General features: G+C 43.1%; 3 protein-coding genes and 2 non-coding genes across 6 annotated transcripts; 2 read left to right on the forward strand and 3 right to left on the reverse strand.

Annotated features, from left to right (window-relative positions):
• The first annotated feature begins 29,814 nt into the window (after nucleotides 1–29,814).
• Nucleotides 29,815–34,362, forward strand: LOC121531283 (cytochrome c oxidase subunit 8B, mitochondrial). The gene is made up of 2 exons (XM_041836522.2): nucleotides 29,815–30,072; nucleotides 34,129–34,362. Exons 1-2 carry the CDS (start codon nucleotides 29,962–29,964, stop codon nucleotides 34,222–34,224), a joined length of 207 nt encoding a protein of 68 aa, XP_041692456.1. The 5' UTR covers nucleotides 29,815–29,961; the 3' UTR covers nucleotides 34,225–34,362.
• Nucleotides 34,363–38,754: 4,392 nt separating this feature from the next.
• Nucleotides 38,755–66,484, reverse strand: LOC121531643 (synembryn-A). Of its 2 annotated transcripts, XM_041836988.2 has the most exons (12): nucleotides 66,245–66,484; nucleotides 58,699–58,746; nucleotides 58,280–58,297; nucleotides 52,545–52,832; nucleotides 51,279–51,668; nucleotides 50,972–51,066; nucleotides 50,491–50,641; nucleotides 49,464–49,559; nucleotides 49,104–49,248; nucleotides 48,695–48,839; nucleotides 48,364–48,483; nucleotides 38,755–39,897 (listed from the first exon to the last, which is right to left on the reverse strand). In XM_041836988.2, the coding sequence occupies exons 1-12, from the start codon at nucleotides 66,326–66,328 to the stop codon at nucleotides 39,663–39,665; spliced, it is 1,815 nt and encodes a 604-aa protein (XP_041692922.2). In that variant the 5' UTR covers nucleotides 66,329–66,484; the 3' UTR covers nucleotides 38,755–39,662. The 2 variants fall into 2 exon arrangements, with proteins under 2 accessions (XP_041692922.2, XP_041692923.2); XM_041836989.2 differs by lacking the exon at nucleotides 58,280–58,297.
• Nucleotides 66,485–67,470: 986 nt separating this feature from the next.
• On the forward strand, nucleotides 67,471–81,793 carry LOC121531484 (two pore calcium channel protein 2-like). Its single transcript, XM_041836722.1, has 25 exons — nucleotides 67,471–67,570; nucleotides 67,799–67,851; nucleotides 67,962–68,038; nucleotides 68,339–68,516; nucleotides 69,568–69,684; nucleotides 69,857–69,963; nucleotides 70,059–70,131; nucleotides 70,503–70,602; nucleotides 70,722–70,787; nucleotides 70,928–70,992; nucleotides 71,114–71,220; nucleotides 71,326–71,407; nucleotides 71,561–71,647; nucleotides 71,854–71,973; nucleotides 72,971–73,030; nucleotides 73,376–73,504; nucleotides 73,690–73,739; nucleotides 78,211–78,310; nucleotides 78,457–78,528; nucleotides 78,642–78,718; nucleotides 78,832–78,937; nucleotides 80,337–80,419; nucleotides 80,554–80,635; nucleotides 80,799–80,890; nucleotides 81,373–81,793. Exons 1-25 carry the CDS (start codon nucleotides 67,471–67,473, stop codon nucleotides 81,473–81,475), a joined length of 2,286 nt encoding a protein of 761 aa, XP_041692656.1. The 3' UTR covers nucleotides 81,476–81,793.
• On the reverse strand, nucleotides 72,257–72,328 carry trnap-agg. The gene has a single exon. It is a non-coding gene; the product is annotated as a tRNA-Pro (tRNA).
• trnap-ugg lies at nucleotides 77,692–77,763 on the reverse strand. The gene has a single exon. It is a non-coding gene; the product is annotated as a tRNA-Pro (tRNA).
• Nucleotides 81,794–144,179: the final 62,386 nt, after the last annotated feature.

Below are 144,179 nucleotides of genomic sequence, written 5' to 3' on the forward strand. Positions count from 1 at the left end.
CAGACAAAATGATATACAGATGAGTAAATATGGTATGTCTGAAGTACTGGAAGTAGTGTTGCATACATACCTCTACAAAGTCATGTCGCAGATTCTTGACTCTGTCAGAGTTTCTCTCAAATGGCACCTTGTAAAGTTGTTTCATCGTCACTTGGTGCCATTGGAGGATGCGTTAGTATGGTCGACAGGCTTACAGCATTGATGTTGTTAAATATGGTGTCATTATTCAAGATATGTTCTCTTATCTCTCAAATCCTAATTGCATTGTTGGCCAAAACCATATTTATAATTGCAGTCTCTTGTACATCTGTAAACAAGCGTCCTCGTCCTCCATGATGTCTTTGCCTTTCCACTCTGTACAAAATTCAAACACAGTATGTGTTCAGCATAGGAACTGTAAACAATGTACACAAAAATGTAGTACAGCATGATAACCAACCTCATTCATTCAATGCAGTGCAGTAAATGGATGGCTTAGAGTTATAAATGTTTATGCAATACTATGCAGTCATACGTATTTTACAGTACATTACTGTAATGCTAAAATAGTCATTAGATAGTTGCATACCTGTTCTCATTTCTGAAGGTTCGAATTATGGACGCCACTGTAAATCGACTCAAGTTGGGCTGGACTCTCAGTCCAGCCTCTCTCATGGTCAAACCGTGGTTGATCACATGATCAACAAGTGTTGCCCTAATCTCATCAGAGATGGCTCTCCTTCCTTCTCTTCTTTGCCCTCGTCCTCGTCCTCTTCTTCCTCTTCCTCTTCCTCTTCCTCTTCCTCTTCCTCCTACTCCTCCTCCTCCTCTTCCAACTATTCGTCTTTGAATTTGTCCTCGTTGTTGTCCCCTGCCTCTCCCTCCTACTCCTCTTGCTCTCTGTCCATTGTTGGCATCCATTGATCAAAACAGTCCTATACTACAGTAAAGCAGTGATTGGTTAGTGATCAGTTAAGCAATTAGTGTTTGCACATGTGAGGAGTGTGTGTGTGTCCTGGTGAATAAGTGTAGCATTTTGATTGGTTGTGTTTGGAAAAGGAAAGCAAGTCACTTCCTGTTAGATTTTTGTGTTTTAGGTAGAGAATTGTGTGTAGTGTTTTGAAAAAAGTGTTTTATGCAATTGACAACTGAGTCAAAGGCTGAGAAATAGCTTATGGTTTTGGAGATTTGGTGTGTAGTTTTGCACTTTGAGTGAGAGGTTTCAAAAATCGTGTGACATGAAAAGATTTTGCGTGTAAGCAGTTGGAAAAAACTGTAATGTCACCCCAAATAAATCATGCTCGGGATGTACAAAATATGTAAATTGTTATCAAATACAGCACATTCTATCTAAATGCATGATATTAACAATGAAATATACTGAACCACTCAAGTTGTCAAACATGAAGAAATCATATTGAAAATCATTATCTGATATATCAACGTACGGAAAATACAATTAAGCTGCCTATCTTTGTCAAACAGAACAAAACCTTTGTCCCCGAACTTCTTAGATGACAGCATTCTTGCTCTTATTAAAATATGCCTTGCTTGCAAGAAGTTATTAAAGGGGTTGAAAAAAATCAATAGGGGGAATGGATTAGTGAAGGCAAATATCTATTATCTGGCGATGGGTGAACGTTAATCCACACATGAAAGTGTTTGGTGTCTCGCCTAACACTGTGTGACGGCCTCATAATAGAATCCCCCTGAGCGTCATCGCCTAAAACTTACAAGCCAATGTCATCCATTGTGGAGCCGTGCTCCACTCCCACTCTCTTTACATGGCTGAAATGTCATTCTGGGCCGGCAGGGATTTGGAAGCTAAAGCTGGTATCTGCTCCTGGCACAACGTCCCAACTTTTCTCTTCTAAGACTGAGACTCATCTGGCTACGCACCACGTCACTTCCACCAGCACCGTCTGTTACCCACCTGTCTCCTCACACACTCTTCTAATGTAGTCTACACACACACACACACACACACACACACACACACACGCACACACACACACACACGCACACGCACACGCACACGCACACAGAGACAGACAGAGAAACACACACACACGCACACACACACACACACACACACAGACAGACACAGACACAGAAACAGACACACCACACACACACCCACACACACACACGCATGCACGCACAGACACACACACACACAGACAGACAGAGAAACACACACACACATAGACAGACAGACAGACAGACAGACAGACAGACAGACAGACAGACAGACAGACAGACAGACAGACAGAACAGACAGACAGAGAAACAGACAGACAGACAGAGAAACACCCACACACACAGACAGACAGACAGACAGAGTGGGTGGGTGTTTGTGTGTGTGTGTGTGTGTGTGTGTGTGTGTGTGTGTGTGTGTGTGTGTGTGTGTGTGTGCGTGCGTGCGTGTGTGTGTGTGTGCATTCAAGAAAGAGGTCAATTACGCATGGAAACTATTTATACTGGAGCAGAACAAAATCCCATTCTAGTGATCGTCACCAGTGATCGCCACCAGTGACTGCCAAGGCTCAGATAAGAAGGCCATGTAGCAAATCAGAGAATCAGAAAGCTAAGCCAGCAGTAAGCAAAGTGGCCTTTTCCATCTGATTGGTTGAACTTCTGAAACCTCTGAACTATTAGCATGCCACTTATGAACTCTGACTCCTTGATCTGTTATTTAATACTCTTTTCATTATCCATTGTCATTTTTACCCACTTTAAGATTTAAATAATTGTCCAATTCGTTGAGAAACCATTGGGGCTATTTATTTCAGATCCTGCAATTCATTCAGCAATTGACCAACCTTGATCATGACATTGTAATAATAAGTGTGGTCACTATTACAGCTCATTGGCCGACATTATAGGAATTATGTAGCTTAATAGTAATATCATCAAACAACCTGAACCTCTTGTAAGACTGATTGTAGTAAGTAAGCAATCAAGTGAACTGTTAGTGGTGCTTGTGGTTACAGAGTACATACCCTTGTTATTGGAATACTTAGATATATATATTTTTTAAACGGTTGATGTATGGTAGAAGTCAAGAACAGCCAGCTGCTGTATAAAGAACATGCAGTGGAAATTACCACCAGGGCCACCTGAAGTCAATATTAAATGAATCATTCTTTATTGTCAGTTAACTGGAGAGGTTCCAGCAAACTTAATGCAACATAGTACACATCGGTCGGGAGCTCTGCCGGGGCAGTCCCGTTAGTCCTCTTATACTGCTTACACAGACAAGTTATATTTGCATGATTTACATTATTCATTATTCATCATGAATTCTTTATTAACGTTTGGTTCATGCACGAGGCTTCTTCTCTAAAAGCTGAGATTGAAACTGAGATACCCCTTTCTGTTCTAAAAGCAATGTTCTGGGCATACTGCCAAATTGCTTATACTGATAGTGAGGATTCCTCCCAGGCACGATCAATCAGTCACTTGCATGAACCCAGTCGAATTGGTTATTAGAAAAGCACAAACATAACATTTTGCTTCACAAACACAACATTAATTATGTTTCAATAATGTGTCTTTAATTTCTCTCCCTACACCAAATGCTTCATTGTTCACACGTTACATTACATGTGTAAGGCTAATTGTAGACCAGCTCTGCAGTGTCTGCGTTGTCTGAGACAACTCGACAAATCAATTTCACCAATTTGCTGTGGAATCAGACTGCACAGATTTTTTTTATGGAGGAAAAATACTTACCAGACCTCAAGTATTAGTACCTCGCTGATATCATTTTACATTTTAGTAATTTAGCTGACGCTCTTATCCAGAGCTACTTACAGGAGCATTTAGGGTTAAGTGCCTTGCTCAAGTGCACATCAACAGATTTTTCACCTAGTCAGCTCGGGAATTAGAACCAGCGACCTTTCGGTTACTGGCACAACGCTCTTAACCACTAAGCTACCTGCCGCCCTGATATAACAAGGCTGAGGGCAAAGCCATATGTACGGTGTACATTTTAGGACATCCCAACTCCCTATGGAACAAGTCCCTTTACTCCCTCTCTGTCCTGTATGAGGAAATGTCAGACAGTAGGCCCTAGTCTTTACTCACTATGGCAAATGTCCCTACTGTCTTACAATGTACACCATACATGTTCTCAGTGGTGGGCTGTATGAAGCTTTATCCCACTGGGCACAGACATCAATTCAATGTCTATTCCACGTTGGTTCAACATCATTTCATTGACCAGTGTGTGCCCACTGGGATGCTTCTATAATCTACTGGGTAAAGTATCTTGAAAACAGTCTATCTATTCCGCCTTTCCTGTGCTATTACATGGAGCAAAGAAGAGTGATTTTTGCACAGTAAGCTGATGCAGAAAAGCCCCTAAAACAGGCTACTGTTACAAGAAGGTTAGAGGAAAGATCCATGCAAAAAGCTTCCATAATGCAATTCCCAGGTAATGCAGGACTGTGTGTGAATGTGTGTGTCTCTGTCATGGTTACTTGAGGTTGGATTGTTAAATCCCTGTTTCTAATAAGATTGTGTCTCCCCTGTTCCCCTGTTCTCGACTCTGCAGCAATCGTCTCCGTCTATTCCTCCCCCTGGAGTAGTATGGAGACCTGCCAAGCCTCGGTCTCTCTGTCTGGTTTGTCACACACACACACACACACACACACACACACACACACACACACACACACACACACACACACACACACACACACAGACACACACACACACACACACACGCCAAGCTATCTGTCTCTGTCTGGTTTGACACAGTAGAGGAGACCCTTGCTGTGTCTGAGACTCCATGAAAATCCATGACCAACATGCTTCTTCCTCCTCTCTGATCTGGAGGCTAACAGTTTTAGTTTTTGTCATGGATGACTTGAAGCAGAAAGGCGGCGACGCATAATTCCTTCCGAGACAACATGAGAGAAAAAAAAAAAAAAAAAAAAAAACATTCTACTGTACTTAAACCTTAGACAGGTTTTCAATCCCCCAAATCTCTCTGCATGGTTGCTGCCTCTGGAACTTCATGGTTTATTTCAACGTTTTTGTATTTTTGTTATGTTCCCCAGTGATTTCCTGAGATGCATATGTATCATACAGGGTTTCTGTCAGTTTTTTTTCCTTTTGTCTACTTATTGCAAAGTGTTGAAATAAAATAGGAAATGCATGAATATTGATCACAGTACTCCTCTAAGGTCACTGAGGTGTGATATCAAAGACACGTTTCATACAACTCTTGATTTTGGCACCAGGAACCATTCTTTCACTTGCTACAAATCACATTGTATCCAATGGTGGATTAAGTCCCAAATTTGGCAATTGCAGTGGTGAAGAATGCATGGATAAAGCACTTTGTTACCGTATCATGTGTCCAGGAAATGAGAATCAGATATTTTACAGGAAAGACGGACAGAATCAATGCTCAGACCATATCGACACAGAACACAGAACATACTGTATACTCTCATAATTTAATTCTAATGCCACAGCAGTAGCTGATCCGAGCCAGGTTTGGCCTGGGAAAAGAGAAAAAGCAACAGTTATTTTGTCAAAGACATCCAGACAGAAGGCCAGACAAACATCCAGACAGACAGACAGACAGACTGACGTACGGGTGCTGCGATTTGTAACAAGTGAAAGAATCTGACAGCACCAAGGTCTGGAGATAGAACACAGACACAGACCAATACTCCTCTCTAGAAAGACATTGTATCACATTCTGTCAACTACAGGACATCCCATTTTACAACACAGGCTGCAAATCATAGCATGTAATGTGGGGCGGATGGTACCCTAGCTGTTAGAGCGTTTAGCGCATTGGGCGGTTAGAGAGTTGGGTCAGTAACTGAAAGGTTGTTAGTTTGAATCCCTGAACCGACAAGGTAGAAAATCTGTCAATGTGCCCTTGAGCAAGGCACGTAACCTTAATTGCTCAAGGGTTGATAATTGCTGACCCTGGCCGTGACCCCACTCTCTGAGGGTGTCTCGGGAGAGTTGGGATATGCAAAAAACAAATGTCCATTTAACACACACTTGTACATGTGTGAAATAGGACAAATATAGGCACCTACCAAATTATTATTAGAAATGTGGAAATGTCTTTGAATTAAAGTCAAATAAAGGTGACTTTTGAAGGAGAACGAAGAAGAAGAACAAGAACAAGAAGAAGAAGAAGAAAAACAAAAATCTGAACACTGTACTTTTTATACTGTAGAAGCTTTGGATGTCCCATAGCCTTTTCCCTCGGGATAACTGAACCTCATCCCACCGATGGATGATTTCACTGGATGATCCACCTGGATGATTGTCTATACCTCCCCCCTCCCCCCTCCCTCATCCCACCCTCCCTCATCCTCAATCCCCCTGTTCTGTTCTGTTCTGTTCATGCTGACATGAACTATCATCAATAACTGAATTCTTGTTTTTTGTTTAGGTTTTACAGCGTCTTTGAGATTCTTCATGTAATGAGAGGCTCTATATCAAATAAATGATCAGCTTGGTGATCCTCACCTGATGACTAGGCTAATGCATGTCAATGATCAGCTTGGTGATCCTCACCTGATGACTAGGCTAATGCATGTCAATGATCAGCTTGGTGATCCTCACCTGATGACTAGGCTAATGCATGTCAATGATCAGCTTGGTGATTGCTGCGTTATGAAAGGTAAGCTTGGCTTCTTATATGGTGTTGAGTTAAGCTTAAACCATGTATTTAGATTGTAGGTAGGTATTGTAGTTTGGTATTATAGGTAGCTTACTCAGGTAGTTATTGAAGGTTATTGTAGGTAATTATTGTAGGTAAGGACTGTATTCGGCGGACTCCGGCGAAGCACGAGGCTAGCCTACCCACTACTTGGACCAACAAAGCTAGCTAGCTAGCGGGTAGCTACTGGTAACTTTTTGCAACTATGGTTAATTGTTTCCAATGTTATTTCATGCTTAAGAGTACCTGTGATTGAGCCAGCTAGCTGCTACCATTCAGCGGTTTTTCTAACCTCATCAGAGGCATTAACGTTAGGTGGTTGGTAGCTGCTGTACTTAATTACAGATACTGATAACAGTCTGCTGTAGTTTACAACAATTCTAATTTCTAAAGTGGAAGTTGGGAGAGTTTTACTCGGGTGGTTCAGTGAAACAATTATAGTTTCTGAGGTGGAAGTATTTTTTTTGGTGAGGGAGGCCTGCTCTCTCCTTTCCCTGATGTTTAGTTCATTTCATCCCGATCTCCTCTGCATTATTGTAGCCATCTGCTGCAGCCTGTCAACTATGCCTCTGCCTATCCCTGTTCTCTCCTCTCCGCACAGGCTACACAAACGCCTCACACCGCGTGGCTGCTGCCTCTCTAACCTGGTGGTCCCTGCACGCACCACACACCTGGAGTTCCAGGTCTCAGGCAGCCTCTGGAACTGCCGTTCTGCCGCCAACAAGGCTGACTTCATCCCAGCCTATGCCACCCTCCAGTCCCTCGACTTCCTGGCACTGACGGAAACATGGATTACCACTGAAAACACTGCTACTCCTACTGCTCTCTCCTCGTCTGACCATGTGTTCTCGCATACCCCGAGAGCATCTGGTCAGAGGGGTGGTGGCACAGGAATCCTCATCTCTCCCAAGTGGTCATTCTCAATTTTTCCCCCTAACCCATCTGTCTATCTCCTCATTTGAATTCCACGCTGTCACAGTCACTAGCCCATTTAAGCTTAATATCCTTGTCATCTATCGCCCTCCAGGTTCCCTTGGAGAGTTCATCAATGAGCTTGACGCCTTGATAAGTTCCTTTCCTGAGGATGGCTCACCCTTCACAGTCTTGGGGGATTTCAACCTCCCCACGTCTACATTTGACTCATTTCTCTCTGCCTCCTTCTTTCCACTCCTCTCCTCTTTTGACCTCACCCTCTCACCATCCCCCCACTCACAAGGCAGGCAATACGCTTGACTTCATCTTTACTAGATGTTGCTCTTCTACTAATCTCACTGCAACTCCCCTCCATGTCTCCGACCACTACTTTGTATCCTTTTCTCTCTCGCTCTCCTCCAACACTACTCACTCTGCCCCTACACAGATGGTAACGCGCCGCCGCAACCTTCGCTCTCTCTCTCCCACTACTCTCTCATCTTCCATCCTATCATCTCTTCCCTCTGCTCAATCCTTCTCCTCCAATCTCCTGATTCTGCCTCCTCAACCCTCCTCTCCTCCCTTTCTGCATCCTTTGACTCCCTGTGTCCCCCTATCCTCCCGGCCGGCTCGGTCCTCCCCTCCAGCTCTGTGGCTTGATGACTCATTGCGAGCTCACAGAACAGAGCTCCGGGCAGCTGAGCGGAAATGGAAGAAAACTAAACTCCCTGCCGACCTGGCATCTTTTCACTCCCTCCTCTCTACATTTTCTTCATCTGTTTCTGCTGCTAAGGCCACTTTCTACCACTCTAAATTCCAAGCATCTGCCTCTAACCCTAGGAAGCTCTTTGCCACATTCTCCTCACTGCTGAATCCTCCCCCCCTCCTCCCTCTCTGTGGATGACTTTGTCAACCACTTTGAAAAGAAGGTTGACGACATCCGATCCTCGTTTGTTAAGTCTAATGACACTGCTGGTCCTGCTCACACTGCCCTACCCTATGCTTTGACTTCTTTCTCCCCTCTCTCTCCAGATAAAATCTTGCGACTAGTGACTGCAGGCCGCCCAACAACCTGCCCGCTTGACCCCATCCCCTCCTCTCTTCTCCAGACCATCTCCGGTGACCTTCTCCCCTACCTCACCTCGCTGATCAACTCATCCTTGACCGCTGGCCATGTCCCTTCCGTCTTCAAGAGAGCGAGAGTTGCACCCCTTCTCAAAAAAACCAACACTCGATCCCACTGATGTCAACAACTACAGACCAGTATCCCTTCTTTCTTTTCTTTCCAAAACTATTGAGCGTGCCGTCTTTAGCCAACTCTCTTGCTATCTCTCTCAGAATGACCTTCTTGATCCAAACCAGTCAGGTTTCAGGACTGGTCATTCAACTGAGACTGCTCTTCTCTGTGTCACGGAGGCTCTCCGCACTGCTAAAGCTAACTCTCTCTCCTCTGCTCTTGTCCTTCTAGACCTGTCTGCTGCCTTTGATACAGTGAACCATCAGATCCTCCTCTCCACCCTCTCCGAGCTGGGCATCTCCGGCGCGGCTCACTCTTGGATTGCGTCCTACCTGACCGGTCGCTCCTACCAAGTGGTGTGGCGAGAAGCTGTCTCCGCACCACGTGCTCTCACCACTGGTGTCCCCCAGGGCTCAGTTCTAGGCCCTCTCCTTTTCTCCCTATACACCAAGTCACTTGGCTCTGTCATATCCTCACATGGCCTCTCCTATCATTGCTACGCTGACGATACACAACTAATCTTCTCCTTTCCCCCTTCTGATAACCAGGTGGCGAATCGCATCTCTGCATGTCTGGCCGACATATCAGTATGGATGACGGATCACCACCTCAAGCTGAACCCTGGCAAGACGGAGCTGCTCTTCCTCCCGGGGAAGGACTGCCCGTTCCATGATCTCGCCATCACGGTTGACAACTCTGTTGTGTCCTCCTCCCAGAGTGCGAAGAGCCTTGGCGTGACCCTGGACAACACCCTGTCGTTCTCCGCCAACATCAAGGCGGTGACCCGATCCTGCAGGTTCATGCTCTACAACATTCGGAGAGTACGACCCTGCCTTACACAGGAAGCGGCACAGGTCCTAATCCAGGCACTTGTCATCTCCCGTCTGGATTACTGCAACTCGCTGTTGGCTGGGCTCCCTGCCTGTGCCATTAAACCCCTACAACTCATCCAGAATGCCGCAGCCCGTCTGGTGTTCAACCTTCCCAAGTTCTCTCACGTCACCCCCTCCTCCGCACACTCCACTGGCTTCCAGTTGAAGCTCGCATCCGTTACAAGACCATGGTGCTTGCCTATGGAGCAGTGAGGGGAACGGCACCTCCGTACCTTCAGGCTCTGATCAGTCCCTACACCCAGGCGAGGGCATTGCGTTCATCCACCTCTGGCCTGCTGGTCCCCTTCCTCTGTGGAAGCATAGTTCCCGGCTCAGCCCAGTCAAAGCTGTTCGCTGCTCTGGCACCCCAATGGTGGAACAAGCTCCCTCACGACGCCAGGACAGCGGAGTCACTCACCACCTTCCGGAGACATTTGAAACCCCACCTCTTTAAGGAACACCTGGGATAGGATAAAGTAATCCTTCTACCCCCCAAACAAAAAAAAAAAGTAGAATTGTAAAGTGGTTATCCCACTGGCTATAGGGTGAAATTCCAGGTGAAACTCATATCATGGGGATCACCTGCCTAAACAAACATTCCATATAATATTCTCCAGAGACAAAGAGAGAGTAAACTCCAGTAAATAAAGAAGCAGGACTATCATTTGGGCTAACAGCAGAGCTCTCTCTGTAATAATAAAACGCCTCCATCATCAAAAACGACCTGTCTATCCATGGATCTCTATGCCACCTGATGTAAATCAGACGGTGGAAAATTCCACCTTAATAAGTATCTTCTCCCTATAATAACTCCATATTAGGCAAAGATCCAACATTTAATCCCACATTCTTTGTACCATGCACCACATGCCGTGCCTACTTCAAATTATACACAGGCCAAAAATATATACCTTATGTTATGTCACCTTGGCCCAAATGATGGGATTATTTTTCATGCAATGGAGACTTTGCGTTTGACATTCGGGGCAAAGACAGTTTAAGATGATTCCCCAGATAGCTATAATTCGAGGAACACTCAGTTAGCATTTAGAGATAATTTGGATAGTTTTGAAGCCTTTGTCATGTTACTATGGGCCCTTCTCCTCTGAGAGAAAAAGGATCCCAACCGTCATTGTCCTTGTGGATTCATGCAGGAAGAACAGTATGTCAAAGATCCAAAGACGCTGCCTGTAACAATGGTGGAAGATGAGAGATGTGTAAAGGTGTGACAGTGGAGGAGTAATAGAACATGTTGCTATGGCTACGGCTACGCTTATCTGGCAAAGCAGCAACAGTGGTGGTTCTCATTCAGCTCTTCATAATGTGCTATTATTGGAAAATATAATAACCCTGGAGGGAACAATATGTCAGTGACATTATGTCAGAAAGACAACAACAGATAAGGACTTTTTAAGTGTATGTTTTGTGCTGTTTTTGCTGTCATGACAACGGTAGGGTTCAACTTATGTTCAAATGCTATTGTATGAAATAAATAGTTAAGAATTAACCCACAATTAAACAACCACAAACAAAGACTCTTTCCAGATTCTTTAGTTATTCGATCTGTATTGTATACAAACTAAAAACCAGTATCCCAGCTTTTGAAAAGTGCACTAAGAATGTATCTGAATCAGTGGCGATTTTAGTATGTAAATCTTGGTTGGGCAAACTCCCCCCAATTTTTTTTTATGCATGCCAGCAAAGCCACTACACAACACAACACAACACTAAACAATACATTAATTGCACTATAATGGTGACAAGCGGTGCCCACAAACTGTTAGGGCCTACATAAAGCTGTCCCAACATCAGAGTTTTCTTTTCAGCACCATGGAGTGAATCCTTACCACCGCTACACCTGACTATCAGCTGAGCCTTGTCTGGCAGCGAAACAGTTCATTCAACCACATTTACTGCCTTTTTAAAAAACATAGCTGATATGGCTGACTTGCTTAAACAAATGTGGTTTCTACTGACAATTGAGATGTACATACTATGGCATAAGGGGACAACGAGCGGATAAGATAACATTTTTGAGCTCTCCCCTGTAGTTTTGCGGTGACGTAGTGTCCCCATGAGTGACAGAAGACTGAGTCAATCACGGCACAACTACAAAACATTACCAACCCATACGCTCTGTATTTTCCGCTGACTGCCCCACCACCACAGATAGCACTGAGCTAGGCTGAAACACCTGCATTTTGGAGCTGCCTTGCTCAAGAAAGCAAAAAAGAGATAATGTTTGTATGCAGCTTTATTAACTCAATGATTTCTTTCCCTACATTGTTTGTAAACTGATATGTGACACATATTAATGCCAAAATAACATGCAAAACAGGCGAGACTCAAACAGGTGGGGCTCACCTGCCCTGAATGACGGGTCGCCACTGATCTGAATAGGTCCTAAAACATCTGCTGTCTTGAAAAGTGCATTAGCAATGTCTCTGAATAGGTCCTAAAACATCTACTGTCTTGAAAAGTGCACTAACAATGTCTCTGAATAGGTCTTAAAACATCTACTGTCTTGTATCAGGCGTATTGCAGTGTCTTGTATCAGGCGTATTGCAGTGTCTTGTATCAGGCGTATTGCAGTGTCTTGTATCAGGCGTGTTGCAGTGTCTTGTATCAGGCGTGTTGCAGTGTCTTGTATCAGGCGTGTTGCAGTGTCTTGTATCAGGCGTGTTGCAGTGTCTTGTATCAGGCGTGTTGCAGTGTCTTGTATCAGGCGTGTTGCAGTGTCTTGTATCAGGCGTGTTGCGGTGTCTTGTATCAGGCGTGTTGCGGTGTCTTGTATCAGGCGTGTTGCGGTGTCTTGTATCAGGCGTGTTGCGGTGTCTTGTATCAGGCGTGTTGCGGTGTCTTGTATCAGGCGTGTTGCAGTGTCTTGTATCAGGCGTGTTGCAGTGTCTTGTATCAGGCGTGTTGCAGTGTCTTGTATCAGGCGTGTTGCAGTGTCTTGTATCAGGCGTGTTGCGGTGTCTTGTATCAGGCATGTTGCGGTGTCTTGTATCAGGCGTGTTGCGGTGTCTTGTATCAGGCGTTTTGCAGTGTCTTGTATCAGGCGTGTTGCAGTGTCTTGTATCAGGCGTGTTGCAGTGTCTTGTATCAGGCGTGTTGCGGTGTCTTGTATCAGGCGTGTTGCAGTACGTCTGACATCTTTGTTTTTTCTTTCATCTTTCTATTCATTCCCTTTTGATCAGAGAGAGATGGGATGCAGATAGAAATACATGAAGAAACAAACCTAATGAAGCAGATTTCTCCTGCTATCTAGAACCTAAAAGGGTTCTTCGGCTGTCCTCATAGTAGTCTTCCTCACACAGTAGTCTTCCTGGGGTATATTTTTAGTCCCTGTCTGTGTCTATTAAACATCTCAGCAGCAGTCAGAGAGGACAAAAACACCGCCGTGATGAGGCAAAACTGTGATAGAAACAGCAGAAATGCCTGTGTCAGCCATAAACAGTAGAATAACATGCAGCTGCAGATTGAGGACTATGGCAGGTAACACTTGTCAGGGGTAGTGGGGGGGGGGGGTGACGCCAGTGCAAGAGAAACACTCTGCAGACAGAGTGTGTTGATGAAGAGGCTGTAGTGTGTTGATGAAGAGGCTGTAGTGTGTTGAAAGGTTGCCATTATCATGGCGTTGTATTGTCCTCACTGAAGTGGCTTCAGTCTGCAGTGTAGTGGTATATGACGACGGATGAGAGCCCCATTTAAGGCCATGCAGGTACTCTACCTCAGACAGGAAGACCCTGGATGCGTCCCATATGACACCCTTTTTCCTATATAGTGCACTATTTTTTGGCCGGCGCTCATAGGGCTCTGGTCAAACGCAGTACACTGTAAAGGAAACAGAGTGCCGTTTTGGACGCAGCCTGTGTCAGTCATCGTTCGGCCCCTCAAACAGCGCCAGCATGGGAGAGACAGCGCTGACAGACAGGAGGGGGATGTTACGGGGGGATGGGTGGTTGGTAGGATTTGACAGAGTACCTTTTTGGACGAAGAAATGTCAAGCTTGTAGTGGAAAAATAAATTGGGATTTGGTGAGTGTGTGGAGGTTGTGCTAAGAGGGGGCTATTTGTACAGGAAGTCATTAAAATGGGGCGTGTTGTGCTGTTTTGGGGGCAGGTACGTAGGTCTACTTTAACACAGATATTTCACTTCATTTTGAATAAGTGCTATTTTTGGACCCAGACATATTCCATTATGTTCCACAGACCTCTATATCTGTGTATCTGCATTGTGGTATTAAAACTTTATCTGATTGATTGGTTACATGACAGCCAGCAAAGACATATGTCTTTACAAACAGCCTGGACTAAACAGGACCACACCAATATGACCTGGATGATGTTGAACTTTATTGACCTGTTTTCTCAGTTGGAACAAAGCTGGTCTAACATTTCTTCTTCTTCTTCTTCTTCTTCTTCTTCTTCTTCTTCTTCTTCTTCTTCTTCTTCTTCTTCTTCTTCTTCTTCTTCTTCTTCTTCTTCTTCTTCTTCTTCTTCTCTTGGAATTTCAAAAAATGTTGTATGTTGTCCAGACACTTGACAGGGAAGAGCAGCTCAGTGTCTCACAGTCCACAAAAAAACAAAAAACGATTATTTGTTCAAAGCATGGAGGAGAAAGAGTTGAGTCTTTAGACTAGAAAAGAGGGCCCTTTCAGTCTAGTGATTGATCTGAGGTAACCTTGTCAGAGTCAGGGTTATGGATCAGCGCTAAAGGGACGTTAATCATTTCCAAATGCTCTTCAAGTATCCATCTTAGATGAAACTGCTATAAGTAATAGATGTTTTTCCAGTTATCGTTTCTGTTATTTCTGTGCAAAATATATTTTCATCAAGTCTACACTCAAATATAGCCTTTGAAAAACTGTTTATGAGAAAGTAGCGCATGCAGCAAATCTGGTTATATGCTTACTGAGAACAACAGCGCCCCCATTTTGCCTGAATGACGCAAGGGCAACAGAACTTTTACATGGTCATAAAGATCTACATTGTCTGGCAAACTGAACAGAAAAGAGGAGAGATATTGTTGGTTGGTCTAGGACAGAACTGGTTTAGCACAGATTCTTTCATTGGTGACAATAATCCCCTGTGTGTCAGCTAGCTTGACCTTTTGAAACTTTTTGCAAAGAACAAATGTTTACGGCAAATACTGCAGACAGAGTACTTTAGCTTTGCCTTCCATTCTGACATTTTACCAAAGAAAAAAATCACATTGTGAATAACGGAGTGACAACAGAGAGAAAGGTGGCATTGTTTGTTGCCATGACTCGTGTTCAGTTGCCAGTTTGTTCTGTTGTCCGTGTCATCACTGAGCTGTGGGTGTGTGATTGACTGGCTCGGAGAGTCCACAGACTCCACACCACAGGCCTCGTGTTAGTTTCACAGCAGAGGAAAGAAAGACATCATTCTGTTTAGGGGCTTTAATATGCCCCAATGACGTGGGAGACAATAGCGTTGTGTGTTAAAGTGTTCAGATAGCTAGACCACTCCGTTGGAGTGTTAACCCATTAAAAATAATGAGCTTTTTTCCTCTCTTCCAAGTGGAACCACTTTCATTATGCTGTATCTAGGTATGTATCTCACGTGTGTGCGTGTGTGTGTGTGTGTGTGTGTGTGTGTGTGTGTGTGTGTGTGTGTGTGTGTGTGTGTGTGTGTGTGTGTGTGTGTGTGCACGCGTGCACGTACGTGCAGTGGCGTGTGCGTGCGTGCGTGTGTGTGTGTGTGTGTGTGTGTGTGTGTGTGTGTGTGTGTGTGTGTGTCTGACTGCAGAAACAACGGTCTGGTCACAGGTTTGTCCTTTACTTTACTTGCTGACCAGTTTAACTACATGGACCCAGTCACTATTTTCCACACTCCTTAACTGCCTCTAGTTTTACTATGGGAAAACATTTTCCACAAATAAAGTATAATCCCCATGCCATGAGTTTGTAGTTATTCTAAATGGTTTGTTTTCAACCAGTATGTTCTTCAAAGCAACAAAAATTCCAATAGGCTTAAGTTCATTGGTCATCCTGTACAAATCTATTACTTAATCCAATGTGGAAACATTTGCATTGTTCATCGTTACATTGAAACATCTAATGACTTGTTTGGTCAAAATGCATAGTTACAGTGCATTGGGAAAGTATTCAGACCCCTTGACTTTTTCCACATTTGTTACGTTACAGCCTTATTCTAAAATGGATTCAATTGTTTTTTCCCCTCATCAATCTACACACAATACTCCATAATGACGAAGCAAAAACACGTTTTTAGATAGTTTTGCAAATGTATTATAAATAAAAACTTAAATATTACATTTACATAAGAATTCAGACCCTTTACTCAGTACTTTGTTGAAGCACCTTTGGCAGCGATTACAGCCTTGAGCCTCCTTGGGTATGACGCTACAAGCTTGGCACACCACTGGCTCCAGGTCATCTATAAATCACTGCTAGGCAAATCCCTGTCTTACCTTAGCTCACTGGTCACCATAGCAACACCCACCCGTAGTCTGCGCTCCAGCAGGTATATCTCACTGGTCATCCCCAAAGCCAACACCTCCTTTGGCCGCCATTCCTTCCAGTTCTCTGCTGCCAATGACTGGAACGAACTGCAAAAATCTCTGAAGCTGGAGACTCTTATCTCCCTCACTAACTGTAAGCATCAGTTGTCAGAGCAGCTTACCGATCACTGCACCTGTACACAGCCATTCTGAAATTAGCCCACCCAACTACCTCCTCCCCATATTGTTATTTATTTTGCTAATTTGCACCCCAGTATCTCTATTTGCACATCATCTTTTGCACATCTATCATTCCAGTGTTAATACGAAATTGTAACTATTTTGCACTATGGCCTATTTATTGCCTTACCTCCATAACTTACTACATTCGCACACACTGTATATATATTTTCTGTTTGTATTTTTGACTTGTATGTTTTGTATACCCCATATGTAACTCTGTGTTTGTTGTTTTTATCGCACTGCTTTGCTTTATCTTGGCCAGGTCACAGTTGTAAATGAGAACTTGTTCTCAACTGGCTTACCTGGTTAAATAAAGGTGAAATAAAAAAATAAAAAAAACTGTATTTGGGGAGTTTCTCCCATTCTTCTCTGCAGATCCTCTCAAGCTCTGTCTGGTTGGATGGGGAGCGTCGCTGCACAGCTATTTTCAGGTCTCTCCAGAGATGTTCAATCGGGTTCAAGTCTGGGCTCTGGCTGGGCCACTCAAGGACATTCAGAGACTTGTCCCGAAGCCACTCCTGCTTTGTCTTGGCTGTGTGCTTAGAGTCGTTGTCCTGTTGGAAGGTGAACCTTCACCCCAGTTTGAGGTCCTGAGCTCTCTGGAGCAGGTTTTCATCAAGGATCTCTCTGTACTTTGCTCCATTCATCTTTCCCTCGATCCTGACTAGTCTCCCAGTCCCTGCTGCTGAAATACATCCCCACAGCATGAGGCTGCCACCACCATGCTTCACCGTAGGTATGGTGCCAGGTTTCCTCCAGATGTGACGCTTGGCATTCAGGCCAAATAATTGAATCTTGGTTTCAACCTACCAGAGAATCTTGTTTCTCATGGTCTGAGAGTCTTTAAGTGCCTTTTGGCAAACTCCAAGCGGGCTGTCATGTGCCTTTTACTGAGGAGTGGCGTCCGTCTGGCCACTCTACCATAAAGGCCTGATTGGTGGAGTGCTGCAGAGATGGTTGTCCTTCTGGAAGTTTCTCCCATCTCCACAGAGGAACTCTGGAGCTCTGTCAGAGTGACCATCTGGTTCTTGGTCACCTCCCTGACTAAGGCCCTTCTCCCCCGATTGCTCAGTTTGGCCGGGCGGCCAGCTCTAGGAAGAGTCTTGGTGGTTCCAAACTTCTTCCATTTAAGAATGATGGAGGCCACTGTGTTCTTGGGGACCTTCAATGCTGCAGAAATGTTTTGGTACCCTTCCCCAGATCTGTGCCTCGACACAATCCTGTCTCGGAGCTCTACGGACAATTACTTCAACTTCATGGCTTTGTTTTTCTAAAAACCTGTTTTCGCTTTGTCATTATGGGGTGTTGTGTGTAGATTTCTGAGGATGTTTTATTATTTACATTTTAGAATAAGGCTGTAACGTAACAACATGTGGAAAAGGTCAAGGGGTCTGAATACTTTCCCAATGCACTGTATCTCTAGAGTCTCTGATCAAAGTTTCATCATAAGCATTACAGAGTGTCACCTAAGATAAAATCACTGAACAAATTTTGTTAAATCCCATCATGTTCTAAATAGTTGGTTTCTACTGTTGGAGTAAAATGTCTAAGATAAAATCACTGAATGAATTTGGTTAAATCCCCTCATGTTCTAAATAGTTGGTTTCTACTGTTGGATTAAAATGGCTGATTTACATGATGTGTGTGATAATGTATGATTCACACCATAGTCATGGATAAAATAATATCAGTCTATTTTCCATGGAACACATTCACACTCAAGCTGTTGGCACATTCCACTGAACCCCTGGGGTCCACCCTTCTCAAACCTCCCACGTTTCTCCTGGTTGGACCATTGTGACACCACGACACACAGTCTTGTGGAGCGTTACACACACACACACACATGTGCACACACACAACAGCATACACAGACACATGTATGCACACACATACTCTAAAAGTATAGGGAAGCTATTCTGAAAGTATCGTTTACCAAGCTACCAATTACTTCACACTGGAAGAAGTTAATCTACACTAAAGCTACCCTTAAGAAAAATATAGTTTACTAAACTAAAGTTACTTTGAGAAAGTAGTTCACTACATTCAAACTACTTCATGATAAATTATCATATCTAAATCTGAAATGTCATAGACTGCAAATTGCAAGAACAGATCACTCTGGAGTCATACAGATGTAGGATCTGAATTTGAGGCAGTTTACTGCAGCAGGAAAATAATCCTGCAGCAACAGGAAATGTGAATTATTATGTGGATTATAATTAATGGAGATTTATGTAGGGGTTGATACATTTTCCGTAAAGGGAATATCAACTCTGAAATTTCAAAGTGGAAATTACAATCTTCAGAAGCCTATTTAAATCACAAATACACTACAACAGGGTGGTCAAATTAAGATCCTATACGTTAACAGAATGTGTAAATTTTGCCTATTAAACACAAAAACAAAGTGAGAATTAGGCAGGTCTGTTGAGAAAAAAGAAAGGGCACACACAGTCGAACTGCTACCACACTCTGCATTGGACCAGTACTGGAATCCCCCCCACATAACATGCAGCTGTTACAAATGGACACTTTAGACATGACCTAATTCAGTCCGTCTCGTTTATAGTCAAAGTTGATACTCCTCTGTCTCCGAAAGCACTGCATGGGCACATCTCTGACATACAGACAATACTACACGTGGGCTTGGTTGCCAATTGCTTCAAGTAAACCAGTTGCCAGAGAATATTTTGTAATAATGTGTTGGGATTCTGAAGCCTTCATGATCTGTCACATTTTAACATTGGTACAGAAGTACTGCTGCATGACATTTTCTGCCGTTGCTCCCTTGAGCAAGGCACTTAACCCCTTAATCTACTCTAGGGTTGCTGCACCCCATTTGACCTTCCAACCCCTCAGGTGTCTGTTTATATTTTTTTATACCTTTATTTAACTAGGCAAGTCAGTTATGAACAAATTCTTATTTACAATGATGGCCTACACCGGCCAAACCCAGAAGACGCTGGGCCAATTGTGCGCCGCCCTATGGTACTCCCAATTACGGCCGGTTGTGATACAGCCTGGAATCGAACCAGGGAGTCTGTAGTGACGCCTCAAGCACTGAGATGCAGTGCCTTAGACTGCTGCGCCACTCGGGTGTGTTTGTCAAGTGTTGGGTTTAAAGCAAATGGACAATACCAGGTACACTTTAAATAGCATTACTGAAGCAAGGATATCTGATATGCAGATTCAACCTACTTTTTTCATATCTCCCACAGTCCTTTTCCACAGGGTGGCTAGTAGGTCAGTCTACCATGGATAAACCCAGTGAAAAAAATGTCATCCATTTTATATGATGCTCCATTGCCATCTAGTGGCCATCAATGGTACAGTTCTGCAAAAATAAAAAAGTGTTTTTCTTACTGTATTAAAAGGCGGTTTTACTTTTCAAGTTTTAATGTCACATGCACAAGTACAGTGAAATGTATTTCTTCCAAGCTGTTACGAACCCCGTGGCTCTAAACATCTAGGGTGGATGGACATGAGACCCGTAACATAAATTCATGTAAATTATAAGTGTGGCATGGAATAGTGAGAACAAATAAGACACAACTACCATGAACTACCGTCAAACACAAAGTGTTTATTTATGAACACACGGTAAGGGTTTGGGAAAAAGGGCTGAGCAGGACCCAAGAAATGAAACAATAGTGTAAAACCCCCTAAACTGATCTAGCCTGCCTGAAGAACCGCTAGGCTACTGCTACCATACAAAAATACAGTGGGTGGTCCGCTCAGGTCTAACTGGTGTTTATAGACAGATTTCTTCCTACGGGTAATGTACGCCCAAGGGCAACTAGCTTAAACCCCCCTTTTCCCAAAAAAACACACAAAGCTACTAAACAGGGTAATCAGCAACTTAGCGAGTACACAACACACAGGACACCACCGTGTCCATACTCACATATGGAAAAAGTCTCTCTCTCTCAACAAACACAAGTCTGGTTTTTATAAAATGGGATGTGTGATTGAACAAACGAATAACAGGTGGTGCAATTAACAGGAATGTTCACTGATTGGTCCAATCAGCAGACACCTCAACGACCACCAATCAGGAACATACAGGACACCTGTGATTAGGGCAGAAAGAGTAGGAACACACAAAAACACAGGATACCTGTATCCGTAACACTCCCACCCTTAAAAGAGCAAACCAAAATGGTTTGCGACACACGTACTATCACAACACCCAAATTCACAAATCATTCTATCGGGATAACCAAAAAAAAACCTAGATCATCAAACACGAGACAAAGCATCTGCCAACACATTATCCAACCCCTCTTCGCAGAGGAATGGCCTCTGGGTACCTGGCGGCCACACACATAATTGTCAACATAAACTGGCTACCAGATTTTGTTTTTGGTAATGGTCCAACACAATCAACCATCACATGTTCGAATGGTTCACCTATGGCCGGTATGGGACAAAGAGGCGCGGGGGAAATAACCTGATTCGGTTTCCCAACTACTTGACAGGTGTGGCAAGTCCGACAGAACTGAGCCACATCTTGTTTTAAACCAGGCCAAAAGAAATGTCGCAAAAACACGATCATAAGTCTTGGTGACTCCCAGATGTCCGGACCACTGGTGATCATGAGCGAGGGATAAAACATTTTGTCGAAAGGCTGTAGGAATCACTATTTGGTAAACAGCATTCCAATCTCCGCAAGCGTCAACATGGGATGTCCATTTACGCATGAGGAGATTACCATCAATGAAGTATGCCATGTTTTTCTTCTTTAGCTGCGTCTTTTGAGACAACACTAGAAAAACATTTAGCCAGGCTAATGTCAACCTGTTGGTTAGCGATCAGCTGCTCACGAGTAACTGGTAACTGTATTGCTTCAGCAACAAGTTCCACATCCTTCTTCCTTTCTCTGGGCTGTTGGTCAGACTGCACCAGCTTACCAGAGGTAGCACCCGAACTATCCTCTGGGTCACACTCTCTGAATAGAATCGTGTCTGACAAATCTACCACTTCACCCACTTGTCGTGCTTGAGCACGTGTGACAGCACAAGCGGGGAACACATCTGGATAACCCTGTGCCAGCTCCTCGGAGAGAGACTGGTCACTTTTATCCAATACCTCCAATATGGGTATTACCTTTCCTCCGGCAATATCGTTGCCCATTATAAATGTCACACCTTTACTGGCAACATAGGACGTACGCCCACTCTGAACAATCCACTGACTAACTCAGAGTGTATCGTTCACAAAGTGCAATGGCACTGGGACGAAACCCATTTCAATTCCTTGTACTAACACACTGGAACCACAATATGTATTACTGGACAAGGGCAACACATCAGCTAGTATGAACGACTGCGCCGCACCAGTATCTCTGAGGATTCTAACTGGACGCTGAGACGCTTCATCATCTGATATAGAAACAAACCCCTCAAAAATGAACGGTTCATAACTTTGTGATCTGGGACAGGGACTTTCAAACCACATTCACTATGAGGCTTCTGTCTTGATTTCGCCCTACAACCGGACTGAATCAGCCCAACACCCGTTGGCGGCCTGGCGTGCTGAGGCATCCCGGTTTGCGTTTTAGCAGAAAGCAATCATTAACTATATGTCCCACCTTATGACAATAGAAACAGTGACGCACATCTTTTGGGCGTGCTGGATGTACTGCTGGTCGACTAGGACTAGAAGTTAGCAACTCCGCAGCCCTGCTCTCCGTACGAGCCGAAAACACGCTCTTATGCGTCAACACAAACTCGTCTGCCAATACAGACGCTTCCGACAGTGAGGATACTTTCTGTTCGTTCAGATAAACTACAATGCGTTCCGGTAAACAATTTTAAACTCCTCTAACAAGATTAACTCCCGTAGAGAGTTAAAATCAGTTACCTTACTTGCACTGTGCCATTTGTCAAACAGATTTCCTTTGTCTCTAGCAAACTCCACATAAGTCTGAGTAGGAGACTTTTTATGAGACCTAAATCTCTGTCGATATGCCTCAGGAACAAGCTCATAGGCACGAAGAACAGTAGCTTTGACCACTTCATAATTCAAACTGTCTTCAAGAGGTAGCGCTGCCAGAACCTCTTGGGCTTTACCTGTCAGTTTACACTGAAGTAATAGGCACCATACCTCTTCGGGCCATTTCAATGCTACCGCTATACGTTCAAACACACTGAAATAGGAATCAACCTCTGACTCCCTAAACACAGGTACCAAGGTGATCTGTCTACTAATATCAAATGTAGCAGACGACACCGCTGGTGAGGCTGGCTCACTAGCAGGCATAGTATGAGCAGAGACTAACCTCGCTGTTTCTGCCTCTAGTTCCATTTTACGCATCTCCAGTTCCATCTTACGCGTCTCCAGTTCTTGATCAAGCCTACGCGTCTCCAGTTCCATCTTACGCGTCTCCTGTTCTGCCTCTAGCTTACGCGTCTCCTGTTCTATCTCTAGCTTACGCGTCTCCTGTTCTATCTTACGCGTCTCCTGTTCTGCCTCTAGTTCCATTTTACGCATCTCCAGCTTGTCTTGCCTGATTTGTGCCCGCTCTTCCGCCTCTATTTGGAGCCGTGTCGAGCGGACATCCATCCTGGCATCACTGTCAGTCAGTGGGGAGAGTGGGTCATAACGGGGCAATGTGGCTGGAGCCTTAGCCTCGTCCTCAGACACTGATGGGCTTACAGGAACAGCAACCACATCCCCTACAGGAGCAGCAGACTCAGGCGGCGGTAACTCAAGCACTCGCTCGTTTAACAATATCGCTAACACTACTTCCCTAACTTCTGCTTTCACTAAACCCCTCGGTATGGGTACAGAAAAGTGGTCAGCCAAAGCCTGTAGATCCACTCTCACGGCAATTATCAAAAACCTCCCACGTAGGGTTTTCCAAAAATGCCTCCAACTCAAAAGTAGCCATCCTACTAGCAACACGAGCCGTCGACTACTGAACACACACAAAAAAAAACAGGTAGTTACAGCTGCCAAGCTCAACACTGAACCAGACACTAACTAATTTACATGAGCAGCATGGGATAGATAGGATCCCAGACGAGCCCCCCACTTTATGTTACGAACCCCGTGGCTCTAAACATCTAGGGTGGATGGACATGAGACCCGTAACATAAATTCATGTAAATTATAAGTGTGGCATGGAATAGTGAGAACAAATAAGACACAACTACCATGAACTACCGTCAAACACAAAGTGTTTATTTATGAACACACGGTAAGGGTTTGGGAAAAAGGGCTGAGCAGGACCCAAGAAATGAAACAATAGTGTAAAACCCCTAAACTGATCTAGCCTGCCTGAAGAACCGCTAGGCTACTGCTACCATACAAAAATACAGTGGGTGGTCCGCTCAGGTCTAACTGGTGTTTATAGACAGATTTCTTCCTACGGGTAATGTACGCCCAAGGGCAACTAGCTTAAACCCCCTTTCCCAAAAAAACACACAAAGCTACTAAACAGGGTAATCAGCAACTTAGCGAGTACACAACACACAGGACACCACCGTGTCCATACTCACATATGGGAAAAGTCTCTCTCTCTCAACAAACACAAGTCTGGTTTTTATAAAATGGGATGTGTGATTGAACAAACGAATAACAGGTGGTGCAATTAACAGGAATGTTCACTGATTGGTCCAATCAGCAGACACCTCAACGACCACCAATCAGGAACATACAGGACACCTGTGATTAGGGCAGAAAGAGTAGGAACACACAAAAACACAGGATACCTGTATCCGTAACACAAGCTCTAAACCCAACAATGCAGTAATCAATAACAATGTAATACTAAAAACAACACAACGTAGAACAAGAACGCACAACAAATAAAAATAAGAAATAAGAAGAACATGATAAAGTAATAAATAAGCTGTATACAGGGTCAGTTCAATACCATATTTACAATGTGCAGGGATACTGGAGTGATAGAGGTAGATATGTAGAGGGGTAAGGTGACTAGGCATCAGGATATACAGTTGAAGTCGGAAGTTTACATACACTTAGGTTGGAGTCATTAAAACTTGTTTTTCAACCACTCCACAAATTTCTTGTTAACAAACTATAGTTTTGGCAAGTTGGTTAGGACATCTACTTTGTGCATGACACAAGTAATTTTTCCAACAATTGTTTACAGACAGATTATTTCAATGTAGTTTGCGTTCACTAAATTGACTGCCTTTAAACAGCTTGGAAAATTCCAGAAAATTATGTCTTTAGAAGCTTCTGATAGGCTAATTGACATCATTTGAGTCAATTGTAGGTGTACCTGTGGATGTACTTCAAGGCCTACCTTCAAACTCAGTGCCTCTTTGCTTGACATCATGGGAAAATCAAAATAAATCAGCCAAGACCTCAGAAAAAAATCCTTGGGAGCAATTTCCAAACGCCTGAAGGTACGACGTTCATCTGTACAAACAATAGTACGCAAGTATAAACACCATGGGACCACGCAGCCGTCATACCGCTCAGGAAGGAGACGCGTTCTGTCTCCTAGAGATGAACGTACTTTGGTGCGAAAAGTGCAAATCAATCCCAGAACAACAGCAAAGGACCTTGTGAAGATGCTGGAGGAAACTGGTACAAAAGTATCTATATCCACAGTAAAATGAGTCCTATATCGACATAACTTGAAAGGCCGCTCAGCAAGGAAGAAGCCACTGCTCCAAAACCGCCATAAAAAAGCCAGACTACAGTTGCAACTGCACATGGGGACAAAGATTGTACTTTTTGGAGAAATGTCCTCTGGTCTGATGAAACAAAAATAAAACTGTTTGGCCATAATGACCATCGTTATCTTTGGAGGAAAAAGGGGGTGCTTGCAAGCCAAAGAACACCATCACAACCGTGAAGCACGGGGGTGGAAGCATCATGCTGTGGGGGTGCTTTGCTGCAGGAGGGACTGGTGCACTTCACAAAATAGATGGCATCATGAGGAAGGAAAATAATGTGGATATATTGAAGCAACATCTCAAGACATCAGTCAGGAAGTTAAAGCTTGGTCGCAAATGGTCTTCCAAATGGACAATGACCCCAAGCATATGTATGTAAACTTCTGACCCACTGGGAATGTGATGAAATAAATAAAAGCTGAAATAAATCATTCTCTCTACTATTATTCTGACATTTCACATTCTTAAAATAAAGTGGTGATCCTAACTGACCTAAAACAGGGAATTATTACTAGGATTAAATGTCATGAATTGTGAAAAACTGAGTTTAAATGTATTTGGCTAAGGTGTATGTAAACTTCCGACTTCAACTGTATAATAAACAGAGTAGCAGCAGTGTAAATGATGATTGTATGTGAGTGGGTTTGTACGACTGTGCGCGTGTGAGTGGACCTTAGTAATTTGGACACCGAGGAACATGAAGCTCTCGACCCGCTCCACTGCAGACCGGTCGATATGGATGGGGGCATGCTCACCCCCCCCCCAGAGGTTGTTGCTCTGGCACTGACCTCCTCCCTATAGGCTGTCTCATCGTTGCCGGTGATCAGGCCTACCACCGTCATGTCATCAGCAAACTTGATGATAGTGTTGGAGTCGTGCTTGGCCTCGCAGTCATGGGTGAACAGGGAGTACAGGAGGGGACTAAGCACACACCCCTGTGGGGCCCCATGTTGAGGGTCAGCGTGGCGGAGGTGATGTTGCCTACCCTCACCACCTGGGGTCGGCCCGTCAGGAAGTCCAGGATTCAGTTGAAGAGGGAGGTGTTTAGTCCCAGGGTCCTAAGCTTGGTGACGAGCTTGGAGGGTACAATGGTGTTGGACGCTGAGCTGTAGTCAATCAACAGCATTCTCACATAGATATTCCTCTTATCTAGGTGGGTGAGGGCAGTATAGAGTGCAATTGAGATTGCGTCTTCTATGGATCTGTTGGGGCGGAATGGAATGGCATCAAACACCTGGAAACCATATGCTTGATGTATTTGATACCATTCCACTAATTCCGCTCCAGCCGTTACCATGAGCCCGTCCTCCCCAATTAAGGTGCCACCAACCTCCTGTGGACTGAAGCCCCTGCAACATGCTGCAGGCATCAGAGCCTGTAAAATATGTAAACAGTATTGATGTTGTTGTCTGATGTGCACAAACCAGGACAGAACATGGCCTGAACTGCATTACTAACTGTTCAACAACCACCAATCAAAAGCTGTGTGCCCTCCTGCACTAGCCTCATAGGCTATGGCTGCGTTTAGACATGCAGCCCAATTCTGATATGTTTTCCACTAGTTGGTCTTTTGACCAATCACAACAGATCTTTCACGTCAGATTTTTTTCAGAGCTGATCTGATTGGTCAAAAGACCAACGAGTGAAATAAAGATCAGAATTGGGCTGCCTGTGTGTGCCACAGTCATAGACACACACAACAGCTGCTAAATCGCAAACCTGTGTGTGTGTGTGTGTGTGTGTGTGTGTGTGTGTGTGTGTGTGTGTGTGTGTGTGTGTGTGTGTGTTTTGTCAGAGTGAAAAGAGCATCCCACCGTGTGAGATAAACATGGAGGTTCCAATAGAAAGCTTTTCAGAGGGATGTTCCTATTTCTTTATATCTCCACTTACTATTTGGCTTCTCTTCTCCTCCAGTTTTCTGCTCCTAGATTCATGTTTGTATACATGTACTCAGCACAGCAGTTGAACTCCTGAAGGCCCCATTCTATTTGTTTATCAACACACAGCCAAGTGATTTGTGGGCACTGACAGATGTTTTTTTTAAAACATTTTTATGTTAACAAGCCAGTTTTAGATAAGGTCATGGTGATTTCTTACCTTTTGTGGAGCTTCCTTCCAAAGCAAATGTGACAACAAGCACAACAGCATCAATTGTTGGATAGGATGGTGAAAGAGAATAATCTTTAATGCACGCAGGAAGTATTTGTCATTTTAAATCATCACTGTGCATGTTTATTTAGTTAAAATGTTAATTGATTTTAATCATTTTTTTTCCCTGAGCCTCTTTTGGCCATTGACATGCTCAGTCTGATGTGAGGACCTTAGGAACCAAATGAGAAGATATTGGCCATGTTCGAGAGGATCAAAACCGTAATGTACCATGGGTAAATTGTGACTGACTGACTGACTGATCTACAAATAATAATGAGTAGTTATTTATGATGCAAGGTTCTTTGTAGATCAGTAAGTCGGCAGTCGCTTGCGCTATTGGCTGCAATGTCGAACAACTCATTTACATACGGAGCCCTGATTGGCTGATAGGATTGTCTAGAGCCCACCCCCTTATCCAGATGAACGGTCATTGGTCTATTTATTATAATCAGATCCGATTGTGACGTCATGATCTGGGCCAAAAACTCCCTCCCATCTGAACAGGCTGAAATTCCAGGCATTTCTTTCAAACAGCTCTTACACTAAAAGGGTATAATCGTCATTTTCACAATTTCACAGTGTTATTTCGACCTCATAGTGTGGAAATATATATATTTTTTAAACAGGAAATCACGTCTTTAACTGCACTGCCCCTTTAACTAAGGACAGCAGAATATGGGATATATGGTTCACGATGGCCAGGATATCACCAGACCTTACATGCAGTGTAGAATAACTATGTGGCCTTATGTGATCTGTTTTTGAATCAGGACATTGCAAAATGCACATAGACATTTATTCATTTAGTGTATATTTGATTTATACAGGTAGCCTAGATACCATTGAGATAAAAGTTATATTGTAGTGACCTAGCGACTTCATCAAGCGGTTTGGACCCCCTGGCGTAATGGTTAAGGAATTGGCTTGCTAGTCACTGGATCTGGATTCAAGTCCCGGTTGGGGCTACCCCCAGAATTCACAACAATTTATTTAAGCAATAAGGCCTGAGGGGTGTGGTATATTTGCCAATACCACGGCTAAGGGCTGTTCGACACGAAGCGGAATTCCTGGATATAGCTGAGGTATATTGACCATATTATAAATTGGGTGTTTCAAGCCCTGAATGCTGATTGACTGATAGCTGTGGTATACCAGACTGTATAACACAGGTATGACAAAGCACTTATTTTTACTGCTCTAATTACGTTGGTAAACAGTTTATAATAGCAATAAGGCACCTTGGGGGGTTGTGATATATGGCCAATATAGCACGGCTAAGGGCTGTATCCAGGCACTCCGCATTGCGTCATCCATAACAACAGCCGTGGTATATTGACCATATACCACACCCCTTCGGGCCTTACTGCTTAATTATACCACAAACCTTTCGAGGTGCCTTATTGCTATTATAAACTGGTTATCAACATTGACGACATCAATGTTCGGCAATTATGCATTTTCATCTACTCATACCTCCCAGTCAGTTTACCTAAACGCTTCAATGAATTCTTCCAGGTTAATTCTGAAATCCATCTATATAACACAAGACACTGTGATAACCTTCACCCTCCCCACGAAAGCACCTCACATAGTCAATTGCCAAAACCTCATCATCCCTCAATAACTTCAAGCGAAGACTGGGGGTCAGCCTGATGAACCAAACTACTCTGTAATCTCCTCCATATAGCCCAACTCTCACACACTCATATCCACACATGCACACACACATTTAAACAAAACATATACTGTTTATTTATTTTTGTGATTGCTGATCGGTTAATTTGTACATTTATGAATAATGGGTTTTGTTATCTGTTTACATTTTTTTTTTTTTTTTTTTGGTGTGGTTTTTATATAAGCCTTGGGCTTCCAAGCTGCACACCGTTTATTATTGATTTGTTTTTATCTGTTTGTTGTTTATCGCTTATTTTCTTTGGTGCAAATAAGTTAAACCTTAAACCTTAATAGAACAGTAAACAAGTATATCTGCGTCATACCCGTGGTATATTGTCTGATATACACACAGCTGAAATGCTGTTTCAGCCAATCAGCATCCAGGATCAAAACGACCCTGTGTATAATGTGCTACAACATCTGGAAAATACAGTAGAAGTACAGTAAGCTACTGTACTACAGCTGCAACCTCTCTCCACTAGACTTCTGTGTGCAACAGTCTGGGAACGACTTTACCACAGCCACACAGCTGTGACAGCTCTACAGACGAATACACCCCCCCAATAAACTTTACACCACACACTCATACACATAAACAAACTTACTTTCAAACAATTTACTTAAATACCGTTTGTTAGAAAACTATGCACAAATTCGTAGTTTTTTTGTAAAGGCACGTTTAGGCTACAGTTTTTTTTGTGTTTTTTTTACTCACTCCGCAGACTGCAGCAGAGCAGCGTTACATGAGGTCAGACAGACAGCCGACCAACTGGAACAGCTCTTGATATCAGCCTCCCTGTCTGTAGAGCAGTGCCTCCAACGCAGTTGATCTGACCAATTAAATACCAGAAGACTATTTCAGCGGGAGGGGTCTTCGATACGTAGACTCTTTTTATTTGCTATGCCCTTTATTACACTTGGCAGGTAGACAACAAAAGTCAACTGCTACCTCTGAAGGACATTGTTGACTTTCTCCTGGGCACAATAGAGTTAAAAACTCACCACGATTAGGCCGATTGGATTGAAATCAGCCACTAAAGAGGCAACATGTCTGGGATCAAGAGTTCAGTGAATTTGCTGAGGGTTGCAGTCAGGTCGCAGATCGTCTCCAAAGCCGCCCTGTCACACAAGCCTGCGAAGCACCACATATCCGCTGGCGTAAGTACATGCAGCAGGTTGCTGCGCACTTTCCCTTTCCTCAATGCTCCCAGCAGCGCGCGTAAAAGCCTGTCCATCCCAAATCCATTAGATTTCTGTCGATATGAAGCATGATTTTGCAGCATTATAAGATTATATCAAAGTAATATGGGTTAATGTAAAGAGGGTGATATTAATAACTGACAATGACAGCTCTCACACTGGTAGGCTATAGGGTCATGGCTAGAAAAGCTACAGCTTTTGTCAAATTAAGGTCAAACGTTTATTTTTGTTGCATTTTAGCTAACCCTACCCCGAACCTTTTTATTTACCCTTAACCAAATTATCCTAACCTGCTACGTTAATTCTCCTAACCTGCTATGAAAAGGCAAATCTAACAAAAGCTATATCCCATCTAGTGAAAACCAGCCTGGTCTATAGGGGAAGTGCGGATAACGTCATTAGCACTTTAAATTCCTTCACGTAGACTAGTAAGTAGTCTGTTGCATGCATGGATAATTCAAGTCCTTTATTTTTATGTGTGTTTGACATTTGTTTTATGTATTTGGTATCGGATAATTAAGCTACTCACATTTTCTGCCTTATAGGCTAGCTCATGTGCATGGAGCCTACTTGAGATTGTGCCAATAATGTGACCTTGTAGGACTTTGCCAAATATAGTCAAACTGTGCCCAATTTGATTTAAATCTACAGGGAAGGATACTGATAGAAATGGCTCACCCCTGTTTAAAGAAAAATTTGAGTTATCTCATCAAGGGTGAATTCAGAACAACTGGGACACTTTTTGCATTTCCGTCTTCTGTAACCTCTTCAAACATCTATCCAACATATTGGCCCAACACATTATATGTTTCTGAAATCCTCAAGATGTTTCCTAATCACACACACACACACAAAATGTTGATATCATATTCACAGGAGGCATGACACACCCATTTGTGTACACTGAGTCAAAACCATATTTTCAACTTGCATTTGGTGGACTGGGACAGCAGGTTAGATAAACTGGGACACCCTTATAGTACTAATGGTACCCCAATGGCAATTCAATACAACTGTATGTGATTAGGAAACATCTTGAGGATTTCAGAAACATATCATGTGTTGGGCCAATATGTTGGATAGATGTCTGAAGAGGCTACAGAAGATGGAAAAATCTAAAAGTGTCCCACTTTTTCTGAATTCACTCAAATAAGAGTACTAATAAGAGTACTAATAACAGTACTACAAGGAAAAATGAACAGGATATAGTACTACAAGAAGTAGAGCACAGTACAGGTGGTCCCTAATGTAAACTGGATATATTTCCTCCTTTGGAAATGCCTATAAGACTTTAACTACTCCATGCTGTGCTACTTTAACTACTCCATGCTGTGCTACTTTAGCTACTCCATGCTGTGCTACTTTAGCTACTCCATGCTGTGCTACTTTAGCTACTCCATGCTGTGCTACTTTAGCTACTCCATGCTGTGCTACTTTAGCTACTCCATGCTGTGCTACTTTAGCTACTCCATGCTGTGCTACTTTAGCTACTCCATGCTGTGCTACTTTAGCTACTCCATGCTGTGTTACTTTAGCTACTCCATGCTGTGCTACTTTAGCTAGCTATGATTGGTAAAGCGGGACAACCAAAATGACTGAATTACAATTTAAACATAATATTGAAACATAATATTGAAACATCCCATATGGAAAAGTAATATATGGCAATATATGTATATTACTTATATGTTTTATATGGGCAGATATGGTGGAAACATATGCTTATATGTTTATTACATACAGTGGGGGAAAAAAGTATTTAGTCAGCCACCAATTGTGCAAGTTCTCCCACTTAAAAAGATGAGAGAGGCCTGTAATTTTCATCATAGGTACAAGTCAACTATGACAGACAAATTGAGAAAAAAAATCAAGAAAATCACATTGTAGGATTTTTTATGAATTTATTTGCAAATTATGGTGGAAAATAAGTATTTGGTCACCTACAAACAAGCAAGATTTCTGGCTCTCACAGACCTGTAACTTCTTCTTTAAGAGGCTGCTCTGTCCTCCACTCGTTACCTGTATTAATGGCACCTGTTTGAACTTGTTATCAGTATAAAAGACACCTGTCCACAACCTCAAACAGTCACACTCCAAACTCCACTATGGCCAAGACCAAAGAGCTGTCAAAGGACACCAGAAACAAAATTGTAGACCTGCACCTAGCTGGGAAGACTGAATCTGCAATAGGTAAGCAGCTTGGTTTGAAGAAATCAACTGTGGGAGCAATTATTAGGAAATGGAAGACATACAAGACCACTGATAATCTCCCTCGATCTGGGGCTCCACGCAAGATCTCACCCCGTGGGGTCAAATTGATCACAAGAACGGTGGGCAAAAATCCCAGAACCACACGGGGGGACCTAGTGAATGACCTGCAGAGAGCTGGGACCAAAGTAACAAAGCCTACCATCAGTAACACACTACGCCGCCAGGGACACAAATCCTGCAGTGCCAGACGTGTCCCCCTGCTTAAGCCAGTACATGTCCAGGCCTGTCTGAAGTTTGCTAGAGTGCATTTGGATGATCTAGAAGAGGATTGGGAGAATGTCATATGGTCAGATGAAACCAAAATAGAACTTTTTGGTAAAAACTCAACTCGTCGTGTTTGGAGGACAAAGAATGCTGAGTTGCATCCAAAGAACACCATACCTACTGTGAAGCATGGGGGTGGAAACATCCTGCTTTGGGGATGTTTTTCTGCAAAGGGACCAGGACAACTGATCCGTGTAAAGGAAAGAATGAATGGTGCCATATATCGTGAGATTTTTAGTGAAAACCTCCTTCCATCAGCAAGGGCATTGAAGATGAAATGTGGCTGGGTCTTTCAGCATGACAATGATCCCAAACACACCGCCCGGGCAACGAAGGAGTGGCTTCGTAAGAAGCATTTCAAGGTCCTGGAGTGGCCTAGCCAGTCTCCAGATCTCAACCCCATAGAAAATCGTTGGAGGGAGTTGAATGTCTGTGTTGCCCAGCGACAGCCCCAAAACATCACTGCTCTAGAGGAGATCTGCATGGAGGAATGGGCCAAAATACCAGCAACAGTGTGTGAAAACCTTGTGAAGACTTACAAGAAACGTTTGACCTGTGTCATTGCCAACAAAGGGTATATAACAAAGTATTGAGAAACTTTTGTTATTGACCAAATACTTATTTTCCACCATAATTTTCAAATAAATTCATTAAAAATCCTACAATGTGATTTTCTGGATTTTTTTTCCTCATTTTGTCTGTCATAGTTGACGTGTACCTATGATGAAAATTACAGGCCTCTCTCATCTTTTTAAGTGGGGGAACTTGCACAATTGGTGGCTGACTAAATACTTTTTTCCCCCACTGTATATGTCAAAATATATGTGACCTTATATGCTTATATATGTGTGACACACAGTATTCAAATGTTTATTACATGTATGCCTCTTACATGCCACAATACATGTTAACAATATGTGTTAACATATTTTTTACGGGAGCATTATTTCAGTGATACTTGTAGTCATGGTAATAAAACAGAATAAACAACAAAACACAAAAAACTTCACCATTAATGCCCTATTTGCAATGATTAATTTGTAAATTCATTTAAGGCATAGTTCACTTTTTTACACCTTATAGTCAGTCAGATGGTTCCTTACCCTGAAAGTAGTCCATGGGCCAGGAGAAACTGTCATCCATGATTTAGAGTTGTTTAAATAGCCACTAATAACATTGAGGTGTATTTGGCCATAAACATTTAACTTTGACTAATTGCCCCCATCAACCCCATAGTTTTTTTGTTAGCCATCAATTTATTGATTAAAAAATAAATAAAAAGAAACCTGTTATGGGGTATTCATTTTTAATGGGATACTGAGAGCTTTCAAGATTTAGGTCATTTTTCTACTTACTCAGAGTCAGATGAATTGATGAATACATTTTTATGTCTATTGAAACATAATATTGAAACATCATATTTTCAAGATCAAATAATTGTAGGCCTAAACATAATGTCATGGTGTTGTTTTCATCCAGGAACAAGCCATTGCATTGACAGCCTTTTTTGTCACCATCCTGGGACCGTCTGGTTATGTCCTCGCTCACATGGAGGACTACAAGCACCACTCCTAAGTGGACCTGTCCTGACTGTCCTCCGATCCACTTGACCGGTGCATTACTCCAGATGGCATCTCCTGAAGTCTCCTAAACCCTTTATATGAAGGATGATTATATTAATGAATGTACCAATAAATGAATGTCCCAATACTATGACTGTCTCATCTTCTGATCTAAACCATCACACACATGCACATTTAAAGCACATACTGTACACTATATATACGGAAGTATGTGGACACCCCTTCAAATGAGTGGATTTGACTATTTCACCCACACCCGTTGCTGACAGGTGTATAAAATCGAGCAGACAGCCATGCAATTTCCATAGACAAACATTGGCAGTAGAATGGCCTTACTGAAGAGCTCAGTTACTTTCAACGTGGCACCGTCTAGGAGCAACAACGGCTCAGCTGCGAAGTGGTAGGCCACACAAGCTCACAGAACGGGACCACCGGGTGCTGAAGCGCGTAGCGCATAAAAATTGTCTGTCCTTGGTTGCATCACTCACTACCGAGTTCCAAACTGCCTCTGGAAGCAATGTCAGCACAAGAACTGTTCGTCGAGAGCTTAATGAAATGGGTTTCCATGATCGAGCAGCCGCACACAAGCATAAGATCACCATGCGCAATGCCAAGCGTCGGTTGGAGTGGTGTAAAGCTCGCCGCCATTGGACTCTGGAGCAGTGGAAACGCGTTCTCTGGAGTGATGAATCACGCTTCACCATCTGGCAGTCCGACGGACAAATCTGGGTTTGGCAGATGCCAGGAGAATGCTACCTGCCCCAATGCATAGTGCCAACTGTGAAGTTTGGTGGAGGAGGAATAATGGTCTGGGGCTGTTTTGTATGGTTTGGGCTAGGCCCCTTAGTTCCAGTGAAGGGAAATCGTAACGCTACAGTAAACAGTGACATTCTAGACGATTCTGTGCTTCCATCTTTGTGGCAACAGTTTGGGGAAGGCCCTTTCCTGTTCAGCATGCCCCGTGAACAAAACGTGGTCCATACAGAAAGGGTTTGTTGAGATCGGTGTGGAAGAACTGATTGTCCTGCACAGAGCCCTGACCTCAACCACATCAAACACCTTTGGGATTACCGTATTTTCCGCACTATAAGGCGCACTTAAAAGCCTTTAATTTTCTCCAAAAACGACAGTGCGCCTTATAATCCGGAGCGCCTTATATATGGATCAATTGGTTAATTGGTTGATCCATGCTGGTTGTACACGCCGCTCAAGGCGCTCTGTCAAAATGTTTCAGTATGAAAAACCAATAAAAACAATTTAATAATAATGAAATGTTTCAGTACGACTGCTAAACTACAAAGCCGCACCGCTTGCAGCATTACGGCTACCGTTGTCAGTAAACACTGGTACTGTGCTTACTCACAGTCCCACACCACTTGTCTGTGTATAAAGACCCCAAAATGGCAGCTTTCAAGAGACACGCTTACGACGCAGAGTTCAAGCTCAAGGCTGTCGGTCACGCAGTAGAATATGGGAATAGAGCAGCAGCGAGAGAATTCAACATTAATGAATCAATGGGCTGATATATCAGTCTCAACTGTGGTCCAAGCTTTCACGAAGGCAGGAATAATCTCTAAACTGCCAGGCAACAGCAGCGACACTGACTCGGATAATGACGAGAGGGAGCCGGGCAGGTTGGATGCCGTAGTCGCCCAACTGTTCAATTCGGACACTGAAGAAGAATTCGAGGGATTCGTGGACGGGGAATGAACTGAAAAAGTGAGCTTTACGTGTTATACGTAACTGAACAATGTTGAGTTATGCACTAACGTTTGATTTAGTGGTATCAGACTGTTTCTTTTACTACGTGTTTACTGAATCAGGGAAAAGTTCCCCTCCACGTTTGGGAGAAGAGTGAGCAAGGCTGGGAGATATTGTTAATATGCACATTAACGTTTGAACAACGTTACCATGGGAGTGAACGGAGTTGTCAGAACGCTTAATCCAGGCTCTGTCGTAGCTGGCCGCGACCGGGAGACCCATGGGGCGGCGCACAATTGGCCCAGCGTCGTCCAGGGTAGGGGAGGGAATTGCCGGCAGGGATGTAGCTCAGTTGGTAGAGCATGGTGTTTGCAACACCAGGGCTGTGGGTTCAATTCCCATGGGGGTATAAAAATAATGTATGCACTAACTGTAAATCGCTCTGGATAAGAGCGTCTGCTAAATGACTAAAATGTAAAATGTAAATGTTAATAAAGTTTGACTTTATCTGACTGTTTTGTTGACATTCCCTTTAGCACAGCTCCATCTAGTGGATGCATAACGCAACCCCAGACAATCGTTTGACTATTTTCTATTCTATGCGCCTTATAATCCGGTGCGCCCTATATATGAAAACAGTTCTAAAATAAACCAGTCATTGAAGGTGCGCCTTATAATCCGGTGCGCCTTATAGTGCGGAAAATACGGTAATTGGAACACTGACTGCGAGCCAGGCCTAATCGCCCAACATCAGTGCCCGACCTCACTAATGCTCTTGTGGCTGAATGGAAGCAAGTCCCCGCAGCAATGTTCCAACATCTAGTGGAAAGCCTTCCCAGAAGAGTGGAGGCTGTTATAGCAGCAAAGGGGGGACCAACTCCATATTAATGCCCATGATTTTGGAATGAGATGTTCAACGAGCAGGTGTCCAAATACTTTTGGTCATGCAGTGTATATTTTCAAGTAGATAGGTAGGCAGAAGATACATTTCTGTTCTCACAAAAATGGACAAAGTATATATTCTATTATATATACTATTCTATTCTGATAGCTAAAGCTCTTGTGGTGCATTTACAATAATAACAGCAAACTATATACCGGTACAGCATTCTTCAGTAATGCGAGACCCGTTATTCTATTCTGACTGGAAAGAGGGATGCTTTCTGCAGTATATGTGATCAGTAGACTACTGTGGCTTTGCCAATACATAAGTGGATTAGAAAGTAACAAATATTGAGGTACTGCCAACAAACAAGTGAATTTGTAACGAGTAATCAGAACCTGCAACGGAATTCAGCATTGATGATAAGGGCATTCATTATATTAGACTATAGAATTGATGTACACTGAACTAAAATATAAACGTAACATGTAAAGTGTTGGTCCCATGTTTCAGGAGCTGAAAAACAAATCCCAGAAATGTTCCATACGCACAAAAAGCTTATTTCTCTCAAAATGTTTGGCACAAATTTGTTAACATCTCTGTTAGTGAGCATTTCTCCTTTGCCAAGATAATCCATCCAACTGACAGGTGTGGCATATCAAGAAGCTGATTAAACAGCATGATCATTACACAGGTGCACCTTGTGCTGGGGACAATAAAAGGCCACTTTATAATGTGTAGTTTTGTCACACAACACAATGCCACAGATGTCTCATGTTTTGAGTGAGCGTGCAATTGGCGTGCTGCCTTCAGGAATGTCCACCAAAGCTGTTGCCAGAGAATTTAATGTTAATTTCTCTGCCATAAGCTGCCTCCAACATTGTTTTAGAGAATATGCCCTCCATGGCTGCACCCATGGCTGCACCCCTGCCCAGTCATGTAAAATCCATTGATTAGGGCCTAATTAATTTATTTCAATTGACTTATTTCCTTATATGAACTGTAACTCAGTTAAAACTTTGAAATTATTGCATGTTTCGTTTATATTTTTGTTCAGTATAGATTCGATTTTATTATAAAAATGGTATTTTTGAAAATATGTAAACAACATAGCCTAACTTTTTTATGAAAAGGTTTGATATTCCCGAAGCTACTGAAAAAAACATTGAATCCACCCAGAAAACACTTTCCATTACATTGCATCAGCCACCAGAGGGCAGCTTTTACTGTCAATATTACAGGCTGTGTATCTAAATGACATGGCTCCCCCCACCACTCTTCCTGGAGATCTACCGTCCTGTAGGTTTTCAATCCAACCCTAACCTAATGTACATGATTCAGCTAGTTAAGGTCTTGGTGAGCAGCTAATAAGAAGAATCAGGTGTATTAAATTAGTGTTGGACTGAAAACCTACAGGACGTAGATCTCCAGGAAGAGGGTTGGGCAGTCCTGACATATGATAGTCTGATTCTCCTCTTCCTCTATATACATAATGTCAGGAGACAGACAAAGCTCATCTCATCTCTGCAGTATAGCTGTGTTCACCTAAAATGACACCTCTTATTCTGAGCCAGGAGGCTGGTGTTTGTTATGCGTTAGTGGCCAGTAAAGCGAACACTTGATAAGACCTGTGTTGTGTTCATAAGGCACCAAATGGAAGAAAATGGACTGAAACAGGGAGGGACTACCTGGAGTTGTCCATTAAGAATCCTTCAGTTGTGAGTTCCATTGCAAAACGTTTTACAGTGTTTCCCGTTGCGTGCCCTAATGAACATGACCCAGGCCTTGAACCAAGTGCATGACCCACTCTCTTCCTGTTGCCATGGATATCCCCATTTCCCTCTATTGTATTAGTGGTCAATTAATAATTATATGCTGAGTTTAAATCTAATATAGCACAATGTTTACTGCAATAAATCTTGTTTGTAAGATAAGATATGAATTACTAATGAATCTTTATTACTGTTTAATTACCATTCTGCCATGGACTTTCTCAGTAGATACTTGATAATTACTGTAAAAGTAAAATAAAATGCCAACAATATTTATTTATAAAACAGGCCAATTAAAGAGACAATGTTTTTGAAAACATTTTTTACTGAACCTCACATTAGAGTTGGTATACAATATAAATTAGGGTAAATATATAATTTGATTATTTTCATCCAATTTTCCAATGACCATGAAACCACCTAAAATCAACAGATTGTTTTCTCATTCCCATTCTGGACTGAAATGTGCACATAACTGAGATAGCATAGTGGCACACCATATCAAGATCACCCATCCCAAAAAAACGTCAGGTATCACATAACATGAAAAACGCCTCATAATATAATCAGATATTCTACTTCATTTTGAGGCTCTCTGATTACTAGTTTAGAACAATGCAACTTTCAAAAGCTTGCACAGTTTACTGAAACAGTATTAATTGATTAATAATTAATTATATATATAATTTCAATATAATTTGCTCAGTATAAGGACAACGCAAAAAAAAACAGGGTCAAATAAAGGGAAACTCATCACACTGTTTCATTCTGTCTTGAGAATGTAAACAAGATTAATGTCAACTTGAAACAACATTTAATATGAAAGGAGCCTGATTTGTAAAGTATTTCACCTACAGAAGGCAGAAAACATACCCAAACACACTGATGGAAGTTACTCACAACACAGAACATTACTATGGACTTAAGAAAGATCGTTTACATTTCACATGCTACTCAAACACTGTAGCTATTTAGTACATAGTCATTGTCTTACATCAGATGACGATTCCGCCTGCACTGATAAGCTTCAGAGCCTGTGACAGAGGTTACACAACAGGTGACAGTCCTTTTTATTCATTCTACCTCACCCTCGTCCTCGCTGCCTGAGCCATGCTGTTGTTGTTGATCTTGTTGTTCTTGTTGTGGTGGTGGTTGTTGTTGTTGTTGTTGTGGTTCTAGACGTAGTTGTGTTTGTAGGTGTAGTTGTTGTCCCTGTGGTATCTGGTCTCTCATTCGTCGCAGGTCTCCAGAATTCATCTGTGTCATGGAACCATCACTCCCCAGCATCATCGGCTGGATAATATTGGACCTGAAAGAAAGAAAAGTCTCAACTCAACAAACATTTATGATGATTCATTATACATATGGCTGCATTGATAATATGTTTACATTGTATTGAACATCACTAATGTTAGGAAAGGCAAGTGGATTAAGCCACAGGTAGACAGTCTATTTACAAACAGTCCATTTCCACAGTCCATTTCCACATTTCAACAGTCCATTTCCACAGTCCATTTCCAAAGTCCATTTCCACATTTCCACAGTCCATTTCCACATTTCAACAGTCCATTTCCACATTTCCACAGTCCATTTCCACATCTCCACAGTCCATTTCCAAAGTCCATTTCCACATTTCTACATTATAGGTCTGATAACCAGTTTTATAACACTATGTTGCACAATAGTACATGAATACTCTGTTAGCTGTTTTTGTTTTAGGGGGTAGATCAGCTTTAATATTGCAGATAGATTGTAGCTTCCATCAATGTAATTGTCTGCATCATTTCCAATCCCCCATTTTTGGTTTGTAAATATATATATATATATACTGTATATACAGTATCAGTCAAAAGTTTGGACACACCAACTCATTCCATTTTTACTATTTTCTACATTGTAGAATAATAGTGAATACATCAAAACTATGAAATAACATAGTATGGAATATGGAATCATGTAGTAACCATAAAAGTGTTAAACAAATAAAAATATATGTTATATTTGAGATTCTTCAAAGTAGCCACCCTTTGCCTTGATGACAGCTTTGCACACTCTTGCCATTCTCTCAACCAGCTTCATGAGGTAGTCACCTGGAATGTATTTCAATTAACAGGTGTGCCTTGTTTAAAGTACATTTGTGGAATTTCCTTCTTGATGCGTTTGAGCCAATCAGTTGAATAAATTGATTAAAACACACTATTTTGCAAAGAAGGTCTACAGTAGCCTCAACAGCACTCTGTAGGGTAGCACCATGGTGTAGCCGGAGGACAGCTAGCTTCTGTCCTCCTCTGAGTACAATGACTTCAATACGAAACCTAGGAGGCTCATGGTTCTCACCCCCTTCCATAGACTTACACAGTAATTATGACAACTTCCGGAGGATGTCCTCCAACCTATCAGAGCTCTTGCAGCATGAACTGACATGTTGTCCACCCAATAAAAGGATCAGATAATTAATCTAGCTGGCTATGACTGTCCAACACAACACTGGAACTCTTCCAAGTCAAGGTAAGCTTTTGGTTTTAGGGAAGAGGTTAAAGGAGGAGAGCGCATAATGTAGATGCGAGAAGGAATACAACATGGCTGCTATGAAACTGAACTGTGTTTATGCAATATCAGGAGTGTATTCATTTCGCAGATTCGGTTGAAAAACGTTTCTTAAACAGAAGCAAACGGAACAAAACGGGGATAAACATACCTGAATTTGTCCAATAGAAATTCTTGTTTGCAACTGTTAGACTAATGATTACACCAGGGACGGCCTGTTCAATAGGGCGATATGGGCGACGCACTGCCAAACGGGAAAAGGAAGGGATTTTTTTTCTAATCAATTATATCACGGCAACAGTAGTTATCAGTGTTGTAATCTATACGTCTGATCTGCCACAGTGCCACACTGCCACTAAATGTCGAATCAGGCTAAAGTCGTGCTTCAAATGGCTCCACCCCCTTTTGGGGCGATTTCAGTCAGATTGAAAATCGCCCAGAACTTCTGTCATAGACTCCCATGTAAAATCTATTTTTTTCAAATTTCAGAGCCTTCAATACAATCTCAATGGGTGTCTGTGGGCTTGCACTTACGCGCTTTCGTCATACGTTACGTAACCATGAACGTAACTGAGAAAAGAGTGGATTGTTTGAAAGAAGTTCCTTTTTGTCGGCGAACAAATGAAGATAAATTGGCAACGAAACAATTAGGACCTCCCAGACCAAATTTAATAATTCAACAGGTTTCTACTAAAGGCGGAAAGTCCTACACCCGAGGATTTTCCAAAAATTGGTACGAACGAAAAAGACATTGCCACTCACTCAACTGGATGACGAGGGATACAGGCTAGCTGTCCGCCGCCACAACGATGAGGTTAGTGTTGATAATCACAAGTTTACTGGATGTGGATATGGTGTAATAAAGGCAGTTTATTCAGAGGTAAATATATCTGGAATCGCGTTCACGGACCCGTTCGTCAAACTCTTAGGGAGCTATAAATTAAGCCCCATTACTTACCATATCAGATAAGAGAAATTGCTGCAGCTACATATATTTTACATCCTGGCCCTACATAGTTCACTATTTGCATCACTTACCAAAATATTACATGTGGTCATATATGCTTGGAAAGTGGAGATGCCATAGAACGTCAAAAAAGTAAACATTGCTGGAGACACATTGCCGTTTTGGAGAAGACATCGCGTTTGCTAGCGAAGAGATTTGTTGTGGCAAATGAACTTGGGCTGGGAATTGCCAGGAACCTCACGATAAGATATATGCATCAGCATTGCGAGTCTCATGATTCTATACGTATTGCGATTCGATACTGTGATTTTATTGCGCACCATATGTCTGTTGCAGAGGGATCAGAAAGCCATGAGAACGAGTTTTGATCAGTCATGGAAATAAAAGTGCTGAAAACAAATTGGCTCCCAATGTGAAAAGATTGAGAACAAGCTATGAAGGAACAATAATGGTGTTTTGGTGCAGGTACAGCCAACTAGCGCTAAAATATTGCGATATTGTCAATACAGTATATCGTAAAGTATCACTATGTAACTCGATTTCTTTCACCCCAATCCCTCAAATTAACGGTAAATAACTGAATTGTTTGCCCCACATTTAGCTAAGATGATTAGCTAGCCAGCTAAAATGTTTTAGTTAGTTAGCAGTCGCATCTACAATAGTTTACTGTCAATAACATGTCTCCAAAAATGACGTGGTGTCTCCAATTGTGTTGACATTTTACAATTGCAATGCGCATCCATGAGTATCCACTTTCTGTAGCTCAGCTGGTAGAGCATGGTGCTTGTAACGCCAAGGTAGTGGGTTCGATCCCGGGACCACCCATACACAAAAATGTATGCACGCATGACTGTAAGTCGCTTTGGATAAAAGCGTCTGCTAAATGGCATATTATTATTATTATTATTATTATTATTATTATCTGAAGAGAGCCCCGAAACATTGTGTGCAGACATTTTATGCAATAAATGAAGTAGGTTCAATCTAGTAGTTCTGATCTTCTGATTGGTCCTGATGAGTTGGGCGAGGTCCCCTGCAGGCTACTGTTACTGTTGCATTGGCTCTGAGTCGGGTTCTCTGTCTTCAAATGTTCAGCCTAAGAGAGGGGATTTTTGTGTGTGTGTGTGTGTGTGTGTGTGTGTTTAACAGTGATGATGTGTGTGTGTGTGTGTGTGTTTAACAGTGATGATGTGTGTGTGTGTGTGTTTGTGTGTGTGTGTGTCCTCAGAGCAAGAACTCGTGAGTTGGAAGAACTGAGAGGCCTATGGCGTGGGTGTTGTCCTTGGCCACCTGCTGACAAGGCTGACAAGATAGGACCCTTTTGTCCATTGTTATTGGATAGGAACAGAACTTATAACCAGCTCCTGACCTAAATAGATCTTAGCACAACATTTTACTCAACATATCATATTCCATATTCACTATAACAAATATATTTACTACGACATTAGCAAGAACCGCCACATCCTCAGCCGGCTAATCCAGTGTGTGAAGTTTTGCGGAGTGTTTGAGTTAGCTTTGCGAGGCAAAGATGAAACTGAGGGCTCCACCAACCCTGGTAAGCCAACACTTTTGAGATCAGTCAATAAATGCTTCTGGTATTGACTTATATGCTGCCCCTGTCTTCATGTTGTTGCTGGACATATATTTTTTTAAATGTGTGTAGGTCACCTAAATCATCAGAAAAATTGCCCCTCCTGAGAATTTTTTCAGGAGCCGCCACTGGATTACACCCAATATCAGCTAGATGCAGGCAAGAGTGTGCAAGGCGGTATTGAATGTCACTGTCTGTCACATTAAATTTGTCTCTCGACCTACGTTGTAAACATAGGCTAGGTTGTAGCAACCTCATGATGGGTACAGGGATTAGAGTATCATGTAGTAGCCTAAACCTATCGCTGTTACATTTAACTGGGTGAATGGAATATGAATGACAGTCATCCAATATAATGTAATATAAATAAGGCCATGCTCATGAACAGAAAATTGTCCTCCCTCATCTGAAACAGCACTGACCGCCACTGAAATATATATCTATATATACAGTGGGGAGAACAATTATTTGATACACTGCCGATTCTGCAGGTTTTCCTACTTACAAAGCATGTAGAGGTCTGTAATTTTTATCATAGGTACACTTCAACTGTGAGAGACGGAATCTAAAACAAAAATCCAGAAAATCACATTGTATGATTTTTAAGTAATTCATTTTCAATTTATTGCATGAAATAAGTATTTGATACATCAGAAAAGCAGAACTTAATATTTGGTACAGAAACCTTTGTTTGCAATTACAGAGATCATACGTTTCCTGTAGGTCTTGACCAGGTTTGCACTGCAGCAGGGATTATGGCCCACTCCTCCATACAGACCTTCTCCAGATCCTTCAGGTTTCAGGGCTGTCGCTGGGCAATACGGACTTTCAGCTCCCTCCAAAGATTTTCTATTGGGTTCAGGTCTGGAGACTGGCTAGGCCACTCCAGGACCTTGAGATGCTTCTTACGGAGCCACTCCTTAGTTGCCCTGGCTGTGTGTTTTGGGTCGTTGTCATGCTGGAAGACCCAGCCACGATCCATCTTCAATGCTCTTACTGAGGGAAGGAGGTTGTTGGCCAAGATCTCGCGATACATGGCCCCATCCATCCTCCCCTCAATACGGTGCAGTCGTCCTGTCCCCTTTGCAGAAAAGCATCCCCAAAGAATGATATTTCCACCTCCATGCTTCACGGTTGGGATGGTGTTCTTGGGGTTGTACTCATCCTTCTTCTTCCTCCAAAAACAGCGAGTGGAGTTTAGACCAAAAAGCTCAATTTTTGTCCTTCTCCCATTCCTCCTCTGAATCATCCAGATGGTCATTGGCAAACTTCAGACGGGCCTGGACATGCGCTGGCTTGAGCAGGGGGACCTTGCGTGCCGTGCAGGATTTTAATCCATGACGGCGTAGTGTGTTACTAATGGTTTTCTTTGAGACTGTGGTCCCAGCTCTCTTCAGGTCATTGACCAGGTCCTGCCGTGTAGTTCTGGGCTGATCCCTCACCTTCCTCATGATCATTGATGCCCCACGAGGTGAGATCTTGCATGGAGCCCCAGACCGAGGGTGATTGACCATCATCTTGAACTTCTTCCATTTTCTAATAATTGCGCCAACAGTTGTTGCCTTCTCACCAAGCTGCTTGCCTATTGTCCTGTAGCCCATCCCAGCCTTGTGCATGTCTACAATTTTATCCCTGATGTCCTTACAGAGCTCTCTGGTCTTGGCCATTGTGGAGAGGTTGGAGTCTGTTTGATTGAGTGTGTGGACAGGTGTCTTTTATACAGGTAATGAGTTCAAACAGGTGCAGTTAATACAGGTAATGATTGGAGAACAGGAGGGCTTCTTAAAGAAAAACTAACAGGTCTGTGAGAGCTGGAATTCTTACTGGTTGGTAGGTGATCAAATACTTATGTCATGCAATAAAATGCAAATTAATTACTTAAAAATCATACAATGTGATTTTCTAGATTTTCTATTTATTAAATTACAGACCTCTACATGCTTTGTAAGTAGGAAAACCTACAAAATCCGCAGTGTATCAAATACTTGTTCTCCCCACTGTATATACACCTGTTCTGAAAGGCCCCAGAGTCTGCAACACCACTAAGCAAGGGGCACCACCAAGCAAGCGGCACCATGAAGACCAAGGAGCTCTCCAAACAGGTCAGGGTTAGTTGTGGAGAAGTACAGATCAGGGTTGGGTTATAAAAAAATATCGGAAACTTTGAACATCCCACGGAGCACCATTAAATCCATTATTAAAAAATGGAAAGAATATGGCACCATAACAAACCTGCCAAGAGAGGGCTGCCCACCAAAACTCACGGCCCATGCAAGGAGGGCATTAATCAGAGAGGCAACGAAGAGACCAGAGATAACCCTGAAGGAGCTGAAAACTCCACAGCGGAGATTGGAGTATCTGTCCATATGACCACTTCAAGCCGTACACTCCACAGAGCTGGGCTTTACGGAAGAGTGGCCAGAAATAAGCCATTGCTTGAAGAAAAAAATAAGCAAACACGTTTGGTGTTCGCCAAAAGGCATGTGGGAGAATCCCCAAACATATGGAAGAAGGTACTCTGGTCAGATGAGACTAAATATGCCATCAAGGAAAACGCTATGTCTGGCGCAAACCCAACACCTCTCATCACCCCGAAAACACCATCCCCACAGTGAAGCATGGTGGAGGCAGCATCATGCTGTGGGGATGTTGTTCATCGGCAGGGACTCAGAAACTGGTCAGAATTGAAGGAATGATGGATGGCGCCTAAATATAGGGAGTTTCAGTCTTCCAGAGATTTCAGACTGGGACGGAGGTTCACCTTCCAGCAGGACAATGACACTAAGTATACTGCTAAAGCAACACTCGAGTGGTTTAAAGGGAAACATTTAAATGTCTTGGAATGGCCTAGTCAAAGCCCAGACCTCAATCCAATTGAGAATCTGTGGTATGACTTAAAGATTGCTGTACACCAGCGGAACCCATCCAACTTGAAGGAGCTGGAAAAGTTTTGCCTTGAAGAATGGGCAAAAATCCCAGTGGCTAGATGTGCCAAGCTTATAGAGACATACCCCAAGGGACTTGCAGCTGTAATTGCTGCAAATGGTGGCTCTACAAAGTATTGCCTTTGGGGGGGTGAATAGTTATGCACGCTCAAGTTTTCAGTTTTTTTGTTTTATTTCTTGTTTGTTTCACAATAAAAAATATTTTGCATCTTCAAAGTGGTAGGCATGTTGTGTAAATCAAATTATACAAACCCCCAAAAAGTCCATTTTAATTCCAGGTTGTAAGGCAATAAAATAGGAAAAATGACAAGGGGGTTGAATACTGTAGCCCTAAACACTTCAGAATTAATCCTGCTGCTTCTGTTAGCAGTCACATCATCAATAAATACAAGGGAACCAGTTCCATTGGCAGCCATACATGCCCATGCCATAACACTAACTCCACCATGCTTCACAGATGAGGTGGTATGCTTCGGATCATGAGCAGTTCCTTCCCTTCTCCATACTCTTCTCTTCCCATCATTCTGGTACAAGTTGATCTTTGTCTCATCTGTCCATAGGATGTTGTTCCAGAACTGTACAGGCTTTTTTATATGTTTTTTGGCAAACTCTAATCTGGTCTTCCTGTTTTTGAGGCTTACCAATGGTTTACATCTTGTGGTAAACCCTCTAAATTTACTCTGGTGAAGTCTTCTCTTGATTGTTGACTTTGACACAGATACGCCTACCTCCTGGCGGGTGTTCTTGATTTGGCCAACTGTTGTGAAGGGGTTTTTCTTCACCAGGGAAATCATTATTTTGTCATCCACCACATTTGTTTTCTGTGGTCTTCCAGGCCTTTTGGTGTTCCTGAGCTCACCAGTGCGATCTTTCTTTTTAAGAATGTACCAAATAGTTGATTTGGCCACACATAATGTTTTTGCTTTCTCTCTGATGGGTTTGTTTTGATTTTTCAGCCTAATGATGGCTTGCTTCATTGGCAGTGACAGCTCTTTGGACTTCATATTGAGTGTTAACAGCAACAGATTCCAAATGCAAATGCAACACTTGAAATCAACTCTAGAACTTTTATCTGCTTACTTGTAAATTAACTAATGAGGGAATAACACACACCTGCCCATGGAACAGCTGAGCAGCCAATTGTCCGATTACTTTTGGTCCCTTAAAAGGGGGGGACCACATATCAAAAGTGCTCTAATTCCTACACCGTTCACCTGATTTGGATGTAAATACCCTCAAATTAAAGCTGAAAGTCTGCACTTTCAGCTCATATTCATTATTTAATTTCAACTCCAATATGCTGTGGTAGACAGCTAAAATAATAATAACTTGGTCAATGTCCAAATATTAATGGACCTGACTGTATATATATTTATACAAATATACATACATACACTGTACATACATATAAAATACATATATATATATATATACTCTGTTAGCTGTTGGTAACAGCTCCTGCCTCAGCTCATTACTGATGCATGAACCACAGTGGGAAGGAAAGAGATGAGGACACCTGCTGGGAGCCTGTGGCACTGCTGTAGTGAGCTATTTGTGTCTGTGACCATGTTCGAATAAATGCATCCTTCCTTATGCTGTTCTTTAGAGTAATCCCTGGTCTCACATGACTGGGTTTCTGTAGGATATCTAGCGGAGTCCTGGGTTTCACCTATCCAATCATTTTAGATCAGCGATTAGGCTACTTTGAAAATGCATCTTTACCTGGAGAGCTTATCAAACATGTTGACCAGCTTCATGGCCTCCAGCTCCTTCTGTTCCTCCGTCATTCCCTCCATGGGGTTGGGCTGCTCATCCTCCACTCTGCCTGTCACAGGGTTAATTCTGGCCAGGACAGAGAACACAATGTTACTCATTCTGATGAAGGCCAAGATGACCGAAACTAAATGTAAATGAATTTTTAACTCTTCTAAATAAAGGATGTATTTATTAATTTCAAGAGCGAAAGCTGTGTCTGTTTCCCCCAAGGACAGAGGACAGAGCAGGGCCATCACATCACATGGCTCTATTATTAATTAAGTTAAATTCAGCTCACTGAGATTTGGCCTCGCGGTACTCTTCTGTGTCACTGTCCTCGTCCTCAGAGTAGACGCCTGGGTTGCCCCCCCCTCGCAGCAGCCCCCGGGCAGCCAGGAGACCCGCTGCATTGCCATAGCCTGTGTACTTAATGAACCTGGACACTGCACAGGGGACGGAAAGGGGTGTGGATGGGGGAGAAGAATGATATTACAAATCCTATAGTTTCCATATTATGGTAGTCTCATGTTACCATACATCCAAATCTGTTTCATCACTCGGCTATTGAGAAAGCCAGAAATCAAGGTTCCTACTATGATGGACAACAGTGAACAACACAGTAATAGAGGGTACACACTTCGGGGCTTTATGAATTGTAGAAAATTAAAGTAACTATTTGATATGCAGAGAAAGACACCACCACTCACCACTTTCTTTGCACAGGACGAATAGGAATTCTGCTGCACAGTTCTTGACGTCAGTGTCAATGTTGGTCATCAGGCGAACAAGCTTGTTGCGAAGAGCGTTCCCCACTTCTGGTAGATTCTTCACATCCCGCAGAGGAGGGAGTACCTAACACACACACACACACACACACACACACGCAAGCACACGCACACACACGCAAGCACACGCACACACACACACACACACACACACACACACACGCAAGCACACGCACACACACACACACACACCAAGAAACACACCAAGAACCAACTCAATGGGACATTCAGTAATTTACATGCAGTTGGATGAATGATGAGATGAAACATCCAATCACGTACCTTCATCCTGAGGAACTTCCTGGTCTCCCTGTGGATGCGGGCGCTCTCAGTCAGCAGGTTGAGAGAGGGGAGCATGGTCTCCTTCAGTTTCTTGCCCTGTAGACCAACACACATAACTGTTATTAGACAGATATTACAACAATCTCTTCAGCTAGACCCACACAGACCAATACTGTGGGTGTTATTAGACAGATATTATAAACTGGGTGGTTTGAGCCCTGAATTCTGATTGGCTGAAAGCCATGGTATTTCACGGGTATGACAAAACATTTAGTTTTACTGCTAGTTGGTACCCAGTTTATAATAGCAATAAGGCTCCTCGGGGGTTTGTGATATATGGCCAATATACCACGGCTAAGGGCTGATTTTAGGCACGACGCAACGCCATATACCACACCTCCTCGGGCCTTATTGTATTGCTTAATTATCGAAGTCTCTCACAAGATTTGGTTCTGGGTGCCGAGATTAATTATTGCAGTGTCACTTATGAATGAGACTAGACTGTTTTGTTGGTGAGGCCTTCCAGCTGTGTCCGGGTTGTTTTCACTATATCCCCAAAGACACTGGTGTGCCTTCCATAACACCTTCCTCAATAACAACATCCCATTTGGAGAGGTAATCACATCCCAACCACACACCCAGACACCCTCTGCAGGGACATTATTACATCACCTGTAAACACCTCTGTGGATGGGACACAGAGAGCAGCTCCAGGAGCGAAGACTATACAAGAGATCCAAGAGATGGCAATAAACGGATACACACTAATGCCTGTCCAAACAGTGTGTGCATGCAACTGTTTATGGCACCCTCATGAAAACATGTTGTCTATGTAATGCAGATTTGAGTTTTACCTAATTCCATTTTGGGTGCTGTAAACTACGCCCACTGACCGTTACGCTTTCATCCGATCAATCACATTCGTTCTGCCCTCGAGGCAAAGCTGCCCTCGGAACAAGATTGAAAACTCCACTGAGCATTTCTAACAGCATCTCAACCTGTTGTTGAGGGTCAAAACCCAGCTCACCCTGTCTAGCCTCTTCTCCATGTACTCCAGGAGCATGTTGACGGCGTCCATGTTGACTCCCATGTATTCTATTGAGCCCTGCTGAACCTTGGGCATCAGCAGCACATCCAGACAGGCCAGAGGGAGGTTCCCCAGTAGGTTCAGTGAATGACTGCAGCCCAGGAGAAACACAAAGGGTTATCACAGAACTGCAGGCCAGGAGAAACACAAAGGGTTATCACAGGACACTGTTTAGCTCAGGGTGTGTCAAACTCAATTCCTGGAGGGCAGAGTGTCTGCGGGTTTTCGCTGCTCCCTTACTTGATTGAACAATTAAGGCCAACCTGGTCATCACCTGGTTGTCTAGGCCTAAATTGGACACAAATTGAAAGGAAATAACTAAATCAGCAGAGACACGGGACAGCCCTCCAGGAAGTGAGTTTGACACCCCTGGTTTAGGTTCAGAACGCCTTTACTAAGATAATAAGATCTGCCCTGTTACCTGTGAAACTCCTCTGTGTCGTCCTGTGTGTCAGCGCTGCTCATCAGACAGTGTCTGAGGATGGCTCCCAGGTGTCTGAACGCCGCTGCCTCCTCCTATAGGTTCAGCAGAGGAACTGTGATTGATTATCATTATATTGATGTACGACAACAACACCATGCAACGTTTACAATATACAGTAATATGCTATTGAGGACAGGGTTGGGGCCAATTCCATTTCAGTTCAGTTTACCTCCTGCATTGACTGAACTGACATCGAATTGACCCGAACCCTGATGCCGGATCCTCTACTCTCCTCAGTGCTCACCTCGTCCACCTCCCGGCGGTTGGCGTCGTAGGTGATATTGAAGAGGATCTTGAGGATCTCCATGGCTCTCTCGATCTTCTCCCGGCTGAGAGGGGGCAGCTCGGCCGGTTCCTCAGAGTCCGGATCGACCTCCACCCCAGCCCGCGCCACCTCGAAGGTATCAGGCCAGCACAGCCCCAGGGTAGCATCCAGGTGGTTGGACAGCAGACTGACCCCCCGCAACTCCCTCAACAGCTGGGTACGCATCACCACGCGCTGGGCGGTGAGGAGGAACATGAGGCGTAGGTCGAAGAACCTCACGTAGTGGTTCCACTGGTCCTCGCCACACTGCTTGAGACGCTCCGCGATGCCAACGATCAGCTGCAACTCCTGGCCCACCTGCACAGCCACCTTGGTTAAAGAAAGAAAGGAATCATTAGGAATGCGTTCCAAATGGCACTCTATTCTGTTACAGGAGTGGGTCGCAGTTCCGGAGCGACCCACTAGGTGTCATCCTCCGACAACCTTAGGCACTTCCTCACTCACAGTCGGGACTAATCATCTCCCTATTGGTGTCACCTGTGTCTATCTGATTCACCTGTGTATTTATGCCCTCACTTCCCTGTGTTCCCTTGCTCAGTTTTCTCTGCTAGTTTCACTATGCCAAGCAGTACTAATCAATGTCTGATCTCGGGACATATGGACAGGTACGTGAGAAGTGTTCTCCATGTTTATTTATTATTATTATTTATTATAGTTAGTATTTCGTATTTTTGGCTGTCCGCCTGTTTTTTTTAGTCTTATTTGCTCCGCCTTTCTTTTTCGTGTAAAGTCCGTTCTTTTGTATCCTGGCTTCGGGACCATCAGTAAAGATCCTTGTTTCACCATCTCTGCCTACTGCCTACTGTCTAACCTGCACCGCACCTGGGTCACACCTCACACCAACCCTTACACTACTCCCTTTACAGTGCACTACCTTTGACCTGGGCCCATATAGGCTACATCCCAAATAACCCCCTATTCCCAATATAGTACACTACTTTTGACCATAACCCAATGGACCCTAGTCAAAAGTAGTGCACTATAAAGGGCATAGGGTGTTATTTGGGAAGCATCCTGTATCATTATGGTGCAGGAATACAAAGTTCTGGGGAGCAGTTATAGACAGCATTCTCTATATTCTGAACTCTTATTTCTTTATCTAAATATCATTTTTGCCCAGCACCGACCAGTATTCTCCAGTGTGGTTAAGCCTATATCATCACATCACCCTATTTTTTTCTCCACCTTGTTGTGCAAGCAGATGTTGCAGATGCTCTTCAGCGCCTCCACGATGACCTCCAGGTCCGGGTTCTCAGCAAAAGGGACGAGGACCACGCCGCCCTCGCAGTCCACGTTGCCGTGGGAGATTGCGATGCCAGCGTGTCGGCTGAGGGTCTGCATGGCAGTGTGCGTGATGAAGGGCGCCACGTTGTTCTTGTCACGTGACAGGATGCGGATGGTCTCCAGACAGGCCAGCTGGCAGGACGGTTGGAGGTCTCGCTCCAGGAAGCCCAGCACCAGCTCTCCTAACCTCTGAGGACATAGGGGGACGCAAGCAACAGCATCACTAGACCAAACTGCTCAGTATGCAGGTATGACGGCACTGCCATGCCAATGGGGTGCTGCAACTACAGTACAGTAAGCATCCCACACAGGCCTTTCACCATCTCCAGAGGAGAGGATGGGATGGGAAAATTGCTTATTTTCATGAGGTTCAACATCAACGGGGAATAGGTGTTTAGGAGGTTCTTCCACTAGTTCTGCATAAGGTATAGGTTTAAAGTTTCAGAAAGTCCTCTGTTTGGGCTTACAGCTGTGTAAAATAGACCAAGTCAGAATCAAAGCTACCAAGCTACCCTGTGATCTGTGAGTAACAACAATAATTTATCTTCCTTTCTAGATATATCACAGTAACACCCTATAAATAGCCTTTTAATACTAGACACATGATGCCTCTGACAAAGAACTGTCTCGTTTGACTGATATGATGACGGGAAACAATCTCGATCAAATCTCTGCATGTCTATGGGCCATGATAGTGACTGGCAGCGGTCTACACAAAAGCTGTCACACTGGGACGAGCTTGGACGCATTATTCACTGGGGTCTCAGATGCTTCCAATATACATTAATAAAGTACACATTCCACGTCATCAATAGCCAGTATAATTGAACGCCATCATTGTGAATTTGAATCAATTTAAATCAAATTAAGAGTTTCGCTCTCTTTATGAAGCTAGACTACAGTCCAACATGAGGCGGCAGGTAGCTTAGTGGTTAAGAGCGTTGTGCCAGTAATCCGAAAGGTTGCTGGTTCTAATCCCTGAGCCGACTAAGTGAAAAATCTGTCGATGTGCCCTCGAGCAAGGCACTTAACCCTAATTGCTCCTGTAAGTCACTCTGGATAAGAGCGTCTGCTAAATGACAACAAAAAAATATATATACATTGCTTTGTCATTATGAAGGTAGACTACAGTCCAGCGTTGCTATGTCATCGTCAGACAGACACGCCATAACCAAGTAAAGTTCAGGATCATGAGTCTGTGCACATCAGATGTTTTCCTGTCCTGATATAACACCCAGAGGGCCCTGAATGTCCTGAGGCAGTAAGTTAAAGGCTTCAGAAACAGAATTATAGCTGCCTCAGTCAGGAGTCTGGGCCATTTAGGGTTTCTCCCAAATGGCACCCTATTTCCTCTGTAGTGCACTAATTTTGATCAGGGCTCTGGTCAAAAGTAGTGCATTATATAGAGAGAATAGGGTACCATTTGGGATAAACCCCAAGAAATGTAGGGCTCACAGCATAATGCCTTCCCTGCCCTTTGGGAGACTAAGTGAGGACGAGTCAGATGTTAAATGTTGAGACTGAGTGATGGTTGCTGCTCACTCAGATTGCCTGTGCTGTGCTCTATACTTGGGACAATTATGATAATGAGAATCGACAATGCCCTCATCAATTAGTTTCCTATTTAGCTTGTGTTCTGTGAAATCTCTAGAGATAGCATGTGGCTACCAAAATAAATAGCTTTGAGGGATAGGACACTGCAAATGTAGGACATCAGATAAGAATGACATAATAGCTTGTAACTAGTTGTAACCAATTAGGCTGATGCTAGTCAAAGATACTGTACAAGTTACAGATCCCTATTTCTCCAAAACACAGTACATGAATGCACACTTCCTGTCGGTCTAGAGCAGGGGTGTCAAACTCATTTTAGCTCAGGGGCCACATGGAAGAAAATCTATTCCCAAGTGGGCCGGACCGGTAAAATCATGGTATATATAACTTAAAAACAACAACTTCAGATTGTTTTCTTTGTTTTAATACTATCAACATAAAACATAAAGCTGGAGCCTGAGGACAGTGTGTCCAAAATAGTACAAGCACAACATCACTATTAATCATAAAACACCTCAAGTTTATTTGAAAATTCTAAAGAAAAAGAACACACAAACACAATGCCTCAGTGATTAACAGAACTGTTTCACAGATCACAGAACTATATCAGGGTGTCATTTCTCAGGCAGAAATGTAGATACAAATAATGAAATCCTGTTCCCCAAACAAGTGCAAGAACCACAGAGTCAAGAATAGGTTAAATATACAAATAAAATAAAATAAATTAAATACAATAGCACATCAACATAAAAACATATAAACATAAAGCTGGAGCCTGAGGACAGTGTGTCCAAAAGCACAACATCACTATTAATCATAAAACACCTCAAGTTATTTGAAATTCTGAGGACAAACAACACACAAACACACAATGCCTCAGTGATTCACAGAAGTATATCACAGATCACAGAACTATATTAGGGTGTCTCATGCAGCACTTTAAGTGGGGTTGCATAGTTTATTTGACTCCTGAAACCTGGCATCTTTTAGCTTTCACCAGCGCATCAATATCAGGCGTCACATCCTGAGTGGCAGCCAACTTCAGGATGTGATTCAAGTGCTTGTGCATGAGCCTTGAGCGCAGCTTTGTTTTATTTATGCTCATTACAGAGAACTTGCTCACAAAGATATGTGGTTCCAAACATGCACAACAGTTTTGCAGCGAGGGCTGTCAAGTTGGGGTAACCTGGCAAGAGATTCTGATAAAATGTGTCCAAGCCAGCTGCGGCAAATTTGCCCTTCAAATCCGAGTCACACTGCAAGTCTATTATTTCAAGTTGGATGCTGACGGGCAGATCAGAGGGATTCACGGTGAATGGCGAACAAAAAACTTTGAAGTCTTTCTCCAGTTCACCAAAAATCTGAAAGCGTTGCTCAAACTCCCTTAACAGTCCCGTTATTTTATCTTTGAACCGCTTCATGTCTGCCACATGTTGGGTCGCGCACACATTTTTCAGACAGGGGAAGTGAGCTGCATCACCACCGGCGAGTTGCGTCTCCCACAATGACAGCTTCAACTTGAAAGAACGTATGCTGTCATAATACTGCGTGGCAACTTTGTTGCGCCCTTGCAGCTGTTTGTTCAAGTTATTCAGGTGCTCTGTAACATCCACCATAAATGCAAGGTCCTGCATCCATTCTGCGGATTTAAATTCTAACACTGGTTTGCCCTTTTCTTCCATGAACTGTTCAATTTCTTCTCGTAAATCAAAGAAACGCCTCAGCACAGCAACCTCGGCTTAACCATCTTACCTCAGTGTGGTATGGCAGGCCATAGATGTGGTCTTTCTCTCTGAGAAGGCTGTCAAACTGACGGTGATTCAGGCTTCTGGATCGGATGAAATTAACAGTTTGGATGACCACCTTCATGACGTTATCCATCTTTAATGACTTGCAACACAAAGCCTCCTGGTGCAAAATACAGTGAAAAGTCCAAAAATCACGTCCTCCATTTACAGATTGCACTTTCTCTCTGAACTTTGTCACAACGCCTGCTTTTTTCCCGATAATTGAGGGCGCACCATCTGTAGCCAGGCTGACAGCGCGGGACCAGTCCACTCCGACCCTGTCCAGCGCGCCGACGAGTGCAGTGAAAATATCAGCTGCTGTCCTTGTATCTGTCATCGGCACCAACTCCACGAACTCCTCGGTGACGGTCAATGTGTCATCAACTCCGCGGATGAAAATGGCCAGTTGTGCAACATCTGTAATGTCCGTGCTTTCATCAATTGCAACCGAAAACGCAATAAATGACTTTACTTTTTGCTTCAACTGGCTGTCCAAATCCACTGAAAGATCGGAAATCCTGTCTGCAACTGTGTTTCTTGTCAGGCTGATATTTGCAAAAAGCCTGGTGCTTTTCAGGGCACACAATCTCTGCTGCCTTCATCATGCATGTTTTTACAAATTCACCCTCACTAAATGGTTTTGAAGCCACTGCGATTTCATTAGCAATGAGGTAGCTAGCTTTCACTGCAGCGTCACTGATGTCTCGGCTGTGAGTAAACACAGACTGCTGTTTCTTCAGACCCACCAACAGTTCATTCACCTTCTCTCTTCTCCGCTGTCCTTGAAAGTTGTCATATTTGTCGGCATGAAGACTCACATAGTGGCGACGAAGGTTATATTCTTTCAGCACTGCAACATGCTGTGAACACACCAAACATACAGCTTTCCCATTCAATTCCGTGAATAAATAGAAGGATGACAATTTTTCTTGGAACACTCTGCACTCTGCGTCCACTTTTCTCTTTTTTGACAGAGACATATTGGGGCAATGAGGGTGCCAAAGCACATAATGTTAAAAGTAGAAGCCGTAATAAATATCGCGGGCAAAACAAAGTAGCTCATCCGGACTGGCTGCACTTGCTTGACCTATTTGCTCTGCCCCGGTATAAACAGTTTGCTTGCTTAACACAATTGCTATTGCGCCATCCAGTGGACACAATTGGAACAGCAGTTTATTTTATTGAAAAATTGCAGCTCATTTTTATACTTTACAAAATCATCTCGAGGGCCGGATTAAACCCGTTTGCGGGCCTGATCCGGCCCGCGGGCCGGACGTTTGACACCCCTGGTCTAGAGTATTTCTCCAAAACACAGTACATGAACGCACACTTCCTGTCGGTCAAGAGCTTTCCTCCAAAACACAGTACATGAACGCACACTTCCTGTCGGTCAAGAGTTTTCCAGGTTCTCCAAACTGAAATTAACTCACCACGGACACAAATAGTGTCTGTGTCCCAAATGGTACCCTATTCCATATATAGTGCACTGCTTTTGACCAGGGCAAGTAGTGCACTATATAGGGAATAGGGTGCCATTTGGGATACACCCAGTATCTACTAAGCTCTTGCATAATGCCTTCTTTCAGATAGGGTGCTGTGTCAACAGTGGACTAACCACATCCCACATTTAACTTTGCAATGACATTGAGAATACTTGAACATGCTGGAAAGCTGTTGTCGATATTGGCCTATACCCCAGGAGTAGTAAGCCCTAAGTAAGTATGTGGCAATAACATTTGTGGAGAGGGACTATAAAGTTACATACAGCTATGGACAGCATCTCCAAGGATGATCAAATGATAGGGACTCTCAAGGAAGTATGGACTATATTTCAACACACTGCGAACAGAGTGGCCTATGATCTCTGCGAGGAGCGATGGGCCTAAGTAAATTTCAACACGTCAGTGATAAGACTGATAAGCCTAATTCTGATGGATATCAGACGACATGCTGTCAATAATGGCAGAAGTGCAGGAGAACATGGATGACCCATCATCAACTAGCTGGGGTGCACCCAGGAAGAGGGCCCCTGTAGATGTGAAGACAATGTCTTGATCACATGTTGCAGGTTGTCTCTCATGACAATAGTGTTCTATGTCTACTTCTACCAAGAGGCTAATATTCTGTCACATGGAACCCAAAGTGTATTTCTTGATATAATGTAATAACAATTATTAAACAACAAAAATACTTACATTATGCCAAATGTCTAAATACATCATTAAGAATTGAATTTCTTGTAGAGATAAACTTTGGGTTCAAATATACTAAAAAACTACCATTACACACGTATACCTCCTGTAACTCCCCATCCTGATACACAGGCATGCAAGAAGAAAGAGATGAAAGATGAAAAAGAGAGTTAGGACAGAGGGGATTTGGTGATACTGACCTGCATGGGTTACACCTTACTCTATACAGTATGGTTGATACCAACTATAATCTTTGGTGTTTGGGCTATATCCCACTGTGTTTCTACATAATCTAGATTACAAGCAAAAAAGTATAGCTAAAAAGCTGATCATTCCAATGCCTCACTGACCAATGACAGTACAAGGGAGATAGGGTGCCTTTTCAGACGGAGCCTATTCCCTAGACAGTGCACTACTTTTGACTAGGGCCCATAGGGATCCGGTCAAAAGAAAGTGCACTATATAGGGAATAGGGTGTCATTTCAGACGCAGCCATAGTAACAGTACAAAAAAAAACAGTACCTCTCTCTGCTCCTCTTCATCTGTGGTAAACATGAAGCACTGGGTCATCTAGGAGGAGGCAAAAAAGAAAAGAGAAAACATTATAAAACATTTCACAACAAAACAGCTACCCTAATACATAATTGATTGTGAATTAGCATACAGTACAGTATATATAGAGTGCTTATATTCCAGTGGTGCCTGAGAGCTTTTGATTTATTTTGTCCCTGCAATGAACTGTGATGTAAAGGTGTGAGGACGGTGACTTATTTTTAGATGCTGCCAAATAATGAGATGAGTGAATCATTGTCATCCTGCTCTCTCTCTCTCTCTCTCTCTCTCTCTCTTTGTCTCTCTCTGTCTCTCTTTCTGTCTCTCTGTCTCTGTCTCTCTCTCTCTCTCTCTGTCTCTCTCTCTGTCTCTCTCTCTGTCTCTCTCTCTGTCTCTGTCTCTCTCTGTCTCTGTCTCTCTCTGTCTCTGTCTCTGTCTCTCTCTGTCTGTCACGGATTCAGCCGAGGCTGCTCCTCCTCCCTGCTCGGGCAGGCTTCGGCGTTCGTCGTCCCCGGAGTACTAGCTGCCACCGATCTATGTTTCGGTGTTTGACTTGTTGTGTCTGATTGTGTACACCTGTTCCCCATTATGTTGTATTGTATTCCCTATTTAACCCTCTGTCGTGCATTGTGTGTTGTGTGTTATTGTTTTGTGTCATCGACAGTGTAACGGTTGTTAGTTTTCTCCGTTGTTTGGAGACTGTTCATTTCACTGGCGACTTTTATTAAAGTACGATTTCCAGTAGCTCCGTGTCCTGCGTGTGACTTCGCCTACCGCATTTCACTGTCGCCGTTTCTGACACTGTCTCTCTCTCTGTCTCTCTCTCTCTCTGTCTGTCTCTCTCTCTCTCTCTCTCTCTCTCTCTCTCTGTTCTCTCTCTCTCTCTCTCAATTCAATTTTTCAATTTCAATTCAATTTAAGGGCTTTATTGGCATGGGACACGTATGTTAACATTGCCAAAGCAAGTGAAGTAGATAGTAAACAAAAGTGAAATAAACAATAAATATTAACAGTAAAAATTACACTCAGAAGTTACAAAATAATAAAGACATTTCAAATGTCATATTATGTATATATACAGTGTTGTAACAATGTGCAAATAGTTCAAGTACAAATGGGAAAATAAATAAACATAAATATGGGTTATATTTACAATGGTGTTTGTTCTTCACTGGTTGCCCTTTTCTTGTGGCAACAGGTCACAAATCTTGCAGCTGTGATGGCACACCGTGGTTTTTCACCCAGTAGATAAGGGAGTTTATCAAAATAGGGTTTGTTTTCTAATTCTTTTTGGATCGCTGTAATCTGAGGGAAATATGTGTCTCTAATATGTTCATACATTTGGCAGGAGGTTAGGAAGTGCAGCTCAGTTTCCATCTCATTTTGTGGGCAGTGTGCACATAGCCTGTCTTCTCTTGAGAGCCAGGTCTGCCTACGGCGGCCTTTCTCAATAGCAAGGCTATGCTCACTGAGTCTGTACATAGTCAAAGCTTTCCTTAAGTTTGGATCAGTCACAGTGGTCAGGTATTCTGCCACTGTGTACTCTCTGTTAAGGGCCAAACAGCATTCTAGTTTGCTCTGTTTTTTTGTTTGTTCTTTCCAATGTGTCAAGTAATTCTCTTTTTGTTTTCTCATGATTTGGTTGGGTCTAATTGTGTTGTTGTTGTTGTTGTTGTTGTTGTCCTGGGGCTCTGTGGGGTCTGTTTTATGTTTGTGAACAGAGCCCCATGACCAGCTTACTTAGGGGACTCTTCTCCAAGTTAATCTCTCTGTAGGTGATGGCTTTGTTATGGAAGGTTTGGGAATCGCTTCCTTTTAAGTGGTTATAGAATTTAACGGCTCTTTTCTAGATTTTGATAATTAGCGGGTATTGGCCTAATTCTGCTCTCTCTCTCTCTCTCTGTCTCTGTCTCTGTCTCTGTTTTTGTCTCTCTCTGTCTCTGTCTCTGTCTTTCTCTCTCTCTCTCTCTCTCTCTCTCTCTCGCTCTCTCTCTCTCTCTCTCTCTCTCTGTCTCTCTGTCTCTCTGTCTCTCTCTCTCTCTCTGTCTCTCTGTCTCTTTGCTCTCTCTCTCTCTCTCTCTCTCTCTCTCTCTCTCTCTCTCTCTCTCTCTCTGTCTCTCCCTCTCCCTCCCTCTCTCTCTCTCTGTCTCTCTGTCTCTCTGTCTCTCTGTCTCTCTGTCTCTCTGTCTCTCTGTCTCTCTCTCTCTCTCTCTCTCTCTCTCTCTCTCTCTCTCTCTCTCTGTCTCTCTGTCTCCCTCTCTCCCTCTCTCTCTCTCCCTCCCCCTCCTCTCTGTCTTCTCTGTCTCTCTGTCTCTCTCTCTCTCTGTCTCTCTGTCTCTCTCTCTCCGTCTCTCTCTCTCTCTCTCTCTTTCTCTGTCCCTGAGAAAAGGAAGATCAATCACTTTTTTACCAAAAAACGAGCATATGGAACACTTCCAGTGAACGATTATTACAGTATAGCTACAGTAAGCCTGGTACCAGACCAACCCTTTGTTATGCTACAGTAAGCCTGGTACCATACCAACCCTTTGTTATGCTACAGTAAGCCTGGTACCAGACCAACCCTTTGTTATGCTACAGTAAGCCTGGCACCATACCAACCCTTTGTTATGCTACAGTAAGCCTGGTACCAGACCAACCCTTTGTTATGCTACAGTAAGCCTGGTACCAGACCAACCCTTTGTTATGCTACAGTAAGCCTGGTACCAGACCAACCCTTTGTTATGCTACAGTAAGCCTGGTACCAGACCAACCCTTTGTTATGCAACAGTAAGCCTGGTACCATACCAACCCTTTGTTATGCTACAGTAAGCCTGGTACCATACCAACCCTTTGTTATGCTACAATAAGCCTGGTGCCATACCAACCCTTTGTTATGCTACAGTAAGCCTGGTTCCAGATTTGTTTGTGCTATCTTACCAACTCCTTGTCACTCATTGTCACACCAAACAATGGTTGCCATGACAACAGCATTAGGAGTTGGAAAGAGAGCACTGGGGCCCAGCTAAAGCTACAGGATCAGATGAGAACCATTTAGATGGACAGGATTTGACGGCCTCAAAGCATCAGGAATCTATTTGTGTTTCTCAAAATACCTAATCCTGTTACGTCAATGGATACAAACCCACAGAGGTCTAGGTAGGGTTGACTACTGATACTTGGTGGATAGTCTCTGTGAGGTAAATCTGTCTAATGAAAGACAAATCAAACAAGCATCTCTCTAAACTATGACTAAATAAGTATTGACTCATTGGGATGAATTTATAAAGCTGCATTGTTTCTGCTTTGCCTTCATTCCAATTTGACTAAATTATGCCTGTTTCAAAGTCACATGCCAGTAATGGTCACATGGCATACATCTATGAAGAGAAGTGTATTTTGTGAAGGACACTTTTTGTGTGAAGAAACAGGATACTCGTCCACTGCTGAGATATGGCCCTATCATTGTACTGATCAACCATTTCCAGTCAGACATCATCACATAAGGATGTCAGAATTGGGGCTACCGTGTTTGTTTACCTTTCCACAGACATACAGTACCAGTCAAAAGTTGGACACACCTACTCATTCAAGGGTTTTTCTTTATTTTTACTATTTTCTACATTGTAGAATAATAGTGAAGACATCAAAACTATGAAATAACACATATGTAATCATGTAGTAACCAAAAAAGTGTTAAACAAATCAAAATACATTTTACATTTGAGATTCTTCATAGTAGCCACCCTTTTCCTTGATGACAGCTTTGCACAATCTTGGCATTCTCTCTACCAGCTTCATGAGGTAGTCACCTGGAATGGATTTCAATTAACAGGCGTGCCTTGTTAAAAGTTAATTTGTGGAATTTCTTTCCTTCTTAAGGTAGGGGTGGTATACAGAAGATAGTCCTATTTGGTAAAAGACCAAGTCCATATTATGGCAAGTACAGCTCATATAAGAAAAGAGAATAGTCCATCATTACTTTAAGACATGAAGGTCAGTCAAGCCGGAACATTTCAAGAACTTTTAAAGTTTCTTCAAGTGCAGTCGTAAAAACCATCAAGCGCTATGATGAAATTGGCTCTCATGAGGACCGCCAAGTGCTATTATAAAACTGGCTCTCATGAGGACCACCACAGTGGTCCTCTGTAGCTCAGCTGGTAGGGCACGGCGCTTGTAACGCCAGAGTAGTGGGTTCGATCCCCGGGACCACCCATACACAAAAATGTATGCACGCATGACTGTAAGTCGCTTTGGATAAAAGCGTCTGCTAAATGGCATATTATTATTATTATTAGGAAAGGAAGACCCAGAGTTACCTCTGCTGCAGAGGATAAGTTCATTAGAGCTACCCAAATAAATGCTTCACAGAGTTCAAGTAACAGACACATCTCAACATCAACTGTTCAGAGGAGACTGCGTGAATCAGGCTTTCATGGTCTAATTGCTGCAAAGAAACCATTACTAAAGGACACCAATAAGAAGAAGAGACTTGCTTGGGCCAAGAAACACGAGCAATGGACATTAGACCGGTGGAAATCTTTCCTTTGGTCTGATGAGTCCAAATTTGAGATTTTTGGTTCCAACCCCTGTGTCTTTGTGAGATGCAGAGTAGGTGAACGGATGATCTCTGCATGTGTGGTTCCCACCGTGAAGCATGGAGGAGGAGGTGTGATGGTGTGGGGGTGCTTTGCTGGTGACACTGTCAGTGATTTATTTAGAATTCAAGGCACACTTAACCAGCATGGCTACAACAGCATTCTGCAGTGATACACCATCCCATCTGGTTTGCGCTTAGTGGGACTTTTGTTTAGTTTTTCAACAAGACAATGACCCAACACACCTCCAGGCTGTGTAAGGGCTATTTGACCATAAACCCTAGACCCACTCCAATTTGCCTACCGCCCAAACAGATCCACAGATGATGCAATCTCTATTGCACTCCACACTGCCCTTTCCCACCTGGACAAGAGGAACACCTACGTGAGAATGCTATTCATTGACTACAGCTCAGCGTTCAACACCATAGTGCCCTCAAAGCTCATCACTAAGCTAAGGACTCTGGGACTGAACACCTCCCTCTGCAACTGGTCCTGGACTTCCTGACGGGCCGCCCCCTGGTGGTAAGGGTAGGTAACAACACATCTGCCACGCTGATCCTCAACACGGGGGCCTCGCAGGGGTGCGTGCTCAGTCCCCTCCTGTACTCCCTGTTCACCCATGACTGCATGGCCAGGCATGACTCCAACACCATCATTAAGTTTGCCGACGACACAACAGTGGTAGGCCTGATCACCGACAACGATGAGACAGCCTATAGGGAGGAGGTCAGAGACCTGGCCGTGTGGTGCCAGGATAACAACCTCTCCCTCAACGTGATCAAGACAAAGGAAATGATTGTGGACTACAGGAAAAAAATTAGGACTGAGCACGCCCCCATTCTCATCGACGGAGCTGTAGAGGAACAGGTTGAGAGCTTAAAGTTCCTTGGTGTCCACATCACCAACAAACTATCATGGTCCAAACACACCAAGACAGTCGTGAAGAGGGCATGACAAAACCTATTCCCCCTCAGGAGACTGAAAAGATTTGGCATGGGTCCTCAGATCCTCAAAAAGTTATACAGCTGCACCATCAAGAGCATCCTGACTGGTTGCATCACTGCCTGGTTTGGCAACTGCTCGGCCTCCGACCGCAAGGCACTACAGAGGATAGTGCGTACAGCCCAGTACATCACTGGGGCCAAGCTTCCTGCCATCCAGGACCTCTACACCAGGCGGTGTCAGACGAAGGCCCTAAAAATTGTCAAAGACTCCAGCCACCCTAGTTATAGACTGTTCTCTCTGCTACCGCACGGCAAGCGGTACCGGAGCGCCAAGTCTAGGTCCAAAAGGCTTCTTAACAGCTTCTACCCCCAAGCCATAAGACTCCTGAACAGCTAATCGTGGCTACCCAGACTATTTGCATTGTCCCCCCCACCCCCTCTTTTACGCTTCTGCTACTCTGTTTATTATCTATGCATAGTCACTCTACCCACATGTACATATTACCTCAATTACCTCTACTAACCGGTGCCCCCGCACATTGACTATGTACCGGTACCCCCTGTATATAGCCTCCCTACTGTTATTTTATTTTACTGCTGCTCTTTAATTATTTGTTTTACTTAAAACTGCATTGTTGGTTAAGGGGTTGTAAGTAAGCATTTCACTGTAAGGTCTACTCCTGTTGTATTCGGCTCATGTGGCAAATACAATTTGTTTTGATTTGAGTGCTGCATCAGATGACCTGGCCTCCACAATCGCTCGATCTCAACCCAATTGAGATGGTTTGGGATGAGTTGGACTGCAGAGTGAAGGAAAAGCAGCCAACAAGTGCTCAGCATATGTGGGAACTACTTCAAGACTGTTGGAAAAGCATTCCAGGTGAAGCTGGTTGAGAGAATGCCAAGAGTGTGCAAATTTGTCATCAAGGAAAAGGGTGGCTACTTTGAAGAATCTCAAATATAAAAAATATTTTGATTTGTTTAACACTTTTTTGGTTACTACATGATTCCATATCTGTTCTTTCATAGTTTTGATGTCTTCCCTATTATTCTACAATGTAGAAAATAGTAAAAATAAAGAAAAACCCTTGAATGAGTAGGTGTGTCCAAACTTTTGACTGGTACTGTATGTAGGCTTAATAGCTACTATAAATAATAATACAGTGGAATAAGATGGGAATAATACAGGAATATCACACACACACACACACACACACACACACACACAGTGGGGATTGTTGACGAAAGAGGGTTACAGGGTATGAGTTTGGTTGCCCAGGCAATGGCCTCCACAGAGCAGACCTGAGCAGAGCAGGGTGGTAGCATAGAGATCCTATTAAATGATACTTATGGGTGGTAGTCTGAGGGGTAGGAAGGCTCACTGGCTCAGCCTCAGGGATAGATCCTCAAAGTGTATCTGCTAATTGTTAGGCTTCCCTTGGCTTTCTCCTGCTATGATATCATACAGAGATCATACAAATCAATGCCTGTAATGATAACATATATTGTTTGGGCAACATCAAGAGAGAAAGCTACTGTAGTCTTCCTATAATGTAGTCCCAAATATGACATCATATTATCCATGACAACAGCATGATGTGCACAAAATGCTACAAGAAAATGTTGACATATTTATGAATACGCCTACAATAGAATAGAAGACTCGAAACAGTTGCTTATCTATTATGGATGAGCTGCTGGTGGTCAACTGACAGTTGACTGTCACACCGTAGTACCTACCCTAGGCTATGGAAGTGCGTGTGCGTTTATGCGTTGCTCCCCATAGTAAACCTTGTTATAAGTGCTCAGGACGTCTATGACGTTGAACAATATTTTCAATATTTGTTTTTGTTGCAATTGATCAAAGTGTCATGAGGTTACATTATCATCCAAGAGATGTTCAATCTTATTACTGTCAAATTGCATAGGAATTCAACTTAGAAGAAAACATATTTGATACTGTACTTGATAACGATAATGACAACAATGTACCTTTTTATTGTACGTCTGCAGTGCCATCAATGCGGCATCTTGATCGCCCGTTTCCATGTTTTCTATTATGGCATTTAAATCCATGTTTATTATTGTTGTGTTCCCGGTCCACCCGAATGTTTAGCGCCTCGCCGATGTGAAGCACACCGACAGTCATGTACTAGGCTCTACGGTACTGATAGCGATATGCACATATGGCTCTGTGATAGTCACTCCTCGGCTCTGATCCTGGAACTCCAAAACCAGAGATGATGAGATTAGCCGAGGATTGCAAGTTTACCGCACAGCACCCTGGGATTTGTAGTTCCATTTCGGTAAACGACATATTATGGAGATATTATTTCCACAGAAGATTATCTGGATTTTCAGAAAGTCATACAGAAATATGTATTTACAGCCAAACAGCGGACCAACACACCAGGCCAGGCAGGAATAGTTCGAATTATTTATTAAATAATCAATAATGCTTTCTTGCTGTGGATTATTGTATTTCAGGTAGAACCTTTGAGTTATCAAATCATCACTTGCAATTTATAGCAGGCCATTGTCCCTTTTCCCATGAGGCAGAGGCTGGAGCATTAGGACTGAAGTCTGTGAGCCACAGAGAAAACCACAGCACGTCAAACACTATGTGGTAGACCTAAATCCAGCATTAGGACTATGGAACAGTGTTAGGCTAATGCAAACTGATGGTCAGCACAACAGCAAGCAGCAAGGAGGACATGGCCCTTCGCAACTCTCAATTTTGAGCTGGAGGTGTGAAATGCTTGCATTAATTGCACTTCGAGAGAGTTTCACTGGTTCGTCACTGGGCAATGTACTGTTCATGTCGAAAGAAGTGTGTCCCACTGTCGGTAGTTTATTTCCCAACAGAAAAACCAATGGATATATTTCGATCGAAAACTGGCCAGATGAACCAACTCTGAGGTAGGCGCTTGCTACAGTTTCTCGTGTCCCGACCATTTTATCTGCTGCTTATTGTAGACTTCAGCGAATGATGAACAAATAATTGTACTAATTTGTTTGGACGTATAGAACTATCAGAACAACAAAAGGCCTAGTAAGCCTACATTTAAGTGAGAGAGCGTCTGCTAAATGACTAAAATGTAAATGTAAATGTGTGTATTAATGAAGATGAAGTTTATAACAGGTAAAAATAAAGGAAAGGAACACTTACATTTTGCTCCATCCTTAAACCTTCATAGCAGGTACATTTTGATATGATGATGGAGAGTTTCCCCCTGCTACCTGGGGGTGTACATTCTGGATCAGACAATTACAGGGCTCCAAAAGAAACGCCTTTCTATTGGGGGACACAGGGACATGGTAAATTCTTCAAAATCTCTCTCTCTCTCTCTCTCTCTCTCTCTCTCTCTCTCTCTCTCTCTCTCTCTCTCTCTCTCTCTCTCTCTCTCTCTCTCTCTCTCTCTCTCTCTCTCTCTCTCTCTCTCTCTCTCTCTCTCTCTCTCTCTCTCTCTCTCTCTCTCACCCACATGCACAGAGTAAGATCATTCAATTGAACCCATGTTCTCTACATGCTTCCCTTTCATACAGATGATGAGCTGTACATTCAACAGGCTGTGGTCCTCATCGAAGATGCTGTACATGTAGGAGTAACTTGTTATTTTCCACCATCAACTGCATTTAAAATACAGTTTATGTGCATTACTTTGTTTATCAACACTTTTATAGTACATTTGTTTACATTCCTTTGTAGTATCGATCTATCAACCACCGCATGGACCCAAGATCAATACAACTTTACAGATGGTACTACTCCAGGCTCTGTCAATGGTAAAGGAGTTTTTTGTCATGCATAGTAGCTCTGTTTCTCTCTTGATTACTGCTCCTACCATACCTACTTTACTTTTTATCTATTGACAGTAAAAATAGTTAATGCTTTCTTTAGTAAGTAAGTAAGTCATTATGAAATGGATAGATCCGGACACGCAATCTGCTTGGTGAAAAGTGTGTTCCAGCCATGTTACTTTCTACTGTAGGCTATCTACAGCCCTACAGGACAGTACAAGACTTGTCTACTAGTCTACCTTCATATTAGTTATGACCCATAACTGTTTTCTTCTGTGTCCTCAGGGGCCTGAATGTGGTGATATTTGTCATCCTGGTCCTGGCCTTCATTGAGAGGCCCTCCTCCCTGTCTGTGACCTCTGACCTGCGTTCTAAACACACCCTCTGGGAACCCCCATGTGGCCTCACCGAGGGCATCGAGATCATCTGCCTACTCATATTCACGTTCGACCTCATCGTTAAGGTAATATACACTCAAAATCTACTTCTGATGTAGTGAACCACCAAATAAAACTATAACTATACTCTATAATACTACTAAACTAATACTATTAATATAGCATATTATTTCGATGTAAATATCATCAGATAGCTATTGATCATGTGTAATATCATGGTCATGCAGCTTTTAAGTACATCTCTCAATCAATTTCATACACTCTTAGAAAAAAAACTAAAAGGGTTCTTCGTCTGTCCCCATAGGAGAACCCTCTGAAGAACCCTTTTTGGTTCCAGGAAGAACCATTTTTGTTCCAGGTAGAACTTTTTAGATTCCATGTAGAACCCTTTCCACAGAGGGTTCTAAATGAAATCCAAAATGGTTCTACATGGAACCAAAAAGGGTTCTACCTGGAACCAAAAAGGGTTCTGCTGTAGGACAGCCTAAAATCCCTGTTGGAACCCTTTTTTTCTAAGAGTGTAGATAACGTTTTAGTCATTTAGCAGACGCTCTTATCCAGAGCGACTTACAGTTTTAGTGAGTGCATACATTTTTCATACAGGCCCCCCGTTGGAATCAAATCCACAACCCTGGCGTTGCAAGTGCCATGCTCTACCAACGGAGCTACAGGAGGCTACTAGGCACATCATAGGCTACATGACATTTTCATATACTGCTGTGAGGATTAGAAGCCAATATATATTTTTTTTGGGGGGGGTAGATCAGCTTAATATTGCAGATAGATTGTAACTTCCATCAATGTAATTGTCTGCATCACTTCCAATCACTTCCATATATAAACACATACATACATATATATATATATATATATATATATATATATATATATATATATATATACACACATACACACACACATACACACCCACATACATACATACATACATACATACATACATACATACATACATACATACATACATACATACATACATACATACATACATACATACATACATACATAAACATACATATCCTTTAAAAAAATATATATATATATTCCCCTTTGTTACCTATTTTTTGGAAGTGATTCCTCCTTACTCTTTTTTTGCAGAGTTACCTGATAGGTCATGAGGAGTTTTTGAAGTGTAAATGGCTGGTGGCCTACATGGTGGTCATCTCAGTGTCTGTCATTGACTGGACCTTATCCTTGAGCATGGCTTGTGATGACGTAAGCAAAGGCAGATGTATACCCCTTTTTAATCTTTCCTCTGGAACCTTGAAATGCTTGATCATGTAATCATATTATATTCTATTCTACAGTATATCGAGTGTATATCTAGTAAGCTTGTTTCATGAAGTAGAAATGTCATCTGATATGTTTTGCATCATTTGTATCGTAGACTATGAGAATCAGAAAACTTATTCGGCCGTTCTACCTCCTTCAAAACTCGTCATTGATGAAGAAGACGTTGAAATGCATCAAAAGAACAATACCAGAAATAACAAGGTAATGGTATTGAATTGAGTAAAATGATTAGTGAGTACAGAAATGCATAAGGTCCTTCATTTCAGCTGAATATAGGGATTTCTTCTTCTCTCCAGTGTGATCTTACTAGTGGTTCTCCACCTGTGTGTCTTCACCATGTTTGGAATGCTGCTGTTTGAAAGGGGAGAGGTACAGTAACATCCCCGGTATCTGTTTATTGATTGGATAGTGTGAACACTGCCATAATGGTTGTGTTTTTTTTTTAAGCGTGTAGGCCCTTGGGCCTTTTTTGTAATTATCTGCTAATTTTAGTTGAAGGCCTGTGACCTTCAGAGGATTTTCAGAAGATTTATTTGATGAGAATATTTATTTTAATTTTATTTCATCTTTATTTAACCAGAAGGTGCTGTTGAGGTCAGAAGACCTCTTTCTCAAGGGAGACCTTGCCAAGAAGGGCAGATCAGTGAAAACACATAGAACGTTCTAAACATTGTGCATAGGCTACATAGCAAGTAGTGATTGTTCTAATGGGATACCTGCTCTGATTTGTCTTGTTCTAGAACCCAGAGAAGAACATGGAATGGGAGTTTTATTTCAAAAACTTTTCTCAGTCTCTTACATCTCTTTTGGTTCTTCTCACAACCGCTAACAACCCTGACGGTAGGCTTATTCAATACGAGTTCTTCATATGTTAGTGTACATTTTCAATGATCACTGCTGTAAGTCAAAGTCGATGAGCTTTTTCATTTTTAAAAGTAGCATTTGTTTCTGCTCTAAAGTGATGACGCCAGCTTACACTTTAAACAGAGGTTTCTCCGTCTTCTTCATCCTCTTCAGTGGATTTGGTGAGAGTTTGTTTGACGTGTTTCTTTACATTTGCGTTGATTACAATATAATTTAGATATCATATTTCATAAACTGTATGAATTGATTCAATCTGTATGTTCAATAAAAGCTTACTTTACATGTCATCACTCTAATGTAGGAACGTACTTCCTGATGAACCTGCTGACTGCCATCATCTACAACCAGTTTAGAGGATACTTAGTGGTGAGTAACTGGCTTGTTGTCGATGGTACTTAACAAAGTTCAAAAATATTTAGGTAAGTGGGTAGTCCATTTCCCACAGGTATGTGAGTAGTGTTGATTATGATAACCCTTTATTGTGCAGATGTCAATCCAGACATCCATCCTGAGGAGGCATTTGGGCATCAGGGCAGCTTTTGAGCTGTTACACTGTCAAAGCCAGGAACCTACCTTTTCTGAGGATGAGACCGTGTAAGAAAGGACCCCTTTGCGGTGTTTATTGTATTAATATATAGTACAACAGCAAAATGGTATAGCACTTATTGTATGTATAAAATCATATCTACTGTGTTCCAGTGAGTGTGTTATGGTCCAGACAGTCCTGAAGGTGATGAGGAGAGTTCAGATGAAAGGTTATTACAGAGATGCCATCATGAAGGTGAGATTGTTCCCGCCTTACCTGAAACGACATACTGTAACACATAGCGTTAAAAACGTCATGTTTCATGAAGTTATATATGTAGATGGCCACACCACTGAATTGTGAACACTTTGGGTATGTCAAAATATTCTAAAAGTGTAATTTCCTCAGAAAGCGTCTCAGTCATCCAGTGGATACATCCCCAGGGAGGCCTTCCAGAGACTTTTTGATGAGCTGGACAAGGACAGGATGAAATACGTATTTATATTTTATCTCTACGACAATGCTAATTTCTTCAAAACGATGCAGTTAGCAGACTGTCAGTCGAATGCCAAGCAGACTTTCATCATTTGCCTTTGTGCTTGCATTTGCAACGGAAGCAAAAATCCGGACAGAAGCAAACTTGAAAAGTTATTGTTAAAGGAGATTGAACAGCAAATTAAAGTCATTGTTTTCCTCTGTAGCATCCTCCATTGCCTGAGTACTCGTCTAAGTTCCTGCGGAAGGTTCAGTTTGTCTTCAGTCAGCATTATGTCACTGTGGTGGGGAATGCTGTGGCCCTGGCCAATGTTGTCTGCATATGTGTGAGTTCACTATGTCACAAGTTCACAATGTCCCAATATTTTATTAATTCACTTATTTGTTTGTGTTTCTGCTTGATCCTAACAGCTCTTAGTTACAACACTAGCCTGGAATCCTAACTGACATGCTTTGTTTCACCATAACAATATTGAAACAGAACTTATCAGTTAAGATTCCAGGCTACTTATTCACAGTAACGTTGTTGGTAGAGATACTTTAGTGAATGTACTCTACTATGCTTCGTACACCATTTCACACTGTAAGTCATTTTACTTCTTAAAAGGAGGGCTCGTCCGGGATTTGAACCCGGGACCTCTCGCACCCTAAGCGAGAATCATACCCCTAGACCAACGAGCCTGTCAAAGGGACAACAACCAAGAGTTTAAATTCCACTGCATGCCACGTGTATGAGGAATTCCTCGCAGTTAATGCTGTTGCGTGCTCAGTAAAACTGCTCAGAGACTGCCACCTAGTGGCTGTTCTAGACACTGCACAAACACAGACACGTTTATCACATGGAGATAGATGGAGGACTCATCATGGATATAACTAATTTTAGAATGGACATTACAATTGAGGGCTTCCACTATTTAAAAGTAGTCAACTGGGTGGGGATTCCTATGAGTTAGGAGCAATCAGCCAATGAAGAAGAAGACAATTGACTACTTTAAAATGGAGATAGCTTCAATGGCGCTGCCCATGCTGTCACAGACGCTATAATGGCACAGATACAATGATAAATCCTCTATCAATCACTATTGTTGATCATCATTAGAGTAGATTGAAAAGGCAGTAGACATAGGCCCTGATCCATTTTTTGCACCTTCTCTGCATTTGATGTCTCTGGTCTACAAATGAGTGTTTCTTCAGAATTTACATGGGGGGGGCATTGTATCCCATTTTATTTTTAGAAAATGTGTAAGGTCAAAGGTCATGCACTGTATATGCATGTATTAAGTCTACTGTATATGCATCTAATTGTCATCAATGTTCCTCCAGATGATCCTGGTGATTGACTGTGAGAAGACTCTCTCTGAACGAGACAACTACTATTTAGAGGTAATTGCTCAACATTTAAGGCCATAGTAGTTACAAGTAGACATTAGTTACTGCACCTGCAGTGCACTGCCAACATGACTGACTCATGTATAGCAGGTAAGGGTCCTGCACAGTTTATGTCAATAGCTCCATGCAATTGACAGACTTTATATGTATCTCTGTCACAGGAGGTTGGTGGCACCTTAATTGGGGAGGACGGGCTCGTGGTAATGGCTGGAACGGAATCAGTGGAATGGTATCAAGTACATCAAACAAATGGTTTGATGCCATTCCATTTGCTCCGTTCCAGCCATTATTATGAGCCGTTCTCCCCTCAGCAGCCTCCACTAATCTCTGTTTTTTCAGACTATCAACTGTTTCTTCATCCTTTACTACCTGCTGGAGATGGTGCTGAAGATGGTTGCATTTGGCTGGACAGGATATGTGTCCTATGGGAGTAACATCTTTGATGGATCTCTCACAGCTCTTTTACTGGTAGGTGCAGTTCAGTACGATATACTATATGTAAGGAGAATGCAGGCTCCATTTTGAAGCATTCTAGTTGATGTATGTATATTGGCGTCTGTCACACAATTCAAAGTCACTTGTTGACATTACGACACCATACATTATATTCCATACTTACTGGATATTGTTTTTATATCTCTGTTTTACCAAAGGGCCTACAGATATCCATATTTGCTACTTACAGTCTACCATTTTCCTATTGGTAAGATTTTTCTCCCCACTTTGTTTGTGATTTTTCAATATACTAACTCACTTAGGACAACCCTAACCCTAAATATAGGCAACTTATTTTCTCAAAAGGAGGGCTCATCTGGAATTTGAACCCAGGACCTCTAGCATCCTTTGCAAGAATTATACCCCTGGACCAACAAGCCTGCCTGGGGAAACCCTCCTCATAGTTCAAGTTTCCTTCTCTTCCACATGCTTTAGGCAAAATAATTTACCCTCTAAATACACCTCCGCTGTCGTCAACCAGGATCTCAGCGATCACTGCCTCATTGCCTGCGTCCGTAATGGGTCCGCGGTCAAACGTCCACCCCTCATCACTGTCAAACGCTCCCTAAAACACTTCAGCGAGCAGGCCTTTCTAATTGACCTGGCCCGGGTATCCTGGATGGATATTGACCTCATTCCGTCAGTAGAGGATGCCTGGATGTTCTTCAAAAGTGCTTTCCTCTCCATCTTAAATAAGCATGCCCCATTCAAAAAAATTCAGAACTAAGAACAGATATAGCCCCTGGTTCACCCCAGACTTGACTGCCCTTGACCAGCACAAAAACATCCTGTGGCGTACTGCATTAGCATCAAACAGCCCCCGCGATATGCAACTTTTCAGGGAAGTCAGGAACCAATATACACAATCAGTTAGGAAAGCAAAGGCTAGCTTTTTCAAACAGAAATGTGCATCCTGTAGCACTAACTCCAAAAAGTTTTGGGACACTGTAAAGTCCATGGAGAATAAGAGCACCTCCTCCCAGCTACCCACTGTCACCACCGATAAATCTACAATAATCGAGAATTTCAATAAGCATTTGGTAGAGCATGGCGCTTGTAATGCCAGGGTAGTGGGTTCGATCCCTGGGACCACCCATACGTAAAAATGTATGCACATATGACTGTAAGTCGCTTTGGATAAAAGCATCTGCTAAATGGCAAATTATTATTATGGCTGGCCATGCTTTCCACCTGGCTACCCCTACATTTTAGTCATTTAGCAGACACTCTTATCCAGAGCAACTTACAGTTAGTGAGTGCATACATCATTTTTTATACTGGCCCCCCGTGGGAAACAAACCCACAACCCTGGCGTTGCAAACGCCATGCTCTACCAACTGAGCTACATCCCTGCCGGCCATTCCCTCTCCTACCCTGGGCCAATTGTGCGCCACCCCATGGGTCTCCTGGTCGTGGCCAGCTACGACAGAGCCTGGATTCGAACCAGGATCTCTAGTGGCACAGCTAGCACTGCGATGCAGTGCCTTAGACCACTGTGCCACTCACCTACCCCTGCCACCAGCTCTGCACCCTCCGCTGCAACCTGCCCATGCCCCACCAACTACTTCTCAGATAGAGTTCAATGTGTCAAATTGGAGGGCCTGTTGTCTGGACCTCTGGCAGTCTCTATGGGGGTGCCACAGGGTTCAATTCTTGGGCCGACTCTATTCTCTGTGTATATCAATGATGTCGCTCTTGCTGCTGGTGACTCTCAGATCCACCTCTATGCAGACGACACCATTTTGTATACATCTGGCCCTTCATTGGACACTGTGTTAACAAACCTCCAAACGAGCTTCAATGCCATACAACACTCCTTCCGTGGCCTCCAACTGCTCTTAAACGCTAGTAAAACTAAATGCATGCTCTTCAATCGAACGCTGCTTGCACCCACCCGCCCGCCCGACTAGAATCACTATTCTCGACGGTTCTGACAACTACAAATACCTAGGTGTCTGGTTAGACCGTAAACTCTCCTTCCAGACTCACACTAAGCATCTCCAATCCAAAGTTAAATCTAGAATCGGCTTCCTATTTCGCAACAAAGCCTCCTTCACTCATGCTGCTAAACATGCCCTCGTAAAACTGACTATCCTACCGATCCTTGACTTCAGTGATGTCATTTACAAAATAGCTTCCAACACTCTACTCAGCAAATTGGATGTAGTCTATCACAGTGCCATCCGTTTTGTCACCAAAGCCCCATATACTACCCACCATTGTGACCTGTACGCTCTTGTTGGCTGGCCCTCACTACATATTCATCGCCAAACCCACTTGCTCCAGGTCATCTATAAATCACTTTTAGGCAAATCCCCGCCTTATCTTAGATCATTGGTCACCATAGCAACACCCACCCGTAGTATGCGTTCCAGCAGGTATATCTCACTGGTCATCCCCAAAGCCAACACCTCCTTTGGCCGCCATTCCTTCCAGTTTTCTGCTGCAAATGACTGGAACGAACTGCAAAAATCTCTGAAGCTGGAGACTCTTATCTCCCTCACTAAATTTAAGCATCAGTTGTCAGAGCAGCTTACCGATCACTGCACCTGTACACAGCCCATCTGTAATTAGCCCACCCAACTACCTCATCCCCATATTGTTATTTACATTGTTATTTATTTTGCTCATTTGCACCCCAGTATCTCTATTTGCACGTCATCTTCTGCACATCTATCACTCCAATGTTAATACTAAATTGTAATTATTTTGCACTATGGCCTATTTATTGCCTTACCTCCATAACTTACTACATTTGCACACACTGTATATAGATTTTCTATTGTGTTATTGACTGTACATTTTGTTTTTGTTTATTCCATATGTAACTCTGTGTTGTTGTTGTTTTTTAATCGCACTGCTTTGCTTTATCTTGGCCAGGTCGCAGTTGTAAATGAGAACTTGTTCTCAACTGGCTTACCTGGTTAAATAAAGGTGAAATAAAATAAAAATAACTCTGTCACATATTTTCTAAAAAGGAAGGCTCATCTGGGATTTGAACCCAGGACCACTCACACCCTAAGCAAGAAGCATACCCCTAGACCAACAAGCCTGCTTAGGGAAGACCACCCTATAGTTACAATTTTCTCCTCTCCTTCACCTCATAACCCTGTGCGTTAACTTCCAGAATCTGTGATGTGGCAGGTTTTTGCTGAGCAAAATCTTGCTATTAGACTGCCCTCTAGTGGTAACTAACATTTGTTTGGAAGTTTTACATACACTGAGTGTTTTAACATTAGGAACACCTGCTCTTTCCATGACATAGACTGACCAGGTGAATCCAGCTGAAATATATCATCCCATATTGATGTAACTTGTTAAATCCACTTCAATCAGTGTAGATGAAGGGAAGGAGACAGGTTAAATAATTATTTGTAAGCCTTGAGACAATTGAGACATGGATTGTGTATGTGTACCATTCAATGGGTGAATGGGCAAGACAAGATATTTAAGTGCCTTTGAACGGGATATGGTAGTAGGTGCCAGGCGCACCAGTTTGAGTGTGTCAAGAACTGCAACGCTGCTGTTTGTTTCACGCTCAACAGTTTCCCTTCTGTATCAAGAATGGTCCACCACCCAAAGGACATCCAACCAACTTGACACAACTGTGGGAGGCATTGGAGTCAACATGGGCCAGCATCCTTGTGGAACGCTTTCGGCACCCTGTAGAGACCATGCCCCGATGAGTTGAGGCTGTTCTGAGGGCAAAAGGGGGTGCAACTCAATATTAGGAAGGTGTTCCTAATGTTTTGTACACTCAGTGTACATTGTCAGATTTGCAAATAAAACCATTGTCTGTGGTTGAGGTCTTTCTTAAGTGCTGTAGGTTATCGTTTGTATTATGACTGAGAACTACTATCCAGGACTATAGTGTTACAGCTGCAAATAAAACCATATGGAAGTTTCTCAGTGGCTGACAGATAAGAGTATTTATGAATTAGGCTTGCCAGTTATATGACTCGTGGTTCGGCTAGTCCTCATAATACAAAAATAGCCTACATTGGTAGCCTGTGAGCCTGCTCTTTGTTATAGAAACCTATACATGACAGATTGTTACTGTTTCTGCTGAACATGCACAGTCAACTCCGCTTACCCAAGTATCGCAAGTAGACTATCATTATCTTTAACAGTACAATTAACCTACAGTGATCAGAAAAGAAGGGCTCGTCCGGGATTTGAACCCGGGACCTCTCGCACCCAAAGCGAGAATCATACCCCTAGACCAACGAGCCCTATTGAGGAGTAGGTAAACACAAGACTTCAAGTTCTGCTCCCTTTCTGCCCTGTCACTGATGTCAAGCATTTGTGAAATCTGAGGCGTGTCCTTTGTGAAACTGTTACTTTACTGACCTCTAGTGGTGATGATGTATACTGCAACATCAATACTGTAAAGTTCTGACCGGAAGGGAACACTACATTTGTCAGATATACGAGGCCATATATCATATCATATTTCGTATATATTGCTCTGATGTATAGCCCAATGATATATTGTCCAAGGCATATTCAACACATATTAGCTGAAATATACAGTAGACCTATAACCATAGCACAGCATATTCCGTAAACACTTTACTTGACCCCTTTGTCATAAGTCATAAGGGCTACACTACATAACACTGTAATAACCAGAACATAACAGTCATACCACAGCTCTCTTTGACTGAACTGTATCACAGGAACCCAGCCCATGGAGGTCTGACGTCACTCTGGGAGATGGTCCGTCTGGTCAACATGCTGAGTATATTCCGCTTCCTCAGGATCATCCCCAACATCAAGGTAACGTCTCTGAAAAATGACTCAGTCTTTGGAGTCCAGCCCTGGCACTTTGTAACAACTGCTGATTTCTGTCAAAAGAGCTATATTAATACATTTGATTGATTGATTTCATCAGTTCCCACTAATTATTTTGTCATATTCTAAAGCTCATGGCTCTGGTTGCCAGCACCATGGTTGACCTCGTGAAAAACCTCAGAGCCTTTGCCGGTATATTAGTGGTGAGAAACTCAAGTGGCTGTTGTTTTGTTTGGGTCGTTTTTTTGTGTGTAGTAGAGACAGGGCTGTTAAACTGGTACGATTGTAAAGAAGTGTCGTCTTCCTCTGTTTGCAGGTGGTTTATTATGTATTTGCTGTGCTTGGGGTCTGGTTGTTCAGAGGCGCTATCATAGCACCTGCAACTAACCTGAGGTATGAAGAAAATATGATATCTCAGAAATCACAGCTTTGAATCGAGACAATAAACTACCTATTTCCTATAAACTACCTATTTCCTACCTACATGTATTATCTATTTCTTACAGCACTACCGTCGACCCCAGAATCATGAAAATGACTGTAAACAAAACTCTACAATGTGGTTCTTATGAACAGCTTGGCTACTGGTCAAACAACTTTGACGACTTTGCAGTGAGTATCACCTAAACTAAGTTACATTTACATTTACGTCATTTAGCAGATGCTCTTATCCAGAGCGACTTACAAATTGGTGCATTCACCTTATGATAGCCAGTGGGACAGCCACTTAACATTTTTTTATTTTTTATTTATTTTACAAATTTGTTAATTCTTAATTTTTAGAGTATATTTATACTTTTCATTTGTGTTATATATATATAAGTTCTGTATTTTTGTAATTATTTTTCATTACATTTGTATTACTTTTTCCCTTTTTATATTGTATATATATATTTTTTTCTCATCTAAATGAACAAACATATGGTGTACAAAACATTAGGAACACCTTCCTAATATTGAGTTGCACCCCCCTTTCCCCTCAGAACAACCTCAGTTTGTCGGGTGCCGAAAGCGTTCCACACAGATGCTGGCCCATGTTGACTCCAATGCGTCCCACAGTTGTGTCAAATCAAATTAAATCAAATGTATTTATAAAGTCATTTACATCAGCAGATGTCACATAGTGCTTACACAGAAACCCAGCCTAAAACCCCAGATAGCAAACAATGCAGTTGTAGAAGCACGGTGGCCAGGAAAAACTCCCTAGAAAGGCAGGAACCTAGGGAGAAACCTAGAGAGGAACCAGGCTCTGAGGGGAGGCCAGTCCTCTTCTGGCTGTGCCGGGTGGAGATTATAAGAGTACATGGCCATTAAGGCCAGATCGTTCTTCAAGATGTTCAAACGTTCATAGATGACCAGCAGGGTCAAATAATAATCACAGTGGTTGTAGAGGGTGCAACAGGTCAGCACCTCCGGAGTAAATGTCAGTTGGCTTTTCATAGCCGAGCATTCAGAGGTCGAGACAGCAGGTGCTGTAGAGCGAGAGAGGGAGGAAGGGAGAGAGAGAGAGAGAGAGACTGAGGGTTGAAAACAGCAGGTCTGGGACAAGGGAGCACGTCCGGTGAACAGGTCAGGGTTCCATAGCCGCAGGCAGAACAGTTGAAACTGGAGCAGCAGCACGACAAGGTAGCACGTCTGGTGAACAGGTCAGGGTTCCATAGCCACAGGAAGTTGTCTGGATGTCCTTTGGGTGGTGGACCATTCTTAATACACAAGGGAAACTGTTGAGCATAAAAAAAACTCAGCAGCGTTGCAGTTCTTGACACACTCAAACCGGTTCTCCTGGCACGTACTACCATACCCTGTTCAAAGGCACTTAAATATTTTGTCTTGCCCATTCACCCTCTGAATCCTAATGTTCCTAATGTTTTGTACACTCAGTCTATATGGTACTTTAGTACATTTTGTCAACCTTTTGTCAATGCAAGGTTGTCAAATTGGTCAAGTTTGCTTTACTGGTATTCAGGGAATTTATAGTGTCTTTCTGCTTTCATGTGTCCTATATTTTCAGTCTGCTCTGGTTCTCCTATACAACATCATGATGATGAACAACTGGAATGTCTTTCTGGATGCATACGCCAGATACACCACTGAGCAAGTCAATTTGCTATAACAATTACTTTGCTTATTCTATTGTATTCTATTCTATTATATCACGTGAGCATTTGAAGAAAGGGATGACTGACTGAGAGGTGATGATTGTATTTGGTTTTTATTCCGCAATCCAGGTGGTCCAAGCTCTACTTCATAGCCTGGTGGTTGACCTCCTCTGTCATGTGGGTCAACCTGTTTATAGCTCTGATCCTGGAGGTAGGGTCAGTATAATGTTTGTTTATGTGATTAGTTTACAATGTGAGAACACCTGCTTTTTTATTTAGAAGTCTTGATATTGCCATATAGATTTTTTGCTCTTGATTTTGTTGTTGTTGATGTTTTCAATCAAACTTTCACATTTCCTATCATCCCAATCCAGAACTTCATCTACAAGTGGGACAGAAACCATGGATGCTCAAACCGTGATATGGAGAGGACAGACTTGGAGACTACCATCCAGCTGATGTTCAGGTAGGACCAGTAACACCAATGTTTTTAGAACAGGCTTTATCTTTAGCTTTACTTTTGGCTTGGCATTTTTGACGTTGTATGTGAGCTATGCTATTGGCTTTGCTCTGTATTTTGGTCCTGCCATTAGGGTTCATTAATTGAATTGATGATTGGCCGCAGCATGCGCTGGGCCTTTTGGCAGACCTGAGCTATCTCAGCAGCCACTGCACTTGATTAGATTATCTGTCAGCACACAGGAAGTGTGCTCTTGGCATTATGTAATATGGAACTCTCTGTTCTGTTGCCAAGTTTGTCATTTCAGATATGAAAGGCACGGACCAATTTTATACAGGTAATATATACTAGGCCGGGTTACTGTAAAGCACTTTGTGACAACTGCTGTCTGCTGATGTAAAAAGGGCTTTATAAATACATTTGATTGATTGATTCATATACCATACCCTATAAGGTTTGCCTTTGTGTTTTGACTCCTGGTTTTTCAGACAACAGATAGCAGAGCCTACTGAAGAGGAAGTTGTCACAAAACTGCATGCCCACCAACACCTCCAGCACCTAACTATGTCCATGTCACTGGATAAAATATAGATATTGTGTGTAATGGAAGCGGGGTTCCCAGTTATTGCTTTATTCGTGGTTCTATAAATGAACTTTTTCATTGTTTCCTGATGGGATCAAGAGACTGTTTTACAACTCGACTGCTTCTTTCACTGAGTCTGATAGACAATATTGTCCGATATAACGTCACCTGTTGAGGGCTTTAAGTTATACATTCTGCATAAAGGGTATATAATAAACTCCTAAGACAACGATTTTCTTTGTGCAGTTCGAGGAGTTCAAAGGACAAGACAGGTACCATCTGAATGTTTTTCACCTGACAAGACGGAAGATGAAAATAGCTGATGACAAAATGTGTGGGGGTGGTTAGGTTAGCTGCTGCCGGGGCTTTGGAAACAGGCTTTGGAAACTGTATGACTTTATCGCTCTACTCTACTCTCTCTGTGTACATACATACCGACTTGTGTCTCAACTTTCAATTGTTTTTGGCTAGGTCTACCTTTCCTTTGTGCAGCTCTTTGTCTAGAAATACAGTGAACCTACACAGGCACTAAAACAGCTTGTTTCTCCCACTTACTTGACATTGTAAAAAAAAAGAAAAGTAAGGAATTTGCTAATCAACCACAAAGACGTTCTAAAATATCGTCTCCCCCAGAATTCTTGCTGCCATACGGTACTGTACTGGGAAGGGCAGGTTCTCTTTCTGGTGAGGTAGGTTCACTTTCACTATGACTCTACTTACTTACTAATAATAATATGCCATTTGGCAGACGCTTTTATCCGAAGCGACTTACAGTCATGTGTGCATACACTTTTACATATGGGTGGTCCCGGGGATCGAACCCACTACCTTGGCGTTACAAGCGCCATGCTCTACCAATTGAGCTACAGAGGACCACTGTACTAGCTGGAGTGGAACTCTACACTTGTTCTCTGTTTTATGTATACAATGTATTCATACGTAGGTAGTTACAGTGTATTCGTTACTGGTAAGGTATGTTCAACCTCACTATCTTCTTGCTGTAGCAGGTGAGGAACTCTACACTCCCTGTTCCAATAATGTATTCACAGATAGAAATCTAGTCTCTCATGACAGACAGACTGTTACATGTAACGTCGGTTCGCAACAAGCTCCTGAGGTGAAGTTGGGCCCTTGTTCCCAAAACTAAATTGAGTAGTTGACCAGAGCACACACAGGATTTGGTTATTGGTGCTGATATTAGTAACAATCTGACACTGTGCTCCACCTCTCACAGATATGAGAGGTCTAACAGCGTATGACGCTGTCTGGTCTGAGTGACTCTGTGTTGAGTTGACCATTGAACTTGGGTAGAGAAGCCGTCACTATAGGCTACTGCCTCTCTGGCACTTAGATCAGTCAGATAAAGATCAGGCAGGTGGTATTTTACCTGGAGGTCCCCTCTCTAGCTGTCCTGCCCTGTAGCCCTTCTGATTGTCACCTGTCCTGCCCTGTAGCCCTGCTGAGTGTCACCTGTTCTGCACTGTACCCTTTCTGAGTGTCACCTGTCCTGCACTGTACCCTTTCTGAGTGTCACCTGTTCTGCCCTGTCTCTGACCCCAGTTCCAAAGCACCTGTCTGGAATCCCTCTGGCCTGGTCTGGCCTCTCCATACCTTTAGGTGCCCTCTCTACCTGTTCTACTCTCCACGCAGCCCTGCAGCCAGTCAGTCAGTCAGTTAGTCACCTGCCCTGACTCTGACCCCAGTTCCACAGGAGTTGTGTATAGTCCCCCTAGCCTGGCCTGGTCTGACCCTGTCCCTCACAGCACAGTCCTGCTAAGGCTTTTATACCTGTAGGTCCCCTGTCTACCTGTCCTGTCCTGCTCTGCCTCTACCCTGCCTCTGACCCCAGTTCCATACCTGTAGGTCCCCTGTCTACCTGTCCTGTCCTGCTCTGCCTCTGCCCTGCCTCTGACCCCAGTTCCATACCTGTAGGTCCCCTGTCTACCTGTCCTGTCCTGCTCTGCCTCTACCCTGCCTCTGACCCCAGTTCCATACCTGTAGGTCCCCTGTCTACCTGTCCTGTCCTGGTCTGCCTCTACCCTGCTCTGCCTCTGACCCCAGTTCCATACCTGTAGGTCCCCTGTCTACCTGTCCTGTCCTGCTCTGCCTCTACCCTGCCTCTGACCCCAGTTCCATACCTGTAGGTCCCCTGTCTACCTGTCCTGTCCTGCTCTGCCTCTACCCTGCCTCTGACCCCAGTTCCATACCTGTAGGTCCCCTGTCTAACTGTCCTGTCCTGGTCTGCCTCTACCCTGCTCTGCCTCTGACCCCAGTTCCATACCTGTAGGTCCCCTGTCTAACTGTCCTGTCCTGGTCTGCCTCTACCCTGCTCTGCCTCTGACCCCAGTTCCATACCTGTAGGTCCCCTGTCTACCTGTCCTGTCCTGGTCTGCCTCTACCCTGCTCTGCCTCTGACCCCAGTTCCATACCTGTAGGTCCCCTGTCTACCTTTCCTGTCCTGGTCTGCCTCTACCCTGCTCTGCCTCTGACCCCAGTTCCATACCTGTAGGTCCCCTGTCTACCTGTCCTGTCCTGGTCTGCCTCTACCCTGCTCTGCCTCTGACCCCAGTTCCAGCTCCACAGCAGCTGCCTGGAGTGAGTCTCCCTAGCCATGGCCCAGCCTAGAACACACTACTCCCCCATAACACATCACCACACATCACCACACATCACATCACAACACATCACAACACATCACAATACATCGCCACACATCACAACACATCACATCACATTACATCACAACACAGCAGCACAGACAATGCCTCATCACTTCCTCCCTGATAGGAATACTATGTGTCCAGATCAGAGCATGTGAGCGGTTGGAAATCCACATAATTTCAAACCACTCTGCTAAAAACAGTTCTATGGCTCACAGGAAAAAAACTGCCACTCAGAATTCACTCAATTCATTAAAATCACAATTTAACCAACATCCATCTATTTTTGTGACTACCTGGACCTACCATTTGGTTTTTAAGTATTGAAACCAAACCATATGGATTTGAATGAAAAGTATTTGAATAAACATGAAAAGGTGAATATAAGAAGGTTAATCATTTCAGATACGCTACATGTCTTATTAAACAGCTAATAAACACTCTAAATAGGTCAGGAGCCAGACAGGGAGCCTAAGAATAATGAATTATTTAGGCTATATTATTTCAATTATTTCAAGGCTTTAGCCTCCAAAGAAATACATTGTGAAGCATTTGAGAGTGAGACACTAGGCTGGTAGGGACATAAAGGGCTCAGGATTTAAACATAATTTCCTTGAATTAAATCGTTATAGTCTATACATTCTGCATATAGGCTATGACTTACTTACAATTAAATACAAATTAAACAAAAAATACCTTATTAGGCTCAGTCTACAGTGCCTTAGAAACACAAGTTTGGCCAGAGTCTGTGGCTTCAGGTTCATGCGATGGCGCCAGGAGAGCAGGCCAGCAGCAGAGACTATCTTCTCCACGCTTGCAGAGACACTGGGGATGCTAAACACCCTTCGGGCCACTCTTGCCAGGCTGGGCAGAGATGCAGAGTTGTTGTTTTTTATTTTTCTATAGGTAGGCCCTCAAGGTTGTTAGGCAAAATAACCCAAACAAAACGGAAAGCTCCTTGAACTTGGGAATATGCCAGGCCTATTGATCCAAAATCAATTATGGCCTATTGTATAGATAATAGAACGAAAATGAACAACACTTTTAAGAGATCTGATTTTTAGTTTAGATATACTTTGCTAAAATGACACTTAGTTAGATACCCAACTCGTTCCTTTCTTTTAACATATGCATGTAGTAAGTACACCGCAACCAAAAGGTTGCTGGATCGAATCCCTGAGCTGACAAGTTAAAATTCTGTCGTTCTGCCGCTGAGCAAGGCAGTTTACCCGCTGTTCCCCGGGAGCTGAAGACGTGGATTTCGATTAAGGCAGCCCTCCGCACCTCTCTGATTCAGAGGGGATGGGTTAAATGCGGAAAATACATTTCAGTTGAATGCATTCAGTCTTACAACTGACTAGGGATCCCCCTTTCCATCATGCTTTCGGGATACGTGTCTTTTCAGATTACACAATGACTCTTTAGTTGTGGACACTACATCACTGAACTCCCTCTCTTGCTCTTGGTCCTCATCTTTGTAAGTCACCTTGATTTAGCACCTGTGTGTTTGATCAGTTTCTTTATGAAAATCTATAGCGAACTTCATGACAGTAGCTAAAGCAAGGGGCTATAGCAGCACACAAGTAGACTATAAGTGCATGCTGGGGAGGGCATGCCCTGAGCTCGAGTGAGAGCTACTGGAGCGAAATCTCCCTTTGGGAATCTCACTCTGTGCTGCAGTCAAATTGGGCACCTGCTGCTCCTCGCTCCAGCGCCGCTCCGGTCACGTACCCTGTTCCAGATAGAGCAGCTGCCGCTGGGTCACGTCACAGCACTTTAGGAATCTTTGTTGTGGCACTAACTGAGACTTTCATATTTCACTATTGTTATCATTATATTTTTCCTGCCTTCCATTCTGCACATTAGAAGAGAGACATTAATACGTCTTGTAAGCACTATGGTGATTTTAGTTCCCTCCTACAGTATGAATGGATGGGAATCAAGCATCTTATAAAATACAGACACATGGCATTTCTAAAGCTGCCCACTAAAAGTTCCCTTCCAACCCTCCTGACTTCAACTACACTCAACAAAAATATAAACGCAACATGTAAAGTGTTGGTCCCATGTTTCATGAGTTGAAATAAACAATCCCAGAAATGTTCCATATGCACAAAAAGCTTATTTCTCTCAAATGTTGTGCACAAATTCGTTTACATCCCTGTTAGTGAGTATTTCTCCTTTGCCAAGATAATCCATCCACCTGACAGGTGTGGCATATCAAAAAGCTGATTTAAACAGCATGCTTATTATAACAGGTGCACCTTGTGCTGGGGACAATAAAAGGACACTTTAAAATGTGCAGTTCTATTTCAGTAATAAAGCCCTTTTGTGGGGAAAAATTCATTCTGATTGGCTGGGCCTGGCTCCCCAGTGGGCGGGCCTGGCTGCCAAGTAATTGGGCCTATGCCCTCCAAGGCCCACCAATGGCTGCACCCCTGCCCAGTAATGTGAAATTCATAGATTAGGGCCTAATTTATTTATTTCAATTGACTGATTTCCTTATATGAACTGTAACTCAGTACAATCTTAAAAATTGTTGCATGTTGCATTTATATTTTTGCTCAGTATAAATGTTGTCAAGTAACTAATGATACCTGTCCATCCACATCACCATATATGGTCCTGACTTTATATTCAGTCATTGTACAGTCACACATTACCTGCTCTTTTAATTTCTCTTCCTAGTTAATATCTAGTTAATTATATACATCTATGGTAATAACAGGCCCTGGCTGAATCAGTTCTCTCTAACCTGGGAATACCAGACTGTGATGTTGAGACAATTAGGGAGGCGGTGTAGAATCAAACTCCTCATAGAGCCCTGATAATATCCCTTCTCTGTGTGGGAGGAAACCCTGTATAGTGTTCAGAGGTTGATAATGGAATGAGAGCGGTATTACAGCCACCACACATGGTCCTTTCCAGTTAGAACAGAAGAGAGCGAGTGAAGGATGGACAGAAAGAGAAAGAGGGGAGGATCAGAAAGATAAAGGTATGGAAATAAACAGAAAGAGGGTGTGAAAGAAACATTCCCCCTGCCTTTTTTTCAGCTCACCCAATGATTTGTAAGTCTTCATTGGTAACACTGTAATTATGTTTCCCTGCATGCCCCAGTGCCTCATGGATCCCTTTCTTCTGGCCGACAGGCCAATTCAATAATAGACCTAACCTCTGTCCTCAGTCTAAGGTGCTGCCTGAACCTGACCCAGGCTGCTTCTCAAATGGGAACCTATTCCCTCTATAGTGCACTAATTTTGACCAGGGGCCATAGGGCTTTAGGTATATATATATATATATATATATATATATATATATATATATATATATATATATTTTGTGATGTCACGAGAGGCTACGACAGCTTTCAGCGGGATTGCTCAAGTAGTGCAAGGAGACCAGGTTCCAACCAAACAAGGATTTTATTAAAGGTCTTGGGAAACTAACGAAAGTATAACAATTCTGTTCTCTGGTTGCTCTTTAAGGGTTAACAGTTCAGGGATGTCTCTTCCACATCCCAAAATCATAACTCTCCCTCGCTCAAATAACTTTTCCCCAGTCTTACTGTATTCCACGTTGCAGCTAGTGGCCAACCCAGCAAAACGTCCTTCCAAATGTCCACACGTATTTCCACAGGTGCATATATCCAAAGGTGAGTATTTCCCCAAAGGTAAGTATCTCCAAATCCTTATATTCCCTCATGGAAGTGGACGTGCAGCACTCTTATCCTCCAGAGAGCCCCGCTTGGAGACCGTGTCTCTCCCCTTCAACAAACCTTCAGCTCATCAGCTCCTGATTGGTTTCAGCTGCGTGGGAAGATTGGCCATAGAGGGTTGGAGTTCCCGACCATACCAGCAGATGGAGCCATAGCTGTCTGGGTTTGCAGCCATCTCAGGGGGATGTAACGTCCCCTCAGGACACAGCCTCTCGTGACATCACAATATATATATATATATATATATATATATATATATATATATATATATATACAGTGGGAGAACAAGTAGTTGATACACTGCCGATTTTGCAGGTTTTCCTACTTACAAAGTAGGAAAATCACATTGTATGATTTTTAAGTAATTCATTTGCATTTTATTGCATGACATAAGTATTTGATACATCAGAAAAGCAGAACTTAATATTTGGTACAGAAACCTTTGTTTGCAATTACAGAGATCATACGTTTCCTGTAGGTCTTGACCAGGTTTGCACACACTGCAGCAGGGATTTTGGCCCACTCCTCCATACAGACCTTCTCCAGATCCTTCAGGTTTCGGGGCTGTCGCTGGGCAATACGGACTTTCAGCTCCCTCTATTGGGTTCAGGTCTGGAGACTGGCTAGGCCACTCCAGGACCTTGAGATGCTTCTTACGGAGCCACTCCTTAGTTGCCCTGGCTGTGTGTATCAGGTCGTTGTCATGCTGGAAGACCCAGCCACGACCCATCTTCAATGCTCTTACTGAGGGAAGGAGGTTGTTGGCCAAGATCTCGCGATACATGGCCCCATCCATCCCCCCTCAATATGGTGCAGTCGTCCTGTCCCCTTTGCAGAAAAGCATCCCCAAAGAATGATGTTTCCACCTCCATGCTTCACGGTTGGGATGGTGTTCTTGGGGTTGTACTCATCCTTCTTCTTCCTCCAAACATGGCGAGTAGAGTTTAGACCAAAAAGCTCAATTTTTGTCTCATCAGACCACATGACCTTCTCCCATTCCTCCTCTGGATCATCCAGATTGTCATTGGCAAACTTCAGACGGGCCAGGACATGCGCTGGCTTGAGCAGGGGGACCTTGCGTGCGCTGCAGGATTTTATTTCCATGACGGCGTAGTGTGTTACTAATGGTTTTCTTTGAGACTGTGGTCCCAGCTCTCTTCAGGTCATTGACCAGGTCCTGCCGTGTAGTTCTGGGCTGATCCCTCACCTTCCTTATGATCATTGATGCCCCACGAGGTGAGATTTTGCATGGAGCCCCAGACCGAGGGTGATTGACCGTCATCTTGAACTTCTTCCATTTTCTAATAATTGTGCCAACAGTTGTTGCCTTCTCACCAAGCTGCTTGCCTATTGTCCTGTAGCCCATCCCAGCCTTGTGCAGGTCTACAGTTTTATCCCTGATGTCATTACACAGCTCTCTGGTCGTGGCCATTGTGGAGAGGTTGGAGTCTGTTTGATTGAGTGTGTGGACAGGTGTCTTTTATACAGGTAACGAGTTCAAACAGGTGCAGTTAATACAGGTAATGAGTGGAGAACAGGAGGGCTTCTTAAAGAAAAACTAACAGGTCTGTGAGAGCCGGAATTCTTACTGGTTGGTAGGTGATCAAATACTTATGTCATGCAATAAAATGCAAATTAATTACTTAAAAATCATACAATGTGATTTTCTGGATTTTTGTTTTAGATTCCGTCTCTCACAGTTGAAGTGTACCTATGATAAAAATTACAGACCTCTACATGCTTTGTAAGTAGGAAAACCTGCAAAATCGGCAGTGCATCAAATACTTGTTCTCCCCACTGCATATATATATATATATATATATATATATACACAGTGGGGGAAAAAAGTATTTAGTCAGCCACCAATTGTGCAAGTTCTCCCACTTAAAAAGGTGAGAGAGGCCTGTAATTTTCATCATAGGTACACGTCAACTATGACAGACAAATTTAGGGAAAAAAATCCAGAAAATGACATTGTAGGATTTTTAATGAATTTATTTGCAAATTATGGTGGAAAATAAGTATTTGGTCACCTACAAACAAGCAAGATTTCTGGTTCTCACAGACCTGTAACTTCTTCTTTAAGAGGCTCCTCTGTCCTCCACTCGTTACCTGTATTAATGGCACCTGTTTGAACTTGTTATCAGTATAAAAGACACCTGTCCACAACCTCAAACAGTCACACTCCAAACTCCACTATGGCCAAGACCAAAGAGCTGTCAAAGGACACCAGAAACAAAATTGTAGACCTGCACCAGGCTGGGAAGACTGAATCTACAATAGGCAAGCAGCTTGGTTTGAAGAAATCAACTGTGGGAGCAATTTTTGGGAAATGGAAGACATACAAGACCACTGATAATCTCCCTCGATCTGGGGCTCCACGCAAGATCTCACCCTGTGGGGTCAAAATGATCACAAGAACGGTGAGCAAAAATCCCAGAACCACACAGGGGGACCTAGTGAATGACCTGCAGAGAGCTGGGACCAAAGTAACAAAGCCTACCATCAGTAACACACTACACTGCCAGGGACTCAAATCCTGCAGTGCCAGACGTGTCCCCCTGCTTAAGCCAGTACATGTCCAGGCCCGTCTGAAGTTTGCTAGAGTGCATTTGGATGATCCAGAAGAGGATTGGGAGAATGTCATATGGTCAGATGAAACCAAAATAGAACTTATTGGTAAAAACTCAACTCGTCATGTTTGGAGGACAAAGAATGCTGAGTTGCATCCAAAGAACACCATACCTACTGTGAAGCATGGGGGTGGAAACATCATGCTTTGGGGCTGTTTTTCTGCAAAGGGACCAGGACGACTGATCCGTGTAAAGGAAAGAATGAATGGGGCCATGTATCGTGAGATTTTGAGTGAAAACCTCCTTCCATCAGCAAGGGCATTGAAGATGAAACGTGGCTGGGTCTTTCAGCATGACAATGATCCCAAACACACCACCCGGGCAATGAAGGAGTGGCTTCGTAAGAAGCATTTCAAGGTCCTGGAGTGGCCTAGCCAGTCTCCAGATCTCAACCCCATAGAAAATCTTAAAATCTTTGGAGGGAGATGAAAGTCCATGTTGCCCAGCGACAGCCCCAAAACATCACTGCTCTAGAGGAGATCTGCATGGAGGAATGGGCCAAAATACCAGCAACAGTGTGTGAAAACCTTGTGAAGACTTACAGAAAACGTTTGACCTGTGTCATTGCCAACAAAGGGTATATAACAAAGTATTGAGAAACTTTTGTTATTGACCAAATACTTATTTTCCACCATAATTTGCAAATAAATTCATTAAAAATCCTACAATGTGATTTTTCTGGATTTTTTTCTCATTTGTCTGGCATAGTTGACGTGTACCTATGATGAAAATTACAGGCCTCTCTCATCTTTTTAAGTGGGAGAACTTGCACAATTGGTGGCTGACTAAATACTTTTTTCCCCACTGTATATATATATATATATATATATATATATATATATATATATATATATATATATACAGCATCCCCACTATAGGGCTCTGGTCAAAACTAGTGCACTATAGAGGGAATAGGGTGCTATTTGGGATGCTGCCCAAGTCACCACACCTTTCTACCTGGCTGAAAGAGAGGACCCTTCTTCCTTCCTGACCCTCCTGACCCTCCTCCCCCTCATGACCCTCCTTCCCCCTGACCCTCCTCCCCCTCCTGACCCTCCTGCCCCCCCAACCCTCCTGGCTCTCCTCCCCCTCATGACCTGCATCCCCCACCTAACCCTCCTCCCCCTCCTGACCCTCTTGCCTCTTCTGCACCCTGACCCTCCTGACTCTCCTTCCCCTCCTGACCCTCCTGCCACCCGACCCTCCTGACCCTCGTCACCCTCCTACCCCTCCTGCCCCCTCCCCTCCCCGCCCCTCCTAATCCTTCTGCCCTGACCCTCCTGCCCCTACTGCCCCTCCACCCTCTTCTGACCCTCCTCCCCCTCCTGACCCTCCTTCTCCTTCTGCCTCCTGACCCTCCTGACCCTCCTCCTCCTCCTGACCCTCTTACGCCTCCTGACCCTCCTCCCTCTTTTGACCCTCCTGACCCTCCTCCCTCTCCTGCCCCTGAACCTCCTGCCCCTCCTCCCCCTCCTAAACCCTCCTACCCTCCTCCCCCTCCTGCTCCTCTCCCTCCTGACCCTCCTGCCCAGCCCTCAACATTTGTCTGCCAGGTGGAATTCTGTACCACAGCTGGTCCTGTGTGTGTGTGTGTGTAGGTGTGTGTGAGCGATTGATCAGCCTGCTGAGCGAGGTGGAGATGGAGGTTATCAGGGTCTGCTGCGGAAATGGTGATCCAGTTACTTTTTACTTGGTTGTGCAACTTATTAGTGTGATTTATTAGTGTGATTTATTAGTGTGATTTATTAGTGTGATTAGTATGAATGAGTGGAAATTAATGGATCTCTTCAACAAAACACAGTATAAACAGTACATCAATCACAATGCAGGAACCCTGATAAGGACCTTAGTTTCCTGAGCACTGTTGTGCTAAGGCTGTGTGTGTGTGTGTGTGTGTGTGTGTGTGTCTGCCACAGTCACAGTTCAAAGTGCCGCTCTGCTCTAGGCTGTCCAGTTCAAAGTGATCTCATGACAGAAACGTCCGCCCATACAACCTAGTTCACCTAACCAGTAGACCAATAACCTGGGGTTAAAGTGCACTGTGTGGGTGTCTGAGGCAAGGTAGGCCTTGATAAAATGTATGCACTCACTGACTGTAAGTCGCTCTGGATAAGAGCGTCTGCTAAATGACTAAAATGTTTGCTATCTCTGCATCTCCTCTGGATAAACCACAGGTAGATTTGCATACAGAGTAACCATGACTTGTGAATGTATCAGGGTCTGTCTGTAAGGTTTGTGGGGCTAAGGTGGAGGGTTGGTGGGGCAAGACGTCAGAGGTTGTGTTCAGACTGAGTATTGTAGGTGCTGTATTATGAGATTAACAAAGGCATAGGTTAGTAGTGTGATGTTGGACAGGGGCCCCGGGGCACCGACCTCCGGCCCTCCTTTTCAACACATTTTGCCCTGGTGCAAAGAGAAACATTTGCAGTTTTATAATGCTATTCTACATATTTTGTCATGAGGCTAAGAAAACATTTTGCAGTTTTAAAGCTAATTTCTGCAATTCTACACTTTTTGCCAACAGGCTAAGAGAAAATTAATTTTCTGTCCTAAATATGATAGCCTTTGCCATTTGGAAATCCATCCTATTGCATGGCTGAATGTGATCAAGTGTTGGAGCGGACTCTAAGAATCTTCTGACTCTAAAAATCTTCTGACTCTAAACATCTAAGAATCTTCTGACTAAGAATCTAGGAATCTCTAATAATTAAATAATGCCTTTCCATAAGACATAACCAGTTTAGAATGAAGGCCAGACATTCATTCATTCACAGATAAGGTGATGGAGAGCGGGAGGGAGGTAGAGAGAAAGAGAGATAGTGAGAAAGAGAGAGAGTTTCAGAGTCATCTCGTGTGGCAGTAATGCACTGTTCTGCTCATGCAGCTGAAGTGAGAAGGCAGCAGGGTGACTGATATGGCATCTATAGTTTCCTGGTAATCACTAGAATTACGTTTTCAGAGTTTCCCACAGTGGCAGGACAATGTACCCAGTCTTGGCTGAGTGGAACGTAGTTAGCTACCCTCTCCCTCTCTCTCTCTCTCTCTCTCTCTCTCTCTCTCTCTCTCTCTCTCTCTCTCTCTCTCTCTCTCTCTCTCCCTCTCTCCTTCCCTCCCTTCACTCTCTCCCTCTCTCTCTCTTTCCGTCCCTCCCCTCTCTCCCCTAACCTTTTGGATTTGGAGGTGATCCAAGATATTTTCTCTTATCACATGATGGGCTTGTCCTGCTGTAAGTGTTGATAGGGTGGAGGACAAAATGCCTTTGTCGGTTCCCAAGGGGATGATGACTACATTTGGACCTCGGTACAAAACCACTTCATTTAGCTTCTAGTGCAGTTTTTATGATTATCTACTGCATGAGACTGATATATCAGTAGTTTTCAGGAATTAAGTCACATTTTGCATTTATCCTTTTGAGATTTAGAAGCTTCAAATACCATGTCATCCAATATAGTACATTAGGCTACATACCTCTTTTCTACTATCCATGCAGTATAATTTATGGCGGGAAAAGCCTTCTCTTCTTTCTAGTGATGATATTAGCCTGTGGCAGGGACTTGACCTGGTACATGCATCTTATTATGCTTCATACAAACCAGGGTGAAAACAGCAGTCAGTCTCCGCGTCAGGGGGACAAAGGGTTGAATGGTGAGGCGATCATGGAGCCCAGAAATACAGAAAGGTAATCTGTGTGAGGGGACAAGGGGACATGGTTCACACGCTAGCACTGTAACCTGGGGGCATCATTAACATGGGGTGGTGGTGGTAAAACAGTGCTGGGGAAAGTTCCTTGGCTGGCTGACTGGCTGACTGGCTGACTGGCTGGCTGGCTGACTGGTTGACTGGCTGACTGGCTGACTGGCTGACTGGCTGGCTGGCTGGCTGGCTGACTGGCTGGCTGACTGGCTGACTGTCTGGCTGACTGGCTGACTGGCTGACTGGCTGGCTGGCTGGCTGGCTGGCTGACTGGCTGGCTGGCTGACTGGCTGACTGGCTGACTGGCTGGCTGGCTGACTGGCTGACTGGCTGGCTGGCTGACTGACTGGCTGACTGGCTGGCTGACTGACTGGCTGACTGGCTGGCTGGCTGGCTGGCTGGCTGACTGGCTGACTGGCTGACTGCTCCTGCAGGGTAACTACTGTCGTGTCACGGCGTCATGGCAACAAACTCAGAGTCAGTACACACCGTGTTCTATCTTCCACAAAGCCAACTCAGCTTCTCATTGGTTCAGCTGAGCTGGTCTCAGGCCCACACTCAGGGAAGGTGAGGTGTGTTACACTAGCTAGCAGCTGGTTTTGCCACGTCCAGAACCTGACAACAATATCATGTACAACAAGAGATGCTCCTCAGGTTCAAATATTTAAGTTATTGCTTCAATGTCAATTTATTCTGTTGGTTACAATGGCACAGCATACAACTCTCTAACCTGGCATTGACACCATAGCCATTGTACCACAACCCACTTACTGTCCACCAGAGAGTGTCTGAAGCGGGCTCTACCAGGCCACTATAGGCTGTCAGTCAGGATAGAGCCTATGAAAGTTCTACTAGCTGTAGGTTATCTGTGACGATACGGGTCACAAGAGGTCATATACCACCCTGGCTTGGACAGTAGCTTACAGTGTCACTGACAGTGCAATACACAACACAGGCCTGTCTTCTGAATGTTCATGTTTAAAGATTTCACTCTTTATTTTGAGATTGGTGTGTTCTCCTCAACATGCGCAACCCTGATTAGAAGCAAGATGTGTCAAATTGATGCCATGGCAATGGTGGGACAGTGTAGCACCTGACAACATTTAGCTGCATTGTGACACAAGAATGCACTTGAGAATCAACAGTCGCATGGGAATGTTGTAGAGAAGTATAGTAATGAATGCTGTTATCTTATGTGATTATCTCAATCGTATCATGAGGACTGATTGGTATGATTCTTATCAGACTGGTCAGGTTGGCTGCTTCAGTTATACATATCATAATCAGATCAGCTCGGTAGGACCCAGGAGGTGGAGAGGCATGCAGACAGAGGGCCTGATATGGTATGGCCAGGACATGTCCCTAGAGAGCCTTGTATACGGATCAACAGACTGCCCTGTCCGGTAGACTGCACATCGCTCTGCCGTCTCTGTAGCTCCAGCTGACACTCCCCCTTTAGGATCCATGGACTGGTGACTGGTGAGGCAGGCAGAATGCCTGAAATGGCCTGGCTATCTCCCCTGAGAGCCATGCAGACTGGCCTACCGAGAGCGTGGCACAGCCTGTGTGTTCGCTATGGGGAAACTGGGGGTCAGGGTCAAGGTTTAGTGGTTTTGTGGCTTGGCATTCAGAATCCTCTGCACACGTCTTCTCTTTGAGCCCTGTGCTTATAAACTCCTGCCCAGATGGACAACATGGCCTTGGCCCGGACTTCCAGTCACTTGTAAACTTCCTTCAGTCCAATAAAACTCAGGACATTACCCCCAGCCTGTTGCTTCAAGGCGTGTGAGCGAAGTAATGTGGGGAATAGTCAATTTGGTCTTGTGAAAGGGATGGTTTATGACACGATAATATCAGAGGTAGGTTGGTCAGTGGACAAATAGTGAGTGGCAAAACAAAAAATTGATAATCAAGGAAACACTTTGTTAAAAATATATGATTATATTAATATTATGCAGTGAATAGATGCTCTGTATAGTAAAAACCTTGCAGTAAAAAAATGCTAAAGATACGGAACATCATCTCACCCCCTCTCTGCTCCCTCTCCCCTCTCTTCGCCTGATTAACACTGGCAGTATTTAGCTCCCTGATATACATACCTCACACAGTTGCCCTCGTTAACAACAGCCTGTCAACCATTGTTGTGCTGTGCTGTCTTTGTGCCGGGCCGGGGCGCGGGCGGCCAGCAGGCCCTGCAGCTGTCGTGAGGCCTGGCCCGGCAGCCTCTGATCAACCAGGCATGAAATCAGCCATGAACAGCCCCACATTCACAGGCCCAATGGGCTCATGCTCGGCCTCCCTCTGCTTCAACACTAAATCTTCTCCAGGCATGCAGGCATCTGCAGCCGCTGGCGCCAGCTATTTGTTCATCCCTTTTCCTTTCTGCTACTCTCCCCCTCAACGCCACCACAAGCACCCCTTATTCAGCCTTCCCATTCCCCCTAAACCCCACCACAAGCACCCCTTATTCAGCCTCCCCCATCCCCCCTCAACCCCACCACAAGCACCCCTTATTCAGCCTTCCCATTCCCCCTCAACCCCACCACAAGCACCCCTTATTCAGCCTCCCCCATTCCCCCTCAACCCCACCACAAGCACCCCTTCTTCAGCCTCCCCATTCCCCCATTCCCTCTCAGCTCCACCACAAGCACCCCTTCTTCAGCCTCCTCATACCCCCTCAACCCCACCACCAGCACCCCTTCTTCAGCCTCCCCATTCCCCACCCCACCACAAGCACCCCTTCTTCAGCCTCCCCATTCCCCACCCCACCACAAGCACCCCTTCATCAGCCTCCCCCATTCCCCCTCAACCCCATCACAAGCACCCTTCTTCAGCCTCTCCCATTCCCCCTCAACCCCACCACAAGCACCCCTTCTTCAGCCTCTCCCATTCCCCCTCAACCCCACCACAAGCACCCCTTCTTCAGCCTTCCCATTCCCCATCAACCCCACCACAAGCACCCATTTTCCCCTTCTCCTCTGCACCTTCTTCCAGCGAGTCACCCCACTCTGTAGTTTAGAGTTTTATTCTCTATATCTGCAGGAAGTTGTTTAAGAAGTAACAACTATTTTGTGATTTTATAGTGAAACAGTGCTAATGAGCCCAGTGGTAGTTGATTTAGTAGCCAATGTAGTATGTGCTATGTACTACATAGTGTGTAGTGTGATGATTAGCTTGAGGAAGTACCCAGGGGTTAGTAGCACTACTCTTGCAACAGGTTCATGCCATGGGATCTGTAATGAGCTATGACAGCTCAAAACCTTTGCAATGAATGACGACACCCTTTAGAAATCAGTTTCCTCACATACTGTCTGTCTTTCCTGACCTGGGCCACAAAGGTCTCCAACTCTCCACAGACCACAGAGAGGAGTGCCTCCTACTGAGATACACTATAATGTTCTATTTAATTCCGTGGCAGCACCCACCCTCCTTCCTCTACCATCAGTAGGTCGCTATTGTCCCAGGGAATTAACCAGGGATGGGCATTGTGATCAAAGTGCTCAGCTCTTCTTCAATTTTCCCCAATTGTTGTCTGGAGACACACTATGACAGACAGGTCTGTAATGAGGCTGCAGCAGTGCATCAGAAATCATGTCAAGGGACTAAATTATGATGGGAGCAACAATGACTTCACACCCTGTCTTTGTGACAGATGTCCAACTTAGTCACAGCTAGGCCATTGTCTGTATGGACCGGTCTGACCCAGACAATGATGTATCTAGAGTCCTTTGTGTGTGGTCCACTGCCCCAATACCCTATGGAATTATGGGAACAGAAGAAGTGTACGCCACCCTCCATTAGAATGCCTATGGCTAACTAACAGATAGCTAGTGCTGTATAGGGAAGGTACCAGACAGTGATGGTGGACTGGGTTGGGAGTGAGTTCTGCTGGGTTTCTCACTAGAATGGGTACAGTACCATCATCTGCCATCTGTCTTTACGCTGCAAAAGTCAGTCGCAAAACAAAACAGAGTTCAGAATGTCATGTCAGAATAAGATGGTCTTTGTGAGACCATGGGACATTCATACATCTATGAAATGAAGGAGACAGAGACAAAAGCATACAGAAAGAGTAAGATGAAGTGAGTTGAGAGAGAGAGTGAAGCGTCTCGATGAGCAGCTGCCTCTGTGGCTTGTTTTGAGATTACGTCAATGCTGCCAGAGAAAGAGAAGAAGGAAGACTTAGAACCCGTATGAGAGGAGTAAAGGGGGGGGTGAGGCACACTTCAGAAACCGGGCCAGGGGTATACAGACTTCTTTTTTTGCCTCCTTTGAGTTCCTTTGACAAAGCTGTCATTGTTAAAGGCTGGAGAAATGCGCACCCCCACTCCTAACATTTTACCAGTAACAGTACAGTACAGGTTTCTTGTCTGTTCATGATATGCTAAGATTTACATGTCCTCACTGTCATTAAATCTCTGGAAATAGTAATAGTTAGTAATAGTTAGTAACGGTAATAGTTAGTAATAGTCAGTATAAAAAAAATATGTATTCACTAACTGTAAGTCGCTCTGGATAAGAGCGTCTGCTAAATGACTAAAATGTAAATGTAAATGTAGTTAGTAATGGTAATAGTTAGTAATAGTTAGTATTAGTTAGTAATAGTAATAGTTAGTAATGCCTAATGACTCATTACATACACAATATTGATTATTGATCGTGTTTACTGTCTTTGGCTGACAAGCTGTCTATGCCAGAAACTGTGAGTCATCTCTCTGTGATCATGTGACGTTGGACTGATGGTTATTGCACTAGCCTGCATATTGAGTTAGCCCTTTTAGCTAACATACTTTACCTCTGTAATTTGACTGTAGTGTGGTGAGTGTCATTAGGTCAAATTAAACACAGAAAAGACAGCAGAATGTGTGTATGTACTATGCTGACGAAAGCTTGATGGCCAAAACATTCATTGTGTCTGCCGATGATACATCTAAGTTATTATTTATTTGCGAGGGCTGGCCATCTTTTTCATTTAAGTGCTATATTATCCCTGAACCCACATCTACCTATACCCCCACCCTCACGGCCCTCTGGTAACTCGGAAGGCAGAGGTATGTGGTCATGATGGAGTGGGCCTGCCAGTCCTGGCAGCAGTGGGTGACAGTCAGAGGTGAGGGAGGGAGAGGGATGGAGAGGGAGGGATGGAGAGGGAGGGGGAGAGGGATGGGGAGGGAGGGAGGGAGGGAGGGAAATAGGGAATGGTCCTCCAGTGCTCCAGCAGAAGCAGACTGTGTAAGGGCCGAGGGTCGATGTGTCCCCCAGACCCCCTGTAGATCCCCATTCATCATCACTGTCAGTCACGCTTTCATGAGAGAAGGAACCACACTGCATATGATCATTGTTGAAGTCTAGATGACTGAGAGCAGCAAATGGAACAACATATTGACTTTTTATTTTTTTGAAATATCTTCCCTGCCTGGGTGATCCTAAGATTGAGGAGCCAAAGGATGAGGCCAAATGGGAATGAATATTGAAAAAAATTATGGACAGTAAAAATGTGAGAAAATAGTTTCACTATTATAGTAAACCAAAGTACACGCACGCACACACAGTAAAGAAGGTGGGGAAAGTGTGATGGTGGACAGATGTCACAATAAAAGTGACTACCCTCCCTGTAGGTATAGCTAGGTTACAGGTCACCTCAACCCTCCCTGTAGGTATAGCTAGGTTACAGGTCACCTCAACCCTCAGTGTAGACAAAGCTAGGTTACAAGCCCCTTCAACGCATAGGTTACAACATAGGTTACAAACCTAGTCAAAGTTGACAGCCTCTACAGACTGGTGCTAGATAAGGCATACGATGCTGTGGCTGAAGCTCTCAGTCCCCTGGGAGTCTTGGACAGATTTGATTTGATTTATTAGGATCCCCATTAGCCGACACCTAGTCTAGTCCGCCTAGTGCCCATTAGCCGACACCTAGTCTAGTCCGCCTGGTCCCCATTAGCCGACACCTAGTCTAGTCCGCCTGGTCCCCATTAGCCGACACCTAGTCTAGTCCGCCTAGTCCCCATTAGCCGACGTCAATGGCGACAGCTAATCTTACTGGGATCCTACACATAACGAAAAAGACATTACAGACAAAATACTTTACAATTGACATACATTTAAAAACATGAACATGTAGTGTGTGTGTGCATCTATCAGTTACACATACATGTCAGTATATACACACAACAAGTAGGTCACATGGTCCCCTGTAGCTCAGTTGGTAGAGCATGGAGCTTGCAACGCCAGGGTTGTGGGTCTGTTTCCCATGGGGGTCAGTATGAAAATGTATGCACTCACTAACTGTAAGTCGCTCTGGATAAGAGCGTCTGCTAAATGACTAAAATGTAAACATGGGAGAGAGGTGTTGTGCCGTAAGGTGTTGCTTTATTTGTTTCTTTAAACCAGGTTTGCTGTTCACTTGCGCCAAATAAGATGGAAGGGAGTTCCATGCACTCGTGGGTCTGTATAATACTGTACATTTCCTAGAATTTGTTCTGGACCTGGAAACTGTCAAAAGACCCCTGGTAGCATGTCTGGTGGGGTAAGTGTGTGTGTCAGTCTTTTTTTTTTTTTTTTGCAGACGCTCTTATCCAGAGCGACTTACAGTTAGTGAATACATATTTTTTTATACTGGCCCCCCGTGGGAATCAAACCCACAACCCTGGCGTTGCAAACGCCATGCTCTATCAACTGAGCTACATCCCTGCCGGCCATTCCCTCCCCTACCCTGGACGACGCTGGGCCAATTGTGCGCCGCCCATGAGTCTCCCGGTCGCGGCCGGCGGCGACAGAGCCTGGATTCGAACCAGGATCTCTAGTGGCACAGTTAGCACTGCGATGCAGTGCCTTAGACCAATGTGCCACTCAGGATCAGTGCTGTGTGTAAGTTGACTATGCAAACAATTTGGAATTTCCAACACATTCATGTTTCTTATAAAAACAAGAAGTGACACAGTCAGCCTTTCCTCAACTCTTAGCCAAGTGAGACTGTCATGCATAGTATTTATATTAGTCATCTGATTACAATGAAGAGCAAGACGTGCTGCTCTGTTCTGGGCCAGCTGCAGCTTACCTAGGTCTTTCTTTCCACCACTTCACCATATGACTGGACAATAATCAAGATAAGATAAAAGTAGAGCCTGCAGGACTTGCTTTGTGGAGTGTGGTGTCAAAAAACTCCCCATCTTTACAACCATTGGATCTATATGTTTTGACCATGACATTTTGCAATCTAAGGTAATTTAGTCACCTCAACGTGTTCAACAGCCACACCATTCATTAACAGATTCAGCTGAGGTCTAGAACTTAGGGAATGATTTGTACCAAATACAATGCTCTTAGATTTTGAGATGTTCAAGACCAGTTTATTACTGGCCACCCATTCCAAAACAGACTGCAACTCTTTGTTAAGGGTTTCAGTGACTTCATTTGCTGTGGTTGCTGATGCTTATATGGTTTAATCATCAGCATACATGGACACACATGCTTTGTTTAATGCCAGTGGTATGTAATACCAGTGACAGAGAGATGGGGCATCCATGACCATGGAGCCAGGACAGACCCCTTGAGGATAGAAACCTATTTTGCAAGGGCTACCTAGACATAGAGACGATCAATACAGTATCATCCTCACATCACCAATTAAGCTGTTACTGTTGAATCCTCTGAGATGGACTTTCCCATTTGTTCATTCCATACTGAGTGAGTGGCCAGGCTACACACACAGTCCCATACTGAAGACATCTCAGTCTGCCCATAAAACAGACAAGGCTTTCCTGGTCATGATGACTGTATCCTGTTAAAGGTTTAGTCTGGGTCAACCTGGATGTCAGGACCCTAAAAAAACCACCATGTTAACTTAACAGCTAACAGTCCCTAACGGCCAACCAGGACTATGTCCTAAATGGCAACCTATTTCCTATAAAGTGCACTTCTTTTGACCTGGGCCCATAGTGCTCTGGTCAAAAGTAGTGCACTATATAGGGAATAGGGTGCCATTTAAGACATAGCCCAGGACTCCTGTCATGAGAGAGGCCCATAAAGTGGGCCCCACTTCCCCTCAGCTCCTATCTCTGCTTCACATGTGGGGAACCTGTGAGGTCTTTAAAACACACAGTCTAAACAGAGAGACTGACAGTAATGCTGTTTGGGATCTTTAAAAGAGGCCTGCTTCATATGTCATATGTCAAGCATCCCTTGCAAGGGCATATGTTGTCTTGATAGGGTCTTCAAAGACCTATGACAGACTTAAAATCAGTTATGTAAGAGTTTTTGCCTTTAAGTCCCCTATAAGGTAAAGTTATTTTGCTGGAAAAAGTGATTGGTTATTGATTTATTGATTGATTCGTGTTTGATTATTTTGCATTTATTGCATGTTAAAATGAAATGTTTGTTCATAGTTCACATAATACAGGACATGTTTAAAAGTCATATCATCTAGCACATACTTTGAGTGGCCATCTTCTATCATTGTTGATTATCATAGTCCCCTTATAATTTCAGCCCTACTCGTAGAACTACAGGTTCGACACAGGGATGCCAACATGTTATAGCAACTCCTATTGTACCCACTGCTCCAGCTTTCCAAGAATGTCACACCCCCAGAGTCTCACCGTGCCAACCATCTAAAGAGAAACAGCAAAACAACAAAGCCGCAACACCCTGTCTCATGCCAGTGGCACCTTTCCACTGGCCCTATCAGCTGTTGAGTGGCTAAATACCCTGAACTTCAGGGGACTACTCTGTGGGCTATGGGGTTTGTATCTTGGGGTTGGTGTAAATCAAGGAGCGGTTGTTATCAGTAAATGGCTCTCACCAGAGGACAGTCCGAGGTGTCTCTGTGGTCTGGAGCATCAGGGGTCACAGAGATGATTCTCCTACCGTGGGAAAACACTGAGGTCACCTAGCCTCCACTAGCTTCCTATAAACACTGGGTGAATTCATATATACACATTCTTATTTACAATGACATTCGGAGGAGGACAGCTCAGGGATATGCTAGTTAGTTAAGGATGATGAGGTAGTGCACTTAGTGTGAGAGCAGTGGTAAGCTGAGGCTCTTTCGTATTCTTTCCTCATGATCCTCTTAAGTAAACTCACTCTGTGGGTCATTCTCAAACCTAAAAGTCCCTTTATGCTGTGACCCCTGATCAACCTCTTAATGCACGAACAAATGATGTTTATAATTAGTGAGGTGTGAAGGATGGAGAGGGAGTAGCAGACCCTAAAAGCTCAATGCTTTCTGTAGATCCAGGCCTCCATGATGGCACTCTGGAAATAATAAGGGCTGGACTGTTTTTCTATTGATCATGTAAAATTAACAGCCATACAGAAAGACTCATGTGAAGGTGAAATTACAGAGGAGGAACTTCTGGATGCAATTAAAGACTTTAAGTCCTGGAAAACTCCAGGGCTGGATGGCATACCAGTTGAGGTATACCAAACCATTTTTGATATACTCAGAGGACCGTTATTAGCATGTTTTGGTATTGGTATTGGTATTTTATTAGGATCCCTATTAGCTGTTGCAAAAGCAGCAGCTACTCTTCCTGGGGTCCACACAAAACATGAAACATGACATAATACAGAACATTAATAGACAAGAACAGCTCAAGGACAGAACTACATAAAAACAATTTAAAGGCACACATAGCCTACATATCAATACATACACACAAACTATCTAGGTCAAATAGGGGAGAGGCGTTGTGCCGTGAGGTGTTGCTTTATCTGTTTTTTTTAAGTTCCATGCAATAATGGGTCTATATAATACTGTACGCTTTCTTGAATTTGTTCTGGATTTGGGGACTGTGAACAGACCCCTGGTGGCATGTCTGGTGGGGTAAGTGTGTGTGTCAGAGCTGTGTGTAAATTGACTATGCAAACAATTTGGGATTTTCAACACATTCATGTTTCTTATAAAAAGAAGAAGTGATGCAGTCAGTATCTCCTCAACTCTTATCCAAGAGAGACTGGCATGCATAGTATTTATATCAGCCCTCTGCTTACAATGAAGAGCAAGACATGCCACTCTGTTTTGGGCCAGCTGCAGCTTAACTAGGTTTTAACCACTCTTATGTAAATTGTAGATTATCAGACACTCAAGAAAAAGGTCTGATTTCATTATTACTGAAACAGGATACAAGTGGGAAATATAAAGATCCAGTCCATTAAGAAAATTGGAGGCCCCTTACACTTCAGTGTTGTCATGCAAAAAGTCTAGCAAAATGTATAGCGCATAGAATTAAAAAGGTATTGTCGGACATTATTCATTTTAATCAGACAGGTCTTTTACATGGACGATACATTGGAGATAATATAAGGCAAGTCCTGGAAATAATAGAACACTATGAAAAATCTGGGAAACCAGGCGTGCTGTTCATAGCTGACTTTGAAAAGGCTTTTGATAAAGTACGACTGGAGGTAATATATAAATGCCTGGAGCATTTCAATTTAGGAGAATCTCTTATAAAATGGGTTAAAATCATGTATACTACCCTAGGTGTAAAATAGTAAATAATGGCTATTTCTGAGAAGGTTTTAAACTGTCAAGAGGACTAAAACAAGGTTGTCCACTATCGGCATATCTATTTATGATGGCCATCGAAATGTTAGCTATTAAAATCAGATCCAACAATAATATCAAGGGATTAGAAATCCAGGGCTTTTCTTTTAAATCCACAACTTGAATCCCTCCACAGCCTCATAGAGGATCTGGATACAACCAAATAATGAAAAATGTAATATATTCTGTATTTAATCATAATAAAATAAAAAAATTACATTACCATGTAGTTTACCAATAAAATGGTCTGATGGTGATGTGGATATACTCGGAATACATATCTCAAAATAAATAAATGATCTCACTCCAATAAAAAGTTAGCAAAAATAGATAAGATCTTGCTATTTGTGGAAAAATCACCCTGATTAACTCTTTAGTATTATCCCAGTTTACCTATTTGCTTATGGTCTTGCCTACACCTAGCGAACAGTTTTTAAAATTATATGAGAAAATAACATTCCATTTTATTTGGAACGGCAAGCCAGACAAAATGCAGCGGAAATGTTTTTTGGGGATTAAGTTCATTTTCATGGCAAAGAGGATTTATAGAATGAATATGAATTCGGAGGACAGAAATTATTAAATATTAAAGCATTAGACCTATCACTAAAACCTTCAGTCATACAAAAGTTATACTTAAATCCTAACTGAGTATCTAACAAATTAGTAAGATTGTCTCACCCCATGTTCAAGAATGGCATTTTTCCCTTTATTCAGATTACAACCTCTCACTTTCAGTTATTTGAAAAGGAAATCTCTCTCCCAAATATCACTATTTCTAAAACAAGCCATAGAAAGTTGGTTGCAATTTCAATTTAATCCTCCAGAAACGACAGAACAAATAATGCAACAAATATTGTGGTTAAACTCAAATATACGAATTGATAAAAAATATAATCTTCGTAAATTATATCATAGGTAGAACTGGTGGAGTTATGTTGCACATGCAGCTAACAAAAACAAAGGATTGACAGCTGTCCCATATACAGCCGTGGTCAAAAGTTTTGAGAATGAAACAAAAACTAATTTTCACAAAGTCTGCTGCCTCAGTTTTGATGATGGCAATTTGCATATACTCCAGAATGTCATGAAGAGTGATCAGATGAATTGCAATTAATTGCAAAGTCCCTCTTTGCCATGAAAATGAACTTAATCCCCAAAAAACATTTCCACTGCATTTCAGCCCTGCCACAAAAGGACCAGCCGCCATCATGTCAGTGATTCTCTCGTTAACACAGGTGAGAGTGTTGACGAGGACAAGGCTGGAGATCACTCTGTCATGCTGATTGAGTTAGAATAACAGACTGGAAGCTTTAAAAGGAGGGTGGTGCTTGAAATCATTGTTCTTCCTCTGTTAACCATGGTTACCTGCAAGGAAACATGTGCCGTCATCATTGCTTTGCACAAAAAGGGCTTCACAGGCAAGGATATTCCTGCTAGTAAGATTGCACCTAAATCAACCATTTATCAGATCATCAAGAACTTCAAGGAGAGAGGTTCATTTGTTGTGAAGAAGGCGTCACGGCGCCCAAGACAGTCCAGCAAGCGCCAGGACCATCTCCTAAAGTTGATTCAGCTGCTGGATCGGGGCACCTCCAGTGCAGAGCTTGCTCAGGAATGGCAGCAGGCAGGTGTGAGTGCATCTGCACGCACAGTGAGGCGAATACTTTTGGAGGATGGCCTGGTGTCAAGAAGGGCAGCAAAGAAGCCACTTCTCTCCAGGAAAAACTTCAGGGACAGGGATTGGACTGCTGAGGACTGGGGTAAAGTCATTTTCTCTGATGAATCCCCTTTCCGATTGTTTGGGGCATCCGGAAAACACCTTGTCCGAAGAAGACAAGGTGAGCGCTACCATCAGTCCTGTGTCATGCCAACAGTAAAGCATCCTGAGACCATTCATGTGTGGGGTTGCTTCTCAGCCAAGGGAGTGGGCTCACTCACTATTTTGCCTAAGAACACAGCCATGAATAAAGAATGGTACCAACACATCCTCTGAGAGCAACTTCTCCCAACCATCGAAGAACAGTTTGGTGACGACCAATGCCTTTTCCAGCATGATGGAGCACCTTGCCATAAGGCAAAAGTGATAACTAAGTGGCTCGGGGAACAAAACATCGACATTTTGGGTCCATGGCCAGGAAACTCCCCAGACCTTAATCCCATTGAGAACTTGTGGTCGATCCTCAAGAGGCGGGTGGACAAACAAAAACCCACAAATTCTGACAAACTCCAAGCATTGATTATGCAAGAATTTTATTTTATTTTATTTTATTTCACCTTTATTTAACCAGGTAAACCAGTTGAGAACAAGTTCTCATTTACAACTGCGACCTGGCCAAGATAAAGCAAAGCAGTGCGATAAAAACAACAACACAGAGTTACATATGGGGTAAAACAAAACAAAGTCAAAAATACAACAGAAATACATATATACAGTGGGGGAAAAAAGTATTTAGTCAGCCACCAATTGTGCAAGTTCTCCCACTTAAAAAGATGAGAGAGGCCTGTAATTTTCATCATAGGTACACGTCAACTATGACAGACAAAATGAGAAAAAAAAATCCAGAAAATCACATTGTAGGATTTTTTATGAATTTATTTGCAAATTATGGTGGAAAATAAGTATTTGGTCAATAACAAAAGTTTCTCAATACTTTGTTATATACCCTTTTTTTTAGCAATGACACAGGTCAAACGTTTTCTGTAAGTCTTCACAAGGTTTTCACACACTGTTGCTGGTATTTTGGCCCATTCCTTCATGCAGATCTCCTCTAGAGCAGTGATGTTTTGGGGCTGTCGCTCGGCAACACGGACTTTCAACTCCCTCCAAAGATTTTCTATGGGGTTGAGATCTGGGGACTGGCTAGGCCACTCCAGGACCTTGAAATGCTTCTTACGAAGCCACTCCTTCGTTGCCCGGGCGGTGCGTTTGGGATCATTGTCATGCTGAAAGACCCAGCCACGTTTCATCTTCAATGCCCTTGCTGATGGAAGGAGGTTTTCACTCAAAATCTCACGATACATGGCCCCATTCATTCTTTCCTTTACACGGATCAGTCGTCCTGGTCCCTTTGCAGAAAAACAGCCCCAAAGCATGATGTTTCCACCCCCATGCTTCACAGTAGGTATGGTGTTATTTGGATGCAACTCAGCATTCTTTGTCCTCCAAACACGACGAGTTGAGTTTTTACCAAAAAAGTATATTTTGGTTTCATCTGACCATATGACATTCTCCCAATACTCTTCTGGATCATCCAAATGCACTCTAGCAAACTTCAGATGGGCATGGACATGTACTGGCTTAAGCAAGGGGACAAGTCTGGCACTGCAGGATTTGAGTCCCTGGCGGCGTAGTGTGTTACTGATGGTAGGCTTTGTTACTTTGGTCCCAGCTCTCTGCAGGTCATTCACTAGGTCCCCCCGTGTGGTTCTGGGATTTTTGCTCACCGTTCTTGTGATCATTTTGACCCCACGGGTGAGATCTAGCGTGGAGCCCCAGATCGAGGGAGATTATCAGTGGTCTTTTATGTCTTCCATTTCCTAATAATTGCTCCCACAGTTGATTTCTTCAAACCAAGCTGCTTACCTATTGCAGATTCAGTCTTCCCAGCCTGGTGCAGGTCTACAATTTTGTTTCTGGTGTCCTTTGACAGCTCTTTGGTCTTGGCCATAGTGGAGTTTGGAGTGTGACTGTTTGAGGTTGTGGACAGGTGTCTTTTATACTGATAACAAGTTCAAACAGGTGCCATTAATACAGGTAACGAGTGGAGGACAGAGGAGCCTCTTAAAGAAGAAGTTACAGGTCTGTGAGAGCCAGAAATCTTGCTTGTTTGTAGGTGACCAAATACTTATTTTCCACCATAATTTGCAAATAAATTCATTAAAAATCCTACAATGTGATTTTCTGCAATTCTTTTTCTCAATTTGTCTGTCATAGTTGACGTGTACCTATGATGAAAATTACAGGCCTCTCTCATCTTTTTAAGTGGGAGAACTTGCACAATTGGTGGCCGACTAAATACTTTTTTTCCCCACTGTATACAGTGTGTGCAAATGTAGCAAGTTATGGAGGTAAGGCAATAAATAGGCTATAGTGCAAAATAATTACAATTAGTATTAACACTGGAATGATAGATGTGCAAGAGATGATGTGCAAATAGAGATACTGGGGTACAAATGAGCAAAATAAATAACAATATAGGGATGAGGTAGTTGGGCGGGCTAATTTCAGATGGGCTGTGTACAGGTGCAGTGATCGGTAAGGTGCTCTGACAACTGATGCTTAATGTTAGTGAGGGAGATAAGTGTCTCCAGCTTCAGAGATATCCTGCCATCTGTCAGGATGTGGCCCAGAAGTTAATTGACAGCATGCCAGGGCGGATTGTAGAGGTCTTGAAAAAGAAGTGTCAACACTGCAAATATTGACTCTTTGCATAAACTTAATATAATTGTCAATAATAGCCTTTGACACTTATGGAATGCTTGTAATTATACTTCAGTATACCATAGTAACATCTGACAAAAATATCTCATAACACTGAAGCAGCGAACTTTGTGAAGACCAATAATTTTGACCACGACTGTAGATTGCAAAATAGTTGGGAAGAGATTTTTTATGTACCGATTCCATGGCAAATGGTTTATGAACTGATAAGCAAAATGATGCCGGATTCAAAACTTATAATTTTTCAATTTAAATTATTATACAAAATTCTTGCAAACAATAGAATGTTATTTATATGGGGGATACAATCTTCCCAGCTCTGCAGATGTTGCTGCAAAGAGACAGAATCATTAGATCATTTGTTTTGGTACTGTCCATTTGTAGCTTGTTTTAGGTCACAGGTCCAGGAATGGCTGAAGGATTGCAATATTTACCTGGAGCTAACCCTGCAGATAGCACTAATGGGTGATCTGAAAAGTCATAGTCAATCGATCAATAATATAATAATACTTTTAGCAAAAATGTTTATTTTCAATTCACAATCTGTAGGAACAATGAGAATAGAAGGGTTCAGAACCTTTGTGAAACATCACAATACAGTTGAGAAATATATGGCAAGTAGAAATCCAATATGGATGGTGTTAAGAGATAGATGGGAGGGGTTGAATGGAGCTGAAGGTTGGGACTAATAACAACTAATAACAACAAAATAACTAATGTAAAACATAGTGTGTCCATAATACATATATAGGTTGAGAAATATTGTGAAAGAGCACAGTTTGGGGGATATGGCATGTAGAGGCAAACCGGATGGACATCATGAAAATGATCGGAGAGGTTGAGGGTTAATGAGTGCTTGTTTCCATTGAAATGGGGTCTGTTTGAATAGACTAAAATGATCAACTTTGTAGGCATAAAGAAACATGGCATGCTAGCTCCATCCTGGTGGTGCAGTGGACTAATTCCATTGATAGGGAACAGAAGATTATAGGTTTCAATATCAATGATGCTGTGTCGCAATAAATAAATGTTTTTGACTGATTAATGCCTAAGGAAATTAATTTCAATGTGTCCTATCTGTTCTTGGAGATCTAAAAAGTGTTGATAAAAGTCTGTCTGTCTCCCCATCTGTCTGTCTGTCTCCCCGTCTGTCTGTCTGTCTCCCCGTCTGCATGTCTGTCTGTCTCCCCGTCTGCCTGTCTGTCTGTCTGTCTCCCTGTCTGTCTGTGTCTGTCTGTCTGTCTGTCTGTCTGTCTGTCTGTCTGTCTCCCCGTCTGTCTGTCTCCCTGTCTTTCTGTCTATCTCCCCGTCTGCCCGTCTGCCTGTCTTTCTCCCCGTCTATCTGTCTGTCTGTCTGTCTGTCTGTCTGTCTGTCTGTCTGTCTGTCTGTCTGTCTGTCTGTCTGTCTGTCTGTCTGACTCCCTGTCCGTCCGTCTGTCTGTCTATCTGTCTGTCTGTCTGTCTGTCCGTCTGTCTGTCTGTCTGTCTGTCTGTCTGTCTGTCTGTCTGTCTGTCTGTATGTCTGTCTGTCTGTCTGTCTGTCTGTCTGTCCATCTGTCTGTCTGTCTGACTCCCTGTCTGTCTGTCTGCCTGTCTGTGTCCCCATCTGCCTGTCTGCCCTACCCTGTCACACATGGCACCAGCCTCTGAAAGTGTGTGACCCCATGCACTATGGCCCCAGGCCAGGCTTTATAAAAAAGTGGTACAATTAAAAGTACAGTGCAATTATTTCAAAGAACGATGACAAAAATGGACAGATTGCCCCTTTATGCATGAATACAGCATTCTTAGGAGCTAGGAAAACAAGCATTTGGCTGCTATAACATCTGCTATACTGTATACGTGTACACTTTGATTTGATACAGTGCTGTCCAGAAGAGAGGGCCAAGTTTGCAATGGTGACAGGCAGGTTGTTGCTTTTGTTCCCGGTGCTTGTTATCGAGGCAGATGGGCAAGGCTGGCGAGGCGGGTGCGGGGGCGGGGGCATGTACGGAGGGGGATGCCAGGAATGAGGATGGCGCTAGTAGAGCAAACCCTTTTTGTTGGCACGTATGAAGCAGAGCAGATGTAGGACCGTGTCTCTCTCTGTCCTCTGATCTGAACATGCCCTGGCTTGTGTATAAACCACAGAGCCCAGGGAGAATGAGTGCTCTGGCTGGGGACAGAGGGTAGAGGGGGTGGAGAGGGTGGTGGTGGGAGGGAGCAGACAACGGTAGCCTTGTGCCTGACGCGTGGCAGGCCGTTACGGGGCCCAGTTGGCCCATGGCTAAAATGCTGGAGGTGCTTGGGGGTTCAGTGATCTGGCAGGTGCTCCTTTTGTCTTTGCGTTGAGCCAGTGCCCTCAGACAATGGACTTGTCTGATGAACCTCTGTCGCTCGGTTGGCTCGCCACTCCATGCTCCGTGCATCATGCATGACATGTACCAGTAAACATAGATTGGTTGACCAGGAAACACAGATTGGTTGACCAGGAAACACAGATTGGTTGACCAGGAAACACAGATTGGTTGACCAGGAAACACAGATTGGTTGACCAGGAAACACAGATTGGTTGACCAGGTAACACAGATTGGTTGACCAGGAAACACAGATTGGTTGACCAGGAAACACAGATTGGTTGACCACGTAACACAGATTGGTTGACCACGTAACACAGATTGGTTGACCAGATAACACAGATTGGTTGACCAGGAAACACAGATTGGTTGACCAGTAAACACAGATTGGTTGACCAGTAAACACAGATTGGTTGACCCTGGATACTCATTTCATTCAGCACTGTGCTGCTGAGGGCAGCAGGTAGCCTAGCGGTTAAGAGTGTTGGGTCAGTATAGGGCTGGGTGATATGGCCTAAAAATCATATCTCAATTTTTTCAAACTTATGGGCGATTCACGATATATATCTTTATTTGCTTTTTACTTTTTCTCTAAATAAGTTTTGTTGCACAATTAAAGGTCAATACACTGCATTTCAAACAGTCGGGAATAATCGAATGAATTCAGGGCTTGTAAAATTATACCTAGGCTAAATATATAAGCCTTTAACCATAACACCCACTAATTATTTAATTATTTTATCAAAATAGTTTAACCTGCTTTTTTTGTAATAATCTCTGATCTGGCTTTCAAGTCTGTTTTTGAAAATGCCCTTTTTGTTACAAATGTAACCAGAACCATGTACATCCACTAATAATGAACAACTTCTGGTAACAGGCAATATAGAAAATGAACACAGGTCTCATAAACAATCTCTCAAGCACAAGCCCACTGCTAGTGAGTAGCCAGCTAATATTTATATTTAAAGTTTAGCCAACTTGGATCTATTCGCTTCCTAACAAGGTATAACAGTTGAACTGTTATGAATACACACTCCTGTTCGTCGCCAACTGTTTGAACAATATAGCCTGTTCACTTTTTTGAAATCAAGTGGCCTACCTGGATAAGAAGTTGCTTATTTCTCAGAATGAGAACGAGTTGCCAATTCCTTATACAAATGCATATTTTTATGCTCATTGCACATTTATAAAACACAGACTAGACAGCTAGCACATAACAGTCTGTGGCTAAAAGGCTGTAAGCGGTACATGGTACCGCATATTAATTTACCACAATCATGTTCATTAATACTCCCGAGTAGGGTCTGCTCTGTTCTACATTTTGGGAGTTGAGCACAGGAGGCTACTGAGGGTAGAACGGCTCATAATAATGTCCGGAACGGAGCAAATGGAATGGCATCAAACACCTGGAGACCATGTGTTTGATGTATTTGATACCATTCCACTAATTCCACCCCAGCCATTACCACGAGCCCGTTCTCCCCAATTAAGGTGCCGCCAACCTCCTGTGGAGTTGAGACATAAAAAGGGTATCATTACAAAGGTTAAGTTATCCTCTATTACAGTAAAATAATGTCTCAATGTGTTTCGGTATCGGACCAAACCTCATTGTTGTCAGAGAGGAAGAAGTTATCTTTCTCTCTTTGTTGTTGAGTGGCAGGGGGAGGGGCTTGGTGTCTGTGTGCGAGTGAGAAGGTGCACAGTGCACACAGCACAGAAGGAGTGAAGGAGACGAGACCAAAGACATAAGCACTCATAGAAACTGAAAAATACCTTTATTCTTGTAATACAGGCATTTGAAACATCGCGCTAAAACATAAATTCAAATTAATTTAAAATATCGCCCAGGCCTAGGCCAGCAACCGAAAGGTCGCTGGTTTGAATCCACGAGCCAACTAGGTGAAAAATCTGTCTGTGCCCTTGAGCAATGCTCTTAACCCTAATTGCTCCTGTAAGTCGCTCTGGGTAAGAGTGTCTGCTAATTGACTAAAATGTAAAAATAGGATGAGCCATGTGGGGATTGTTGTCAATAAAGCATGAGGTGATTGTTGCTATGTGGAGGCAATACTAAGATTTTGAATCTCAGGTGTCACAATTGCATGTTAATATCTCAAGGTGGGCTTAATCCAATCATGTTTTGCTCATAGTCTTTAACAAAGCTGAACAAAATGTGATGTTGCTCATTTGACACTGCATGTACTCTGTAAGGAACAAGAACTAAAAGAGAGCCCTCTGCCAAATAGCCTACAGTACAAACACTGCCCCTTTCAATATTTTTTCTAATAACGTTTATTACTGTCATCACCAAACATAAGCAAGTTTTCTGTCATCTACATCATCCACAGGCCTTAGCCATACCGTTGGCTAAGTGTTAGGGCTAAGAGGTCTATTATCTACACCAGATTTCCTGGAAGGGCCCAACAACAGATTTCCCCCTAGATGTCAACAGCAACCAGATTGGTGAAACAGTCAAGTTCTAGACTAGTAAGCAAGCACCAACAAATGGACCTGCCACAAGCCGCCACCCCCCCCCCCATGTGGACTACAGTCAGATGAGAGTGATACAGTCAAGTGCTAGTAAACAAGCAAGTAGACAAATGGACCGTCCAAGCCACACCCACCATCATGTTAAGTTGCTGAGCGCTTTTCCCCTGCTAGAGCTAGCACTCTGTACACAGTAGATAGATATGAATAAAGGGTTGTTGACAGCTTGTATTCATTTACGTAATTTAAATGAAGCAATTAAGGGTAAGTTCCTTGCTCAAGGACACAACAACAGATTTTTCCTTCTAGTCAGCTCAGGGATTCAAACCAGCAACCTTTTGGTTACAGGCCCAACACTCTTAGCCACCAGGCTACCTGCCTGATGAGTTGGTTACAGGCCCAACACTCTTAGCCACCAGGCTACCTGCCTGATGAGTTGGTTACAGGCCCAACACTCTTAGCCACCAGGCTACCTGCCTGATGAGTTGGTTACAGGCCCAACACTCTTAGCCACCAGGCTACCTGCCTGATGAGTTGGTTACAGGCCCAACACTCTTAGCCACCAGGCTACCTGCCTGATGAGTTGGTTACAGGCCCAACACTCTTAGCCACCAGGCTACCTGCCTGATGAGTTGGTTACAGGCCCAACACTCTTAGCCACCAGGCTACCTGCCTGATGAGTTGGTTACAGGCCCAACACTCTTAGCCACCAGGCTACCTGCCTGATGAGTTGGCTACAGGCCCAACACTCTTAGCCACCAGGCTACCTGCCTGATGAGTTGGCTACAGGCCCAACACTCTTAGCCACCAGGCTACCTGCCTGATGAGTTGTGCGACATTAGGTATGAAGAGGAGCTTGTTACAGCACGGCTATAGCAACACATGGGAGATGGGAAGAAGGTGCTTATCACGTTTCAGGAGAAGACCCAGATGCAGACAGTGTCGAAGTAACAAAAGTTTATTATAAAAACGTGTGCAGGCAAACGACAGGTCAAGGGCAGGCAGAGGTCAGTAATCCAGATCAGAGTCCAAAAGGTACAGAAGTTAGCTATAACCAAATCACTCAGCAGATAATTTTTAAAAGGCTTGACTCGAACAGATGCTGCACGTGAAACTCTCATGTCAGTCACACCGTTGTTATTAAAACAAAGATGGTGTTTTATGGTTAATGTAGTTAAGAGTGAAATCCATCATCCTTCTGTCAGTAGAACTGCAGCACCCCAGACTTGATTTTTTTTCCCTACAATTAAGTCAAGTAATTAAGTCATGGGATGAGGATGTAGAATATATCATTAGTATCTAGATTTGTGCAGTCTTCTATTGACTGTTTAGAAATCTAGAAACAGAAGTCAAAACTTGAATCATTTGTTACTACTGTAACAATGAACAGTGAAATTACACAGTGGGGTTTGATTTGAAAAACAATTAATCAAATCAAATCAAATCAAATTTTATTGGCCACATGCGCCGAATACAACAGGTGCAGACATTACAGTGAAATGCTTACTTACAGCCCTTAACCAACAGTGCATTTATTTTTTTATAAAAAAGTAGAATAAAACAACAAAAAAGTGTACAGAAAGACTCATGTGAAGGTGAAATTACAGAGGAGGAACTTCTGGATGCAATTAAAGACTTTAAGTCCGGGAAAACTCCAGGGTTGGATGGCATACCAGTCGAGGTATACCAAACCTTTTTTGATATACTAAGAGGACCGTTATTAGCATGTTTTAACCACTCCTATGTAAATGGTAGATTATCTGACACTCAAGAAGAAGATCTCATTATTACTGAAACAGGATACAAGTGGAAAATATAAAGATCCAGTCCATTAAAAAAATTTGAGGCCCCTTACACTTCAGTGTTGTGATGCAAAAATTCTAGCAAAATGTATAGCGCATAGAATTAAAAAGGTATTGTCGGATATTATTCATTCTAATCAGACATGTTTTTTACATGGAAGATACATTGGAGATAATATAAGGCAAGTATTGGAAACAATAGAACACTATGGAAAATATGGGAAACCAGGCCTGCTATTCATAGCAGACTTCGAAAAGGCATTTGATAAAGTACGACTGGGGTTTATATATAAATGCCTGGAGCATTTCAATTTTGGAGAATCTCTTATAAAATGGGTCAAAATCATGTATAGGAACCCTAGGTGTAAAATAGTAAATAATGGCTATTTCTCAGAAAGTTTTAAACTGTCAAGAGGAGTGAAACAAGGTTGTCCACTATCGGCAAATCTATTTATTGTGGCCATCGAGATGTTAGCTATTAAAATCAGATCCAATAATAATATCAGAGGATTAGAAATCCAGGGCTTAAAAACAAAGGTGTCATTGTACGCCGATGATTCATGTTTTCTTTTAAATCCACAACTAGAATCCCTCCACAGCCTCATAGAGGATCTAGATACATTTTCTAACCTCTCTGGATTACAACCAAATTATGACAAATGTACTATATTACGTATTGGATCACTAAAAAATACAATTTTTACATTACCATGTAGTTTACCAATAAAATGGTCTGATGGTGATGTGGATATACTCGGAATACATATCCCAAAGGAAATAAATGATCTCACTTCAATAAATTTTAATAGAAAGTTAGCAAAAATAGATAAGATCTTACTACCATGGAAAGGTAAATACCTGTCAATTTGTGGAAAAACCACCCTGATTAACTATTTTGTATTATCCCAGTTTACCTATTTGCTTATGGTCTTGCCTAAACAGACAAAATTAAAAGGGCCTATTTATATAATGAATATGAATTCGGAGGACAGAAATGATTAAATATTAAAGCATTAGACCTATCACTAAAAGCTTCAGTCATACAAAAGTTATACTTAAATCCGAACTGGTTCTCAAGCTAATTAATAAGATTGTCTCACCCAATGTTCAAGAATGGCCTTTTTCGGAGAGGTTGAGAGTAGAAGAAGTTCAGGAGCAAAAACAAAAAAAACAAAAAAATATATAATTATTGTAAAGGTGTTGATAGTAAGTATAGGCTGGAAGTAGAGGCCTGGGCATTGTTGTTCACTAATTTACCCCAAGTAGGGAAAGGATGGCAGGGTTGAAAAGTAATAAAGGGGAGTATATATATAAAAAACATGGGTCAGGCCTACCACTGTTGTGTCGTCGGCAAACTTAATGATGGTGTTGGAGTCGTGCCTGGCCATGCAGTCATGGGTGAACAGGGAGTACAGGAAGGGACTGAGCATGCACCCCTGAGGGGCCCCCGTGTTGAGGATCAGTGTGGCAGATGTGTTGTTACCTACCCTTACCACCTGGGGCGGCCCGTCAGGAAGTCCAGGATCCAGTTGCAGAGGGAGGTGTTTAGTCCCAGGATCCTTAGCTTAGTGATGAGCTTTGAGGGCACTATGGTGTTGAATGCTGAGCTGTAGTCAATGAATAGCATTCTCACGTAGGTGTTCCTCTTGTCCAGGTGGGAAAGGGCAGTGTGGAGTGCAATAGAGATTACATCATCTGTGGATCTGTTGGGGCGGTATGCAAATTGGAGTGGGTCTAGGGTTTCTGGGATAATGCTGTTGATGTGAGCCATGACCACCCTTTCAATGCACTTCATGGCTACAGACGTCAGTGCTACGGGTCGGTAGTCATTTAGGCAGGTTATCTTAGAGTCCTTGGGCACGGGGACTATGGTGGTCTGCTTGAAACATGTTGGTATTACAGACTCAGTCAGGGACATGTTGAAAATGTCAGTGAAGAAACTTGCCAGTTGGTCAGCACATGCTCAGAGTACACGTCCTGGTAATCCGTCTGGCCCTGCAGCCTTGTGAATGTTGACCTGCTTAAAAGTCTTACTCACATCGGCTACGGAGAGCGTGATCACATAGTCATCCGGAACAGCTGGTGCTCTCATGCATGATTCAGTGTTGCTTGCCTCGAAGCGAGCATAGAAGTGGTTTAGCTCGTCTGGAAGTATTGTGTCACTGGGCAGCTCGCGGCTGTGCTTCCCTTTGTAGTCTGTAATAGTTTTCAAGCCCTGCCACATCCGACGAGCGTCAGAGCCGGTGTAGTACGATTCAATCTTAGTCCTGTATTGACTCTTTGCCTGTTTGATGGTTCGTCGGAGGGCATAGCGGGATTTCTGATAAGCGTCCGGGTTAGAGTCCCGCTCCTTGAAAGCGGCAGCTCTACCCTTTAGCTCAGTGCGGATGTTTCCTGTAATCCATGGCTTCTGGTTGGGGTATGTACGTACGGTCACTGTGGGGACGACATCATCGATGCACTTATTGATGAAGCTAGTGACTGATGTGGTGTACTCCTCAATGCTATCTGAAGAATCCCGGAACATGTTCCAGTCTGTGCTAGCAAAACAGTCCTGTAGCTTAGCATCTGCGTCATCTGACCACTTTTTTATTAACCGAGTCACTGGTGCTTCCTGCTTTAGTTTTTGCTTATAAGCAGGAATCAGGAGGATAGAGTTATGGTCAGATTTGCCAAATGGAGGGTGAGGGAGAGCTTTGTATGCGTCTCTGTGTGTGGAGTAAAGGTGGTCTAGAGTTTTTTTTCCTCTGGTTGCACATTTAACATGCTGGTCGAAATTAGGTAGAACGGATTTAAAGTTTCCCTGCATTAAAGTCCCCGGCTACTAGGAGCGCTGCCTCTGGATTAGCCTTTTCCTGTTGACTTATTGCCTTATACAGCTCATTCAGTGCAATCTTAATGCCAGCATTGGTTTGTGGTGGTAAATAGACAGCTATGAAAAATATAGATGAAAACTCTCTTGGTAAATAGTGTGGTCTACAGCTTATCATAAGATACTCTACCTCAGGCGAGCAAAACCTCGAGACTTCCTTAGTATTTGATTTTGTGCACCAGCTGTTGTTTACAAATATACACAGACCGCCACCCCTTGTCTTACCGGAGTCAACCGTTCTATCCTGCCGATGTAGCGTATAGCCCGTTAGCTGTATGTTGTCCATGTCGTCGTTAAGCCACGACTCTGTGAAACATAAGATATTACCGTTTTTAATGTCCCGTTTGTAGGATAACCGTAATCTTAGGTCATCCAAAAATGATTGAAGATTGACTAATAGGATTGATGGGAGGGGCAGTTTACTCGCTCGCCGTCGGATCCTTACAAGGCACCCCGACCTATGTCCACGATATCTCCGTCTCTTCCTCATGCGAATGACGGGGATTTGGGCCTTGTCGGGTGTCTGTAGGATATCCTTCGCGGCCGCCTCGTTGAAGAAAAAAATCTTTGTCCAATACGAGGTGAGTAATCGCTGTCCTGATATCCAGAAGCTCTTTTTGGTTATAAGAGACGATGGCAGAAACATTATGTACAAAATAAATTACAAATAACGCGGAAAAACACACATAATAGTACAATTGGTTAGAGGGGTGTAAAACGGCAGCCATCTTCTCCGGCGCCATTATAATAATTAAATAACATACATGAGAAGAGCTCAATCAATGACATGATATTTCACTATTAAGATCAGTTATTTTATTCAATGTTTACCAGACTCACAAACTAACTGTGCTTATTATATATGCTGCCTTTTTGTATGACGAAGTAATGTCTCAAAGACAATTGAATTATAGAATAATACCCTGATGTAAGTCAGAATGTTTTTATATATTTAGTGTAGCTGAGTTTTAAAGTGACTTACACCCTCTAAAACCTTTTTTCCCCAATGTACCACAGAAATAATTGATTTAGGGAAGTATGTATGAAATGTAAATTAACATAATCTTCTGAATAAGGCACCTTCTACCCTGTTTAGATGCTGGTTTCACTTAATTTGAGTTTGTGTAAGTTTGGCTTCTCTTCACCCCAATGCTGGTTGGGTTTGGAGAAAGCACAGCAGGGGGGAATGGAGGGGTTATGGTGCCTGCTCTCTCATATGCATTTGTGAACATAGTGCATTGTCCTGCCATGAACCCAGTTCTAATTGTGTTGACAGCCTTTATTTGGAGAGTGGGCCCTGCCACCAACAAATCATCATTGTTCACTAATATCTGTCTGTTTGCCATTGTTTGAAGCATCTAGGTTGTGTGGAGTCCAATCGATGGCTGCATATGCACAAAGAGAGAGGGCTTGGTTGGGTCGGTTCAACCATAGGGCCATTGACATGTAACACACAACAGGAGGGATGCTTGGTGGCAGACCCGGACAAACGATTACAAATCATAATGTACCTTATCATGCATGTCCTCGGTTTGGTCGGCCATATTCTTTTTTTGCAACTAGAGTAGCCTAAGCCCATGAAGTGTGCTGCACTCCTATGTTATAGTACTGAAAGTTAGTTCTCTCAATTTGAACATATAACAAATACTGTAAATTCCTCACATTCTATAAAGTGAATTCGAGTTAAAGTAATATAGCTCTGAAAAATCAAGCCAAATCTATGTCATATATAGAACAGAAGCTTTGTTCAAGCATCAAAACTGCAGAGAATGTGAACGTGCAAACACCTGGCCTTCTTTTGTTGCGTCCAGAGGTGACGAGATTGGACAGTAGAGTTCTAAAATTTCCAGAGGTGTCGAGATTGGACAGTAGAGTTCTAATGTTTCCAGAGGTGACGAGATTGGACAGTAGAGTTCTAAAGTTTCCAGAGGTGACGAGATTGGACAGTAGAGTTCTAAAGTTTCCAGAGGTGACGAGATTGGACAGTAGAGTTCTAAAGTTTCCAGAGGTGACGAGATTGGACAGTAGAGTTCTAAAGTTTCCAGAGGTGACGAGATTGGACAGTAGAGTTCTAAAGTTCCCAGAGGTGACGAGATTGGACAGTAGAGTTCTAAAGTTTCCAGAGGTGACGAGATTGGACAGTAGAGTTCTAAAGTTTCCAGAGGTGACGAGATTGGACAGTAGAGTTCTAAAGTTTCCAGAGGTGACGAGATTGGACAGTAGAGTTCTAAAGTTGGATTTTTCAGGAAGTGCATAAGTTTAGCTAGAACAGTGCAGAGGAAACCCTACCCCTCATAGAGACACAGCAGAATGAGAAGAACAATACCCTCCTTCCCCTCTTTCCTCGTTCTGACTCCATCTTTTCTTTCTGGCTCCAGGAGAGAGAGACATGTGGTTAAAAATACACTGTTATTTTTTAATCAAGGACACACAACACACTTAGTCATTTCATACTGGACATAACAATGTCTTCCTTCTCTCAAGGTTATTTTGTTAATTCCCCTTTGTTTTCATGTCTTCATCATTGACTTCTATTTTAGGATAATATGATGATTTAACTTGACCGAGGTCATTCATTATCCACCTACAAAACATTCTCAGTCCACTTCTTATAAGTGTATGTGGAAGAAGTACAAACTAAGTGCACAGTACTGTGGTTCACTAGCCTGGTCCCATTCTGTATATGATGTAGACAACCCTTCTATTGTTGTCATGACATATGCTGCATCGCATTAAACCCCTATCATACATGACTTCCAAACAGTACACATTTTTATTGTAACCCTGGACAAGCACACATGATTCAACTTGTCAACTAATCCTCAAGCCCTCAATGAGCTGAATGAGTGTGCTTGTCCAGGGCTACAATAAAAATGTGTACTGTTGCGGGTACTTGAGGACCAGGGTTGGGAAACACTGCTCTACATGACTTCCAAACGTTTTCACTGTCATTTTTGTACATTGATGTGCATAAAGTCTGTTAAATAGGTCTAAAGTCCTGTATCTGTGAAAAATGCTTGCTTTAATGGCTCAGTGCAGTCAAAAATGAGATTTTCCTGTGTTTTATATATATTTCCACACTATGAGGTTGGAATAATACTTTGAAATTATAAAAATTATGATAATGCCCCTTTAGTGTAAAGAATGACCTGTTTTGGTGGGATGGAGTTTTGGCCTGCCTGGTGACATCACCAGTCAGAAAATTCAATAATAAACCAATAAGAAAGAGAGTTCCAAACCTCTCTGCCAATAACAGCTAGTTTTCAGTTTTCTCCTCCCAACTCAGACAACTCCCAGATAGTCCTAACAAAATTCTTGCTTGAGAAATTGCGCTTTGCTAAGAAGCTATTTCTGTTTCTTTTTGACCATTTTAATTGAAAACAAATCACAGTACGATACTTAATTGTTACCCAGAAATTATTTGATATTGAGATAGAAATGGATGCATTGGATCTTTAAAATTGAAAAATACTTTTTCAGAGATGCCTTAGTTCCATTGTTTAAATTCAGAAGAATTGCTAACGTCATAATTAATAAATATAAATAATACATATTTGTCAGCATGTACAGCCACATAGATATTTTGTTGCAAGATTTTTTTAACAAAAGAGTGGAACAGTGTACACGTGAATGTGTGCGTGCGTGAATGCGTGTGTTCACCCTGTCCCTTATTGCCTTCCAAGCCCATTCTTACACAATTGACCTGCCTTGAGTTAGTTAGTACACAGTGAATGGAAAATCATGTTGCACAACATCCAGAGCACTAAACCCAGAACTAGATCACTTCTTGTGTCTGTCAATATGGGCTTATAAATACCTTATATTTGCTACAACACATCAACTTTTCAGTCAACCGGATAGCCAGACAATTACACCTGTTACAAATACTTCACTTTAGTTTAGTTTAATCATTTTAAGGCTCATCGTCCACGTAAGGACTATTCCTACCCTTTATCTGCTATCTGTCTCTATGTCAGCTGTTAAGATTGGCTTATCACTGATTAGGCCTTTGAAGGTAGGGAGGTTAGAGGTCAATTTAGTGCAATAATCAACACTACGTGGACCGCTGCGGAGCAACAAAACACGTTTATTGACAGAATGTTGGTGAGAGCACAACAGATATAGCACTCCAAATATGGCTTGTGTCGTGTCCTCATTTTCTGTGTGTCTGACTACTTAGGAAAGACATTAAACTGATCTGTAGAAGGCACAATGTATTGTAAGACCAAATATACAATGTCAGTTGCACAACTGAATGCATTCAACCAAAATGTGTATTCCGCATTTAACGCAACCCCTCTGAATCAGAGAGGTGCGGGGGGGCTTCCTTAATCGACGTCCACGTCATCAGCGCCCGGGGGTTACTCTCTGCGATACACCGATAAGTCAATGATCTAAAGTGAAACACATCCTCCTTGTTTACTAGTAAAATGTTTCTGCCAGATGGTTGGTGTGTGCAGGACAGGACAGGTGATATGATTTGGTAAAGGTGTGCAGGCAGGTGATGGCCTCTATTTTGAGACACAAGCCGGGCCATGCTATTTAGAGTCATTGGTGTGTGTGTGGTGATTTAAAAAACAACAACATTTTAGTCATTTAGCAGAAGCTCTTATCCAGAGAGACTTACAGTTAGTGCATTCATTTTAAGATAGCTAGGTGGGACAACCACATATCACAGTCATAGTAAGTAAAATGTTCCTAAATAAAGCAGCCATCAGGTGATGGTCTCTATCTTAAGAACCTTTATAGTGCTTCATAGTGTTATTTGGTATGTCAACCCACCTGCAGAAGGTGGTTATTTCTTATCTGTATCTCTGTGTGAAGGGAGGATGAAATGTGGTCCTCTGTAGCTCAGCTGGTAGAGCACGGCGCTTGTAACGCCATGGTAGTGGGTTCGATCCCTGGGTCACCCATACACAAAAAAAAAGTGTGACTGTAAGTCGCTTTGGATAAAAGCGTCTGCTAAATGGCATATTATTTATATTATATGATGAAATGGTGCTGTTATCAGCTATAAGACCTGGGCCTGGCTTAGGACAGTTTAGCAGAGCAGAGACACATCCAACATTAACCACTAGTCCAAATGTAGACGATGTCAACTTCGTTCTAGCTACGTAACTGAAGTTACATTATTTCACTGAAACAAAATTCAAACAAGGCTTATGAAACAAATATATTTCACAGAAGATCAATGCACTACACCTTCACCAAACACTTTAGTCACTAATTCATCCATTTTATATGATTTATGATGGTAAACTATCCGGCTCAACCTTGTGAACGTTTTTCAGGTTTTTGTCTTGGTCTCATCATTAGAGTGATAAATACTGGGGCTGTCTGATTGAGATGCTAATTTAGGCTCCATGCTATGTGAGGAAGCTAGGGTTCAGGCTTTGGCGTCTGGCTACCCGACCTGGGTTCAAATACTATTTGAAATCTTTCTAATACTTTTAGCGTTTGCTGTAGCCTGCCTGGATTGTTAGATGGGCAGGGTGTGTAGTTTGGAGACTATTCTATTTGTTCCATTTGGCTAGGCAAGCTTAATCAAGCCCAGACAAAGTATTTGAAATGGTTTTGAATAGTATATGAACCCAGGTCAGATAGCTATATCAGTCAGGACAGAAAGGTAATCAGGAGAATCCCTGTGACACTACATATAGGAAATACCTTTGTAGTATAGCCACAGGCAGTTTCTGTTAGGCTGAGGAGGTAAAGAGAGACAAGGAAGAGGGATTGTGAGCCTAGTTAACCCCTAGCTGCCAAACTGGGTGGGCTGCTGGTTGAGACAGAGCAGTAGACCCCCATAGACCCCCCTATTCCTTCCATGCAGGGGAGCTGGGTAACAAGGGCCCAGGAGATCAAGAGGGCCCAGGACACAGTTCATAGATCAATACACAGTTCAAAGGTCAACGCTGGAAAGGCTGATCTTAGATGACAACCCCCTAGGAATATTCTCACGGAATGCTCAGGGAAGGGTCGGAAGGGTCGGGAAGGTCCTGGAAAATCAGCGGAGAGTTAATGTTGGCCTTCCAGGTGAAAGGTCAAATGTGGGGAGGTCAGGAAGAAGGGGTGTATAGAGCCGGTTGACCAGGACAATGCTGCCTGCCTGCAGCATGGAGACCCATTCATTTTTAAATCAACTGGATCTCTGAACTGGTAGAAAGAGAGGCTGGTAGGAAGATGAATGAATGATCCAGAAGCCGAAAGAGTCTACCAATGGGGAGCAGCTGCAATCATTCATTAATTTATTTATTTCAGTCTTTGATTTTGTGTATAATTCGGTCAGTATATCATGATCAAGAAGTGCAATGTTACTTAAACTGATTAATGACAGTCACAACTTATTCTATATAGTCAATGATGTGTTTGAGAATGTTTCCCATGCAGAGAGTGTGGGACTTTATGAAAGGGCTAGCCCAACTGCCCTCCTCCGTATAACACGGGTCTCACCCGTTCATTCACAAATATTGACTAAACGTCAAGGTGGCAATAGTGCATGGGTGACCATCCTAGTCAAACAAAGATCAAAGAAAGGTAGATACAGATGTAGGATCTTAATTTGATCACCCTGTTGCAGCAGAACTTTCCTGCAATGCAGGAAATGTAAAGCTTGTAGTCTATTTGAGATTTTAAAATGTCAGACTTGATTTGCCCTAATGAAAAATGTATTAACCTCTACAGAAATGTCCATTAATTATAACCCACATAATAATTCACATTTCCTGTTGCTGCAGGATTATCCTCTAGCAAACTGGCTCAAATGAAGATCCTACATCTGTAGCAAAAGATGAACGACTCATTCAGTTCAGGGGGACTAAACTAATATTCTACTAAATTGGGCAGTTTTTTCAGGGAGACTAAACAAATATTCTACTGGGGCAGTTTTTCTGTTCTGTTGAGTGTGAGGAATGTGTCATGTTGTTTCCTAACCCCGCAGTGCAAACAACAGGAGGCACGCCTTGCTTCTGTACAGGACAGGCAGGCCTGGTGGTGTTCAACAAGGTCTATCATTACTGCATTTGATGATTCATCAATGTGAAACAATAAGGGTTTAGTTAATTCATCCAGTCTCTGAAATAATGCAGAAGAGATGAAGATGGGCATTAGCCTATACTCTGAATACTTTTTTTCTTTTTATATCCAGAACCACATTTTGGCCATTCCACCTCCCTTCTCCTTTATAAACAAGGACTCCTTAGCTGAGGTGGAAGGCAACTAGTGAGGCAGAACGTCACTTTCCCCCTCCATCCATCTATCTACAGTTGAAGTCGGAAGTTTACATACACATTAGCCAAATACATTTAAAACTCAGTTTTAAACAATTCCTGACATTTTAATCCTAGTAAAAATTCCCTGTCTTAGGTCAGTTAGGATCACCACTTTATTTTAAGAATGTGAAATGTCAGAATAATAGTAGAGAGAAGGATTTATTTCAGCTTTTATTTCTTTCATCACATTCCCAGTGGGTCAGAAGTTTAAATACACTCAATTAGTATTTGGTAGCATTGCCTTTAAATTGTTTCACTTGGTTCAAACGTTTAGGGTAGCCTTCCACAAGCTTCCCACAATAAGTTGGGTGAATTTTGGCCCATTCCTCCTGACAGAGCTGGTGTAACTGAGTCAGGTTTGTAGGCCTCCTTGCTCGCACACGCTTTTTCAGTTCTGCCCACACATTTTCTATAGGATTGAGGTCAGGGCTTTGTGATGGCCACTCCAATACCTTGACTTTGTTGTCCTTAAGCCATTTTGCCACAACTTTGGAAGTATGCTTGGGGTCATTGACCATTTGGAAGACCCATTTGTGACCAAGCTTTAACTTCCTGACTGATGTCTTGAGATGTTGCTTCAATATATCCACATAATTTTCCTTCCTCATGATGCCATCTATTTTGTGAAGTGCACCAGTCCCTCTTGCAGCAAAGCACCCCCACAGCATGATGCTGCCACCCCTGTGCTTCACGGTTGGGATGGTGTTCTTCGGCTTGCAAGCAACCCCCTTTTTCCCATGGTGTTTATACTTGCGTACTATTGTTTGTACAGATGAACGTGGTACCTTCAGGGATTTGGAAATTGCTCCCAAGGATGAACCAGACTTGTGGAGGTCTACAATTTGTTTTCTGAGGTTTTGGCTGATTTCTTTTGATTTTCCCATGATGTCAAGCAAAGAGGCACTGAGTTTGAAGGTAGGCCTTGAAATACATCCACAGGTACACCTCCAATTGACTCAAATTATGTCAATTAGCCTATCAGAAGCTTCTAAAGCCATTACATCATTTTCTGGAATTTTCCAAGCTGTTTAAAGGCACAGTCAACTTAGTGTATGTACACTTCTGTCCCACTGGAATTGTGATACAGTGAATTATAAGTGAAATAATCTGTCTGTAAACAATTGTTGGAAAAATTACGTGTCATGCACAAAGTAGATGTCCTAACCGAGTTGCCAAAACTATAGTTTGTTAGCAAGAAATGTGTGCAGTGGTTGAAAAACAAGTTTTAATGACTCCAACCTAAGTGTATGTAAACTTTCGACTTCAACTGTAGGTTGTGCTAGACCTCGCCCGGCCTCATCCCAGTGAATGACTGGCCAAACCAGGAAGAAAATCCACAAGTACAGTGTCCCATAAACCAGGTTTATAGGCCAGCGCACAGATCCAGCCGTGCACACACACACAAACACACTCCTACTGCTCCGTCCTGCTATTCCACTCTGAAGGGATCCATCTTCTCCAACAGGAAAGACTTTGTTTCATTATGGAAGCCAGGACAGGCGTCCCAAATGGCACTCTATTCCCTATGTAGTGCACTACTTTTGACCACTGCCCATAAGGGCCATAACAAAAGTAGTGCACTACTGTATCTAGGGAATAGGGTGTCATTTGGGACGCAAACTAAATGGCAAATAAGGGGCCCATGCAGGCAGGCTCAAAGACTTTCCTTATGGAAACCTGTATGCTTCGTCTAAGCGGGGCTGAGGAATCCCCCTTGCAACCAAAGAGCTACTGCCTACTGGTAACGTTTTCCATATTTTAGCTGTGCAGCGTTTTACGTAGTATATGTTTTTAACTCTGACGCTGAATAATGTAGGTATTGTAAAGTACCTGTATGTTCTCAGTACTATCTGGCTAAACACACCTACAGCACACACTGCAATTCAAGTGGGACAAAAACAGATAAGAGAGCAGCGAGAGCTGAGGAAACCAACAGACTGCATAAACTACTGAAACAGTTTGCAGTATCTGTTCCAGGGGGGCGCATTGTTCCAGCTCCATTCAGCTTTGTTCTTGAGAAAGCAGCATAGTCATCAAGATCTTGAGGGTGGTGTGTCGTTTCACAAACCCTTTCCTTCCTATCTCAATCCTTATTGCCCCCTGACTTGTTTAGATATGTGACAGAGCACTGAGCAGGTTGTGGTGACTGGTACTAATGAGAGGTTAGAGATCCTGACTTGTTTAGATATGTGACAGAGCACTGAGCAGGTTGTGGTGACTGGTACTAATGAGAAGTTAGAGATGTTCGGGATGATATGGATGCAATGAGGGTATTTTACCAATAATAGTAAATAGTATGCGAAAATATTCTGGGTGTCTTAATTTATATATGTTATGAGTAGTGTGTGTGTGTGTGTGTGTGTGTGTGTGGACGTGTTTAACTATACTAGTGGGGACCAGAAGTCCCCACAAGAATAGTAAACAAACAAAAATGTGACCAACTGCTATTTCTAGGGGGTTTAGGGTTAAAGTTAGAATTACATTTTAGTCATTTAGCAGACACTCTTATCCAGAGCGATTTGTAAAATGTTTCATACTGGCCCCCCGTGGGAATCAAACCCACAACCCTGGCATTGTAAACACCATGCTCTACCAACTGAGCTACATCCCTGCCGGCCATTCCCTCCCCAACCCTGGACCAATTGTGCACCGCCCCATGGGTCTCCCAGTCACGGCCGATTACAACAGAGCCTGGATGCAAACCAAGATCTCTAGTGGCACAGCTAGCACTGCGATGCAGTGCCTTAGACCACTGCACCACTCGGGAATTAGGTTTAGGGTTAGGGTTAGGAGCTACAGTAGGGTTGGTTTTAGGGTTAGGAGCTAGGAGCTAGGGTTAGGGTTAGGGTTAGGGTTAGGGTTAGGAGCTAGGAGCTAGGAGCTAGGGTTAGGTTTATTTATACCCAACCTACACTACCGGTGAAAAGTTTTAGAACACCTACTCATTCAAGGGTTTTTCTTTATTTTTACTATTTTCTATATTGTACAATAATAGTGAAAACATCAAAACTATGAAATAACACATATGGAATCATGCAGTAACCCAAAAAGTGTTAAACAAATCAAAATATATTTGATATTTGAGATTCTTCAAAGTAGCCACCCATTGCCTTGATGACAGCTTTGCACACTCTTGGCATTCTCTCAACCAGCTTCATGAGGTAGTCACCTGGAATACATTTCAATTAACAGGTGTGCCTTCTTAAAAGTTAATTTGTAAAGTAAGCTCCTAATGTTCAGATGCATCAACCCAAGTAATTTACAATTTTTAAAGTCACATGGGAGTCTCCAACTCAAACAAGCTACATTAAATAGGCGGTTGCAGGCCCTGTCTGATGGTTGATATCTATATAGTTGGTATGGCTATAAGATTGCATAGAACTGTACCATTTGGTCTATCCCTATTAGTAATAGAGGAAAGAGTAGAAATTGGAATAACTTTTCCTGAGGCCGCAGCCGATGTTAATATGGGGAACTCTCAGAGTAACCAGTGATGGAATGTTATAAACTGACTTACGTGGGCTTTGGTTGCTATAGTGCAACAGCCCAAGCCCTCTACGTGATTTGAAAACCGAAGGGGTATTCAGGGTGCAGGGTGGGAGGTAGCAGATAGTTCCTGTCTGCCTCATGTCCCCCTCATCATATAGCTTTGTTGATTGGAGTTCTCATGAGACAAAGAGGCACACACGGCAGTCTGCTCTTATACAGACATCCCAGGCTAACATCATACATACGCACCAGTCAGAGTCATATACAGTGAGGGGAAAAAAGTATTTGATCCCCTGCTGATTTTGTACGTTTGCCCACTGACAAAGACATGATCAGTCTATAATTTTAATGGTAGGTTTATTTGAACAGTGAGAGACAGAATAACAACAAAACAATCCAGAAAAACGCATGTCAAAAATGTTATGAATTGATTTGCATTTTAATGAGGGAAATAGGTATTTGACCCCTCTGCAAAACATGATTATAGTACTTGGTGGTAAAACCCTTGTTGGCAATCACAGAGGTCAGACTTTTCTTGTAGTTGGCCACCAGGTTTGCACACATCTCAGGAGGGATTTTGTTCCACTCCTCTTTGCAGATCTTCTCCAAGTCATTAAGGTTTTGAGGCTGACGTTTGGCAACTCGAACCTTCAGCTCCCTCCACATATTTTCTATGGGATTAAGGTCTGGAGACCTTAATGTGCTTCTTCTTGAGCCACTCCTTTGTTGCCTTGGCTGTGTGTTTTGGGTCATTGTCATGCTGGAATACCCATCCACGACCCATTTTCAATGCCCTGGAGGTTCTCACCCAAGATTTGACGGTACATGGCCCCGTCCATCGTCCCTTTGATGCGGTGAAGTTGTCCTGTCCCCTTAGCAGAAAAACACCCACAAAGGATAATGCTTCCCCCTCCATGTTTGACGGTGGGGATGGTGTTCTTGGGGTCATAGGCAGCATTCCTCCTCCTCCAAACACGGCGAGTTGAGTTGATGCCAAAGAGCTCGATTTTGACCACAACACTTTCACCCAGTTCTCCTCTGACTCATTCAGATGTTCATTGGCAAACTTCAGACGGGCCTGTATATGTGCTTTCTTGAGCAGGGGGACCTTGCGGGCACTGCAGGATTTCAGTCCTTCATGGCGTATTGTGTTACCAATTGTTTTTTTGGTGACTATGGTCCCAGCTGCCTTGAGATCATTGACAAGATCCTCCCGTGTAGTTCTGGGCTGATTCCTCACCGTTCTCATGATCATTGCAACTCCACGAGGTGAGATCTTGCATGGAGCCCCAGGCCGAGGTAGATTGATAGTTATTTTGTGTTTCTTCCATTTGCGAATAATCGCACCAACTGTTGTCACCTTCTCACCAAGCTGCTTGGCGATGTCTTGTAGCCCATTCCAGCCTTGTGTAGGTCTACAATCTTGTCCCTGACATCCTTGGAGAGCTCTTTGGTCTTGGCCATGGTGGAGAGTTTTGAATCTGATTGATTGATTGCTTCTGTGGACAGGTGTCTTTTATACAGGTAACAAGCTGAGATTAGGAGCACTCCCTTTAAGACTGTGCTCCTGATCTCAGCTCGTTACCTGTGTAAAAGACACCTGGGAGCCAGAAATCTTTCTGATTGAGAGGGGGTCAAATACTTATTTCCCTCATTAAAATGCAAATCAATTTATAACATTTTTTACATGCGTTTTTCTAGATTTTTTTGTTGTTATTCTGTCTCTTACTCTTCAAATAAACCTACCATTAAAATTATAGACTGATAATTTCTTTGTCAGTGGGCAAACATACAAAATCAGCAGGGGATCAAATACTTTTTTCCCTCACTGTATATTCACACAGATTGATTTTGTTGAAGCATTCTTGGGTTTGCATACTGGTAGCTGAGAAATACTGGATACTATAATACTGCCATACTGGTAGTTGACAAATACTGTACACTATAATACTGCCATACTGGTAGCTGAGAAATACTGTATACTATAATACTGCCATACTGGTAGTTGACAAATACTGTATACTATAACACTGCCATACTGGTAGCTGAGAAATATCGTATACTATAATACTGCCATACTGGTATAATAATGGCGCTGGAGGAGATGGCTGCCGTTTTACGGGCTCCTAACCAATTGTGCTATTGTGTGTGTTTTTCCGCGTTATTTGTAACTTATTTTTTACATAATGTTTCTGCCACTGTCTCTTATGACCATAAAGAGCTTCTGGATATCAGAACAGCGATTACTCCACTCGTACTGGACTAAGATTTTTTCTTTAACGAGTCGGACGCGAAGGATTTAACTTCAGACACCGGACAAGGCCCAAATCCCTGTCATTCGCATGAAGAAGAGACGGAGATATCGGGGACATAGGTTGGGGTGCCTTGAAAAAATCTGACGGTGAGTGGGTAATCCACCTCTACCATCCGTCCAATTAACCAATGTGCAATCATTGGAAAATAAACTGGATGAGCTCCAATCAAGACTATCCTACCAACGGGACATAAACTGTAATATCTTATGTTTCACCTAGTCGTGGCTGAATGACGACATGAAAAACATACAGGTGGCTGGGTTTTCCGTGCATCGGCAAGATAGTACAGCTGCCTCCGGTAAGACAAGGGGTGGCGGTCTGTGTCTATTTGTCAATAACAGCTGGTGCACGAAATCTAATATTAAGGAAGTCTCGAGGTTTTGCTAGCCTGAGGTAAAGTATCTCATGATACTTTAGAGAGTTTTCGTCTATATTCTTCGTAGCTGTCTATTTACCATCAAAAACCGATGTTCGCACTAAGACCGCACTCAACAAGCTGTATAAGGCCATAAGCAAACAAGAAAATGCTCATCCAGAGGCAGCGCTCCTAGTGGCCGGGGACTTTAATGCAGGGAAACTTAAATCCGTTTTACCTAATTTCTACCTGCATGTTACATGTGCAACCAGAGGAGAAAAAAAACTCTATACCACCTTTACTCCACACACAGAGACGCGTACAAAGCTCTCCCTCGCCCTCCATTTGGCAAATCTGACCATAACTCTATCCTCCTGATTCCTGCTTACAAGCAAAAACTAAAGCAGGAAGTACCAGTGACTCGCTCAATAAGGAAGTGGTCAGATGACGCAGATGCTAAGCTACAGGACTGTTTTGCTAGCACAGACTGGAATATGGATTCTTCCGATGGTATTGAGGAGTACACCACATCAGTCACTGGCTTCATCAATAAGTGCATTGATGATGTCGTCCCCATAGTAACCGTACGTACATACCCCAACCAGAAGCTATGGATTACAGGCAACATCCGCACTGAGCTAAAGGGTAGAGCTGCCGCTTTCAAGGAGCGGGACTCTAACCCAGACGCTTATAAGAAATCCCGCTATGCCCTCCGACGAACCAACAAACAGGCAAAGCATCAATACAGGACTAAGATTGAATCCTACTACACCGGCTCCGACGCTCGTCGGATGTGGCAGGGCTTGCATACTATTACGGACTACAAAGGGAAGCACAGCCGCGAGCTGCCCAGTGACACGAGCCTACCAGACGAGCTAAATTACTTCTATGCGCGCTTCAAGGCAAGCAACACTGAAGCATGCATGAGAGCACCAGCTGTTCCAGACGACTGTGTGATCACGCTCTCCATAGCCGTTGTGAGTAAGACCTTTAAACAGATCAACATTCACAAGGCCGCAGGGGCAGACGGATTACCAGGACGTGTACTCTGAGCATGCGCTGACCAACTGGCAAGTGTCTTCACTGATATTTTCAACCTGTCCCTGACTGAGTCTGTAATACTAACATGTTTCAAGCAGACCACCATAGTCCCTGTGCCCAAGAAGAAAAATGTAATCTGCCTAAATGTCTGCCGACCCATAGCACTCACATTTGTAGCCATGAAGTGCTTTGAAAGGCTGGTCATGGCTCATATCAACACTATTATCCCAGAAACCCTAGAGCCACTCCAATTTGCATACTGCCCCAACAGATCCACAGATGACGCAATCTGTATTGCACTCCACACTGCCCTTTCCCACCTGGACAAGAGGAACACCTACGTGAGAATGCTATTCATTGACTACAGCTCAGCGTTCAACACCATAGTGCCCTCAAGCTCTTCACTAATCTAAGGACCCTGGGACTACATACCTCCCTCTACAACTGGATCCTGGACTTCCTGATGGGCCGCCCCCAGGTGGTAGGGGTAGGTAACAACACATCTGCCACGCTGATCCTCAACACGGGGGCCCCTCAGGGGTGCGTGCTCAGTCTCCTCCTGTACTCCCTGTTCACCCATGACTGCATGGCCAAGCACGACTCCAACACCATCATTAAGTTTGCCGACGACACAACAGTGGTAGGCCTGATCACCGACAACGATGAGACAGCCTATAGGGAGGAGGTCAGAGACCTGGCCGTGTGGTGCCAGGATAACAATCTCTCCCTCAACATGATCAAGACAAAGGAGATGATTGTGGACTACAGGAAAATGAGGGCCGAGCACGCCCCCAGTCTCATTGACGGGGCTGTAGTGGAGCAGGTTGAGAGCTTCAAGTTCCTTGGTGTCCACATCACCAACGAACTATCATGGTCAAAACACACCAAGAAAGTCATGAAGAGGGCACGACAATGCCTGTTCCCCCTCAGGAGACTGAAAAGATTTGGCATGGGTCCTCAGATCCTCAAGAATTTCTACAGCTGCACCATCGAGAGCATCCTGACTGGTTGCATCACTGACTTGTATGGCAACTGCTCGTCCTCCGACCGCAAGGCACTACAGAGGGTAGTGCATACGGCCCAGTACATCACTGGGGCCAAGCTTCCTGCCATCCAGAACCTCTATACCAGGCGCCGTCAGAGGAAGGCCCTAAAAATGTCCAAAGCCTCCAGCCACCCTAGTCATAGACTGTTCTCTCTGCTACCGCACGGCAAGTGGTACCGGAGCGCCAAGTCTAGGTCCAAAAGGCTTCTTAACAGTTTCTACCCCAAGCCATAAGACTCCTGAACAGCTAATCCAATGTCTACCTGGAATATTTGCATTGACCTGCGCTGCTGCTACTGTCTGTTTATTATCTATGCATAGTCACTTTACCTCTACCTACATGTACATAATACCTCAATTACCTCGACTAACCTGTGCCCCCACACATTGACTCTGTACCGGTACCAAAGAAAATCAATTTTTTGGTCCATTAAAATAACATCATATTGATCAGAAATACAGTATAGACATTGTTAATGTTGTAAATGGCTATTGTAGCTGGAAACGGCTGGTTTTTAATGGAATATCTACATAGGCGTACAGAGGCCCATTATCAGCAGCCATCTTCTGAAACTCATCAGTATATTCTTGTTCTGAGAAATGAAGGCTATTCCATGCGAGAAATTGCCAAGAAACTGAAGATCTCGTACAACGCTGTGTACTATTCCCTTCACATAACAACGCAAATACGTTAGAGTGTCTAGTTTGAGAAACCGACGCCTCACAGGTCCTCAACTGGCAGCTTCATTAAATAGTACCCGCAAAACACCAGTCTCAATGTCAACAGTGAAGAGGCGACTCCGGGATGCTGACCTACGCAGAGTTGCCTCTTCATTGTTGAAGTTGAGCTGGTGTTTTGCGGGTACTATTTAATGGAACTGCCAGTTGAGGACCTATGAGGAGTCTGTTTCTCAAACTAGACATTCTAATGTATTCGTCCTCTTTCTCAGTTGTGCACCAGGGCCTCCCACTCTTCTTTCTATTCTGGTTAGAGCCAGTTTGCGCTGTTCTGTGAAGGGAGTAGTACACAGCGTTGTACGAGATCTTCAGTTTCTTGACAATTTCTCACATGGAATAGCCTTAATTTCTCAGAATAAGAATAGACTGATGAGTTTCAGAAGAAAGTTATTTGTTTCTGGCCATTTTGAGCCTGTAATCGAACCCACAATTGCTGATGCTCCAGATACTCAACTAGTCTCAAGAAGGCCAGTTTTATTGCTTCTTTAATCAGCACAACAGATTTCAGCTGTGCTAACATAATTGCAAAAGGGTTTTCTAATTATCAATTAGCCTTTTAAAATGATAAACTTGGATTAGCAAACAACGTGCCATTGGAAAACAGGACTGATGGTTGGCTGAAATGGGCCTCTGTACACCTATGTTGATATTCCATAAAAAATCAGCCGTTTCCAGCTACAATAGCCATTTACAACGTTATTTTAATGGACAAAAAATGCTTTTTTGACCCCAAACTTTTGAACGGAAGTGTACATATTATTATTATTTGTTTACATTTGTTTTGTTTTTTTCTTTGTTTTTTCAATTTTCCCCCCATTTTTTTAATGTTATTTATTAATTATTATTATTATAATTAATATATGTTTTATTTATTTTACTACAGTTTATTTAGTAAATACTTTCTTAACACTTATTTTACTTAAAACTGCATTGTTGGTTAAGGGCTTGTAAGTAAGCATTTCACTGTAAGGTCTACACCTGTTGTATTGAGCGCATGTGACAAATAACATTTTATTTGAAAATGTGATTTGAGAAATAAATTCACGAAAGTGAAAGAACATAGTTCACTTACATTGTCAGCATTCTGACATGTCCTTTAGACTACTTTTTACCCCAGCCAATAAACCCAAAGTGTACCATAAACCATTGTGTGAATTGTCCTCGACTTGACACCTAAATAAACTCCCGCTGCTGAATACTCATGTAGGTTGGCTGGCTGTGGTTCACTGTCCCTATTCGTGCAGGTTATCATTTATTTCACTGCATAGATAAACCAATAATCACACAGCAGAGCATGGGGATGGGTCAGATGCTGGGAATGGGTGAGGTCTCTAAATCACACACAGCCTTGCCTGTCGGTACAGGTCTTCTAACTAACTCAGGTGGCAGATGGATTGCATTTTCTTCTGTCTAATCTTGCCCTCCCTAGTTGTTATTGTCTCCACCCTCATGGTTCCCATATCCTCTCCTCCCTTCACTGCATGACTGGCAGTCTGTCAGTCAGACCTGGGTTCAATTACTATTTGAAATCTTACGAATACTTTGAGCATTTTCTTTAGCCTGCCTGGAGTGGCAGGTGGGCGGGGTTTGCACTTTTAGGACTATTCTACTGGTTCCATTGTAAGTATTTGAAATGATTTTGAATAGTAGTTGAACTCAGGTGGTCTGCTGTCTGTCTGTCTATCTGTCTGTCTGTCTGTCTGTCCATGTTCAGGAGGCATTACATAAGCCAGCCAGCCAGACAGACTAACAGACGGACAGGGAAAAGGGGGAATTCTATCTCAGATAAGGTCAACGAGAGGGTCTTCATTTATGTGATCTTCTGCAAGACTACAGTTAGTTCCACAGAGCCATTCTTAAACTGCGAGGCCCCCCAAGGTTCGTTCCTTTGACTTCGGGGATTGATAACAGTCTAGCCTAAGTTAGAAAGTCTAAAGAATGCAATGTAATTACGGGCTACTGGAAATGTGATTATTACACATTCAGCAGATACAATTTGTTTTGTTTTGTTACAGATGTAGGCACACTACTATTCAACACAGAAGCAGAATATGTTATAGCACAGCTGGGTGGTGGTAGTAATGGTGGTATCGCTATATGCTAAAGAACCCTTTAGGTGATTTGAAGGGATAAACCTATGCAGGTTTGAGAAACATGTTTGAACTCAACGAACAAGTTTAACTTTAGCATATCATTTTAATGGTCGTGGAATTTAAAACCTCTCCGACAGTCTAACCAAAACAATGTTGCTCTTTAATGTCAGAAAGGAAATGTAAACAGCAGTAGCCTCAAGGCAAACATGACAACAAGTCTGGAGCCGTCTGTATCAGCCCTCAGTTCTTCATCACAGTATATGACAGAGAATGCGCCTCTGGGGCCGGTTGCACCAGTTGGTCATAAGTGGGTCGTAACTCTACGTCTGACGTAAAATGCGCTCTACGCCAGACCTAAGAATTCAACCTGTTGCACCACACTACATGGCCTTCATATTAGTGGATTCGGCTATTTCAGCCTCACCCGTTGCTGACAGGTGTATAAAATCCACCACACCGCCATGCAATCTCCATAGACAAACATTGGCGGTAGAATGGCCCGTACTGAAGAGCTCAATGACGTAGCCCCCTCATAGGATGCCACCTTTCCAACAAGTCAGTTCGTAAAATGTATTCCCCGCTAGAGCTGCCCCGGTCAACTGTAAGTGCTGTTATTGTGAAATGGAAAAGTCTAGGAGCAACAACGGCTCAGCCGGGAAGTGGTAGGCCACACAAGCTCACAGAACGGGACCACCAATTGCTGAAGTGCGTAGTGTGTAGCACGTAAAAATCATCTGTCCTCGGTTGCAACACTCACTACCGAGTTCCAAACTGCCTCTGGAAGCAGTGTCAGCACAATAACTGTTTGTCGGGAGCTTCATGAAATGGGTTTCCATGGCTGAGCAGCCGCACACAAGCCTAAGATCACCATGTGCAATGCCAATCCTCGGCTGGAGTGGTGTAAAGCTCACCGCCATTGGACTGGAGCAGTGGAAACGCGTTCTCTGTAGTGATGAATCACGCTTCATCATCTGTCAGTCCGACTGACTAATCTGGGTTTGGCGGGGGCCAGGAGAACGCTACCTGCCCCAATGCATAATGCCAACTGTAAAGTTTGGTGGAGGAGGAATAATGGTCTGGGGCTGTTTTTCATGGTTCAGGCTCCTTAGTTCCAGTGAAGGGAAATCTTAACGCTACAGCATACAGGATCGTGTATTGTCTGCTAGGCTACTTGCTTTGGGACACCAAAGACCAGACAGTGCCTTCAGAAAGTATTCACACCCCCTTTACTTTTTCCACAATTTGTTGTGTTACAGGCTAAATAAAAAATGTATTATATTGAGATTATGTGTCACTGACCTACACACAATACCCCATAATGTCAAAGTGAAATGTTGTTTGTAGAACATTTTAGAAATGTATAAAAAATGTAAACCTGAAATGTCTTGAGTCAATATGTACAGTGCCTTGCAAAAGTATTCATCCCCCTTGGCGTTTTTCCTATTTTGTTGCATTACAACCTGTAATTTAAATGGGGTTTTATTTGGATTTCATGTAATGGACATATACAAAATAGTCCAAATTGGTGAAGTGAAATGAAAAAATTAATAACAGAAAAGTGGTGCGTGCATATGTATTCACCCCCTTTGCTATGAAGCCCCTAAATAAGATCTGGTGCAACCAATTACCTTCAGAAGTCACATAATTAGGTAAATAAAGTCCACCTGTGTGCAATCTAAGTGCCACATGATCTGTCACATAATCTCAGAATATATACACCTGTTCTGAAAAGCCCCAGAGTCTGCAACACAACAAAATGTGGAATAAGTGAAGGGGTATGAATACTTTCTGAAGGCACTGTATACTTTGGCAAACCTTGGGGCTAAGAGTTGCCTTGATGCGGAGTGTCACGATCGTCGTAATGAGTGGACCAAGGCGCAGCGTGAAATGCGTACATCTTTTAATGAGTACTTTATACGAACAAAAACAACAAACCAAACGATACGTGACGTCCTCGGTCATAAACACAAACCTACACGGAACAAGATCCCACCAAAGACAAGTGCACAACAGGCTGCCTAAGTATGGTTCCCAATCAGAGACAACGAGCCACAGCTGTCTCTAATTGGGAACCACCCCGGCCAACATAGAAACACATAAACTAGAACAAGAACATAGAAAACGAAACATAGAACCTAACACCCAGAAACTAACACATAGAAACTAACACCCTGGCTCAACATATAAAAGTTCCCAGAGCCAGGGCGTGACACGGAGTCAATTGCAAAATAATAGCTTACACATTGATTTAGGTTACATTATTGCATGCTAAATGTGTCTGATAAGTAATAGATGAGCAAATGAATAGATGAGCTTTACACCATTTATTTGCCCAGCCAGAGATCAATTCACCAAATAAATAGATGGAGATTTAGCTAAACAAAATCACATTGGTTCATTATCAGACAAGTCATAGGCTTTTGGTCGGGAGTAGCCTAGGCGCGAGTAAAGAGCAAAATAATCCACTAGGCTACATAGAATTCCTGCTAATAAATGAGCCAGCTAGACTGATGATCATGAACACTCACCTCCACTTAGCTAACATTTCCCAGTCTAATGTTAACCAAATATTAAAACGGAGATTCAGTGAAAACTAAAATCGGACATTGATTTGATCAAAACAGGTCCCCATGCTTGTCTCAAAGGAGCGCAATTTGAATTTGTACCTTTAAAACAACAACAGAGCTTCAACGTGATATCCACTATCAGAAAATGAACACTAGGCTGGGCAGCACCTCCTACTGGATAATTTATCTATCTAAAGCTACCCTTTGGTCTCCCATCCTGTTTTTTTTTTTTTTTTTTACCACTTAATTTTTTGATATCCAATTGGTAGTTACAGTCTTCTCCCATCACTGCAACTCCCGTACAGACTAGGGAGAGGCGAAGGTCGAGAGCCATGCGTCCTCCAAAACACAACCCTGCCAAGTCGCACTGCTTCTTGACACACTGCTCGCTTAACCCGGAAGCCAGCCGCACCAATGTGAGGAAACGACTGATGACTGAAGTCAGCGTGCATGCACCCGGCCCGCCACAAGGAGTCACTAGAGCGCAATGGGACAAGGACATCCCGGCTGGTAAAACCCTCCCCCAACCCGGACGACGCTGGGCCAATTGTGGGCCGCCTCATGGGTCTCCCGGTCGCGGCCGGCTGCGACACAGCCTGGGATCGAACCCATGTCTGTAGTGACACCTCAAGCACTGCGATGCAGTGCCTTAGACCGCTGCGCCACACGGGAGGCCCTCCATCTAGGGTTTTGACATTTTTCACTGACAATTACCAATGCGCTATCATGAGAATGATTGTTGAGCAATCTCCACTTAAAAGCTAAATAGAGTTACTGTTACTGTTACTGTCATTCCAAAGGGTTGGTTTAACAGAGCAAATTAAATGTGACCTTACTTTATCACTGAAATATCATCATTTAGGACAATACAGTGCCTTTGGAAAGTATTCAGACCGCTTGACTTTTTTCATATTTTGTTACGTTACAGCCTTATTCTAAAATGTAGTTTGGGTTTTTAATTTGGGTTTTTTCTCTAATCAATCTACACACAGTACCCCATAATGACAAAGCAAAAACAGTTTGTTTTAAAATTTTTGCAAATGTATAAATAAATAAAAACTGAAGAAACACATTTACATAAGTATTCAGACCCTTTACTCAGTACTTTGTTGAAGCACCTTTGGCAGCGATTACGCTACAAGCTTGGCACACCTGTATTTGGGGAGTTTCTCCCATTCTTCTCTGCAGATCCTCTCAAGCTCTGTCAGGTTGGATGGGGAGCGTCGCTGCACAGCTATTTTCAGGTCTCTCCAGAGATGTTAGAACGGGTTCAAGTCCGGGCTCTGGAAGGGCCACTCAAGGACATTCGGAGATTTGTCCCAAAGCCACTCGTGCGTTGTCTTGGCTGTGTGCTTAGGGTCGTTGTCCAGTTGGAAGGTGAACATTCGCCCCAGTCTAAGGTCCTGAGAGCTCTGGAGCAGGTTTTCATCAAGGATCTCTCTGTACTTTGCTCCATTCATCTTTGCCTCGATCCTGACTAGTCTCCCAGTCCCTGCTGCTGAAAAACACCCCCACAGCATGATGCTGGCACCACCATGCTTCACCGTAGGGATGGTGCCAGGTTTCCTCCAGACTTGATGCTTGGCATTCAAGAGTTCAATATTGGTTTCATCAGACTAGAGAATCTTGTTTCTCATGGTCTTAGAGTCTTACGGTGCCTTTTAGCAAACTCCAAGCGGGCTGTCATGTGCCTTTTACTGAGGAGTGGCTTCCGTCTGGCCACTCTACCATAAAGGCCTAATTGGTGGAGTGCTGCAGAGTTGATTGTCCTTCTGGAAGGTTCTCGCAGCTCCACAGAGGAACTCTAGAGCTCTGTCAAATTTACCATCTTGTTCTTGGTCACCTCCCTGACCAAGGCTCTTCTCCCCCGATTGCTCAGTTTGGCCGGGTGGCCAGCTCTAGGAAGAGTCTTGGTGGTTCCAAACTCCTTCCATTTAAGAATGATGGACGCCACTGTGTTCTTGGGGACCTTCAATGCTGCAGACATGTTTTGGTACCCTTCCCCAGATCTGTGCGTCTACACAATCCTGTCTCGGAACTCTACGCACAATTCCTTCGAACTCATGTCTTGGTTTTTGCTGTGACATGCACTGTTAACTGTGGGACCTTTTATAGACAGTTGTGTGCCTTTCCAAATCATGTCCATTCAATTGAATGTATCACAGGTGGACTCCAATCAAGTTGTTGAACCATCTCAACGATGATCAATTGAAACAGGATGCACCTGAGCTCAATTTCGAGTGTCATAGCAAAGGGTCTGAATACTTCTGTAAATAAGGTATTTCTGTTTTTTGTTTTTTTATACATTTGCTAACATTTCTAAAAACCAGTTTTTGCTTTGTCATTATGGGGTATTGAGGTCTGGGCTTTGACTAGGCCACTCCAAGACATTTAAATGTTTCCCGTTAAACCACTCAAGTGTTGCTTTAGCAGTATGCTTAGTGTCATTGTCCTGCTGGAAGGTGAACCTCCGTCTCAAATCTCTGGAAGACTGAAACAGGTTTCCCTCAAGAATTTCCCTGCCATCCATCATTCCTTCAATTCTGACCAGTTTCCCAGTTCTGCCAATGAAAAACATCCCCACAGCATGATGCTGCCACCATCATGCTTCACTGTGGGGATGGTGTTCTCGGGGTGATGAGAGATGTTGGGTTTGCGCCAGACATAGCGTTTTCCTTGATGGCCAAAAAGCTTAATTTTAGTCGTTAATTGAGCAGAGTACCTTCTTCCATAGGTTTGGGGAGTCTCCCACATGCCTTTTGGCGAACACCAAACGTGTTTGCTTATTTTTTTCTTTAAGCAATGGCTTTTTTCTGGCCACTCTTCGGTAAAGCCCAGCACTGTGGAGTGTACGGCATAAAGTGGGCATACGGACAGATACTCCAATCTCCGCTGTGGAGCTTTGCAGCTACTTCAGGGTTATCTTTGGTCTCTTTGTTGCCTCTCTTATTAATGCCCTCCTTGACTGGTCTGTGAGTTTTGGTGGGGAGCCCTCTCTTGGCAGGTTTGTTGTGGTGCCATATTCTTTCCATTTTTTAATAACGGATTTAATGGTGCTCCGTGGGATGTTCAAAGTTTCTGATATTTTTTTATAACCCAACCCTGATCTGTACTTCTCCACAACTTTGTCCCTGACCTGTTTGGAGAGCTCCTTGGTCTTCATGGTGCTGCTTGCTTGGTGGTGCCCCTTGCTTAGTGGTGTTGCAGACTCTGGGGGCTTTCAGAACAGGTGTATATATACTGAGATCATATGACAGATCATGTGACACTTAGATTGCACACAGGTGGACTTTATTTAACTAATTATTTTACTTCTGAAGGTAATTGGTTGCACCAGATCTTATTTAGGGGCTTCATAGCAAAGTTGGTGAATTCATATGCACGCACCACTTTTCCATTATTTATCTTTTAGAATTTTTTGAAACAAGTTATTTTCAATTTAAATTATTACATTTACATTTTACATTTTAAATTATAGGTTGCAATGCAACAAAATAGGAAAAAATACCAAGGCTGATGAATAGTTTTGCAAGGCACTGTATGTACTTGAGCTTGTGTCCTCAAAAGTGAGTACACCTCAGCAATTTTATAACTGTATTATAATTTATAACTATTTTTACCAGAAAGGTGAGTTCCAGACCTTTCGAAAACTATGCAACATTACCAGTTATTGTTTATTGCCATGCCATGAAAAATAATTACGTTTGGGTATGTCTATTTAGGCAGAAATCTAAATGTTTCTCTATCATTCACGTTCTGAAAACGGAATGTATGTTTTTAAATAATATTCTTAGAACATTATGTTATGCTGAGGTACTGACATTCCCACAGAAGAACGTTGTTTTTTAAAGTTCTCTGAACTTGAGAACATTCCCAATGTCAGACCAGTTGGAGAATGTTCCTAGAACATTACCAAAATGGAAGTTAAATGTTACCATGTTTGAACTTTTAGGAAACGTTCTATTAAAGTAATAAAATACCAAGATTTTTTTTTTTTTGTTAAGTTCCTTAAATGTGCTGACAATGTTCCAAAGCCAAGCAACTATCCTGCACCATTCCCAGAAAGTTGTGGGAAGGTTGTATGCAAAATATCCATAGGACAACCATGCTCTCACCACACGCTAAGAAACATATGGTTTTCAGAACGTTTTGTGCTAGCTGGGTAGCATGACTTTAGGCAACAGGACATTTGTTCCCACTCCCCAGGCAGAGAGAAATAGAACAGCTTGATTGTTGCAGAGAATAGCTTAATAATGGCTTAATAAATACTTTCCTGCAACCCGCCTCACCCAATGTGGAACGGATTCTATTATTTCTTTATTTTTATCAAGAACCTACGGCTGAAACTAGCCAGCTAGCCAGCTAACTAGCTACTTGCTATCAGCCACCGTTAGTGGTCTTCACCACTGTCCGTGGCCTGCACTACCTACCAGCCAGCTCTAGCCTGGACAATTATCGGTCTGCACAGCGTGCTATCGACCCAGAGCATATCGGATTTTCTGCCAGAATCACTGAATCACTGGACCTTAACACCAGATCATCGCAACTAGCTAGCTGCAACCGAATGGCTGCTGTTGGCTAATTCACCATTGTCCCAATGCACCAGTTAG

Source organism: Coregonus clupeaformis, chromosome 19, assembly GCF_020615455.1.
Source record: "Coregonus clupeaformis isolate EN_2021a chromosome 19, ASM2061545v1, whole genome shotgun sequence".
Classification (NCBI taxonomy): Eukaryota; Metazoa; Chordata; class Actinopteri; order Salmoniformes; family Salmonidae; genus Coregonus; species Coregonus clupeaformis.

What these genes read in the sequence shown, in the direction of transcription:
- LOC121531283 (XM_041836522.2), top strand. Translation starts at nt 29,962, where the DNA reads ATGTCTGGGATCAAGAGTTCAGTGAATTTGCTGAGGGTTGCAGTCAGG. An exon ending in AGCACCACATATCCGCTGGC is followed by an intron (nt 30,073 to 34,128) that starts GTAAGTACATGC and finishes GTTTTCATCCAG; the next exon opens with GAACAAGCCATTGCATTGAC.
- LOC121531643 (XM_041836988.2), bottom strand. Translation starts at nt 66,328, where the DNA reads ATGGATTTAAATGCCATAATAGAAAACATGGAAACGGGCGATCAAGAT. An exon ending in TGCAGACGTACAATAAAAAG is followed by an intron (nt 58,747 to 66,244) that starts GTACATTGTTGT and finishes GCCTCCTCCTAG; the next exon opens with ATGACCCAGTGCTTCATGTT. An exon ending in CGTCCTGTGCAAAGAAAGTG is followed by an intron (nt 48,840 to 49,103) that starts GTGAGTGGTGGT and finishes TCCCCTGTGCAG; the next exon opens with TGTCCAGGTTCATTAAGTAC.
- LOC121531484 (XM_041836722.1), top strand. Translation starts at nt 67,471, where the DNA reads ATGGAGAGTTTCCCCCTGCTACCTGGGGGTGTACATTCTGGATCAGAC. An exon ending in TACTCCAGGCTCTGTCAATG is followed by an intron (nt 68,039 to 68,338) that starts GTAAAGGAGTTT and finishes CTGTGTCCTCAG; the next exon opens with GGGCCTGAATGTGGTGATAT. An exon ending in ACCATCCAGCTGATGTTCAG is followed by an intron (nt 80,891 to 81,372) that starts GTAGGACCAGTA and finishes CTGGTTTTTCAG; the next exon opens with ACAACAGATAGCAGAGCCTA.